At 42.9% G+C, this 121,896-nt stretch overlaps 1 protein-coding gene across 8 annotated transcripts; it reads left to right on the top strand.

Moving 5' to 3' along the window:
- The first annotated feature begins 537 nt into the window (after nt 1–537).
- IKZF2 (IKAROS family zinc finger 2) lies at nt 538–119,978 on the top strand. 8 transcript variants are annotated; one of them, XM_032693467.1, is made up of 10 exons: nt 538–857; nt 2,198–2,233; nt 3,514–3,562; nt 4,287–4,391; nt 62,229–62,495; nt 72,319–72,486; nt 95,897–96,082; nt 103,589–103,732; nt 109,084–109,227; nt 109,372–119,978. In XM_032693467.1, the coding sequence occupies exons 3-10, from the start codon at nt 3,529–3,531 to the stop codon at nt 110,094–110,096; spliced, it is 1,773 nt and encodes a 590-aa protein (XP_032549358.1). In that variant the 5' UTR covers nt 538–857; nt 2,198–2,233; nt 3,514–3,528; the 3' UTR covers nt 110,097–119,978. The 8 variants fall into 8 exon arrangements, with proteins under 8 accessions (XP_032549358.1, XP_032549360.1, XP_032549359.1 ...); XM_032693469.1 differs by lacking the exon at nt 2,198–2,233 and having other exon boundaries at nt 62,229–62,417; XM_032693468.1 differs by lacking the exon at nt 2,198–2,233 and having other exon boundaries at nt 95,897–96,034.
- Nucleotides 119,979–121,896: the final 1,918 nt, after the last annotated feature.

The raw sequence follows: 121,896 nt of genomic DNA, 5'->3' as shown, positions 1-121,896 counted from the left end.
CGCTGAGGGGCCGCCCCGCGGGGCCGCGGCCGTGCCCTGAGGGCGCGCGTGCCCGCCCGCCCGCGTGAGGCGCGGGGCGCGCTCTGTGGCGGCGGCGGCCGCACTTGTCCTGTAATCGATTGCCGAGCGCGCTGAGCGGCCTCTCGCCGGCTGCGGGCACCCGCCCCCCGCCGCGCCGCGCCGGCCCCGCGGGGCTGCGGGAGCCCCGGGGCGGGGACGGGAGTGTGTGTGGGGCGGCCGCGCGTGGGACCGCGGGGGTGTGAGGGACCGAGCCTGAGGAAGGGTGTGAATCTGTGTCCGTGCGTGTGTGAGGGAGAGAGTGAGCGTGCGAAGGAGGGAGTGTGTAAATCTGTGTCCGTGTGTGTGCGTGTGAGGGAGGAGGTGTGAGGGGGAGACTGAGTGTGAGGGAAAGAGCGCGTGTGTGTGTGAGACGAAGCGTGTGAGGGAGGGTGTGTGTGCGCGTGTCTGTGGGAGGGAGGGAGCGCGCGTGTGTGTGTGTGTGAAGGAGGGAGTGAATGAGCGTGTGTGTGTGTGAGGGAGGCAGTGAATGAGCGTGTGTGTGTGTGTGTGTGTCTGTGTGTGTGTGAGGGAGGGAGGCAGGGAGGGAGCGCGGCCGCCGCCGCCGCCGCCGGATCGGTTTCTCGGGGTTTGACCAGCTGTCCCAGGCTAACCCTCTGCTCTCTGAAGATGGAGGAAGTAAAAACAGGATTACCCTTAGCTACGGCTCCTCCGCCGCCTTAGTCCCCCCACAGCCAACTGCCGTGCACAAACACACCTCCACTGGGCAGAGGGAGCCGACACTAATAAACACACAAACAAAAGGGGGATGGAACTGACTCACTGCCTGCGCGGCTGAGGTAAATCTGCGCCTGGCTTCTTATTATTTCTCTCTTTTTCTGTTTTTTTTTATTTTGTTTTTTCCCTTCCTCCCCTCCTCACCCTCCCTAGTCCCCCTTTCCCCGGCGGGAGGAGGGACAGCTCCGTCCGGTGCCGGGGGTACGCGGGGCTCGGTCCGTCCGTGCGGGTCTGTGTGTGCGGAGGGTCCCCGAGCCGAGCGCGGCTGTGCAGCATCCCCGCGGGCGCCGATGACTTGTTGCTGGTAGCCCAAAAAATAAAAAATAATTAAAAAAAACCCCAAAACACAAAGACCAGACGAGCCTGGGGCCGGAGCCTTGGCGGGTCTCCCCGGTCCGTTACCCAGCCCGGCCCCGCTGCCATTTCCCTCGGCACCCGCCGCCACCTGCGCGCCCCCGGGGGGCTGCGGCCTGCGGCGGGGGGAAGGGGGAAAGGGAATGGAATGACAAGCGAGGCAGGACTTCCATGACTTTGACAGGTTGTGGCAGGGGTGGGGAGCGGCAGAGATGAGGCGCGGAGCCCGGCGTCGCCCAGGGCCGGAGCGGGGAAGTTGGCCCGGCTGTGGTGCGCGGGGTGTGAGTGCGCCCGCCGGGCCCCCCTCACCCCATCCCGCCCCGCATCCCCTCCGCTCCCCCCGAATCCCGTGCCGATCCGTAAGGAACCGGTGGATCAAGTTTTCCTCTCTCTCTTTCTCCCCCTCTCTCTCCCTCTCTCCGCGCTGGTTAATCGCATTGCTGTAGCAGCGGCTGACCTCCCTCCCTCCCTCCCTCTCCCTCTCTCTCCCTCTCTCTTTTTTTTTTTTTTTTTGTTCTTCATCTTCCTTCAAAAGTATGTGCCATTCGTGAGCGAGTTTCCCCGCCGGCTCATCCCGGGGCTTCCCGGCTCCCCGGCTCCGCATGCCCCACCTGTAAGTGCCGGGGGCGGGTTTCTCTCCCCTATCCCTCTCTCCCTCCCGGTTTCTCTCTCTCCCCCCGCTCCTCCCGCCTATAAAAAAAAATATTTTTCCTAAACTTTCTCCATCTTTCTGTGTCTTCAGCTCGAGCGAAACACTCTCCCTCCATTCGTTGTGGAGGGAGAGGTTTAGCAGCTGGGATTTGCCATCACCAGCCTAAAAATGGTGACCAAACTTTTTCTTTCCCCCCTCCTTTTCCTTCTCCTCTCCCTCTTGAAGAAATAAAAAAAATTAAAATCAGGCCGTGTTTTAACTTCGGTTATGGATGTTTCTGTGTTTCTTTTTGTCTTCCTTTCTCTTCCTCCTCCCTTCCTCCCCTTTCTTTCCTTCCACTTCATTGGCTGGGATGATCTTTCCCTGTTGCTTCTGATGTTTCTTTCTTTTTCTCAGTGTGTGCCTGCCTACCTGGACTAGGGGGAAGATAAGGTAATTTTGAAGGGCTTGAGGAAGTGGCTTACCTGTTCTGAAAACTTCTGGGGGTTTTTGAGATTTCTTTTAAGAGTCATGAAAATCAGTAATTGAAGAGTTTGGTAGCAGCTGGGCAGGTTGAAATTTAAGTGTTATGTGCTGAATGCCTTGGGAATTTGATCTGCTTTATACCAAAGAAGAGCACAGAGAAAAGTATTTATTTGTTGGGGAAAGGCGGGGAGCAGGGGGGAAGGAAAGAGGGTTGAGGGAGGGGGAGGGAAGTGGTTTTGGAGACAAGAAGTGAAGCTGCCTGTTTTCCAGTAAGTAATGGAGAAATTCCAGGAGCCAGGGCTAAATATACTTGGCGATCAATACAGAAATGGCTCATTGTGAATAATTTAGCTGCCTGGTGCACTGAGAGTTTTGAAACTAAAGGCAAAAAAGAGGCTGTGGAGGGAGAGAGGAAATAAAATTCTCCTCTGGTCATGTCAGATTCTTAACTTTTCCACTTAAAAGAACATAGTTATGATTATTGATCCCTCTCTTATTTCCCCCCCCCACACAATATATATCAAATGATAGCTAGGGGGTGTCATTCTATACAGTTACTTGGGTTTCGGGAAAGTAATAGCTTGTTCTGTGTCAGCAAAGTGCTTCCAGAAACTTTAAGATTGCTTCACACCACAAAATGTATGATCTGGGAGTTTTAAGTGTGATGTTTGGCCCCGTGCTGTGGTAGATAAATAGGGTTGGAATGAACAGGTGTGTGTACAGGTGTGTGTGTGTGTGTGCACAGAGGTGTGAGACAAAGAGCTGGAACAGCTCTGTTGAAGGGGAACAGACACAGGAGGGTTTATTTTGTTTAGATCAGGATGGAGTCTCTTGTAGTATGTGTGAAAAGAGCAATTGTTAAAGGTATCCATCTCCTCAAAGTCTGTTCTGGCTGCAAGAGCGGATAAAGCGTTACCATCCCAGCGTGAACAAAACAAGTGGAAAGTCAGAGAAAAAACTCTCAAACCGGGCAAAAATGTGAGTGGGGCACAGAGAGAGGGGGATGGTCAGATCAGGATGATCCCAGTGCCACCTGCCCAGGAGGCAGCTGCATTTCTTTACTCACATAATTTACAGGAAGAGTTCAGTGATTTGCAAACGAGCACATGCAATGCACTTGTGTGTTTCTCTAGGCAGTGGTTGCAACAGCAGTAAAATGGGCAACTACTTAGGGCTTTAAGTAAGTTTAATCATTTAATGGTTGATACTGACAGGAGTCTCTGAGGGTGTACTTTTCTGCCTTGCAGCACTGCACTTTGACTATGGAAGCAGAGGCTGCTGATGGATATATAACATGTAAGTAGTCATTTCATTTGATTATTCTGAATTACTTTTCTTTTTCCCCTATCCTTTCTATAATGCAGTCACCTGAAACTTTAGATTCCTTATGTATGGTCTTTGCATTGATACTGAATTAATAGCATTTAAATATAAGCTCTCTGTATGACTGAGAAATGCATGGGGATGGGTGCATGGTTGAGTATCTCTAGGTTTAAATGTTTGCTGAGGGTAAATGAACTTAGCAAATGAGAGAAAGTTTGTCTTCAGCAATTCAAATTGCAGCCAAAACCTTTTTATGCCTTTCCCTATGCATTTCTCTTGTTTTCTTTGTGGGGGTTTCTGTAAGTGCTTTGTTTGACTGTCAGTTAACCCTGGGCTTTGGGAGGAAGGTCTGTATGGTGAAGTACTGTTCCAGTCTTCCCCTGCCCAGCCTGGATTGCCGGTGTCTGCTAATGGAAAAGTAATCCTAACTCACTTGAAACCAAGCAGCTGGGGCAAAGTTTGTCACAGATGTGTGTGTAAAAGACTGATGATAGTGGGTATGAGGGGGCTCTTAAAAATCAAACATTTGTTTGTGTCCAGTGGGAGTCCAGATTTTACAAGCTCTGGGAAGACCCCCCCAGTAAAGGAGGGAAGGGCCGGGGTGAAGGGAGTGAGTGGGCTGTGGTTCTTGATCTTTGTGCAGCTCTGCTGAGGAAGAGGATGGAAACTCACGGGGGAACTTGTTTTGTGCACACAGGTGACAATGACTATTCTCCTGAGAGGGAGCACTGCGGCATGGCCATTGACCTCACCTCCAGCACTCCCAATGGCCAGCACGCCTCCCCCTGTCACATGGCAAGCAGTAAGTCTCCTCTTAAGCCTGTTTCTCTCTAGCAGAGGGTTGGGTTGGTCTGGTCCTCCGGGTCCTCGGCTTGCTTACCGGGTCTTAACCCCTGCTGTAGGCATTGCTAATAGCAGAGGAGGACAAGGGAATTTTGTTGGGTTTTGTTTTGTTGGTTTTTTTCTTTCTTGTTCATGCTGGTGTCTCATCTAAACATGAACGGGATTACTAGTCTGAACTATCCTAAGGTGGCATTTGAGAGCTGGTCCTTACCTGTTCCAGGTAGGAAAACAGTAGGTTTGACATATGCTGGTTTTGTTTCCTCAGGTTTTGAAATCCAAATGGAAGTTGGTGTTATTATTACTTACTGTGCTTCCCAAAACAGCTTGAAGTAGCTTTATTTGAAAACAAACACATTTTATTTACAAAAAAGCTTCACTCTGGCAAAAGTATAAAGTTAAAATATCTGGGTTTGATGACAGGTTGTATTTTACTGTTCTATGCAGTAACTTCAGCATCCTATTCATTACTTCAGCTTTGCCTTTCCAAGTCCAAAAGTGACTGGGATAATTGGGAGTTTATGGCACTTGGTCGTTGACTCTTACAAACTGAAAGGATTTTGGTTTAGAATGTCGGGGAGAAACTGAGAAAATGTAGAGTTTTGGGAGTCTACTGAGAGTGTCAAGTGCTGATAATATTTCTGTAATTATTCTCATGCTGTCTATTGGAGGCAGATAAATATAGTTTACACGCATTTCATAAAAGCAACACTCTCTTCTGTGTGTGAGTGCTGTAGGTTGTTTTACTGGTGGCTACAGTGTTACATCAAGATATTTACCTTAATGTAACCTCTCTACTTGTGTTCAAGAAACCATGTAATATGCTTTGCTTCCAACATACTTAATTTTCTTTCTGGTTTGTGTGTTCTATAGATACATATCTATCTTTTTAAACAGGGTATTTGTATAATACCCCACCAAAAACTGTATTGAAAAAAAAAATAAAACCAAAACCAGAGCTTTTAGGGTTGCTTGCTTGAAAATACACAGTATATTGACTTCAAAGTCTTTCTGATTGAGAAAAAGATGTTACTTTCCTTAAGAATTCTTTCCTCAAGAATTCTTTCCTCCTGCAAATTATGAGTAAAACACAGTTTTATGAGCCTTTAAAAATGAGGGTTATTACAAAGATCTCCCAATTATATACATGTTGCTGGAGAATATGATTGGTAATACTGTGGACTGAACTTTATATGACAACCTCCCATAATTCAGCATCTTTAGACAATTCCAGTTGTACGGCACTGGGAGTCTGATATACTTTATTATGTTGTAAAAGTTTTACTACTCACTTTCTTCATTTTCTTTGTTTCCTTTTTATTAATGGGAAGGCTTCGTTGGAAGGGAAAAAATCTCCGTGTTTTAAATCTTCTTTATAATCTAGACCAAAAAGCATAGTCAAATTGGGGAATAAAAAGATCTGGGATGAAGCAATGCAAAAATTCTGTACCACATTCAATATTTTCATGTTCATTGTGTTAGCATTTTCAATGGTTTTTAAGCTTTGTTAGTTCTTGGAACACACATGCATCTGCAGCCTCGGTGAATATCTTGTTTTTTTAGAGGTGTTTTTTGGTCTCTCATAGGTGTCTCAAATGTTTTCATCACTGCTGCTCTGTGTTAAGCATGTGCCGCTGTTGAAAAATTAAGGGCTCTGCCTGACTTTCCCAAGCCAAGCAAAACTCAAGCTTCTTAAATTTGTTGTAATTTATTTACTCTTTGCAGGCTTAAGAATGTTTTTCAGAGAGGCGGTTTGTGCTGCCTTAAACATGGGAGGTATTGATCAGAGGTTGTCGGCTTTTGTGGCAGCTGTTATGTTGGTTCATTTAAGGTTTTTGGCCAAATCTTGAATCTGGCATGTGTAGGCTAAATCTCCAGGCTGTGCTTTAGAGCTTTCCACCTGTTTTGCAGGGCATGGGAAATCCTTTTAAAGGTTTGGTAACCCAGGGACCCGTGACCTCTTTTTTTTTTTCTTTTTTTTTTTTTAAGGAGTGGTGGGGATGGGCAGGTAAGGAGGAATAGCTGTTTGAAATATTTTTTATGAATTCGGTAGCTCCAAATGGATTGATCCATCATCCACAGTTTTAAGTGGAGGAAGTAGCAGTGTTATATTTCTGTATGGTTTGATGTCCAGTGGGTCACTGGAGGCTCAGAGATGTTGGCTGCTGTTGTAGTGAAGCCCGGAGCATATCATTCTGGCTGGGTAGGGCTTCCTAATGGAGGAGGTGGTATGGGGATCAGACCCCAAATTCCAAACATTTCACTCCTGGTTTGGTTGCTCGTCATCCCCAGGAATGGATGGCCCTATTTGGCTGTGTGCTCTGGATGTGCACCTGCAAGGTAGAGATCTAAGTTTTCACCTTTGTTCTTGCATTCCATCAAATTGTTTTGAACCACAGCTCTTAATTTAGTCTGAATTTGTGTCTGACTCAAAAGGAGAAACACCATGAGAAGGAAATTTCTTGGATCTGCACCGAAATGACTGAGTAGTGCTCTCCCAGCAACACCAAAATTATGTGCTGGGTAAAGAGTTTTTTAGTTCATTAGCCCTTGGCAATCTGTGTTACTACTTCTGTCTGGGCTACTGATGTTTTCAGGTTTGATTCAAAAAGGTTTTGGGTTAAATGTTTTGGCTGCTGCATCCTTTAACCTATTATCATTTTCAAGTATCTAGATTATATTTGTAGGTTATGGATGGGGCTGACACTCAATTTTCCTTGTGAATGAGGTGATCCTGAAAGATGAATCACGCTAAATCACCTGTCATAGCTAACTGATGATCTTACAGATACCTGCCTTTAGCAGAACACTGCATGTGTGTTGGCAGATGCTCTGTTCTAAAACACTCTATTGTAGTTTTATGTAAGCAAAGATTTCAAATACATGTAAATAGTCAAATCTAATAGGTTGATAGATCATCTCACTTCTCTCTACAGCGAAAGACGAATTAGTGTTATACCTGCTGAGTATAGATGATATATTTACATAGCTCCAAATCTGGAAGTCCAGGTTTTCTTCTGATCTTCTGCAGGAAAACTCTTCCAAAGGCTGACACCCAGAGCTGGGCGTCAAAGGCCTGCTCAATTAAGTTTGTGTTGGTACTAGAGGGTTCTCTGCATGGCCCCAAGCCCTCCTGCAGACCCCACCGAGTTCAAGGGAGTCAGTCTTGTTGCCTTCAGTGAGTGTTAAACTGGGCTATAAGTGATCAGAAACCTCCGAATGGGAGCTGGCATGCTAATTAAAGGCTAATGGGGAATCCTTATGAAAGAGGCTTTAAAAAGAAATAATTCCCAGTCACCTCCTCATAATACCACACTGAGTTCTTACTGCAGTTATTAGAGAGATTTTTTTTCCCTGTAGGGTAAAATGGACCTAGAGGAATGTCTGCTTTAGAGACTGCAGGGGCACAGTCATTCAATTAGTTGACTCAATCAATTCTTTGTATAGGATGAAGGATACTTCTCTAAGATCACTTGCCTGGTATCATATGGAAAATAGTAACAGCAGCTATTAGCATCTGACAGTCAGTGGCAGAGGCAATTTCCCCTTAAATTAGGGACTTGACAGTGGGTGTCCCAGTTAACTTTCTTATCTTTCCTTTCACAGACAAAAGGAGCCCTTAAATGAAACAGAGTCAGAACAATCATAAATATCAAACCCAACATCTGATGTTTTAAACTGATTAAGATTGTGGTACACTTTCAAGAGGTGTTTATAGTAGCTTGAAATGTTACTAAGTTATGAGAATTAATTTATTAAGAAAATGAGCCATGTCGGCTGACTCTGTTGCAGAAAATAATGAGGGGACTGCATTTTCTTTGTGGTGGGTAACAGTCACTCTGTCTGACAAGATGGCTAATTGGGACAACAGTATTAAGTGTAAATGATTTCAGCAGCGATATTTAAAGTGAACTTGGGCAAGGTTTTATTATAATGTAACCAATGCTATATTCCCAGTGATCAGGGTGGACTATCAGTTGCACTATTTTTTTGTAGCATCAGAGCCCCAAATCTTTCTTGATTACTTTCATTTTTCAACTCTGAATTGTCATACAACCCCTGTTTTGTCACAGTTATGTTGCCCCTGGGAGAAAGTTATGTGTACCATAGCTGTATCAGCACATCTGTAGGGATAAAGAAACGTAACTGTGGAGCCTGCCTTTTGGAATGAAACTGTGTAAAATTAGAGATTGTTCCATGCCTCCATGGCAAACAAGCCTTACCGTCACCGCAGTGCCCTGCCCAGGCACATGAGGATGGACCTTAGACTGGGATTCTTTTTGGCTCAGTATGTGTTGTGGTTTTTTTAGTAGGATGAGGTGATGAAGGCTGAACCTCTGCAGGAGGCTTTTCTTTAGGGAGGATGGTTGAAACTGGTTGTATTGGGCTGCGGAGGGGGACTGAATTAGTGCTTTGAGGCAGTCACTCCCCTGACATGTGCACTGGGGCATGAAGAATTCTGTCTCCAAAACTTCTGTACTCTGAACTAGGGATTTAGGTCTCCAGTTCCTCCAAATATCTTGGAAAGTGTGAAACATGGCATATGGTGCTAAAAATTCAGACCAGATTACCTCAAGATGCTGAGGAATCTCCTCTCCTCAGCAGTTAAGGAGTAGGGTAGGCAGCATCTATTGGTCTGGGTATCTTTGATCCTGCCTCAGTGCAGAGAGGTGGACTTTTGACAGTCACTTGAGATGTCCTTTGGTCTTCTGTGTCTGACTTTGCAACCTTGACAGTTTGTTTGGGGAGCTCAGCTGTGGAATCGCGCGATGATGCCCGATACAGACATACCTGTGGTTTTGCAGGTTGAAGGACAGTGAAGATGGACTTTGCCAAGATGAGCTCAGACATGAGGGATGAGCTCAATAAAGTCTGGCAGGGAACTGTAAGTAGTGAGGTCTTTTGTCACTCATAAGAGCACTGTCTGTGCTTCAGTCTTTTATCTTAGACTCCCAGAGAATTTCCAGGGCAATAATAGTCATCAGAGTTTTAGCCAATGGATTTAGCTTTCTTGAAGTTTAAGGATGAAAATGAAAAGGTGATCATTGGGCTTTAAACAGAAACAGAGGTTTTTGTCCACATCTAAGAAACCAAAGCTCTGCAGAGTAGTGTTACACTGTTTCTTGGGGGGGGGGAGGGAGGAAGAAAGCCGAACAGAAAAACGGGTTACCTGGAAATTAAACACTCCTGGGATATACTGTGAATTGTTGTACCTCTGATTTTTCACACTGGTGTGGTTGAAATCATGAACTAGTTCCTGTGATACAAACTGTGTGTAAATGAACACCAAGTAGTCACTGAAACTAGTAGATATCTGAGTAACTACTATCTGTGTAGCTCACACTGCATCGGTGAAGGGCTCCCCTATGTATTTATCTTCTGTCACAGTCCTGGCATTCCCTATGGAGTCAGATACTCGGCTGCAAAAACATTCCTCCCTCTCAGTGAGTGTTATAATGAGGGTGGAGTGAAATGATCAGTTAATCTCATTAAATAGGTTTTTATTCATTCTGATGGAAGTCTCATGAGAGGTCATCTGCCAGGGCTTTGTTGCAGTACACACCTTTCTTTGGGAGCTTCTGTTATTCTCTTGGACTGTCAGGTTCAGTTAACTTTCCCTGGTACACACCCTATTACAACACTCAGTGTTCTTGCTAGCTCGGTAGTCAGCAAGTTTTCAGTGTTTGCTTCTGGAATTTCAGTTCCTTTTCAGACATGCCAATGAGAAGAGCAATCCTTGTCTTCCATGAAATATGACACTTTGATAGCAGCTGGACAAGATACCCATTGGAGAGTTCTCCCTCTTTCCCATCTCTGGATCTGGGGGAAGGTCCTGTTGAAATCAGTGGGTATTTTCTCCTGGGAAATCAAGGCTTGTCTCCAGTTCCTGTGGGCCACAGGCTCTGTCTAGTCCTCCAGCTAAGTGGCGGTTTGCAGGACTAAGTTTTACAGGCAGAGTTGCAGCTACCTGTGCCACCTTTGTGCAGTACTGAGGGTGAGCAGCACTCACCCTCTTTGCAGTGCCAAGAGGACACCTTGAAGTGATGCTATTCTAGCTGGGAAGAGAAGGCATAGCTCCTTCTCCTGCTTTTTTTTCAGTAATCCCAGTGAATGAAATTCCTTGAGGGATCCACCTTGAGGCAGGTCTGTAGAAAATTTAAGAGAAAGCTGAGCCACTGTAGTAACCAGACCTGTTGCCAGTCCAGGTGAGGAGACTGTGCATGTTGTCCCTTGCCTGAAGCAGTGGATGCTTGTTTGGAGTCTGGGCAGCTGACTGCTGCATCCCAATGGAGGGAAGCAGAGCTGTGACTATCACTGAGAAGCGATGACCATGACAGGTATGGCTCTGGAGCAGGTGACCAGAGGCCCAGTCCATCTCCCAAGTCTTGTCATTGTGGGGGAGTCCCTTGGTGTTTCTGTGCCTCTTTTTTTCCCCCCTCTTTTAGTTTCTGAGTCACAGAGGCCAGAGATCACTTAGGATGGAGGCTTGGATGGTACATGTTAGCCTTTGTCAAAAGTAGGAAATTTTTTTGCAATATCTACTTTGCTTAGGGGTTATTTTACAGTTAATTTTTGCAGCCACATAGTGAGATGCATTCACAAGTACCTTAATACCAGTGCAGCTTATTTCCTGTCCCACACAGGAGTAACTGCAGTGGTCCTAAAGCAGCCTGTTCTGGTGTGATTACATCAGAGCAACCACAGGATTTTAACTCTTCCCATACGGCTGAGGGTTACCAGGTCTGTGTGTGGACAAACCCCTATTCACATTGCCCAGCAAAATGTGCCCTTGATCTGGAGCCAGGTCTACATTACCGGCTTCAGCTGGCACTGCTGTGTCTGCCCGTGGCTTTGAAGGACTGTAATCCCTCCCAGGCGGAGAGATGCTGGCAGAAGCTCCTGCTCTGAGCAGAGCCCTGGCTGGCAGGGTCACCTGCAAGTGCTGTTACAGGTGTTACAGTGGAGAGTGCCGTAAAACAGCAGACACTGTTCCTGGAAAAGCACAGGGATGATTGATCCCCCTCATTTCTGTGCTGATAGGTCATGTCAACTTCTGTGAATTAGAATATCTTCTTGGTTGGTTGGTTTTTTCTTTTAACTGACTTTTGCTTTCTCCCTACCTCTATTTTTGCTTTCCAGTTTTGGGGTTTATTCTTGTAATGCTGTGTGACCAAGGCATAGCATCACAGAGGTGGTGGGCTCTGTGTGCATTTTATCAGCTCCTTTAGCTCATGGTTGCTCTGTGTTTGTCCTGTCCAGAGAGGTCACTTCCCTTTGGTGAAGCTGAGGTTGGTGGCCAGAACCCTGTGTCCTCTCAGGGATGGGAGGAGGTCAGCTTAGGGCCAAAGCACGCTCCCAGCCCGTGTGTGGAGGATGTGAATGTCTGCACCTGCCAGCTGGTATTGAATAAAAAAGACAGCAGAGTTTAAATGCATCATCTCCTACACAGGTAGGAGACCCTCTTCTTAGAAGAGTGTGGGTTTTACAGAAGGCATGAGCCAAGGAATCTGATTAACTCCAGACCTGTCTCTGCTCTCTCCAACATGGTTTCACGTTACCCCGAGAAGCTGCACAGACTGGTTTTCTCCACCCCCTTTTTCTGCTGTGGTGTTGGTACCACCTGTGATGCTGTTCTGGGCACAGGTGCAGTCACTGCAGTAGGAGAGAGAAGGGGAAGGTTATTGGGAGTATTAAAGTCCTTTCCCTGTTTCTGGCTTGGAGAAGGCCTTTGTGGGACTCAGCTACTGTCCACCCTGAAACTTAATGCAGTGGGGATGGAAGACCCAGCCACATCTTGGTGCTGCTGTTTCCAGGCCCTTTGTCCTGGGGATTGGAAGTCAGAAGCATTTTTTGAAGAAGGTAGGACATGCTGAAGTACCAAAAATCTGTTCAACTTGTCTGCCTCTCTTGTCTGCTTCTCATGAAGCTTCTGCTTATGTGAGGGGTTAAGATGGTCTGTGTTTCCTCTCCAGGTAATGGAAGATCTGGGCAGGGCTTACAGCAGAGATGCTCCACTGGCGGTTAAACCGCATACGTGACAAAGACTGACATCCCGATGAGGGGGTATTTTCTTGTTTATCCCCTGTGTTTCTACACTTGAACAAAATAAGTGTTAGACTGAAGATGTCAGTGCTGTGACCTTCAACAGTAGGCTGGAGTATTCTTGGCTCCTTTTTAGTGGTGTTTGCCTTGCATTCCCCTCTGCCTCCCAACCCCCCTAATTCCATCAGAAGGAAGTGATGATGTCCTGGTTTTTCTCAGGGGGCATGTGTTCCCTCAGTCTACGAAAGTTTTATGTTGGTGACTGGCACAGAAAGCTGGCTGGAGAAGCCTGTGATATGCTCAAGTCCATGCTAATTTTTCTCATAATTACTCTTTGATTTGGGAATGCGTGTGTGCAGTTGTGTGAGTATTCACACGTAGTCTTTCTTAGACCTCAGCTCAGCTTTCAGACATTTTATTGTTGCCTTTTCAAGATGATCTAGCCATGAAACACAGACTGAGAGAATTTTTGGTAACTGTATCTGTGCATCTTTTAAACTTCAGCAGCATGAATAAAACACCCACTTTAGTCTAAGGAGCAGCAAACAGGATGGTGTGAATTCCCTTCTTTTGAAAATGAAAGAAGTTGCTTCTTTCTGTATGAAAACAGCAAGTCTATTTACACAGAAGAGGTATGAGGTCTATTCATTTGAAGATGAGTGGCTGTTCTCTTTAAGTTGTGGATGGTTTAAAGGTTTCCAGGAAAGCATTGCAGTAGACTGAAGACCTTGTTCTGGTTGGCAGCCAGGTCTGTGATACAGGGAGATGGCTCAGGCAAAATAAGAAAATGGCATTTGGTTTTTAATCTTATTTCTTGAGAAATTGATATCCTGCAGGGTTTGCCTTGTCCAGATAACAGCCCCTGAAGGAGAATAAATCTTATTAATTAGTGATTTCATATTGTGCTTTTAATTGTCCGTTCCTAGGTACAGGCTTTGTATTGCATGTGCGCTGTCGTGGTGAGGGGCCTCTCTCCCTGCACCTCTGGAGAGTCTACCTGAGTGCAGAAATATATCAGAATACACCATTGGGCCTTAAATTCACTCAGTGCCTTAATCCTCATCACCTTTCAGATTTAGGCATGTCCTAGACATAGTTGTGAGTAATAGTTTTACAGTTTAATCTCCCAAAATTGGGTCAACCTTACCAGTTGTTTTGACCTTGTTACTGGCACAGGTGGTTCCTGGGTGAGTTTAATACATCTCTGTGCAGCTGTGTGCAACAATCTGGGGTATCAGCTTTACTTGAAACCCCCTGTTTGAAATTTTTCCTCTAGCTTAAATACACAGGCCTCTCTCTCCGTCACTGTTGGGAATTATTCTTTGGATAAGCTATTTTTCTAGAGGGTAATGTAACAATGTCTCCTTGTTATATCATGCTTTTTAAATTTTAAGGTGCTTCACAAAGGATACCAGTTGAAGAAATACAAATGAGTGAATAAAATTATAGACTGAAGAGGTGAAGAAAAAGTAGGGAAATCAGTGTTAGTAGGAATTCAATTCCTATGGGTGGGAGGCAGTGATCTTCATCATTTGTGTATGTGACTTCAAATTATCAGAGTATAGGTAGCTCTCAAGAGTTCAGAACGGTGTTCTAGTTGTGTATTTAAGGGTCAAGTAGCATATGACATTAGCAGACCATGAGAGCTCTGTGAGTTTATTCTTGGCCTTCTTTTAAATTTGTGTTCTCTGAGTGTCACAATTTATTTTACCAAAATCCTGTGTACTTACATGTGAATCCCGGAGTGTTCTCAGAGTATAAATGCTATGACCTGTCAACTACCCCCAAATTACCTAATATCAAGTAGAGAATGTTGGTAGCTGAAGAAAAAAATAGGAGAATGTGTTCAGCCCTGGTTTCCTACGAGCCTGTACATGTGCGATGTAATAACACAAATGGAAGGCACTCCGAGAGTGTTTCGGTCACAGACGACAGAGAAGTACAGGCTTGAAAAATATTAGAATCATGCAATTCTCCTGAAATTAGGAAGCCAGAAAGAGGAGAGGTATGTGAACTGTGCCTCAGCTGAAGGAAAAACTATTAAGCGCCACCCTTTGCAAATGTCAAATGCATGGGAAAAAGTTGTTGGAAGCCAGTCTCCACTAAGTCTGCCACTTGCAGAACCTACTTTTTTGTTAGATGTTTGTGCAAAATCACCTTGCTGGTCTGCCTGTGAGACCAGACATGACTCAGGCCATCAGCATGTAACATGGTTTCAGGTTACTGTCTTACTGCTTTTGCGCTAAAATGCTGTAAAGAACTATTTGCTTTTTTCTCTCACTTTTAAAGTGCTTCATTTATTCAATGTCATTAGTGCTATTGTTACTTAAATTTAGCTTCTGACTGGTAACCATTAAATATTAACAGCAAAATCGATAGTAGTAAGATTTTTGCTCTAGTAAATATATATCACATATATACTGAAAACCAAAGCAAACTGCAGTGCATTCCAGGAAACAATCTATAGTGCTGCTCTGTAACACTTTTCCTCATCTTTGTGTCAGGGTGTTTTATCTGTGTCCCAACTGCAGCCATGTGTGCACCGTAACCCTGCCCGTTCTTTTTGACAGCCTTGAACAACAGAGCCTTAGTAAAATAGTGTTTTCACTGTAGAAATGTGAATGATAATTCATGATTGTAGTATAATTATCCAAGATTCCTTCACAACTGTGTGTATGGGGAGATCCTTAGGTTTGCTGTTGTATCTGGTGGACAGCACCCCAGCAGGAGCTTTGCTGGAAGCAGGGAATGGCCCTGTGGTGTTGGTTCTGCTGTGCCGAGGCCGCTCACTGTCGTCCGCTGTGTTTTCTCAAACATGGGAGTGTCGCTCAGTGCCCCAGCTTGTCGTGTCCTCCTCGCCTCTGCTGAGGCGTCTGGACACCCTTATGAAACGAGTGGGGTGAGAGAGTCCCTTTGGGGAATCGCTGACGTGTCTCCTGTGGGGAGGTCAGTATTCAGGTCTGGGTGGAGACAAAACCAGCCCTGCATTCAGGAAGGGTTTTTGAGAGAAGGTGGTGATGTGGCAATGGAAGATGATGGCTTAAAACCATTTAAAACCGATGCCTAATAAAGCAAATCTAAGACTATGACCTTAAAGTGACTTCAAAGCCAGTCTGGGTTTCATTGGAGGGGTATGGACAAAGGTATGAGATGGATAGCACACCCAGTGTGCACAAGGCAGTCTACCCCTGAGTTTGGGTCTCTGTATCATTTTCTTGTGCAACTGTACATACAGTAGATCTTGGTAGACCATCGAAGGGATGACCTCAATTCCTTGCTCTGACCAGGTGTTTTGGAATGAGGAAAACATCCTTACGAGTTAGCAATGAAATTTCAATCTATAATTATGACCGTAGTTTATAATAATAATTCTAATTATATATATATAAACAGTTTAACCTACTATAATGTAATATGGTAACATTTGCTGAGCTTTGGCTGCTTTCAAATGGTGAAAATGTGCTGGTGGTTATTGGCTGGGATTCAGAAGCATTTGTCAAAATTTTGTGCGCTATGTGAACAGCAAAATTTTGTGTGGATTAAGCAATTATTAATTCTCTCCCATTATCTGTCAGATAAAACTACAACTAACTCATTAACCAAAATTAATTGTAAATAAAGCCGATCTGTTGTTGAGAAGGCTAATTAGAACGGTAATTGTGTAATGATGATGCATTTAATTTCAAAGAAGCTACTGCTTTTGGCAGTGATAGAGCAAGGTGTTCTGAAATGAAGCAGGGTGCTTGTCACTGTCATTGTCCTCTTAATTAATGCCACCAGGACTGTTTGTGTTTTGAGCCTTAGTAGCGTCCCCCGTAGAGCACTCAGAAATGTCCTGATTCTTCTCACACTCAAGTCAGTGGTTAAACTGGCTTTTTGCCTCAATGGGCAGAAGGTGCTGTGTGGAAGTGGTGATGTAGGACATTGCACACTCCTGGGTTTATTCCTGCAGCAGCTCATCCTCATGGCTGAGCTCTGGGAATAGTGGCTGTGCTTTGGGATTTGCTACTGACTTGCCATGGAGATAGATCTGGAGTTTCAGGCCAACAGAACTGAATTGTGACTCAACGTTTTAAAAATGATTGAGTGAGTAATTTTCCATGCAGTTTCATTACAGTATCTTTTGCCCCAAGGATTATTTACTGTAGAGGAGCTTTCAGCGTTTTTTCGCTGCTATTTGTAATGTAGAATTTTAATAAGAAAGGAACTGTTCAAGTAGGATAATGTTTTTATCCTAAATTGCCTGGTTGTAATGGTAATATTGGTATCACAAGTAAAATCAGCAGTTGTACCTGCTAGGCTGTGTGTACAATTTCTTGATTATTTTTTTAATCTGTTTTCAAAATGTATTAAATGCTATTATGAGGTGAGTGTAGTATGTTTTATTTTAACCAACTACCATTTGAATCATTAGCAAAGAAATGGGCACCAGGTACAGAATATATGGTTCACTGTACACAGTATATGATTGAGGAGGACCACCAAGTTCATCAGAAGGATGGAGCACTTCTATGAGGAAAGGCTGAGAGAATTGGGATTGTTCAGCCTGGAAAAGAGGAGGCTTTGGAGATGACCTAATTGTGGCCTTCTAGTACCTGAAAGGGAGCCTTCAAGAAAGGTAGAGAAAAACTATTTACAAGAGCATGTAGTGACAGGACAAGGGGAAATGGTTTCAAACTGAAAGAAGGCAGGGTTAGATGAGATATTAGGAAGAAATTCTTTCCGTGAGAGTGATGAGTCCCTGACACAGGCTGCCCAGAGAAGCTGTGCCTGCTCCATCCCTGGAAGTGTCCAAGGCCAGGTTGGGTGGGGCTCGGAGCAACCTGGGATAGTGGAAGGTGTCCCTGCCCGTCAGCGGGGTTGGAATGAGATGATCTTTAAGATCCCTTCCAACCCACACCATTCTGTGATTTATGATTCACCTCATCCCATCATTTTTAATCACTCTACTGATTTATTCTTTTTTTTTTCCTTCTGACTTGGTTTAGAGGGAATTACACAACTGAAGGCTTGACTTAATCTTGAATGTTCCTACTTATCAGACTAGAAGGGAATATTGAACATACATACATTTTACCTATTTTATTTTTAACATTTCCTCTGTAAAGGTTTTTTTTTTTTTTCCTTGTGCTTCCTGGTCCATGGGGAGAAAAACCCTTTGAGCATGTTTTAGTTACATCACTAATATTAGAACTGAGTAATCAGGTGGCTTTGGCAGCAGTCTCGTTTATAAATTGTTGGTGAGCAGATGGCTCACCAAGTTGGCATGCCAACTCCAAACTTTCACAATCATGAGTCAAGTTTTAAATCGCAAGATTGCCTTACATGCCATGAGATTTTTTTAATGTGTGTTTGTTTAATAAATGTGATTCTTGATGTATCTTCTCATTCCTGAGCTGTGTTTTGCACTGAAGCATGGCTTTTCAGCAATCCCTGGGGTTGGGAATGCCTTTTTTTCTTAATTTAATGAAAGTGGAGACTTTTGTAGTCACTTACCTGAAAATCTTGCCGCTAAGAAACACCAGTAAATATGGGGCTAGGGGACATAAAAGTGAGACTTGTCAGTTCTGGCTAATGTCAGGTAGTTCAAACGTTTGAGATCATTCCCAATTAAACTTAAAACAACTTCTGGTTTGTATGGACAAATATTTGTTAGGAATAATTTGCAGATATCTGTTATCCTGGATATGCAAATCAGTGCCAATTTGTTTGTTTCCTAGGTGCAGGGCTTAAGTCATTAGGCAGCATGGAGTACAAATGTTACATTTTGAAATGCAGAAGTGAATATTTGCTGTAAGCAAAATGTAGCAATAAGAAAACAGAGCCGAGCTGGAGTGCTCAGACATTCTCCCTGTGATCACAGTGACGTTCCAAAAGGGTCAGATCTTGATCCACTTGAGAATTTGGACAAATCTTACTGGAAGAATTTCTGCTTTTTTCTTTATCTTTCTCCTTTTTAAGCTATTCCTTCAAGTAAATTAACACAGTATATGTGGGTTATAATGCATTGTGGGACCTGTTATGGAATGATAATTAGACCTTATTTCTAAATGATTCCACACAAAGTGTGCTGTTGTAAATGCTAAACAACTGTGTTTCATCCACAGTCATGCAATTGGTGTGTGCAGCTAATTAGTGTGTGTTCAATTTAGGCCCAGATTTTTTGGAAATGTCTACTGTTCTGGTCCTGATTTAGCAAAGCTCTTAAACAGGTGATTAACTTCCATTGGCTTTAATAGGACTTAAGCACATTCTTAATCAGGGCCATTGTGTCAAATCATGTCTCTTGGTGACAATCAGAGCAACCTGCCAGAGCCGTAGTAAAAATATCTGTAGGTCCTCCTTAAATTTAGATTAATCATTTCTTTAACTTGTGAAACGCTTTGTTTTAGAATCTGAAACTGTGCGTAGATCTCTCGCTCTTTCTCTCTCTGTTTTTAAGCAAATGGTTATTGTCACAATCTAATTGTGTGTATAAAGTTTAAAGATTTTAACTAGCTTGGCAGGAGGCTGTTTACATCAAATCTGCTCAATACACCTTTGAGATGGAGAAGAAGAAAATAGGCATCTGAGAGTGCCTCACTGGAATATAAATGTCACTGCTGATAGATATCTATGATAGAAAATTTGTGTGGGAGTAATAATTTAGTAATAAAATAGGTCAAATTAATTCTTATGCTGAAGGGGATACCTTACAATAACCATTTTGTAATTTTATGTTTGACAGTTTGCTCTGCATTATGTGGATAGGTGGAGCTGAGATAATGTAATCCATTTCCAGTTGTAAACAAGATTTCTTTAAGAGCTGCAGTAGTAAGATACATGTTGGCTGACTTTAAGCTGAAAGGTAATTGCCTCTGAATATTAATGTGCATGTGGGGATTTTGTTTTTAATTCTGGGATTTCATCTTTGCCCTATAGCAGCTCTGAAGAGGCCCTTGTTTTCCCAAACCCCACTTTATGCTAATTGAAGCTGATGGCAAGTGTTGCATTTTGGGCCCTTTGCTTTTATATTCTGTGGCCTGTGTACCTTGGAGAATGCTGCTTTCTTTGGCTGTTGTCTTTTTTTGTTAACTACCTTTTGAGTAGAGGTTTTTTGGAGGTGCTCTTGCAGTCCTACAGCATCTATGACTGGTTCCTGGGATAGAGAAGGAATTATAGGTTATGAGAAAGGGGAGAAGTTGCTGCACTAATTTAACTGTAGCCTCTTAGAGAAATGAGAGTTAAGGTGCTGATCCTGTGCTCTGTAGCTGGAGAACTTCCTCTGGAGTAATTTAGGACCTATTCAAAGCTCCCTGCGCTTTGTGGGAGATTCACTTTGTAATTCCACACACTTTTGGAGCAGACCCCTATCATTGTAGGTAGTGACAAGTGTAGTCTGAGAGAGCATCAACTGGCTGCATTTGTGTATGAATTTGTTTTAGACATGGAAGGGAATAGCCAGATTACAATCAAGCTGTGCCCGAACTTTCCATTTAAATTCCAGCCCTTGGCTTGTACGAGCTGTTCCTTTCCCCACTGCTTCCAGTGAGGCTTAGCACTGGGAACAGTGGGATTGGTGTTGAGCAGGGTGTAACTGCAGCTCTGCTCCGGAGCAAACTGCGGTCGAACAGTGCTGCAGGAGCTTGAAAATCTGTTGTGTGCTGGGCTTGAACCTGCACGTGTTTTAGCGGCACCGAATGTGTGGGCTGTCATCAGTTAGGACTATTCAAAGATGTTGTACCTGGCAGGTACCCCCAGACGCCCTTCTAGCAGAGATGACTGTTCCTAAGGCAAGCATTCAAAGCAGGGTTCAGTGTGCCTTGTTCCCTGCAGCAACGCCAGCAGTTTTTCTGATAAAATAAAACCAAACAGCAAAATGGAGTATTTTTAGCTTGGATCGATTCGCTGATCCAGTTTGCTGCTCAGTCTCACACAGTGAGAGGGTGGTGTCTGAGCAGGGCTGGGAGCTCCTGGAGCTGTTGTTTCTGCAGAGGCAAAGGTACACTGCGCTGTGCTAATGCCTGGCACTGACTGTGCGGTCTAGAAGGCAACCAGTTGGCTTTTCTGCTGCCTCTGACCCAGTGAAAAAGGGAGGTTGCCTCTCTTGCAGAGGGAAGATGAGTGGTGGTATGAGGGGGAACCACTACAGAAACATTCCTGCACCTTACACAAACTTTGGGTGTTGAGGTTTTTTGGTTTAGAATGATTTTTTAAGTTTCTGTAGTGCTCCATCTCCAGTGATTTGGTCTGACACTTCCTGAAGTCAAGGGGAGTCTTGGTGATATTTCAGTCATTTTTGCAAGATGATGCTGCTTGTAGCAAAGCTGTTCTATGGATGCCTTTGCTAAAAAATTACTTAGCTACAGCAACATTTGACTGTAGGCTGATGAGCAGAAAAAGTGAGGGTGTGTGGGTTTGTGAATGTGTGTTGCCCATTAAGGACTCTCACTCAATGCTGGGTGCTTCATTACTATGATAAAAATAACATAAAAGGATTCTAATAACTAATTAACTTGTTCACTAATGGCTCAAGCATTGTCTTAAGGGCAGTAGTTTAAAAGAGTCTGTTTAATGCAAGTTGACTGGAGGTATGTCCTGTGGCTATTACAAACTTTGTTTTATAATAGCACATATTTTTCAGTAGCTCCTTTCCGTGCTGTAATGTGGTTGGAGTGGGAGAAATTAGAAAACTGGCCATTTCCCGGCAGATAGCGATAAGTTTCTACTCAGTCAGAATGCTCTATACACTGTGATAGGTTTATAATTATTATCCTAAGATTGATGTTTTTTGGGGGGAGTGTAAATTTGTGCAGCAGTAATCCATTAAGAAATCAATAATCATTCCATCCTGAAATGCAGTTTCTCTACAACATTATAAATACACACCAAAGACTTGAAACTCTGCCTGTTTCCCCTTCTCTGCCCCCCCCCCCTCCTCCTCCTCCTGCTTCCCTGAAATCCAAGTTCAATGTTCTTTGCTGTGTTGGAGAAGCAATTACGTGGTAGGACTTTTCTGATGGGAAGAAAGAAGAGTGGTAATATTAGTGTGATCCTGAGAGTCAGTGAAACTTTTTAGTGTAAACTTTGCTTTTACCCTTTTTATCTCGGGGAAATTCCCGCTCTCCTCTGCCAGGGTTTCATCCCTGGTAGATGGGGAGGATGAAGACTCATGCCTTGTTCCTCTGTAGAGAGCCGTGGAGACGAAGTGTTGTAGAAGTGTGAAGTCGTGCTATGTGTACATTTCCTTTTCCTCACTCCTCCTCGTTCAGACTTGGTTCTTCATGTAACAGTTCAGAGGTTTGACTATCAGACACCAGCACATCCTGCAGGACTTCCTTTTTTTGCTCTGAAATCTCCCCAGCTGGGCAAACACGGTTTTGAAATGCTGCTGTAAGTTATCCCCTCATCTAGAGAGCTGGAAACCTACTTTATCTCAGAGTAAAGATGTTTGTAGCTGATAAATAGTAGCTGCATGAGGGAGAGTGAGAGTATTATTTATGTTTTTTCATGGAAGGATAAATTATATGGAGTGAAGTGCTGGGTCAGTCCGATTTTGATCTTGCCAGGAAAATTGTGGATTGGGCAGGGAGGTGCTATTACTGTAGCAAGAAGCACTAAACGTGGAATACTTTTACTATTACATTTTCATGTCTTTTATGTTAGTTCTTCCTCTATTTTGTTTTTGTTAGAGTTGGTTGAAAAATCAGTTCTAATGAAAAATATCTCCTGTTTCCATTTCTGTTTAAATTACTATTATTTTTAACCTGCTGTTGGTTGAAAAATGAGGCATTCTTTAATGACAGAGTTGTGTCTTAGATCCATGATAGTTCTTGTCCTTCTTTCTCATCTGCCCCAATAAAAAGCGTGCTTGGCTTGGAGTGGCTGTGGTAACTCAGACCTGCCTTTTCCTCTTCTGAGAGCATTGTCACCTAGTGAAGTGAGGTCACCAGCCTCTTCAGCTTTGACAGGGAGAGAAAGGGTGTTCATCACAATTCTCCTCTTCAGAATTGAGAATCTCAGGGTATGTCCAGAGGTCTAACAAGTGTGAAGTGTGAGTTTTGGTTGTGGTTTGGCACGTGGATACCTTGACTTATCAGAGCAGGCCAGGGGAATACCCACATGGGCAGAATTATCCGTGTGTTTCAGTGTTCGCAGGCAGGGAGTGTGGAGGAGCTGGTGATGAGCATAACTGGACACTGAAGCCAAACACTGGTTCTTCTCTGTGTAGTTTCTTTAGAAAAATTCAAGGCTGCTGCTGTGGTAAATTCCCTCACTGTGATCCTGTGTGGGGAGAGCTTTCCCACAAAGTTTGACTGCAGGGCAGCTTGACTTTCCCTGGTTCACACTAAAAAGTGCAAAGTTGGATGCTGATAGGAAAAGGCCCAGATATGAGCAAAAGAGCAAGCTTGTCAATTGTGTTCAGCAGTTTTTCATTCAGCATTGACTTTTTGTCTAGTGAATTTGCTTCTCCTTCTTTAAGGCCACACACCCCATACTGGGTGCTTTCCCATCAATAAAGAAGAGTTCTTCATTTATCTAAAACTGTCCCTCTTGCTCAGATGTTGGTAGCACGTGAGTTTAGCAAGGGCTGATGCTTTGTGACCTTTGACTCCTGTTAATTCAATACCTTGTAACTTGCATCACTTCTTTGGCCTACATGCTCATCAATGGCTTTTATACACCACCACAAATGTTAATTTTGAAAATTTTTCCCCCTTCTCCCTATCCCTGGTCAACTTGTGATATATAGAAGCAGCAGCTGATTGACAGCTGATTTTTCTGCAATGATTTGCTCAAGAGTTCATGCAAATGACATGTGGCTTTTCAGCGAAATAGGAAGACTTTATCACATCTTTTTTGAGTTTTACCCATTACCTTTTTTTTTTCCAGTGGTTTGCAGAACAGTGAGTGCTAAAAGCCCAATATCAGCTCACAGGATGCTGAGTTTAACAGATAGGACTTTATTAGCTCTCGGTTGCTTTTGTCTTCACTTCACAAGTCTCTATTTCGAGTTACCTGTAAGTGGTTATTTTCCAGTGCGGTTTTCAAAGACAAACCATTTTTTTTTCTTATTGTTGTTGCTGCTGTTTTTCGAACTACTAAAAGCTCATCGCCATATATATAACTCTTATGTGTCCACTGATAGCTTGAGTGGCAAGTTACAGGAATGGGTGTAAGTGGCTCTTTGGAAAGAGAATTCTTCAAAGAGAAATATTTAACAAATTGAACGATTAAGAGATGCCATCTCAATCAATAAGTTAGAGTTAATTGGCTGTGTACACAGCATTTTTAAACAACTTCCCTGAAGATTCTGCATATTGGGCTTAGAGTGCCTTTCTAGTGAAACTAGAGTGTGAGGCTACTTTCAAAGGCTGGTTTCTTCTAAAAAGTACTTATTTTCAAATTTTTTTTTCTAATTTGTAGACCCCGTACCATTGCCTGTTGGCAACGACAATGCTGCTAACGTATTGTATTCAGGTCTCTGTGTCACCTCATTTTTCTGTTTCTGTTGCTTTATCTGTTCATTATCAAAGTCCCCCAAGTGCAACACGTTGACCACAAGCCACATGTTGGGGCCAACAGTCCTAATCTGCTGGTTCAACTTCATGCTTGTGGATGTCCGTTGGAATTAAAAGGGAAAAAGAACTCCAAACCCCCTTGATTAGTGCTAGCAGGCTATGGATGAGGTTCTGAGAGGATGTTTAGTCCAAAGCCTTCAAAGCCCCCTTAAATGATGAACAAGCAGCATTCTCTGAACTTTCAGAGGCTGGAGGTGGAAGAAGAGCTTATTCTCTCTTTTAGCAAGAGCCACCTGTCTTTGAAATGCCTCCTTTGGGATACTGTAAGCCTGACTTTTAGAGATCGCAAGGATTGCTAGGCCATTTCAGAATGGGTCAGGGATACATGCAGTGGGACACCTGAAGAGTTGATCTAAATGACTTGGTTGCTGCAGTGAGGCAGCGACCGAGCCGCAAACACGCTGAAACACCTGTCTTCCAGCTATGAGTTCACTGCACCGGACCAGTGTTTCTTGCTCTGTGGGTTGTATAGAAGTGTTAAATGTGTTTAATGAAGCTCCCTCCCTGTTTTGTTTTCTTGGTTTTTTTTTTCTTTGTCCCTCCACCCAAATGTCACCTCTAAAAGTCACAGTAAAGTGTAAGAAAGAAAGAAATCCGTAGCATAAAATCAATAAAACTAAGTAGTTCAAAGCAAAATGCTTTCTCTCTCTGAATGCTTTTCCTGGAAATTATTCTTCCTTTGGCCCACCCAAAGGTCCTCACTGTGACTTGTAAGCTGAAGGAGTGTGATTCTGAGTAATAGTTCTCAAATAATTTGAGTAATGCTGCATTCAAATAGAGAAACGTTAACAGATTTTGTCCAGGCTGATTCTCCCTAGCTCGGTTGGGTAAAGGAGCAGGGAGTAAATCATTGAGTAGGTATATCTTCCATTCAGCAGGAGCTGCACATGATGGGATTATTAGTATTTCTAAACTAAAGCCCCTGACAGATCCTTGGATGCTTAAAGCTGTTGTGATGCTTTACCAGATGGTTCAGAAACTCAGACTGGAATATCTCATTGGCTGGTGCTGAACAATGACATTTCAAACCCACACGTTTGTTTGGATTTTAATTTTCAGGAGGATTAAAGCTTTTTGGGATATGGACTGTCTCTTTCCATATATATGCTCAGCACCTTATGTAGTTTAGATGCTTTTGCAGTGTGATTATAATTCATCAGATACCTTATGAAAGAGCAGTTTGAACCGTTGCACATTTTTAGCCATGTGGTGCAAGTGCAGCCAGGGCTAAGTGTGCAAATTGTAACAACCTGTTATAATAACAAGTTGTTGGTAAGTGTTGCCTCGCTTAATGCAGTGAGGGTATGGACTGCGCCTGCTTTTGTCTTGTATCTGGTAATTGTGTGAGCAGGTGATTATGCTGAAATGTGCCACTTTTGATGCTGTTCCCCTCTGTTCTTTTCACTTCCCAAATCTTGTCTTTGAAGCCCCAGTCCTTTAAATACTAGTGCGTTTGCATAACTCCTGTTCAGGGCAGTGTCGATGTTTATTCCTGCTGGATGTTGAACTGTTCGGTCCAGACTCTACCAAGTACATCGAATGAGACCCTGCTGCTCTGGGGAGAAGATCAAAGAAAATTGGTTGAGTTTTATTCCCTTCCAGTCCCATGACATTTTGAAAACAGGATGGAGTGCCCCTCTGGCAAAATCTAAAAAAAATTTAGGGTCTACCAAGTTAGGCAGTCCTCCCTGGCTGCCCATATATCTGTCCTGGTTAAAACTAGGACTTTTCTACTACTTTTAAACTTCCTTGGAACGAGGATGGGAGTATTACCCATTTGAAATTCCCTTCTAAATTCCTTAGGGAAAAGATTGCTGTTTTGTTGTGTGCAGATCTATTGGGTGGCAGTAGGTTACCATGCGAAAATGTGCACAGATGATTTTGGGATCAGGAGAAGGATTTGAGCTTAGTGTTTGAGGAATGGAGAACTTGTTTATAATGCTTGTTTAAACAACAGTGTTAATGGACATTCTAGAGAGCAGTGAACCAGGAGGCTTTACCGACAGTTTGGGAGGGTTTACCTTTTTTTAGCCCTTTCTTACCCCTGACAACTCTATTAAGAAAGTAACATCAGTGGGAAAAGAGTTTGGTTATGTTGAGAAGAAAAAGGACATTTGACATAATTATTTTTATGTGTTAGACTGGTACATTCTATCCCACTGTTCTCCATATGATTCATTCTATTTGTGCATGACTGTTGCACAGTATTAAATAATGTGCTTTTTTTTTTCCCGTTAAACACGTATTCCCTTAGCTTGTCTCAAAAAGCTGACACATGTTCGTTCTTCACTCAGGGAGTTCTGCATCTGTCGACACTTCAGACATAATCAGTTTAGATTTCAGCAGCTGATTAGTGTTCACCTCTAACCAAACTGAGAAGCTGCTCCTCCAAATGGTAACAAATAATATCCTAATTAGTCCTCTGCATAACGATAGTGGGAGCCTTTAGCTGAAAGCTACTGATCTCGGAGGCCTCTCCGTTTTAGTCCACTGGCTTTACAGACTGTTGGATCAGCATTTATGCTGAGCTTTTATTCCCCCTGCCTCAAAATGCCTCTCAGAGCAATTAATTATGCACCTGAAGATAGACATTAGCCACGCAACAGTATTCCACACACAGTTATGAACGTTTCATTAGTGCCAGCTAATTTATGTGTGATTATGAAAGCAAGAGCAGGAATGCTGGGCAGGACTCCAGGATTATCCTATAGCGCCTGTAGACGTTGCGTGTCCCTGTGAAGCTGTTTGACCTGGCCAGCCGAGTGCAGCTCACGCTGCCTTAAATACTGCCCTGCTCAAAGCAGGAACCCCCAGAGAGCACGGAGCAGCAAGTGAAGGGACGAGGACAGCATGGAGAGTGACTCCTCTCTACTCCAGTGACTGGCTGGTTGTGACAGCCCCAGGTTTTACCAGGAAGTTTTAAATGGGTTTATGCTTTTCTGAGTCTGATTAGCTAGTTAGCAAAACATGCCCATCCCTGTCTATTAAACTCTGTGTACTTCCTCTTAGCTAACACTTATTTTGCACAAGCCTGTTTTGTTTTGTTTTGTTTTTTTTAAGTAAATCAATGTCTACAGAGGCATAATTTAATAAATACCACTCACAGGGATGGCACAGTAGCCACTGGCATCTCTCAGGACAAAAGTCATGTGAACAACTATAGCTGGATTAGTGTGACCTCAATAGTACAGAGAATTGAGGAAAGAAAAGAGAGAGGATGGGGGGGAAATGCCTTAAGATGCCTTCATGAAGCTGTGCAACCAAAGTTGTCCAAAGGCAGGCTGAGCAAGCTGAGCCAGAGTTCATAAATATCCATTAGTTTAAAAAGGAAGTTTTAAAATGTCAATTGGATTTTCAGGTTCAGTTCAATAACTTTTTAAAACCCGCTCAAATTCGAAACTGAGAGGGTCTGTTTTAAAACATAAATCAACTGTAATAGAAAAATCACTTAAATAACAGCAAAAGTGCTGCTTAAATATTTGCTGCTGAAATGTTAAAGAGTGTCTAGCTGCTAAAATTGGGAATGTCAGAAATCGGCACCTAAAAGTGGAGCTGTGCTGGAAGTGCTTTATTACTGTAGTTGTTGCTTTTTTTCCTCTTGTTCAAGGGATTTTTTCTTCAGTTTATTTAGAGTTCAGTCAAGGGGGATAAGATGGCTAGTAGGTGGAGAAGTAAAAAGGTTTGTTCTTGTCTGCAAACTGGTGAATAAAAGCTGGTTTGAGAGGTTGAGGCCAATTCCAATTTGCATTCAGGATAAAGTTGACATAAATAATGAATTTAAAAATCATTTAGGAAATGAAGTCATTAATTATCTTTAATATATAAGCATGTAAAACAAATGTGTGAATAAATGAATGTTAAGCTTTTTAAATAAGTGTACAGTATATCCCCTGAGGTAATAAAAAGTGCCTAATCTACTATAAAGCTTCCATTTATTTGCAAAATCACTGGTCTCTGTGGCTAATAGTTTTTGCTTAGAAAATAGCTGAGAAGTCCAAACACAAGATAAGATAAGCTACAGTATTCCAGCTGAAGTTTCCTAGCTGCTTTATTAAGCCCAAGCTTTAAAAGATGATTAAATCACTTGATTATTAATTGATTCACTATGTCTTTCTCTTTAATAAAATATATTTATCTTGGAAACAAGTAACAGAGTATACCTAATCTATCTGCATTTTGGTATAGCAGCTGGTGTGATTTACTGAACAAGTTATTAGTTAAACTAAGAAGGTAGAAATTGATACAGGTATTATCAAGTGCCTGAGAAAATGTCTGAATGGAAGCTTGTGGCAGGCTACAGTACATGGGAATTATCAGGCTGCAGGAAGCTGGCAAAGCTCCCTTGGTCTCAAAATGGGTTTGTTTCAAATATTTGTTAAGGAATTGCCATTAAACATGAGCAGGCACTGATGGCTCTTCTGAGTCAAATGAAAGGCAATATCAACATGATAAAGAATCAGAAAATTGTACTGGAAGAGTTGACACACTTGGGCTGGAGCAACGAAAATGAGATGACACGTGACAGTGTGCGGTACAAGGCTGGACGCACGGGGGCTAACGAGAATTTCTGTTGTAACCTCCGTGCCTAAAAATGACAGAGGAGGAAAAAAATGGGTTTAGGTCACACAAGATGTCTCTTGGGCACCAACATGATAAAGTTTTGAAAAAGGCATGTGCCATGATGTGATCTTGCAGGTAAATTGTTTCCAGCGGAGAAGGGAAATGCTGACGCTGTTTTACCAGGCTGAGAAGCAGGGCAGCTTAGCCTGCACAGAGGTCTGTGCTCCAGCAACCAGACAGCTTTTGTTTCATGAACTCCCTTTTCAAACTGTCTTGGGAATCTCTCTGTCAAGAAGTAAAGGTGTATTCTGCCATGTTTAGTCCATCTGGTAAATTAAACCTTTTGAAAGGGTGTGGGATTGGGCCCACTGAGAAGTACAGGAAGGGGTAAATACCAGGCAAGGCTATTTAAACTTACAAAATTGTCACGAGGAGCATCAGACAAGGAATGAAGCAAAGTTACCCTTTTGCTTCTGCCAGAATGTGGGCAGGAGTCTGACACATTTCTGAATGGGATCATATGGCACCATGGCCTGACGGTGCAGGGCTGAGAGTCACGTAGGGCAACGAGGCGTCTTTTCACTTCATAGGGGTCACCAATTGTGTGCCTGTCTGAGCCTTAAGCAACGCCTTCCTCATCTTCTCAAATCCTCACTCCAAGGCTGGTGGCAGTCCCTCTCTGTCCTGAAGTCCAAGCCAAGGTCTCCAATGTCTGTGCACATACATAAACTCTCACTTTTCATGAGCCACAGTGCAGTTGTGCAGCAGCACAAACGTCTTTTCCGTGTTCTTTTCGTGACTTTGTGCAGCTCTAGCATGAGTTTGCTACTCTGTTGATTGTCATCAGCTATAGTAGGAAAACCAAGGTTTTCCTTGGCAAGACCTATACTATGGCAAGGAAGCAGTTGCCTAAGGAAGGCCTGGAATGCGTGGAGCCATGATTCTGAACTCCCTTTAGCTGGATGAGATGTTCCATATTAGAGTTGGGGCAGGTTGGAGTTAGTGAGGACTAAGAGCCTGTTTCTTTTTTCATTTACTGTGCTGCAAGACAATGCAAAACTGAAAGTCTTCGGACATTTGCATTTTAGATGAATGAGTAGCAGCAGAAATCAAGGCTCAGAGCTGTGTCTGGACCACTGGAGATTTAACTGTCCTTTTGCTAGCTGAAATTCTTGTGACTATGAAAATTTTGGCTGAACCACATACCACTTCTTTATAAAACTTACTGCAAGTTTTGTATAAATATTCTGGCAAATTGGCTTTGACTTTTATGGAAGGTGTTCGACAGAATGAGAATCCCCAGCTGGTGCCAAATTTTCATTTGGTGTAAAACGCCATAAGCACAGATCTAATAAGAGCTTCTGATTGAGAGCATCTGATGTTCTAGTTTACTTACTATGGGTTTTGTGGTGTTTTTTTTTAAATGTGCAGTCATTTTTATTTTATATAAAGCTCCGTAACAAAACATGGTTTCATTTCCTTTCGTGTGTATTTATCGTAAGAAGACAACAAATGCCATTCTTCTGTAATATGGTTGAAATCATTAATTCACTCCAGTGATCAAAATTCAATTTTACCATCTACCTCTCCTCCACTGTGACATAGGATGGTGTAATGTCACTTCTGTCAGACATAAAAGGTATGTAGCCCAGGCAGGAAATGAGAAAAGGGATTAATTGGAGTTGGCTAACTGGAATTTTTGGACAATACTTACTAGGCCAGTGTTTGCTTACAAAGAATAACTTATAATGTCTTTGAAATTTGTAAATGTGCATGTTAATGAGAAAGAAGTCTGGGATATATTTTCAAAGCACTGTTCACTAATCCTGTTAACAAATAATGTGATTTATGCATGTACCTCCCATGAGCTGCTTTGAAAACATAGCTTCAGCTGTCAAAAGTTTTCTGGATGCACATTTACTGATTTCTTAAAATGCTAAGAGTAGGAATTTGCCAATACTCTCAGCTTTGATAATATCTAAAGTACATACTGGAAGAAACTACTACAAATGACTACCTCTTTTGGTATATCATCTCCTAGAAAAGCTTGGCTTTTCTTGGAGAGACATTTCTGTAGGGGCACATATCTATAGTGCTGTTCAGGAGAAAGGCCATTCTAACCACTCTCCTCAAGATGTCTTGTCTGTCAAACCTGAACAATAAGAACTTGTTCATGTATATGCATGGAATATAATTTGCTGGTTGGTGTGTTTTTGAAGGGGGTAAGATTCGCCACAGATTAGTACGTGCTCACCCTGAGATTTGTTCTGGAATGTGATAATTCGTTATCTCATGGACAGCATGACAAATGGGAATCGTTTCTCACAAATTTGTTTCTGTGTCTACACTTCTTCCCACTGCTGGGTTACTATTACTGCAAGGGCTGCTTGGCAAGAGGAAGGAAAAGCACAGTTTGGTTGAAAACCATTGCTGACTTTTTACCTGTTTCCTTGAAATGGAAGAGTGATACATTATCTCTTTTTTTTTTTTTTTTTTTTTTTTAATCAAGGAATTTGTTTCCTGGAGGCAAGCTGAAAAATGGCACCTGGTATCCATATGTGCCAACACACCTCAGAGTAATTGCAGCATCTTTTACATATTGCAGGGGCAATATTAGAAAGACCTGATGGGTACAGGATTTTTCTGTGCCCTGCAATAAAGCTGGAGAAAAGTAAAAGAGTTGAGTTGAAAAAGATGCATTTAAAAGCCAGGAAGTAGAGAAGTGTCTTCCTCTGTTCTCTTGGTAGTTCTGCTGAGTAATCACTTGGCAAATGTCCGTGACATGTTAGAGGAGCTTACAATTACTGTTTAGGTATGGAGTCTTTTGAGAGCCCAGAGGCTTTCCTAATATTGAGCTGGATGTAGGGCATGCTGTGTGATAAGAATGGTAAATTTCCTTTTTTTATAAAACCCTGTCTGTGATCTGCAGCGTTTGAGGTTCTTAGCTCAGTGCAAATGAGCAAAGTTGATATTTTCGTCTGCTTGGTGGTGTTGAAACTAGGAAAATTGAGGGCACTTTAGGGAAAGTCTGGAATAATTTTGGTTTTCACTTTTCTTTCCTGAAAAAAAGTATCAGATGGCCTATACTTACTGAGCTCCTGGAGCTGAATATTTTGCTCTTGACTGGCTTTTTAGCAGAGACTGGTCCAGCACAAACCAGTAGATCCAGGAGCTTAGATGGGTTCATCCAGAACTGCTATTTAGTAAGTCTGCTCTAAGCTCAGTTAGAAACTTGTTTTCTTCTCCAAGTTACATTTGCCTGAGTTAACCAGGCATTGAAACAGATCTGTGTACTTCTGTTCTTCTTTTTACACTGCTGCTTCGTTGCTGGACCTTTTACCACTGTGAAACAGTTGGCGTGTGAACGATGTCTGTCCCTCCCATACTGATAAAAAATTTCAAAAAGGTCTCCTCAAAATTATCTCTTCTACTGGGAATCAACCTGCCTCCTACAGCAGTTCTTGCAGTGTTTGGGATTTGGTATTTGGCATTTCCCTGACTGCTTTTCATTGGACTGTTTCTGGGATTGTAATAATATGTCCTTGAGAAAGTGAACTGGGATTTATACAAGTTAATCAGTATGGATATTTAGCAAATGTCTTGGATCTGATTTTGGTAGCACTCTAAAAGCAGCATTGGCAGCAGGGGAGGGAGGGATTCTGCCCCTCTGCCCCGCTCAGGTGAGGCCCCCCTTGCAGAGCTGCCTCCAGCTCTGGGGAACCAGCACTTGGGAAGGACATGGAGCTGTTGGAGTGACGCCAGAGGAGGCATCAAGATGATCAGAGGGATGGAGCACCTCTCCTATGGGGAAAGGCTGGGAGCACTGAGATTGTTCAGCATGGAAAAGAGAAGGTTTCAGGGTGATCTAATTGTGGCCTTCCAGGACCTGCAGGGGGCCTACAGGAAAGATGAGAGGGACTCTTTACAAGGGCCTGGAGTGACAGGACGAGGCGGAATGGCTTCAACTGAAAGTGGCAGGGTGAGATTAGATATTAGGAAGAAATTCCTCCCTGTGAGGATGGTGAGGCCCTGGAACAGGTTGCCCAGAGAAGCTGTGGCTGCCCCGTCCCTGGAAGTGTTCCAGGCCAGGTTGGACAGGGCTTGGATCAACCTGGTCTGACGGAAGGTGTCTCTGCCCATGGCAGGGGGTTGGAATGAGTTAACTTTAAAGTTCCCTTCCAACCCAATGGTTCTACGAACATTTGTGTGCTTGTTTACTCTTGAGTAATCCTCTCCCTATTCCCCAGGGGTCTGAAGACACTCTGAAGCCCATTTGTCTGGTGTCAGCCTTCAGTGTGCACCTGAGAACCTTGTTCAATGAAGCTTTCTTAGAGGGATGACCATGTACTTTGCTTTTCACCGGTCCCGTGTATGGTACTGGCATTTCTCAGCCACACTTCTGCCACAATCTCTAGTTCAGAATGGAGGAGCCTCACTGACTTTAGCTGTGGAGGAGGAAACAGTGGCTCTGTTCCCGTAAGCTCCATCTTGACCTTGGCTAGACTTTTGTCCCACTCTCCTCCACAGCTTTTCTGTAACTGTTTTAGTTTCCAGAGCAAACGTCTTTGTGACCCGTGTAAGTGCAGCCTCATGTGTTGTTTTTTTCCCCTTGTCTGATGTGCTGAGTTGTGGTTTTGAGTGCTCGTGCTTACTTACCCCCAAGTATGAGCAGTTTAGGCACACATGCTGTGTACTGATGAAGCTATTTCGGGCTCACATCTATCAAACATCACTTGAAGTATGATGGCTCTGTTCCTTCACTGATCTAGTCTTCTTTCAATTTAGTGTCATTACTTTGCTCTTTAGCAACTGCAAAATGATGTGCAAATGTAATACACTGAAACATGGAAAGGGAGAGTGAACCACAACCACATTTTGGACTTACTAGACTTTTGTCAAACACATAGGCAAGAAGAGCCTGTATAAATAAATAAGTACCTATGTATTTTTTAAGAGGTTTAAACTGACCTCTGGAATGATCATTTGATTTTATTCCAACCTAAAATATTTTCACTTTTGGTACTCTTTGGCTCCCGCCCTTATCTCTGTTTAATGTATAGGCCCCTACTTAGATCTTCTTCCAGAATTCTTCACCTTAGCTGTTGCTGTCTGGTGCAGAATCTTGTGAAATGCTTTTCAGCGCTCTGAGTATACAACATCCCCCGAAATTCCTTCATGTCACTGCAGTACAATCCCTGAGAATTCCAGAGGCTTTGCTAAGCATGACCTCTTGTGCCTCGGTCCAGCCGCCTCAGCCTTAAGCACATTGCTTTCCACATTTTCCAAGCGTTTCATTCTTGTGGCATGCAGTTTCCCAAACTTTCTCACCACAGTTCATTTTCAGCATTATGGCTGATACTGTTGCCTCTCATCTCTTGACCTGATGTAAGACAATACTAAACTAAAGGCCTTTCTAAAATAATTCACTGAAAATTAAGTGTGTTGTAGAAATTTTGGTGTGGGGTCATTTGTGTGACAGCATCGTTCTTGTGATGGATTAGAGTTAAGCTCCTATTTCTTTTAAAAGAAGTTCAATATGAATAAAAAGGTTTGTTGGCTTGTTATTTATGGGGATGCAATTTTGTGGCCTTTTTTTTTTTTTTGTATGGTATTATCTGAAAACAACATAATATGCTTATTTCTGGTTTGCAGAGAAGGCATTTTTAGAGCAAGCTGATAGTGAGCCAAAGTCTCTGAAACCTTAAAGTTGTGGTTAGCAGACAGCCAGTCTAGGAAATTAGGTCACCATTACCTCACTATTTTATGTTTTCTTTATATTTTATTTTTTAAAATTCTGTAGTATACCCTGTAGTTGACACCTTTGCTGTCTTAGCAGTGACAGCCAAGAAGGATTGGATCCCAAGCTGGCAGCAGGAAGGGGACTGAAGGAAGGGTCTGAGGCTTCAGAGAGGTGAATTCAGAGTGTGAGATCAGTGCTAGGAGTGGAGAGCAGTGGAGGATGGCTGGCTTGTTCAGGAAGGAATGTCTGAGCATAACCTGGTTGGGAGTAGGTTGGGTTTGGGGACCTGGGTGGTTTTCAGAGCTCATGGTTGGAGCCACTTCCCTGAGGACTGGCTCGGCGGGGTTGTGTTCCCTGGGGAGGCAGTTGCGGGTGCTCCTCCTGCCTGAGTGGGTATTTGCCCCAGCACTCTCAGCTGTCACAGCCTCCACTGCAGCAGAATCATCCCTGTGTGGGTTGGTGGGATGAGGTGGGAGCCAAAGTAACTTGAAAACCCGTACCTATTTATATAGATATAAAAAAATTTGATTTTTCTTCTCTTGGAAATGCTATTAGCGGAGTCTGGGAGTAGCTGAAAGCTTTATTCCCATCTGTTACACTGTGCATGGCTCTTCTAAGGTGTGACCTTATCAAAGCTGGAATCAAAACACAAAGTAAAACTCAAGGCAGGCTTGATCTAGTTGAGATTCCCTTCAGTAGACCATGTCAACGGGGAACAATGGATGTGCTACTAAAGTTCATTCTTTCCTTAAGTGTGGTTTTATCGGCAATTAGTGTGTAAAAATCGTGCTTTGTGGCTTCAGGATCCTTCACGGGCTTTCAGACTTGCATTTGCTCACTTTACCTAAAATTAAGGGAGATTTTACTCCAACTGTGATAGTGACTGAACCAGGAGAGTTATAACAGCCACCTTAAAAGAACAGGTATTTGTGCCTCATCAGTGGGATTATTTGTTAAGTTCCAGCTGCAGATCTTTTATTGGTGAGTTTTCTTCATGGGCCAGGAGCAATTTAACCTTGGATTGTTCTTCCAGGCCCAGGAAAATAAATCTTTTCAGAGAAACCTATCGTATCTTTACACAGAGATGGATTTTTTCGGTTGCTTTTCAGGTGTGCTTTCTGTGCTTTGTGAGGGCTTTCATGAGTCAGTGGGAATATTGGGACTAACTTGGTCATGTGTTGTAGGGAGAAAAGAGACTGGAAGGGGAAAGGAGGGACCCAGTGGGCAGACTTTATACTTACTAGTCTGTAATGCCCTGACTTGGGCAGAGTAGCAGACTGCTCAAGCGGATGAGGGCAAAATTGGCATCTCCCCCTTAACCGAGTCTCTCAGCCTGCACTTAGTGCCTGGGGAAAATGTTTGACCCTGGAGATTTGGTGTTTTGGAGGGGTGGTTGTTTGGGGGGGGGGAGGCAGTTCCTGATGCAAGTTGAAAGATGGGAACTGTATTATGTATATTGTTGAATTAGCTCTTAGGATCTTAATAAATACTGCAGCATCAGTCTTCACTTTTTCTTTTTTTCTTTTTTTTTTTTCCTACTTCACCTGTGACAGCTTCACTTTGCAGGCTCCATTCTTCTTGTGGAAATTTTATTGTATGACCGTTTCCTTGTTTAGTAATACAGTGGCTTGGGAGGAAGCAACTTTATACTTTTGATCTAATTTTAAAGCCTCAGAATAGGTCATTCACTCCTCCGAACAATTTCTGAAGATTTTCAAATAGGGCATAACTTGATTTAGAAGGTGAGGAGTAAAGTGTCAGGGCCAAAACTTTGAAGGAGCTTTTATGTGTAACCTTATTGGGATTTTTAATGGGCTAAATACAGCACTGTAGGCAGAAGCTGTAAGCTGAGAAGCCTTCCATCTCAGCAGATCCTTGGGGATATGCCCTTGGGAGGGTTTCAGACTGCAAGAAAATGTGGAAAAACAAGAAGATTGCTCTACAGGGATGGACATAATGTAGGGAGAGGTTGGGAAAGATAAATCCTTCTGGCCCCCTTCATTATGAGAGTAAAACGACACTTTTGGCTAGAGGCCAGTGAAACCTGGGAGATCTAGGATGGTGCAGACAGGACTAGCAACAAGTTTTGTCAGGGAATGGATTGGATGAGTGCAGATCTGCCTCAGCGCTGTGGGTTTTGTTCTGAATACAGAGCGTTAACCCCTCTGCTCCTGCTGCTTTCCAGAAGCAGAAACAAGGCTGAGCTGCTCAACCCCTCAGAGCAGACAGGGAAAAAATGCAGCAGATTTTAATTAAACTTGGAAAAACAAGCGGAGGTAGAGGAATGCTCTGACAGGAGGTGTAGGATTGCTGGAGGAGCATGTTGTTGTGATGCTGACCCGACATACAGAGGTTAACAGCCATCCTGGCTTCCCCACGCAATCAAAATTCAGCAGCATCGTGGGGAGGGAGGGAGGGGGCTGCCAGGCAGATTTACTCACAGGGAACATTAAAACAAACAAACAAAAAAGTAGGGTTTTTATCAAAAGAAACTGAAAATTATTTTCATGAGAAATGCTGCACTCCGTCGTCCTGAGAGGTGGAGATTTTGACTTAAAAATTTGACGTGCCCTTGTGTTGGCCCACCAAGGTATGGCTGAGGTGGTGTTTTCCAGGAGACAGGGAAAATGCCAGTGCTCTTGAAAGCCTCAACTCTTAAATGAGCTGAAGTGCAGCACCTTTCTTATATCCGTGGAAACTCATGCTTCTGTAACTGTAAATTTGTCAGGCCTGTGGTAGGGGAAAAAGTTTGTCTTTGAAATTAGACTTTAAGCACTAGTTTTTCGAAAGAATTTGGGGTTGTTGTGCTCCTCTCAGTGCACCTACAGTGTAGTCAGAGGTGGGAATGCAGCTTCTTGGCTGGCTCTAAGTTAGCTGCTGTGTAGAGGTAGGGAGGGCCAGCCCTGCACTCCGACATCACAGGTTTTGGGTATCAATCCTCCCCGCCCAGGGCAGCTCATGGGCAGTGTCCCGGTGCCCATGAGGGCAGGAGAGCAACAGATGCTGCTCAGAGGAACTGGGAACTGCTGCAGAGTTGCTCTGGCCAAGCTGAGCTTGCTTGGGAACCTGTGGGCACAATCCCGTGATCTTCAGGGGATGGTATTTAATTTTTTTTTATGGGAGTTGCGTGTAAACATGAGAGGGTAGAATTTGGCCTGTAAATAGGATCTATTTGGGAATAAGCCTTTTCCAGAGCTATGTAATGATAGTTTTCATTTCTTCAGTTAGAAACAAATGAGGGCCACAATCCTAAAAAGGCTTACATAGAGGCTTTATTTTAAGATTCACCAAATACTGAAATTAGCCTGTAACTTCAGGGCTCTTAAGTTGAGTGTACTTTTTTTCAGAGCTTCTGCCCATAGAGCACTTCACCTGGGAATTTTTGTACTAACTGCTGTAAGTCTAGGCATGGTATCTTTCTGTTTGCAGAGCCTACAATTTATTTTCAAGTCCAACTTTTTACAATCAGCAGTTAGCAAGGGACATTACTTTATAACGACATGAGATAGAGCTGTCAGGTTTATTAAAATTTCGTATGTCGAACTAGGAGGAGTTAGCAGTTGTGTTTTAGAATAGGAGGTCAATGATGAAAACACCCACAAAGGATAACTCTGAACAGCCTGATGTCGTTGAAGCTTTCAGCAACCAAAACACCTAGAAAATACACTTTACAAGATTTAAGGACACCAGGCATTTAATTTTACATCCCCTGGGGTTTTGTACTGGCAGTGCCCTAAGGAATGATACCATTGATAAAGTTGGGCTTTTTCAAGGAGGAAAAACGAGTAAAAAGGGTGCTGAGATGTGAACTGGTATAGTACCAGGGATTCATGAATGAAATCTGAATTGCCTTGTATCTGAAGGCTTCTGGGGGCATCTGGAGAAGTGTGAAAGGAGTTGCTGATTGCAGTCAGGTTGTCATGTTTAGCACAGCACCTCTGCTTCAGTCCCGATTTTATGCTTTTACTTGCTTGCTTTCAAATATTATCAACCTCCACCCTTCCCATGGTGCTGGTTATAAATCGCACCAATCTTTGAATCCTTGAGTCACTTTTGTCTGTGACTTTTGTCTCCTCTGTGGTATGAAGCACATGTGAGTTATCTGCCCACCGGGAGCAGACCTGAGAGGTGGTGTGGTCTGCAGGAATGAGAGCTGGGTTGGGAGGAGGGAGGTGGTGAAATCTAGTTCTGGCTCCTGGAACAGGCTTAAGCGAGCGACTTCACCTTTCTGTTTCATTTGACTTCCCTCGGCAAGGAAGGGGTGAGCATCTTTCCCTGCTTGCCTCCAGGGCGGGTGTTGAGTGGGTAGTTAATTAAATCCCCCCTGAATGCGGGACATGAATGTCCTTTAGTGGCTGTCAGCAGTGGGCTGGTGCACATCCCAGGGGCCTTCCTGCCTCGCTGGGGTTGGTCTGCCTGGTGTGTGTGTGCTCTGTGCTTTCGGCGTTCCCGGTCGGGTTTTCTCGTGGCTCCGAAGAACAAGATGTAGCAAAGGTCGGCTGTCTGTGCACTTCAATACAGACCCCCATGAACCCAGTTTTATGTGTGGGGTGCCTTTGTGCTCTGTGGTTCAGTGTGGTCAAAATGTGCATGTCCACTGAACACCAAAAAGTCACTTAGGGAAATCCTGGCTCTTGCTTTTGGCTTGCTTTCTGCAATTTTGTTTTATGAGCACCTTTCCTCCGGTTGGGGGAAAGGCTGGCAAACAAACGTCCTCTCACCTGCCAGCAAGGACCACACCTTGGCCTTCCTGAGAATCATAGCAGTCAATAATTTATTGCAGGGAGTACAAATCTGTTTTCCAGCTCTACTCAGGCAGCAACCAAAGAACTCAAACCACTGGTGATAATGCCTATTAGAATAACCTCTAACCTGAGCACAGCCGTTCTTAATAAAAGCCAAATAATCTTTTTTTTTTTTTTATTTTGTTATTCCCTTAAATAGCACAGAAAACCTGTTGATCCTTTGCAGTTTCACTGTAGGAAGAAGTGATTATTTTTTCCATCCCTCAGATCAGGACCCAGGCTGGTGTGGTATTGCCATGCTGTTGTTCCATTCCTGACAACAGGGAGAGGACAACATGCATCCCTTGCCTGCATGTTCTCACATCCTTGCTACCACAGCTGTGCACTGCCTCTTCTTTTGGTTGAATTATGTGGGACCAGGCTGGACTTCAAAAATTGGAAGAAAGCCTGGAGCTGTGAAAAGCCAGAGTTTAAAAACCAAAAGACAGCATTTTCTGCAAGAGGATCTTTTTATTTTTCTAATTTTCAAGTTTGCTGATCTGGTTTAGAACATGGCCAGTACAACTCTCTAACTAGCTTTTATAAAAATTACTTAATAAGAATCTTTTAAATTTAAATAAGTGATTTTTCTCTATTACTTAAAAAAAAAAAGTTCTAGAAAATATCCAAATGTGTTTCTTTAGGATCTTTTTTCTGTCTTTTTATTTATTTTGTTTTTCCCCTCTCAGCAAACCCATAGGGTTTCTTTTCTGTCTCAGTTTATAGGTCCCTTCACCAAGATTGCTCTGTTCAGGGAGGGTGGGGAACTGTGTGAGTCAGCCTGCAGGACTTCTGCCCTAGCAATACTTGTGGAGTGAGGAGGAACTCCAGCTTCTGTTAATCCGCTCTTTTCCAGCAGTGTGCTTTCATGCATGCTCATAACCTGGGATTAAACCGGGCCTTGCTCAGTGTCCTGGCTGGAAGCTTGACGGGAAGGCGGACTTTGCCTGATGGATGGCCCAGTGCAGCTGTGTGTCGTGGTATTTTCAGGGCAGATCACGACATGCCTGTAGTGAGTCCTGAGTTAATTACATTGGTCACAGCGTTAGGGTTCAGGACTGTCCCCAGAAGAGCTGTTGTACTTAATGTGCTTACAAGGGAGTGCAAGAAGTGGATCAGAAACCCTTAAACTCCCCGTCCCTGGCCCTTGTGGAGAGAACGTCAGTGCTTTAGGGAAAGGGAACAGCCAACAAGCTGTGGCTTCTGTGCAGGCGTTGAGAGGAAAAGCTCTGTGGGTAGAGAGGTCAGATCAGGAGATTGTAACAATCTCTTCTGATCTTAATGTGTCCGAATCCTGCTGTTCTCTGGACTTCTCAAACCATCCCACTCCCTTCATTTTCCATTCGTCATTTCACGGGGACTTAACAGTAGGTTCTGTCTCGCCGTGCAGTGCTTTGTGTGAGTGCTTGTAACCTCAGTGTAAAGTTGTAGAGTATGAAAGCTTCCATAGGTCAGTGTGTCTCTCCATGTCTTTTTCCCTCCTGCTGTTTCTCACATGGGAATAGGGGAAAGAAAAGGGTCTGTTTTTTATCACTGAGGAGCAGAAGAGTAAATCTTGGGCATTATTAAAACCATCATCAATGGAAGGATTTTGACCGTATGTGGAAGACAAGTGCACGTTATCTTTCCTTCTTCCCAGTTTGAGTCTGTATTTCTTTTTCCAAGAATCAATAAAGTAATTAAGATAAGTACAGTATTTTTTTCTGCCACAAATTAATCTGTAAAAGGGAATTTGGTATAAGAAATCCCAGTGACATAAAATACTCTGACTAAAACTATGAAATCCAAACAGGGCCTATAATACTGTAAGAACTTGACTTGAACGCCATATGTAAAACATGGAAATGGAGGCATGGACAAACCATATAATTTTAGGATTTTTGAAGGGACAAAACAGGCAAGAAAATAGACAGGAGGTGATGGTAGTCTGAGCATCCTTCCCAAAACTGGGAAGGAATAGCAAATGTGGTCCAGCTTTGCTTGATATCTAGTGAGCATGATTTGTTCTGAGGATGATTTAGGACTGTTCTTTTAGTAGTAAATGGTTTCAGCTTAAATGGCTGGTAAAAGATTTTTCCAGCTTCTGTGTAAGGACCTATGAAGTTCTGCACTGAATAGTGCTATCCTTGTGGAGTTCATTTCGAGGAACATGAGCCTTGCAGAGGAGAGAGATCTAGTCCAAACTAGTTGTTTCATCTTGTTCTGTAGGCTCCTCCAGAAAACATCATCTCACAGAACAGGTGGGTTGAAATTATTTGCCCTCCGGAGATGCTTATTTATTTGGATTGACTTCACAGGGAACCTAGACAGTGCTAGCAGGGACTTGGATAAATAGCTGTTAGATGTGTAAAACTAGGTGGCGTAAATTTGCCCTCACAGCAGTAAATGGTGAGGTGATGGTTAAACTCACCATGGAGAAAGGACCAAGACAGACGGGAATGCATGCACAAAACCATTCTGGAATTTGAGGATGGTGAGGACACCTCTCCCGTTGGTTACTTTAATTACAGTGGTTGTTTTGATATACTATATGCCCATAACAGTAATGATCTTTGTAGCAGCATCCAGAGTGCTGTCTGCTAGTGGAGCTCATGTGCTCTAGAGTGAGGAGTTTGGTTAAATACACACATCACCAGATGATTGTGTCCGAGACTAAGCTGGGGATAAAAATGACAGACTTCTCCATTTGCTCAAATGATACAGCAACTGCTGCACGTACAAACTTGATAATGCATTATTCCTTCTGGTATTACTGTGGTACCTGGAATCCTTACTGGGGAGCAAAGTGCTGAGAAGTGTTTATGGACCTTTATAAATATGAAACACTTTCACTTTCCTCTGCTTACTTTGCCAATATGACAAACTAAACTAACCAACCCCACTGAAACACTAACACTGCTTATGCAACACTTTGCTCAGGCTTATTCCTCCTCATCTCCCACTGCCCATCTCCATTCTGGTTACCTAGTCTTTGGAATTTATGGAGTTGTCTGAGATTTTTAAGGAATGGGGAAAAGGGTTGCACTCTGGAAAGGACATAGAGTTACATCATGGTCAGAAATATGTCAAGGGTCTTCCTTGTTCTTACATGGAAGAACACCTCGCTGAGTAGGACGGCTGCCAGTTTTCATCTCCTCGAGGAAGTGACTGCACAAGCATCACACCCCACTGCCTTTGGTTCTGTCTCAGTTAAAGCAGATAGTCATCTACAGCTCAATTGTTTCACAGTGACTTTAGGCTTTGAGCCTTCAGTGTGTGCCTCTGGATCTGCAGCTAAACAGCACAGCTGCTTTGCAAAGGGCTGGTTTCACTGAAGGAATCTTTGTGGATTAACATCCAATTTAGTGTTTGTGAGGTTGTCACAAGTGATAGCCCAGCCTGACAAACAGCATAGTGAATAAAATGATGCAGTGCCTCTGTGTACTGCAGTTCTCTGTCCTCGATGAGGTACAGAGTCAAATATTGGAGTTACTAGATCTGAAGCTTCTCTTGGTCACTAACCTGTCAATACAGAAAGACTGAAGGTAGTGGGGTGTAGCCATATGTAAGACCTGCCACTGCCAAGTCTGGGCTTGTGAGTGCTGGTCCTGCATGTGAATGATAGAGAGCTTGCTTTATTTTAGCTCATAATAGTGTCCTGCTCTCTGCTGCCCATAGCTACTGGATTTTTTTGAAGTGGAATTTCCACCGAAAACATGAAAAGTTTGAATAAATAACGAAAAAAGGGACCAGTCTGTTATTTTCAGTGCGTTTCCCACTATCTCTGTTGCATCTCCAGATATGTATTTGTGCAGGCTGACTAGATCTTTCCTTCCCCCACACCCCCTAACCCATCAAACCACGTCCAGATTGCTACAATTCTGAGGTTTTCTGTTGTTGCTTCATTTGTTGGGTTTTGGGGTTTTTTGAAATTGGGACTAGTCCATATTCTCAGGAACAAATGCACCGACACCCACTATCATAAGTGTAGAGCCCTGGCTACTAATTATTTGTAATTTCTTTTAAACTGTTTTTTGTGAAGCTCCATCACAATATCCATAGTTCCTTAAGAAAGCAGCTGGGTGTTAACCCAGCGAGCAGAAAGGGTGCAGAGAAGCTGCTGCAGCCTTTGACCGGCAGCGAGCAGTCCTGATAGCATCTGTTGTGTGAGGATAAGGACTGGAAATGGCAAGGCCAGTTTTGGAACAACTGTATCCTTGTTTCTCAACCCTTGAGGACGAGGGGGACAAGTGCCTACATGTGTTGGATTTTGTTAGCTGGATCCAGTTGCTGTGTTGAGTTAATGAAGGTCATGCTATTCTGTGGAATGCTGGGAAAGCAGGAGAAGCCGAAACTGAGCTGGCCCATCCCCAGGCAAACTGGTTTTAACCAGGAAAAAGTCAGAGAATGCGAAGAAACTTCTTGTACATCACCTCAGGCGGTTATGTATTCTGTTTCCTAGTTACATTTTTTTTTTCCTGGTATCAATTCCAAAACAAACAAATGGAGAGTGAGAGAGAGAGAGAAGCATTCCTTAAAATAACCCTTTAATATCTTGGGCCAAATTCTCTTCTCCTTGGGCCTGGAGATGCAGTCTGTCTGTGCTGATATTGATAGGGAGCACCCCAGATCTGCGCTGCAATGATTGTAAAATGAAACTCTGATCTCTTTTTGTTTATTCAGAAGTAGTGGCTATGACTTGACATGTTTTAGGCAGTACAGTACATAACAGGAGAGATGAGTGAGCACTGCAGGTACAGACCTCCTGACTTTCTGCTGTCTCAGCTTTTCCTCACGCTGGGTAAAGCAGTACCTTGCAGGAGGGGACCCTGGCACTGTGTAGGATCTGTAGGCACAAGCTTTGATATTCAAGCAGTAACTCAGTTATTTAGAAGTAGTTGTTCAGCATAAGTGTTTCCTGTTGGGCTCACTGGGAGAAATGACATGGCCAAAGGCCACTCCCGAATGCTGCAGTTGTCTGCCCTGCCTTGGGAATGCTGAAACCTCGGGTCTCCAGTACGGACTGCACATTTTCACTTCACTGGGGCGTTTGCATTGCATGATTGTCATACTGCAATGCTTGAATAAACCTTCTTTTTTTGTCTGTGGGCGAACACATCCACTTTCCCCTCCTACTCTGTGTTATTCTAGTCTTTCAGCTAACTTCTGCCTCCAAAAATTTAGGGAGTTGATCATGGCCCACTTTGGAACTGACCATTTGATCCGCTTGAGAGCAAAAGTAGAAGACATTTCTCAACTTCCCTGTACCACTGCCCTCTATGTCATTCTGTTTGGAGCTCCTCTATACAGCTCTCAAAGTGCTATATAAGGTTCTGAACAGTATCACGTTGCTTGGCTGGATGCTGAAGGCAGTAGGGCACACAGCCTCTCTGGAGTGCTCCCGCAGCCAGTGGAAACAAGGGTAAGCCAGCTCGTGTACATCTTGGCTTTGGCAAGGATGAGCAGAGCTGTAGCTCAGCAAGAAATCAGCATTCCCTCTGCAAGGGAAAGGTCAGGAATGCAGAAAGCTCGCTGTCTTTTTAAGAAGGTTGAAAGTTTTGAAAGTTTGCCCGCCCTTCTTTACAAAAAGAGGACAAATAGGAGGATAACAATCCCGTTTTCTGCTTTGTGTTTTGCTGGGAATGTGTCATTTAATCTGTTTAAGGAACGGTCACGTGAAGTATTTTGAAAAATTGATAACCTCTGAGTCAAATCTGTTCCATTTAGTCCTGCTGTTTGCTTGATCACTGACCAGTCACCGATGTTGTTTGATATCCAGCTGACATCCCTGCACCTAAATTCTCCAGCCCACAGTTAAAGATACAACAGAAACAAAAGCCATCAGCATAGACATTTCATCATTAAAACCTGTGCTGCTGGGCTCAGAGCAGCCAGCGTTCTGAGGCGTTCAGGCTGCTGGGATGTTTTTCAATCAAGGACATCCAAACCCAAGCAAAGAAAAGAGCATTGCTTCAGCAGCAGAAGCACATTTATATATGTGTGTGTGTGCACCTCTTCTATCCAGAAGCACTGGCACAAACGCACTGTTATCAGTCTTGCTGCGAGAGTGGGTGGGAAACTATTCAGAGCAGCTTTTTTCCCACTGGAATCCTTTGGTGTCTAGAAATCAAAGCTCTCCGCAGATGTGTGCGAGTTTTGATGAGATCTAAATTGGGAATTCTGAAATCCAGATGGAATTTGTGATGAAAACAGATGCATGATCAACACCCTTCACCAGCTTAGAAGGCAGAGGCTGTAGCAGTGCCACGGAGAGCTTGGACTCAGTCAACCTGAGTAAGTGCTCCAAACATCTGGCAGACTCCAAAGGCAGGTAGAGGTTCTTCATTCCACTTGAATCAGGGTCTGCTTCATCTTCATGGCTTTCACAATGTCAACCTTGATGTTTTCCCTATAATGCAACCCCTCTTTAAAGCCAGCACTAGTCCTGGGCTGTGTTTATAGAGGGAGAGGGTAAAATGTATTCAATATTATATAAGATTTTGTTCCCTGTCTCTTCAAGTAGATTCTGTTTTAGCAGATGTTGTTACTTTTACTTTCCAAATTACTATTAATTACCTATTTAGCTTTACATTCACATCCAGATTCCGTGTTTTTTAATTAACATATTCTGTTTGCAATAAAAGAAAAAATTAGTGTAGTGTAACAAAATAATTTTTTTTTCTTTCTTAGTGTAAGATCCAACCATACTTTTAACATGGGAAATAGTGAATCATGGAATCAACAGCACATGATGTGGTCTTTGTGAAAGACATCTCAACTGACATGGGGTCATGTTAGAAGACATTAGCGTTAGAAATTTCTTCCCACTTGCTTGAACAATTTCTCTTTTGTGCAAACTTACACCGAGACCTCCCTGCCTTTCTCTTCCTCACAGCCCGTGTTATACATCAGTTGTCGCTTGAATTTATGTTCCAAGTTTTTCTGCATTAAATTCATTGAACCCAACAGTAGGTAATTCAAAGGCTGTACGGAGATATTTTTTTCTGAAGGGCTCATAAAAGAGGCAGACTGCTACTTCTAGCCTGAGCCAAAATATATGGAGTGAAAATTGTGCAAGTTTCTTTGCAAGCAGATGTATCTTGTCCCTGATGGAGAAGGCACTGGCTTTACAAATGCCAGGACTCCTGTAAGCAGTCTATGTCACGCTGAATTAGGATTTGTTTCGGCTTCCATTGACTTCAGCACATGAACATTAATCTCCAATATTAATCAATTTATTGTCACTGAACCCCCATAAGGTAAAGAATTACACCCTCTATTTTGTAGATGAACTGAGTTGCAAAGAGATTTAGACCCCTGTTTAAACATGTGTTTAGGCACCTAAGGATGCAACTAGATGCCAAGTAAGATTTATGAAAGTGCCTTAACTGATCTTGAGTGGAAGTTTAGGGCCCAGAGAAGTGAAGGGATTTATAAATTCAGCAAGGCACAAGTCAGGCTGACTTCCCTGGTCTCACCCATGTTTGGGAGCAGAGCTAGAGCTGAACCCAGACTCGTACCTGGTGGGCAGAAAGAGCATGTGGCAGAGGAAAGCTGGGGCCTTGCGGAGCCTGTGCCTGGCATTTGGGGACAGCACTGCTCACACAGACACATGCAGCCACTGTTACCCCTTTCTGTTTATTCTCACCCTTGTAATTCCATCAGCAGCCCCCTTCCCACCTCAGGTTAATTTTCAGGTGGATCAGTTCCAGATGCAGCAGAGATACAGGTCCAGGACCCAGGGAGGTGTAATGACTGCAGAGTTCCTTTGTCCCCACTGTGACTGTGTAACCAGGAACACAGGGAGGGATTCTGAATTAACCGTCTGTGCTGAAGAAAGGCACAGGAGGTTTAGCTGTAACACTCTCCAAAATATTATGTAACTGCCATCATACAGTTAAGCACATATAGAGATTTCAAATGTTTGCTTTTTTAATTTTTTCAATTTTTAAAAAATCGTGCCTTTAGTTTTAAACAATGCCTGTTTCAGAAATTCATGATTTAAATGAGTTCAATGCTTCCTTAGTTCCCGATTCAGAAGACTGGCTTGAGACTGGTTTACTGGGAACGAGCTTGCTGTGGAAACCACTAGGTGGAAATGACAAGTAATAAATTTGTTGAAAAAGGCAGCTTGTAAGCAGGACCAGAATGAAATTTGAGTCAAGTTAGATGAAAATGTTGGGGCAGAAGACACTTCAGTGACACGGTAATGGCTTTTGATGTTTGAAAGCAGAAAACATTTCCATGTTTGTTTCAAAATCATGTATTTCAGCTCAAAAGGGCCAGCACTTAAAGGGGAAGGTTATACAACTTAGAAATGTTTTTTATTTTCTTTTTACTCAAATAAATGTCTCAAGTCAACTCAAATGATTTTCATAGCAAAAGGAACATTTCTGTTGGTTTGACCCATATGATTATTTCTTTTTGTCTTTGGTAGTGACTGAAGAAACTCTGTTTTCCTTATGTCTCCCACCAGAACTGGAAGTTGGAGACTGGAATATTCCACCTCCATGTGTGCGGGGTGCAGCTGCCTAAAATAAATCCCCAAGCTTTTAGCATCTCAGGCTCTGCCTCATAGTAGGTGCTTTATTCTTGCCCTTGAGTGAGAATCCCATGTTGATGGTATCTTTAAGGAAGCAAACGATCCCAAAGCCCCAGGCCAGAAACTTGGCAACAGAGTAGAAAATGAGGCATTGCTGCATGAACAAGTCACTGTCTGCAAAGACTCTTTAGCATATATGCACAGATAATGGTGGTTGTGAATGTTCCAGAACATTAAAGGAAGTCAATGGATCCACCGAGCACATGAGAGTAGGTAAATGAAGCGTGGCATGTGATATATAAAATTATATGTCCTCCCTGAGAGTACCCACAGCGCCTTCCTGAACCCCTCAGATCCAACTGGGCACGGGGGTGGTTGAATCTAACAGGGTTCTGACCGTAACCTTCACTACTAGAATTGTGCAGGTACATACACTTGATAAGAGCGTGACAAGGGAAAATTGAATGTAAAGTCTGCCAGACAGCCAATAAATTTGCTTTATATCTTTATCTTTTCCTTGCTCGGCAATTATTTCAGCAGGTACTGAACTACTTTCTGCCTGCTCTAAGCGAGGGGACTCAAATGACCTACTGTAAATTCTTGATATCTCTTGTACTTATGCGAAGATATAATCATCTGAGAAACTTGTATATTTACTGTGGATTAAGATGATTTTTTTTAATAATGCCTTTTTTTTCTAAAAGCCCAAGATTGGTCATAACTAGTGCTGGGTTGCTCAGTACTATATAACTGAAATGTGTTCATATTGTCACCAAATAGATAACAATCTATTTTTAAAATAGTGGGGTGGAGTTGCCACTCAGGTCCTTCCACATTATTTCTGTAATTCAGTGTAGACAGTTAATGACAGCATATCACTATTAGGTTATAGCCCTCCTAGGTTATAATTTTTAGAACTGTAAAGCAAGAGTTGCAGGGTTTCATAGGTTGATTACAGACGGGTTTATTGTTATTCCTTACACTTAAATCTGCTAGGTAAGTTAAAACAGCCAAGTAGGAGATCTGGAATTGCAATGATGTGCAGTTAAACACTGAAAAATTCCTACCTCTTCCATAGAGTACAGCTATTAAACTATTGCTTATTGGACATTAGTATTCCGCATTTGTTACCTGCAGAGCTACTACAGGCAGTAGTTTGAGCAGGCTTTTACTATTTCTGACTTCATGCTACGGCGTTCTCGCTTGTCTGCACAGTTGACCCGATCCTGTATGTCATCAGGGAGGAGATGTTTAACTTGTGACACTACTAATCCTTTCCTGAAGGCTTTTCGTTCTTCCTGCACGTTGTCCTTTCGTTGCTTTTGTGAGCTGGAACATGCTTGCTCAGCCCAGTGATGAATTCGTGTAATTACCTATGTATGTACCGAGGTCCTGTTGACTTTTAACGTTAAAGATCAGTGATTGCTTAAGTATTGCACTGAATCAGGACCCCCCCCAGGCGTTTTCACATGCACAGGCTATCTTGGGAATTGGTGCACCTCATTGTAGTTCTGCACCGATGGGAATGGAGAGCAGGCAGGGGACACTCCCGCAGCCCCGCCGGCACCCGGCTGCAAACAGGCATAGCCCTGCAAACAGGGATAGCCGGGAGCGCAGCAGCCCGGGGGGGGGACTCCTCTGCCCCCAGGTCATTCTGCAGCCCACAGGTCACCTGCAGGCCTTTGCATTTGCACAAGTGGGATACGTGGAAACAAGTCGTGATGTTAGACTGAGTTCAGTGTGGGTATTTGGTTAATCCATTTCCAGAGGGTTAGTCTGTGTGCAGGTGTGACACAGGCAGAAGCACATGGCCGCGTGAACAATCTCTGTCCCGGTACAGCTGTGTGTGTAGTTGGACCTCTGCAGAAACCCTGCTTGCAGGAGCTCGTGTGGCAGCGTTCTTCCTTTCTCAGCCAAGTTCTCATGCAAGAATAGGGATGATTTTCTGTGTGTCCCGGTACATGTGCTTGTCTCCATGTTTTTATGTCGCTGATATAAGTGCAGGTAATGAATGCATTGTGGTAGTGCTGTGTTTCACAGGGAAGGTTTCAGTACTGTCAAGCCCGAAGAGTCTAGGTTGGTCTTGGTATATGAAGGCATCAAGTCTTCAGAGAATATGATTGTCCTCAGGTGGAATGACTGACAGTCCTGGGAATCACATTTAAGTTACAAAAACCTTGGGTATCCAGTACATGTGTTGTCACAACCCAGTAGATACATTATATATTCCTCGTAGGGACTCATTTGTGTTCCTTTCTAATACAGTTCGCTCTCAGAGTAGTGTTTGCCCTTTGAAAGAGGGGACGTGTTGCTGTTAGAGCAGTTCCAGTCTGGGCTTCTGCTGGAGCTCTGTGGCATTGCTTTCCCAGGCTGATGATGGAGGGGTGGACCTTTGCTTTCTCCATCCCTTCAGAAGCCATCCCTGCTGCTTCCTCACTGCTTTGATATTCTGCCAGCTGAGGGAGGGAAGAGCCATTTATAAATATTTCTGGTAATACAGTAAGTACTCTCACATGTTTTGCTCACTCATTTTCCGTATCCAGAAATCTATCCAACCAGAATCAGTTCACTCTCTTTTATTAGCAGAAATAGATCCACAACAATTAAAATTGATTAAAAAAAAAAAAAGGAAGAGAAGCAGTAGCAGCGGCAAGCACAACATCATATTGACTGACTGTGTGTATATTCACACTGGCTTCCAATCCATGGATAATTACCCCTCAGAGATCGTGTGCTGTGTACAGTATGGTGATGGAATTATGCACTTTAAAGAGCTTTAGTGAGCCCCTTAGGATGTCAATTCCTTTCCCCTTTTCTTTCTTTTTTTTTTTCTTTCTTTTCGTTGCAGTGAGTAATGATTTTTAAATGCACATGACCCACCCTCAAAACCAAAGTAAGGTATGTCAGTGATGTTTCGTGTCTCTGGGTCTCATTTTTTTTGAACTGATGCAATAGAAGTGTACCCATGAGATGAAATTGCATGGTCAGGCATTCTCTTGGGATTGATGACCTTCATTGGGGAGGGGAAAGGCGAGTAGAACTTGGATGTTATTCATTCTGTTTGGCAGCAGAATTGGAATTCCTGCAAGGAAAGAAGGCTTGCAAGAGATGATGGGTGCAAATCCATAGGAGAGCAGACCTTGTTATTTTGTCTGGTCATGGATCACCTGACCTGAACATTAAGAACCAATGATGGTGGTTTCTCTGACTTGTTTGTTGAAGTCAGTTCAACTGTTTTGATTTGCAGTTTCACGCAAAAAAAAAAATAAATTAAAAAATGAAATATTGCGTATACATTTCAACCTAACTTGTTTTTGGCGAAGTGAAAAGCAAGTGAAAAACAGGGCCTCATCGTAGGAAGTGTCAAGCCATCTTAATTTTAGGCAGAAATACCAGCTCCTCCTAGAGGAAAAGAGCCAGTCTGTAAATAGCTCCAACAGATCTTTTACCCAAGCAGACAAAAGGGTGACGTGCAGGAGTTGTTGCTAATGACAAATTTCATCTTTCCAGTGGGAATGTGTCACACACCTGGGTTTGGGTTTGTCAAAGGTGTGACTTGATGTTCAGGCAGGGGTGTTTCTTGATACACTCAATGAACAGCTCTCCAGAGCCATTGGAACTCTTGGGAGAACATCTCCAAAGGCACTGGCACAGGAGTTGAAAAAGGAGGTACCTACTGAAACACAGTCATCAGGGCTGATGTTGTGGGGCTGCTGTACTCCTCTTGTTCTGGGACTGTGGCCGTGTTTATGGATTTTTATCTGTTGTTGACATCTTTAATGAATGTTTAGTAACAGCAAGAGGTGCTGCATCCTGTTCCAGCAGGCCCTTGTGTCAAAGGGAGTGCTCCCTAAGACAACTTGTTGACCAAAAAGAGACTTTTTAGCTTGGATAGACTATAGCAGCTGTGAGGTCCCCACAGCTGCCCAGTTCCTGCTCAAGGATGAATAAAGGTGGGCCTGGGAATGCTCCCAGAAGTAGGTTGGTGTGTACAAGCCAGGCCTGTCCTCCCATCCCGTCAGGGCCCTGTGTCCCAGGGGGTGCAGTGTCCCCCCTGTCACCTGGGCTGCAGAAGCCAGAACTAGTTCTGCCATCCATCAGAGCCTGTGTGCACGGCTCTGTGTCATGCTTGGACACTTGGTTTCCGCAGAGTAGCTGAGTTTATGGGGCATGTTTGGGAAAAGGCTGCATGTCTCTCCTGAGGAAGTATCAGATGCTCCAGTGTATGTATCTGTTATGTCTCTAACTTCCTGACTCCTCTGGAATAATGCTCAAAGCCACTTGCAACAGCTTTCGGCTTGTTGAGGGCTGATGTGAGCTCCTCAGCAGCCTGAGCTGTACCAGCTCGGGGTTCAGTCCTGCAGTCCCCAGCCTGTGGGGGTGAAGCAGTCGATGGGGGGATCTGCTCAGTGCTCATGGGTACTCTGGTGAAAATGTGGTGGGTGCTTTTTGTATTTCTGTGGGTGATAGAAAAAAATGCGTGTGTTTGTGTCCCTGTTGTTATTGTGTTAATCTAACTGGAGGAGACATTCCTTACTTGTTAGAGATGTAAATTTTTAAGTACCTAATTATATGTTTTACTTGCCAACTCCCTCCAGTCCCTTTCTTCCATGATCCCACCGCCCTCTTCCTTTCTCAGTCCCTTAAATATGTGTACATGATGAATAGCAAATCTTCTCATAGAATTCTTCAGGAATATTTAGTGTAGAGTGTTGCTTTTGTTTGCTTTTCTGGTGACTTGGAGATGGCATGGTGAGAAAAGAAACATGTGAGCTAAACCTGTTGGTTTGAACATTGTGTCAGAAAATATCCATAAATTGCAAGTTACTACACAGATGTATAGATTTAATGAGACTGTGTAATGCCATTTATTTATGCTAAAGAATCTGACACATACGGTACTGAAAAAAGTTAATACTCTAAGAGTTATTTTATATTTTTCCATTGCCATCTGTCACTGCCTACATAATAATGATACAGGTGAAAGCCTAGCACTGCTTTAAAAAAAAATCAGAATGAATAGTCATTTAAATGTCTTGCTGCTTTAATAGCTGGTGTGTTTTAAGTTGTGGGAAGGAGGCACCAGAGATACCCTCCCCCCATTTTTAGTATATTAAAATTTGGGCTTAAACAGATTTAGATTCTTGAAGTGACTTCTGAAAATGGAAAATGATTATAAACTGTTCTGTCCTTTACAATTGGAAAAGTTAAGGGACTAAACCGGATTCTGCCGTGCTCACAGTGTACTGTCAGTATCTGGCTCTTGGAGTAACCCTTTCACTTGCACGTGGAGATGTGGGCGAATTTTTGTGCTCTTAGTCCTGCCTTAATGGGCTGAGTTCAGAACTGCTGGGGTCCCTGAACTGTGAGTGGGTCACTCCAGATCCCCAAATCCTCATCCCTGTTGGCCGTCTGAAATCAATTAAAAAATCCCCAATAATTCAGGGAAATGCACTTTTTTAGCCATCTCAACTGAAAATACTTGTCTCAAAGCAATACTGTGCTGACAGAACTCAGCATTTAAGAGACACTGGCTTTTAAGAGTTTTCCTTCCACATTACGCAGTCACAGTGTGGTTGGGCAGCGCTGCCTTCCCTTTTATTTCTCTTAGTCACACGGGAGTCCAACACAGCAAGGACTGTGAAGGGCACGGGGAGACGTCCCTGTGCTCAGACATTTGCAGTGATCCAGGGCTGCAAATGGTCCCATACCTGGGGATCTGCACATTGCTTTGTATCAACCACCTGCCTCCGAGGGTGCAGGCGAGGCTTTGGCTCAAACAAGTAAATGAAACAGGTTTTGTTGTTAATCTCCTTTTTACAATGTAGTGACAAAGACAGAAAATATTTTCATGGCAGGTGCTTATCCTATAATTTTCCATGGGTTGATGAGTCGGGGAGGTGCCTCTTTTAGAGGAGGACGTGGCTAGGTCAGGTTGCATTAAGATGATTTAGAGTTTATATAATGAGAAATAAATAAAACTTTTCCTGAAAGCTGTGAATGATGGTGTGTAACTTGGTAATGAAAGCCTTTCACTGATTTAAAATAATGTCTCTAGTGGTAAAAATGCCAGAAAATGAAGCAAAGTACCTGGTCCAGACCCAGAGAAGTGATTCCCTTGGCTTCAAACAATTTTTTCAGGTGTATTTCCAAATATAAATGCAGATCCCTAATGTAAGTTCCTTATAAATTAAATAGTCATTACTATTACAATTACTACTCTTTGCGTATGCTGGAAAGCATTTTAGGAAGTCCTGCACTTTTTAAGAAGCAGAGATGACAGTGAGTGAGCAATGAGGTTTTGCTCTCTTCAAATGGATGTTATAAATCACTTTAATTTTGTTTATAAGGGAAGATCCATATATAGCTGTAGTTTGTCAGCACTTTCCATTACAAACTTCTAGTTTTGGTACTATATAGAGCTCTCAGCACCCTTTTATCAAATCCACTTGGGGTGAATGCTGTGTCGTTGCTCAGTGAGTGTTTGTTCTGCTCTCTTATTAGAATCTGAACTGGTCTTAATAAATAGAAAAGTGTTCATGGTTTAATGTTTTGAGAGGCTGTTTCACTACAGGACTGAGCCTGCTTTTATTTTTCCTCCTCTCTGTGCTTTTCAGTGTGCATCAGAAGCAACTGTTCTGAAGTATAACAGAGCTGTGCTAGGAGAGGAGACAGACAGTATTTAATGTACACGTTGCAGACAATAAGACTTGCTTTAGGTTGGCAAGGGAAAGGGCTGTGTGAGACCCCCCACAGCACCGAACCTGCCTCCTGCACTGCACACCGACTGTGAAATGAGAGTTTACAAAAAGAAAAGGGGCCCTGGAGAACACCTGCTGAGCACCACAGCCCCCCAGCATCACCTGCCCCTCCGAAACAAGCCTGAAGTCATTGAAACAAAGGCAGAAAGTCCTAGTGGCTACAGGACAGAGCAGGGGAGCACAAGGGCTGGGCAGATGTCGTGTAAAGGCAGAGAGTTTGAGAGATAACATTTGTCCAGGAAAGCATGTTTCATGCAACAGAAAAAGAGAGAGAAAAAAGCAAAATCCTACTCCCTCTCACCCCATCAAAACAGCTACAAAAAGGTAGCAGAATAAATAAAGATATACCCAGCAGTTGCTCCGTATTTGACCTTAGGGAAAAATCCCTGAGTCCAACAAAGCCTAATAACTGGCTTAGCTCGAGCTTCCATGGAGGGGGCAGCATCTAGGAGCAGAGTACCACTGTATTCATTCATCTTTCATAGGGATCAGGTTCTGACACTGCAAACGGATAGGGAGGATGGGAAAGGGAAGCTCCTCCTTGCATCTGTAGGGCATTGGCAGAAACCTCGTATTAAGTTAAGCACAATATTTGTTGCACCATAATTGCTTTATAAGCACAGGCAGAAAGGGAGGGGGAGGCTGGGTCACCAGGAGTACTTTTCCTACCCTGGGATATGAATACATGACTCTCGCTTGTGTAAGTACAAGTTGCGTAGATGCATTTGTGGGTGAAATTTGGCCTGAGGTCTTTCTGGAGAGGAATCTTGCGACACTGAGCAATCATATATATTCAATTAGGAGCTCGTACTCTAGCCAGATGGAGCTATGCAGCATGGGTGACCTATGGTGAGCAAATGGTCATGCCTAAAGGCTGGGCATCTGGGGCAAATTCTGGGCTGGATACTGCCATCCTCACACCAAGGTACTCCTTACAAGGTGTTCCAGCCTCTGGACTTCAGCAGGGCTCTCACTGAATGTCACTTAAAAATCATTGAAACCACAGAATTTGCTCCTGTGACAGAAAAGAGATCTCAGGTCTTAATGCTGCTCTTGCTGGGATGCTGTCTGCTTAAATCAGAGCCCTTCCAGCTGTAGCTGTGGTCTTTTCAGCTTCATGTTTGTATAAGCTTTTATGGCCATTTGAGCATAAAAGTTGTTCCACAGGTTTCACTGCTGCAATCTTCATTCCTTGTGTCTGGCCCCGCTCAGCTGGGCTGGGAGAAGCCGCCTGGTATTTTAGAACCATTGCTACTGAAAGCATGCAGTCACATCCAGGGTGCTGCTCCACATCAGCCAAAGCTGGTTGTTGTGATGGCTCAGTATCCCTGGTCAGGGGCCTGATCCAGCTGAAAATAGTGGATTTTTCTCAGGAGGATCAGTTTTTAGCCAGATTGGTATAGCACCAGTTTCATGAGCAATGGTGCCGGTATAAAAGATGGAAGGGATGGGGATCAAGGGAGGATGGCAACCACAGTTTGTGTCAGCTAAAACCTGACTGAAGCTTGGCTTAGCTATGCAACCACATCCCAATTTAAACTAAACTTGGGTGTAACAGACCCGTTAGTCTACACTTACTGCACACACCACCTCCAGAAGATATGAAATAAGTCTTCTGTTGCATTTAGTGAGAGTTTAAATTGACTTCAGAGGTAACAGGCTTAAACTGAGATTCTTCAATGTGAAAACTAAAAATTTCTAAGGATCCCTAAATAAGCTGATCAGTTCTCACTGAATTTCTGGCGCATTAACCACCTCCATGTGGGTTTGAAGAATCCCATTTGTGGCATGCAGAAGAGGACTCGGCACAAAGCTTCTGAATCATTCCCTTCTCCTTTTCATTAGTTGTGAAATATTTGGTTTGATTTAACTACTATGAATGGACAGAACCCTGCAGAGGTCACTGTGACAAGGCGGTGTCACCATCTAAGATTTGCACTGGCTCAGTGGCCAAAAGCCAAATCTTTGGCAGCTTGCAATGAACAAATTTGACACCCAGCGTTGAGGATGTGCGTGAGTAATGGAAGAGGCCCTGCTTAGGCTTTTGGCACTTGACTTGAGAAAGGAGTTGGGTAATTCCCCTCTCTTTGCAGGTGATGTTCACCCTCATTTGTTCCATCCAGATACAGCTTCATTTCTGTCTGAGCCTCCAGAAAGCCTCAATCTACTGTGAAAGCAAAACCGGCTCCCTTGAAATACACCTTTCTAACCCTCAACTGAAACATCTCCCATTTCGGTGTTGGTACGACAGCATTGCCCACAGGTGTCATTGAAGAGACATCTTCTCTTCTGCTGAGGGTCACTGTTACCAACCCTGCTGGTGCCCTGAGCTGGCCTGACTCTCCTTTTTCCTCGGCACCACACCTGGTGCAGCCTTGGAGTGGTACCTGCTTCACACCAGTGCAGCTCGAGGAGAAGGGGAGAGGCCTGCTCCTTTCTCAGGAACTAAATAGAATTTGCTAAAGCTAATTTGTTTTCTAGTGTCAACTTGTTCACTAATTACTTTGTGGCTATGAGGTGACGACAGAGCTGATTCTGTGCCTGGTTCTGCCACCGCTGGCCTGGCATTCTCAACCCTTCTGTGTGTGCCTTTTTAAAAAGGGAAGGTTTGTTGGTGCTCTCTTGTTTACACATTTAATAACTCAAAATTAAGCTGAAAAGAACGTGAAAAGCCTTGTTAAATAAGACCCAAATTCTACCAGCAACAAGAAACTCAGAGATGAAGTTTTCTTTCAGCTAGGACCATTTTGTATTATCCCAGGAGGAAAGTATGTTTGAACACGTGTTAAAGTCTCTCTACACTTTAGGAGTGATGTAAACACCCTCTTTAAGGACCCTTTTTGCTACCAGAGTGCTCTTAGACTGAACAAGAGCCAGGGCTCATTGTTTCCAGCTTTTGGCATTCCTTACCTTGAACTTTCAAAATCCGTCAGGACTGGAGGGTTCTCCCCCCTCACCTTAAATTTTCATTTTACAAAACACTCATCAGTTTGCCATTCCAGCTCTTAAAATTAACTGTATTACACTCAACACTGCTGAGTGCTTTCAATAGTATAGAAACAGGGAGTTTAATAGTATAGGAATGCTCCACCTCTGAGGTTTGCCCTGTGTAAGAACTGAGTATCTGGGTTCAAAACCTGTGAGAAGCTGGGTCATTTTTTATTTGTCTCTAGTTGCCAATTAGCAATGTTCATTAATCCACTGCCTGGGAGAAGTGCATGATTAAAATAGACAGTGTCACTGACCACTGACAAGACAATATGCAGAAGGCTGTGCTGTAGCTGCCTGTCATTGTGCTGCTGTAGTTAGAGCTCAGTCTCCTTTTCCAGGGGGAAGTAAGAATTTCTTAGTTTCTTTGCATCCTGGTGTACAGACAGACACATCATCCAGGCTTTGAACGTTGCACTGCATTGTGCCCTGGGCAGGGAGCCTGCAGCAGACCCTGGGATTGCTTGTGCACCACCTGCCAGCCGCTATCAGACAAGTTTGGTTAGAGAACACGTTGTGTCCACAGTCACTGCAAATGTCCTTTGCTGTGTTCGCCCACAGAGTCATCCAAGGCTCCTTGGGGGCGGCAGATTTGAATTTTGCCTCCTCAAGGATGAGTACCTGAAGCTGGGTCAAAGCTTTGTTTCCTGCTGGTGAGAAAAGAGGGAATGGGGGAGGAGACGTGGGAGGGCTTGAGGGGTCAGGCTTGATGTACTGCTCCGGGGCAGCAGGAAGGGGCTGGTGGTGCATGGCTGCTGCCAGGAAAGGCTAACCTCTAGCTCGAGACCACAAACCCTTGGTGGCAGTGGCCAGCTTGGTTTTCCAAGGCCACAGATAAAATAAGCAATGACCTAGGACAGCAGACAGTGGAGGAGACAGAGGGGCACAGTCCTGCTGCCTGCTCCCTGGTGTGTTGGACAGAAGGAATTTTGTTCTGTAGTGGGAATTGCACTCTTGTTTGCTTGCTTAAGAAAAAGATGACCAGTGCTTTAATTTACACTCCACCTGGGGATCAAATCTCTCAGTAAGCCCAAAGGGTTCTTTTTCCCCGGGTCTTGCTTTTGAGGGAAGGAAATTTCCATGACAGAGGATGAAATACTAGGAATACTTTTCTTAGGTGAATCTTCCAGCTTCTGGTTTGTAGCCACACTAATTTGTGGGTGAAGGAAATATTTTGGTACTGAAAACTTGCCAAAAAGCTGTTTAACAGGGAATTGCAGTTTAATTAGCACTTATGAGACATTAAGAATAATTGTATTCAATTTGGCCACTCAGGATAAGGTGTGATTCAGGATCAGCTGGTTGGTACTCTGAAAAAAAAAGAAAAAGGAAAAAGAAAGAAATATTGCTGTGTGGACTGGTGAATATATGCCATTAACTGGGAAAAAGTGAAGAAACTTGTATTAACTGGAGGGAAATGGTTTGACTTCAACTTCGTTGTTTTGTAGTGAGCTGGATTACAGTTTATCCCTGCTATCTCTTTCTCTGTGATTTTCTTTTATTTAGGAAATGTGCCAAAAACTTTTAAAAAAATCCATTTACTTATTTATGCTTTGCACAGGAATGAGAAAGCCTACCACTTTTAGCAAGCATGTGAACTAGAAAGGCAAGGGAACACAAGGTGAAATTTTATGTGGAGGCTTGTGTATAAGGAAGGGTAGCCATCAACATCCCTTGAATATTTCTTTTTTCTTCACAGCAGAGTTCATTGTGCTCCCTGAGTGCTGTAGGTGAAAACAAAGACAGTGTCACTACTAAATGAGTGCAGTTTCAAAGGCTGGCTGAGAAAAGAGAAAACAAACTATATGCAATTTAAATGCCTGTTTGTATGCAAGCTACCACACAGGCTAATACACACACCAGTGTGATGTAAGGCAGTGGAGATGACCTGATTAGCAAAGCCCTTGCAACGAGCTGAGGAGATCCCTGCTGCACCAGTGCTCCCTCCTTGAGGACCTGCGACTACTCCCAGCCGAAGGAAACCTTTCCCCGGCTGCCAGGGGGTTTCTGAAAATGGCAGTGGCAGTGCTCCGTGTGTGCCTGGAGGTGAGGGAAGTAGGAAGAGTAAAGAGCCAGCACAGCCCCGCAGAACAGCTGGGATGTTGTGAAGGATGCAGCATGAATTGCTTGGGCTTTGTGAGCTCCGTTTGCAGGAGTTGTGGAGCGCTGTGTGTTTGGGAGGCTGTGCTTCAGCAAACGGCTCTCACCGTTTGGTTGTGCTGTTCATCCTGTTGCTTGAAAGCTGTCATTCAGTGCCAGGGCAAGATAAAGTAAGTGGTCTTCCCGTTTGAAGGCTCTTGCAGCCTTGTTCTCATGTGTGCTGAGCAGGCAGAGGTCCACAGCTGTGAATGGGAAGTCGTGGTACTCAGCACTAACTGCAGTCAAGTGTTAATAATTCCAAGTCAGAGAAATAGAGACAGAAATCTATATATGTAAGAAGACACATAAGATCCAAGACTTTCTCTCTCTCCCGTGAGTACATATAAATATACACAACTGGTTTGTGGGTTTTGGTTATTTTGTGCATTCCTGTGCCAGCAGAGTGTGCAAACTTGTGGCAGTGACCCGGGGTTTTGGGTGAGGAGCACAGGGCACTATTTCTGGCTCTGCCATAGCTACTTGTGTGGCCGAGTGTATTAAGTCCTGCTCCTGAAGCCAGCAAACCATTTATTCGGGCTTCATTCTCAGACTTGCTGAATACCCCAAAAGGCTGCTATTATTGGAGAGAACTGCCATTCCTTAGCTCTCAAAGTGGGCTTTCCATAAATCAGCAGCACGTGCTTTCCATGGGGAGGTGGGTCTAGGACCTCAGCTTTCTCCCTGCCAACCCATGGAGCTGCCAGGGCTCCTTCCCCTCTGCTCTTCCTCCCTTCTGCTCAGCTCTTCTGCCAGAGGTAGATCCTCCTGGTCAGGAGGCTGTTGCTGTGCCAGCCACCATACCCTGGGCTCACCACCAGCATGGGATGGCTTCCCATCGCTTCTCCAGCTGCCGTGGTGGGACAGGCCCCCTCATGCTCCCCATGGAAACAGACTCCTTTTGACCTCTTTCTGCCCCTGGCCGCCAAATGGGGCCAGGTCATGGTTGTTCCCTCAGTCTAGACTGCTTTTCCCTATTTTTAAAACAATAAATGCATCTTTGTGGTGACAAAAATATTAATTATCTCCTATAAACAATGCACTCAAATATTTCATTGTTGCAGACTGTTTGGATGGTGGTGCCTGTGCTGACACAAGTCTGCTGTGATGTGATCCAGCAGTGTCCTTGCTGTGGATGGGCTTTGCCGTAATAGTACTTTCATTCCTTAGCTCCCATTAGTGCCTTGATGAATAGTGGAAGATGTTTCAACAATTTTTTATGATTAAAAAGCAGCATCTTACCGTTACTTGGTCTCTGGTGCCTTTGCCCTGTTCATTATGCTTTGCCTGGGAGTAACAACAGTGATTTAAAGTTGCAACATCAACATCAGTCTCTGAACCTTGTGTTTTCTGGGAAGGGGAAGAGAGAGGATGAAGGAGGAAGTCTAAGTAGTAGGTTTTTTTCTTCTGACATTTCCAGACTGGCTGCTTGAAACTGTGATGCCTCACAGTGGTTAGACACATTTATCATAACTCTGACATTGAGTTCCTGGACAGGAACCCCCTGACAGCTGCTCTGGAGCACACCTGGACAGGGTTTGGAGACACCAGCCAGGCCCAGGGCACTCATTTGTGCTCCAGGTCCACTGCTGTCACTGGCACTCGTGCTAATGGCCTTAGTACAGAGGTCAAAGACTGCTTAGATATGAAGGCTGAATCACCTCCTTGTTAAACCCCTCAGCAGGATCAAGGCTTAGGGAAGCAAACACGTGGGCTTGCCTTCTGGCTGACACTGTGGATGGAGGCTGTGACTCTGAGATAGACCTTTTGGCAGGTTTGACCAACCACTGAGGCATCAAAATGGGGGTGTCAGTGCAGCAAACACCCCTGCACTGACACCCCTCTGTGAAAAAGCCTGGTATGTTCATTTCCTTTAAAGACTTGCTGATCCCACAAGCTCTTGGTGGTTAGAGGAGGTTTATCCTGTCACCTGAGGATCACAGAAATCAGCAGCGAGCCCGTCAGTCTTACCAGGCAGATGTGAAAGATCTTCAGCTGCCCGCATTTCACTTGCAAATATAAATAATCCAGCAGTGTAGGTCTCGCTGCAGCCCTGTTTGCCTTGGCAGTGTCCCATTGACGTGAATCAGAAGGTGGGAGCAAAAAGCACTGGAGGCTCATCCGGAGCCTGGTCTCCCCTCCGTCAGGGAACCTGTCCATGCAGGCAGGGTGATTTGGAGATTACTGGCACAGCCCACAGGCCTGACTTCGCTGGGTCCCTGCATTTTGAACAATCCTGCCTTGTTTCCTCACGTTGTGCCTTTGGGAACCTGCGTCTTGGGGCACTGGGCAGGAGTGACCTGGAGGGAGCAGCTGTGGCTATGTCCTTTACTCCTGTGGCTTCGCTTCCTTGAGAGGAAGGGAACTCCTGTGTTTCAAGCTGAGAAGCAGGAGATCAGTTCTTAAGCCTGCTGCATCTCTGCAACTTTTGGTAGGTCTCTGGATCACGCCATACCTGAGTTTCTAAGCTGTAAAATAGGGATAGAAATAAGGAATTTTTTAACAAAAATAAGGGCTTGAATAAATAAACAGCTGTAACTTGTGATGCTGTCACCACCACAAGGCTCTCATGTTGGTTTAAGCTTCAAGGCTTTCATTTAATACTGATAACAGTAAAAATGTTTGGTATGATATTAGTGATTGGAAACTTAGAAACTGTTTTTAATTTTAACATGTTTTTAATTTTTTTTTTTTTATTATTTCAGCAAATTCAGTAAAGCTAGAAATGCAAAGTGATGATGAATATGACAGGAAACCCCTGAGTCATGAAGATGAGATCAGAGCTCACGATGAAGGAAGCAGCCTGGAAGAGCCCTTCATCGACAATAACGAGATGGTGGATAACAGAAAGATCCAGGAGCTATCAAGCGAGGGAGGAATCCGGCTTCCGAATGGTAAACTGAAATGTGACGTCTGTGGCATGGTTTGCATTGGGCCCAATGTGCTAATGGTACATAAAAGGAGCCACACTGGTAAGCAGCTGAAAGAAAACCTGATGACTGCCTGTGGCGTCTGATGTTGATGTTACCTGACAACTCTTCTCTCTTCCCTTTTTATTCTTGGGGTTCCAGGAGGCTGGAGGGTGGGAAATGGGCTTCATTGGTTTTGTTCTCTTCCTGCTCCCCAAATTCTGGTGACGCTCTGTTTCTGGCAAGCATGGTGCTTCCTTGACTTTGATTTCCAGCCTTTTGTTCTTAAAAGCAGCACTAAAGTCTGGAAATTGCTTTTCTTATCGTTCTTGACCGGGGGCAAGATGGTGAGAGTCATTCTGTGGCATGGAAGGGGTGTGTATGTATGCGTGTGTGTGTGCATGTGCAAGACTTTTGAACCTTTAAGGTGAGTCTTAGATGGCCTTCCCTTGGAGGTGCTCACAGGTGGGCAAGGCCAACAGCTTCCTGGGGATCTCCCACCTCCTTTGCGAGTGGCTGGGCCTGGGATTAGCAAAGCCCACCGGGGGCACTCATTACTCATCCGTCCTGTTGCCAGGGTGGGCTTGCTGCTCACTGTGTGACAGCTCCATCAGGGAAACCTCACCTGAACCCCTCCTGGGCTCCCCCACACCAACCAGATACCATTCTGGGGGCAACTTTCTAAACTCGCTCTCTCCCAGCATTTGTATTTTTATTACCATTAGTATTACTGCTGTTTGGAGACCAAAACAGCTGACCAGGCTTGGGGGTGTGAGTTCAAGAGGTGGATGGAACCTTTGCAATGTGCTGATTGAGTGGTCTTTATGGCTTGAAAGATGAAGCCTTGAGCTTCAGGGAATTTTTGGGAGTTATGACTAATATGATACAATGGGATGCCCAAAAGGCTGGTAGTCTCTCCCCTCTGCTGAGGAGTGACCTCAGGTGGGAATGACAGTCACCTCCAACAGAAGTACAGGTGGTACCAGAAGACAATGCTCTCTGGTAGTGCCTTGGATTCAAAAAAGCACTTAAGCTTGTGCTTAACTTTTATGAGATTTAAGCACATGTAAGTCACCTGAACTGCTTCAATATAAGCTTAACTTAAGATACACACTTAAATCTTATTAAGTTTAAGCACGGGTTTTTGTGGTGAAGCCTCAGTGGGTGTTTGTTCTTCATATTCTTTGGACAAAGTGGAAGATGCTTTGCTTTTTATCTTTGTCTACTATTATTTAATGGGGTCAGAGACTCACACTGACTGAGACATCTGCAAAGATATAAAAAGTGGGGGGTTAAGGTAGAGAAAGAAAGACTTTAAGTAATTCCTTTGTAAACCTGGTAGATTGCAGTCAAGGATGCTCTTGATGGGCAAGAAATCAATAGAATTTCTGTACAGAGAATTAATAAATATATATTACACAGTTAATGCCCTGTATATAAGTTGTATTGATAATAACTTAACATAAGTGTATAATGCAAAGCATGGCAATATGATTTATGATGCAGTCCTGATTTTAGACAGGAGTTATGAGAGGGGAAAAGCATTAGCTGGAGAACCAAAGCTTTGATTAACAATTTGACATGCTATTGCTAGGAAATGGAAAGGGAAACGAGAACATAACAGGCTGAGTCCCCAACTTTCAACGTCCCGAAAAGTTTTCGTTGGTGCTTGCACATATCCGAGCATATGTACTGTAGGTGCATCAGAGTCCACGTATTTGAACTGCAGCAGCTAAACTAGCCCTGCCAAATTTAGATTTAGGTACCTAATTAAATGGTCTGCATTTTTTGAAATACTGAATAGCTAGTGACAAGCTGCCCTTTTCATGGTAAAGAAGACATGTAAATTCCAAGGGAATGAAACAAAATCTCATGTGTGTGAGGGCGAGACGGCCGTATGGGGGTGCATGGGCAGGAATTGCATAACTGGTAGCTTTTTCCTTGGGGCTACTGCTGGTTCCTCGTAGAGCTCTGACTCTTTTCCCATCAGAGCAGAGGAACTGGGATGTACTGTTCTATACAGATGATTTCAAGCATATAGAAATGGCATTTCTTTTAATGTGCAGCTCAGTGCTCTGCTCTCAGTCAACCAGTTGGCAAATTTTGCAGGGGATTTTTTTTCCCTCCACTTTGTTTTTTTTTTAATGTGTGCTGCTGCTTCACTGTCCACAACAGAAGGAGAAGTTTTCTTGGATTTCCACATCCTTGATTTTAAGGAGTATTTTTAACACACTGATATATATCTTTTAAAGTGCAGTATTTTAAAATATATTGCCACTTCCTCGGCAGCTGGGCTGGCCCTGGCTCTGGAATGAGCCCTGACCTGTGGGAAGGCTGGTTTTGCAGCCCAAGGGAGACCGGTGGAGGGAAGGGATGTTGTCCCCAATGAGTGGAAACGGATGACATTCTTCATCAGCTAATGCAACTGGCATGTGCATCCTTGCCTCTCAAAGCCAAGTTAAGTATGTTTTGGGAGCCGAGTCCTGCCTTACTGTCCTCTTTATTTGCACACAATCAAAGCATGGTCTGGCCAGTTGTTTGCATTGGCAAAAACTGAAGTCCTTTTCCCTTCCCCGAAAACCTGTCAGCATTCTATGTAAATCACCCAAAATCCTGTGGTCCATAGCGGAGGCTGTAATTTGTGTGTGTGCTGGGATGAGTGTGGCTTTCCTTGCACTGGGGATCCAGGCTTGGCAAGAAGCTGTGCCATATGGCTCTGGCTGCACTGTGTGCATAAAGGGGCACACTTTCCTCTAGCCAATGCTCATCTATTCTTGAAGAGCAGTTGTCTTTCCTGCCACATTATGGTAGTTCAGTCAAACAGGCATGGGGTGGGGAAAATAATCTGTGCCATGGATGAGGCCAGAGTAGAAGAGCTCAGTGTCCCATCTCTGATCGTCATGTGCTGTTGCCCCTTCCTGTGATATAGACCCAGCTGGGAATTTCCCATTTATCCTGCCTCGTGCACGTGGTGCAAGTGATGGTCTGATCCACCCCACCTCTGTCACGAAGCCCATGGCACTGCTCTGATTCTGCCAAACACAACATTTCTCTGAAAAACTGATAATAGAGGTGAAGAGTTTTTATAATCTTCATGGGCATCAGGAGAACACCTCTCTATTTATTTGTCATTGCTGACAGAAAATTAATAAAATGCTCAGTGTGGGAATTAAGCATTATGCACTCCCTGTGTTAGTGAGCAGGGTAACTCCCTGCCTCATGTGCCATGTCCTTGTGTCAGACAAACAGCACGTGTCAGGTTTGATTTATTTTCCTCCTTTCCCATGATATGTTCTTTTGGTCCAAACTTCATATTCCACAGCACATTGCCCAAGTTGCAGCATCTTTAGCAGAGTTTTATGTTACAGGAGGTGGCTGGTCACATAATGTTGCCACTGGATACTCCAAGGGTTTTTGCTTGGGGATGTAGATGGAAAGGCAGAAGAAAATAAGGTCAATAATCCAGATTTTCTGAGGTAACAGAAAGGAACTTTAGTGATTTCTCACCTCTTTATGCTGTCTGCTAGTGGACTGGAATGAAAATTTCCTTGCTCCTCATTTTTGGTAAAGCAGAAACCATTTGCTGGTACAGCTATGCTGCTGCCTCTGTGGTCTGCGAGGTCCACACAGTGTTCTCCCCTGTGCTGTGAATTTTGATCTTTCTTTATACTTCTTTTTCTCCACTGTAGTATCCATTTCTTTATCTAATCCACTGCTGGATTTTGAAGTACTTTTTATTTTTAAGGGAGGGCTGGGATCACAGAATCACAGAATGGTTTGGGTTGGAAGGACATTAAGCTCATCTTGTTCCAACCCATGGGCAGGGACACCTTCCACTAGACCAGGTTCCTCCAAGCCCCGTCCAGCCTGGCCTTGAACATTTCCAGGGGTGAGACATAGACATTTTCTCATCTTCACTGTTTTAAAAAGGCGCAGAGGTGAAACATTTCCTCTGTGTGGATGCAGCGGGTAAGCGGCAGAGTAGAGCCGGGTCCCTGGGTACTGGGCACGGCACAGAGCCAGCGGGGATGTCAGCCTTGCCCCATCCTCACCTTGGGCTGCTGGTAGGTTATTTTTAGGCTTTTTTGGGGGGTGTTAACTGCAGGAGGGTCTGAAATCTTTGCTTGGACTCAACGTGCACTTTAGTGCCTGAGTCAGTTAAATGAGTTACATTGTGTGCCCATGAGGGAAATCTTCAAGTTCTGTCGTAGTGTCCGTAGTGTTATAACTGAACATATGCAACCCTGGAAGTCTGAATGTAATTTGTTTTTTTATGCAGAGTTCAAGTTTGTGGGACACAATTAATAAATGAGGAAAAACCCAGCTGTGCTGTTCCATAGTAAAGACTTGTATGCCTAAAGCAGCTAACCAGGAAGAAATTTAAACAAATGGCCATATTAACACATTGCAGTGAACTCCATTGGTCTGCCTCTCTTATGTTGTTCACAGAAAGGTTATATTTGGTTTAATTTCTAATTTGTCACCTCGTGCAGGCTTCCTGTCTGTAGCAATGTGAATCGATTTGGCACTGAATCAAAAATTGTAGGACTGAATTTCTGAAATTCATATTTTCTACTTAGGTTTTGAAATCTAGCCTTTTGAAAAGCCTCATTTTCTACTTAAGCATAAGGAAGGGGAGCCGAGATTTTTGAAATCGCTCTCTGCAGAAGACCCTTTTTGCTTGCAGTACTCAGTAACTAAACTCTTCTGATATTTTTGCCAGTTCACTTAAAAGATTTTTCTGCTGTAAGAATGTGGTCATAAATTTGCAAAGAGGACACTTGGAAATCACCCAGGATTTCCCAGGAATTTTTCATGAGAGATTTTGTCACTACTTTTTTATAATAAATTGCCCTATCTGGCAGCAGGTTTTTCCCAACAAAAAAACCCTACTAAAATCACTGATTTTAAAGTGATGTGCAGCCTGTTAAGTGAATCAGGTAGAACAGTAAGTAGGTATGCAGGCTAGCTGTGGTCCCTGGAATAACAAATACAGGACAGGAACGGAGCAAAGTCTGCTGCTCTGTGTCTCACTTGGGTAAAGGCAGGTTGGAACTCGCTGCTGTCAGTGTGTTGGGAGCACAGCTAATATTTCATTTGTGCTCCTGGGGCAGAGCAGAATCAGAGCAGTTGGAGCATCTGATGGATCAGGAGAAATGTTTCGTTTTAACTGAAATATTAACAAAAAGCATGCTACAGAAAGGTGAAAATCAGTATTATTAGTAAGAGCAAATACTTTCTGATGGCAGCACGGGCACTGTAATTTTATGTTAAGAGACTGGAAAGAAAAAATCCTGTTTGAGAAGTACCTAAGCTACACTTTGCATATCAAAAGTATGTGCCGCACAAAAAAGACTGAGATCTCAGATATACGTTTAGCCAGGACAGATACTGAAGTCCCACTGGACCTGGTTTTTATGTAGGACTGCTGCTTTAGGAATAACTAGGCCTTGATGATAATGAGAACTAGTGCAGTAATTCGTGAGTCTCTCCGTTTAATTTCAAAGGGACAAAAGTTACCAGTCAAGGGTTGTGAAAATCTGAGTCTCCTTGGTTGCCAGGTCTATGGGCTCTGTGTCCTCAGTCAAATTTCTGTTTTGATACAGAAAACATTATTGCTTTGCACCGAAAATATCAGTGTTTTGCACTGGTCTGAGATTCGAAGAAGGGTAACTCATACCGAAACTTCTGCGCAGCACTTCCGCGCCGAGGCGGGAAAGGAGTTATTGTGCAGGGAAGCTTCCAATTAAGCAGAAAAAGGAGTTGGTTTGCTTTTTGAAATAACATTTGACATATGTGAAATCAATTAGTAGGAATTTAACAGTTCATTTGCCTGGTTTCAGTTCTTATCAGGCAGACAGTGCTCGTAGCTTGTGCTGTGGAGTCTCCCACCAGATGCCATATATTTATGATGCTATGAAAGGCCCATGTCTTGCTTGCCCTGACTTCATGGGTCCAGTTCACCTTTCATCTCACAATTTGTTTGCACAACAGCAAGTTAACCTATGTACTTTAGATACTGGTGTAGCTCAAGAGTAGTAATATTTCATTAATATTATTCATTATTATTTTTTCTGGAGGAGACAATGAACTGTGAGGTTTCAGGAGTATTTTACTTAATTTAGAAGTAAATATTTGAAATCACAGCTTTTAACTAATATTTTGTTTAACTGTAAAATTATAAAACCCCATGGATGTATTTATTTATTAATGTAAATATTCCCTGGCACAAACCCCTCTTGCAAAGCCTTTAGGAAAGGTAATACTTGGCAGCTCTGGTTTACCTTGCCTAGCCCATTCCTGAAGTAACTTTAGATAATTAAATTCCCTGTGTTGGAGAGCAAGGCTTTTAAGGCATTCCTGGTTTTGTCCGGCTTTAGATTCTAAATCTGCAGTTGAAAAGAAACATCTTTTTTGTTTGGTTAACTGTTCCTCCCCCTCTTGCCACCCTGAAAGTCTTTTTTTCCTGCCCCCCTCTCTCTTTTTTTCTTTTTTTCTTTTTTAATCACTAAGGTTGGAGGCTTTTCTGCCCTGGTTTAGCTCAATAATAGAGAAATGTTTAATACTTAAAGTAGGCTAAAAATATTTTGCAGTTATGTTGCAGTCACATAGTTTCTAGTGCTGCAAAGCAAAAAACTCGCTTAGTCACCTTTCGGTGGAGTTCTTATTTTAATAAATCTGTGTAAGTACATAGAGTCAAGCAGTAAATACATAGCTATAAATGGTGGGAAATGCACTGTGCTTATAATTGTCGTTACCCTCTTGTAGTTGTGTGTGCCACCTTTAATAGGTCTGTATTTTCTAGTATGTCCCTGCTACCATCACCTTCAAAGACAGGAAAGCATTTTAAATGCAGTCAGGGACTGTCACATGGAGAAAAAATGTGCTTAGAGACTTTTTGTGAGTGGATGTTTAATTTGAAGTATGACTGATTTTAGCTTATAAAACCCTTTAGTTTTCACAGAAGAGTAAGGGAGGTGAGTAAGGACATCAGGGTTGTTATTTTGTAACTAGGAAGTAATAATACTGGAGAACAGCTTACAAAGTTACCAGGAAAAGGCAGCAGGAGAAATAATTCGAAGGCAGCTTCTCAAGGCATTGAACTGATAAAGAAGGCTTGTTTGCTAGTGTCTGGAGTGGGCATCAGACAGCACAGTTCTTGGAAAACCAACAAAATCTTCTTGCTATTCAGTCTTTGCTTCTCTTTGTGCACTCTTCTATTGGATAATGACCTCTCAGATTAGCTGTGCTAAATGTAAAAGCTGCTAATCAATAGCACGAAGGTGTGACCAAAATTGCATCCCACAAGCCTACAGCTTAAACAAGGAGCTGGAATCGAATGATTGGACGAAAGTGTAACAAACAGATCAAAGCAGCTATTTACCCGGAATGAAGCCAGTAGGAAAAATGAATTCATGCTGGCTTTAAATAGATACAAAGGTTATTTAAGGTAAAATGTGCTGTTGGAGTCTCTTGTGAGAGAGGAGCAGACTATGGGTGATTTTGTGGTGAGTGTTTTCATGTCATCTTGGCCACTGAACTGTGTTGCAGTGGCTATTGAATTCCAGACCGAAGGCTTTCAGCATCTCTTGAGCAGCCAGTTTATTGAGGAGTAATACGCGCTCATATGAGGCCTCCAAAATGTCAGAGATAAGTGGGTGATGTAGTGGGTAAAACACAGTAACTGCACAGTTTTACATACAGCAGGAGTAAAAACTTCAACCTTGATAAGAAACGTGCTACCTTCTTTCATGTTGTCATCCTGAAACTAAAGCTATCATTCCAGAATACTCAGAAACGTGTCAAAGGAAAGGGCTTTGCCTATTTTCTCAGACAGCGAAAGCAAAACAGAAAAGAAGAAAAAACCCACGTATTTTTCTACTGCAGTCTCTTTACATATCTCTGTTATGGACATTCTGAAGTGATATAAAAGAAGGTAATGGCTAATCAGATCCTTTAAGTATGGTGTGGGAGTTTGAAAGGGAAACCACAAACTCTTTATCAATTCTAATGAGTTTGTGTTCAGTGTATTGGAAGAAGAGCTTTATACCGTGATTTTTTTTTTAAATCATTACTCTGTAATGTTCTTGATGAGATTGTAGGAACCTTGGTATCTTCTTGAGTGCTTCTTCGGTAGTCTCAGATATGATTTCCAGCTCCCACATGTGAAGTCAATTTGCAGAGGTATGGCACATACATGTCACACCTACCTTCTGCTGCCCTCCTGGCAGTGATTTAAACCACTGAGGCAAGAATTGCTTGTGGGCATCTGTAAAAGCACTTTTCCTTCCCTCTTTCCATTTGAATCTCCAGACATATTTTGGACTTCACATTAGACACAAGAACTACTTTGATAAAAGCATTTGGTCCAGCAAGGGAGTAATCACTTTAAAGCAATAGAGAAAGGCTTTGAAGAGATGTGAAAGATCACAGAATGTGTTTGTTTTTCACAAGATCTGTGCTTCAGGCCATCGAATTCAACCTCAGAAGTCCTACCGGGATTCGACCAAGGCTCTGTAATAGGTGATGCACTGAAAAAGTGGACAAGGTTGCTTACATCTGAAATCTGATGTTCAAGACCTTGTTGAAATGGGGCCCTACTTAGTGTAAACATGCTTCAAATGGAAGAGAATAGATTTAAATTAGATATGAGGAAACAATCCTTCCCTGTGGTGGTGGTGAGCCCCTGGCACAGGTTGCTCAGAGAAGCTACAGCTACCCCGTCCCTGCAAGTGTCCCAGACCAGCTTGGATGGGGCTCAGAGCAAGCTGGTCTAGAGGAAGGAGTTCCTGCCCATGGCAGGGGGTTGGAACGAGATGATCTTTGAGGTCTTTTCCAACCCAAACCATTCAGTGATTCTGTGTTCTAAAGCCCAGCTGCAGTAAAGCACTTGGGCAAGTGGCAGCACAGGTATATGCTTGTATTCAATTGATTTGCTCAACAGGACATAAACAGATGATTAGAGCTGCCCAAGAATGCTGGAACAGTCTGAGTGTCCTCAACAAATGTTGACATAGAGTACGGTTTTAATAATATTTCACAAAACCTGTGTGAGTTTGTCAGGGCTTTTCCTCTAAAAAATAATTACCAAAAAAAAAAAAAAAGTGGTTTTTGTCTGCCCAATCCCCACTGTCTAGAGCAAACATGAAGGTTTAATGTAAAAATAAGCTTTGGATGTGTGTGTGTGCGCATGTGTAAACACATGGGGTGAAGGGAGAGGGCGAGGTCTAGAGTTTCTGTTATTTTTTCATCAACTGAGTCTTTTTAATTTGTTTTATGTAGAGTGCAAACTTACTTGTTTCACAGTTTAATGGTGAAAGATTTTTCTCGATGTTTGCTTCTGCCCAAAGCTTGTGGGCCTGATCCTCACTTGTATCGATTCCCTTCGTGCCACTCTGGCAGTGCAAAACAGCCTTTAGAAAGGACTTTCAATTAAAGTATAATGCAAGCAAGAGCTTTGTTTTGAAGCAAAGACCTTAACACCTTCACTAAGGTCCAATTGTTATGATCAGTTCCAAATACTCATATGGATTGGACCTATACTGAAAATAAGTGCAAACCCATAGAGATAAATACTACAGAATCACAATTATGGATCTAAATTTTCAGCAGAGCTCATCTTTTATAAAGGATAGAACCTCTGAGGTGAGGAACTTTCAAGAAAATCAGGCTGCACTGATCACCTCAAGTAAAGATCCTCAAATCCCTATTAGAGGCTTTGCCCGTTGTGCAAAAGAAATGGCCTCTGACTGTAGCAAGTGCCGTGTGATGGTGGCAGTGGGGACTGTACCCATGTAAGAAGGCACTACTACAAAGAGCAGGATAATGGCCTCTGTGCATCCTCTGATGTGTCTTGACAGCTCTCTCCCTTCCCCTTCCCTTCCAGGTGAACGCCCCTTCCACTGTAACCAATGTGGAGCTTCTTTTACCCAGAAGGGGAACCTGCTGAGGCACATCAAGTTGCACTCTGGGGAGAAACCGTTCAAATGTCCCTTCTGCAGCTACGCCTGCCGGCGGAGGGACGCCCTCACAGGACACCTCAGGACGCACTCTGGTGAGCCCACCTTGGCTTCTCTTCCCAATTCTTCCTTCCTTTGTCACTACCGTCCCAGTGAAGCAGGTAGTGAAAATAACCGTGTGTTCCTGGTGGCTCTGGGTCTGTACCATCCTCCTCAGATAGTGCAGCTCTCCGCTTTGGGAAAGCCTTGATGTGAATCAGAAAAGCTGTGGTTCAGCCACACCTCTCCTTTTGTGTAACTGAGCTCCTCTGCTGATGCTATCACATTTCCCTCCGAATGTCTCCTTGGGTGTATCCAGGCTCCCCTGGCAGATTGTTTTGACGCTCTAGGCCCCAAAGTGGCTGTGAAATTCCAAGGATCAGAAAGGATAACTGTGAGCTCTTGGAAGCCTGCTTTGCAGTTCATACCCATTTCTTCATCTAATAAATGCCATATGCTGGTGGAGGTCAAACTTGTTCATCTTTCAAAAATGTCTGAATTACATTTTTGATTCAGTTACTTCTTGCTGTAGAGTCCTAATTCGTGGCAGCTGCAGCAGCCACCCTAGAGCAGAAGGTGGTCGAGAGAGATTCGATTTCTCTTGCCTTGTTCAATGATAGTATCTTGTCTCTATCAAGTCTACTTGATGCAGTTGCTTGATATGTTGCAGAGAAATACGCACACATAACTGCACTCTGGTAGTCACATTGGAGCTCCCATGATCAGGATCAGATGTGGTTTTAGTCCCTGTGCACCAAGGGGCTGCAGTCTGCCCACTTACTCATCTGTGTAGGACTCCCGAGTAAGATCTTAACTTGCCGTGCTTTTTATCTCCTAGAATGTTCTACTTGTGTGTTCAGGCCATTTATAAGGGGCTGTGTTTTTCATTGTTGAATGAGCAGAGATAATTGGACTGGTTACAAGTGACAGCATTACAGATGAACTTCTTTGAGTTGTTAGCGAACGTGTGACTGCTGAAACACAGTGGCTGGAGTGCAGCTGCAGACAGAAATCCTGCATGAGCTTCCTGACTCTTCCTGTGTATTTCTCCTGCAGGATCAACCTCACTTCATTAGAAGTTTCTGTTTTATGAGCAATAAGTTGGACTTAGGATACAGAGTTGCCTTGGCATTTCCAAGAATAGGAAAGGATAAGCTAGTAAGCTTCTCCAGGTAAACTGGGGAGTATGCAGGAGGCTGTATTGGTAGAAAGTGCTTACAGAAAGCACTGGATGAGCATCCAAAGGAGTGCAGGTGTGGGAGTGAATTGCTTGAGTTGTCAGCTGAGAGGATTTGATCTGGAAGTCAGAAGGGAAAATGTCTGTGGAAGTGTGAGGTGCAATTTTCACACATCTGACCATAACTGTAGTTTCAAACTTGAAATTTAATAAAAACCAAAGCACGATAAAAATGTTCACAATGAAAATTAAAATGGAGTTGTGACAAGAAGTATCCCACATTACAAAATGTAAACATTGCAGTTGAAGATTTTTTTCATCATATGAATATGGATTTTGTTACCTAGATAGTGCCATTAATAGAGGTTGTTCTTCCTGTATGAAAAGCACATGGCTGATGGCTCTACTTTTTGCGTGAGGATGAAGTGTAGAGGTGTGGGATTTTCCGAAGGCACCTAAGCTGCTTAGCACGAGTTCCGCTGGAGCTCCTTCCCTAAGTGACTTAGCTCGCTGACTTAGCTGTGTTCAGCACTGCTCAGTTTGTGATTTTATGCTTTGTTTTCCGTGGAGAAAGTGTCACCCCCTAAGCACTTAGCTACAGCAGCTTTCAGCAGAAGGCCAGCAGGAACAGACAGGTGTTCCCAAAATACTCTCCAAGAGTAGGGCTCACAGATGAAGAGTTAAAACTTGGATTATTACCCTAAAACCTAAATTCTACATGAAAGTGAAATGCCACTCTGGACGTGAGCATGGTGCCTTTCTGTCCCTGCCATGTAGACAAGCTGAGTTGGCTTATGCACACCTATGTGAGCCTGGATCGTGGAAAAGATGGGTAGATGTTCCCTAGAGACTTAAAACAGTTTCATATCAGTGTACTATAAGAGCACTCTCTGCTTTAATAAAGCACACATCAAGGTCTGTAAGTAGGCCTGGAAGGTACAGCAGATCTAGTAACTGCATCCAAGGTCTTTTCCAACCCAAATAATTTTATGATTCTGTCAATGTTTACATCTGCTACTTCTGATCAGAAAAGGAGGTATCAGATAAAGTATAGAAAGAAGAGGTTGAAAACTGTTTTGAAATATGAGACTTCAATCAGGTCTCATTCTTAATATCTAAATTGAGGTGTCTGAATATATTTTTATAATTGTAAGAGGAGAGCTCTATAGATCAGATCCTCAGCTGATATAATCTGGAATTATATCCCCTAAGCAGGAAAGTACTTCTGTTTTGCACCAGTTGAGAATCTGGCATGTGTCATTATAAATGCAAGACCAATTTCTTTTTTATGTTGTACGTATGTCCTTTTCCTCTTTAAATAGGAGAGTGCTCTTAATAAAAAAAATAAAACAATTCCCCGAAAAACCAAACAGAAATCTCACCAAAGCAAAACTCTTTTCTCCTTCCCAAGAAGGTCTTAAACTACTGTGGAAGGCAAATTGTGCAAGAAAGGAATTGAAGAATTTTATTAGATCCTCTTTTTTTCTCCCAGCTAGTTTGATTTGTGGATTTTAGAACATTTTGTGTCACCACTTAAGTCAGTGGTACCCTCTCACTACTGCCAGTGTAGTCAGTTTTTCCTCTTCTTAATGCAGAGTTTTCATATAGTACAACAGGAAAGGTGAAAAATAAGGAAATGTAATTGCAAACAGAAATTAGCAGAAGCATCTCTGAGATATTTCAAATAGCTGATACTACCCGTTAACTTTAAAAAAAAAGATAGCTTTTTTTGTTGTTGCTTTGGGTGAATGTTTTGTTCATGCTTTTTAATATTAATTCCTATTTATTCGAAAATTTTTCTAAGCATCACAATCTGTATTTTGCCTCCCCTTCTCGTGCAGAATAATATCTTACTGAGTAAGTGTTCCCAGGGCAAGTGGTTAACAAAATATTACTCTGCATCTGTAATGCTGCTGCTGTTTAACCCTAAATAATTAAGGACTTATCTTGCAGTGATTTACTCCTGCAATTATTTACCTTTTACAGACATATGGAGTTCTGATGAACTTTGTGTCTGTATTTTCCTCCCACATGCAGCTGCTTTGATTTCAGGAGTATAATGATGCCTTCAGGACATAGTAGGATAATGCCTGGGGAGAGATTCATGCACAGAATTACACTAAGAGTGGGCATGAACCTCAAGGTACTTACAGGACTTTCAGATGTTGTTTTCAGAATTAACTCCATAGTTTCACAACACAGATAACAGAGGAGAGGTGCCTGAGAGAGTTTCCAGGACAGGAATGTAAGGACAGGCTGTGGAGAGCTGGGGCAGAAGTTGGTAGTCCCCTCCCACAGGATGCACTGGAAAAACCAGCAGGGATTGGCTTCACCTTGCCTGGCTTTTACCGTTTTTAAAGAGGAAAACATCCAGGCAAATCCAATCTGCTGATGGCAGTCACAGAGTACCTGCTGTCTCACCCTGATTGGTGCCCATCTTCTCCATCCTCGCTGGAATTACACAAGACAAAGACAGATACAAACTAGATGAGACAAATTCTGCTGTAGGCAATTAATGAGCATACCCCAGAAGTTTTAAGGGAGACAGTTGATCTGATGGGTCAATCTGATGGTTAAAGCACCCACATAGACCTCCATACTTTGAGAGATATGAAGTCCAGCCTGATGCTGTTTTACCCCAAAAAGCCAGGCATCCTCAAATGGGCACATAAAATTAGCAGTGAGGTTTTGACCTGGGTTTCTCTTGTGTCTAAAGCAAAGCCAAGTCAGCTCTCCCCCCATAATGCTTTTGTAAACATAAACAAGGCTTTGACAGTCCTTGAAAAAGTCAAGGCTGCAGTGATGAGCATTCTGGAAGAGCGCAGAGCAAATATGAGTGCGTTAGTTTTCAGAGCAGGGCTTGGGCGGTAAGTGGTAAATGAAGGATGGGGTCACTCGCTAAGGGGAAAAAACCTCCACAGAATAGGTTTTGATTAAGCAAGAACTATCCATCCATTGCACTAAGCAAGGATGGTCCTGTGGCAAATTGTTTTGTCGTTAAAAGACTGTCTTGTCGTGTGTACACACAAAATGGCCACATGAACCTTAATTCTGGAATTTCCTGATTTTTCTTTATGACCTTGATAGCTTCAGTCATGTTTCATTACTGTGGGAGTATGTAAGCGTTATTCATATATAAAAGCAGTTTTAGTGTTTATTTCTTTCTAAAAAAATGGATAACCAGATCATTATTTTTTCCTGTCACAGAAGCTTTTCCTCACAATACATTTTAAAATTTGCTTTCAAGCTACTTCTTTCCTGCCTAGAAAATGCTTTTTTCTACCCCCTTTTTTCCCCTCCCCCCTTCATCCTGCATTGCTGCTGCATGTTGTTTGCTACTGCCCAGTTCTTCAACAGCTCTGAGCTAGTGGTACCACTTTATTGGCAAAAGAAAAGCAGAAAGCATTTGTTTTGAAAAGAAAAGCTCAGGCAAAAACTCCCAAAAGCACAATCTTAGCAAACTATGTACAGCGTGCAAGATAAAAGGCATGTCTAATTAGAAAGGAGAATGCCCTGTTCATGGAAACTCTTTCCATGTTTCTTGATTTGCAAGTCCATCTTTCTTATCTCTTCTTGTCCATAAGGACTTTCCTCCCAGCCCTTCCTGGGTGGCAATGAGCCATTGAGGTGTCCCCCACGCCTGCAGTTGTATGGCAGAACGAGAGAGTGGTGTCTGCGTGTGCTGATGTTCTCAGAGCTAGAAGGAACCTGTTTCGTAACCCTGATGGCATGCCTGCCTCAATATATGTTTGGGAGAGTCATCCGAGCTGTGAGTGGCTCAGCCTGGCTGAAAAATTGGATGAACAAGTGTCAGAATACACAATGCTGTGTGTGAATTCTTGGCTGTGAAAAGCCAGTGAGAATTACAGAAACAGTGGCAAGGATGGTTATTAAGAATAATGAAGAGTCAATGTTTTAAACTGCTTTTTTTTATCTTGAGGAGACTTTTACCACTACTAACATCTCCACTCTCAAAAGGCCCAGTATCTACTCTGTAAGAATGTCATAATTAGAAGAATCTCAGGACCTGAAATTCTCATTGCGCTCTGAACTGGACTGACTGAAATACACTGTGAATGGGGAAAAAAAAAAATTGAAAAGTGAACACAGGTGTGGGGATATTTTGCATACAAATCCCATCTCTCCAAATGGGTTAGCAAACAGCATCTTCCCTGGGTTGTGATGAGCCGGCGGGTATTTATTCTGTTGATCTGATACTTAGAGTTCTATTTAATCAGGGAGAGCTGCTCTTCCTCTCAGGTTTTCTTGTGATGTTACAGTTAAACTCGGTGGAATTAACCTAGTCACAAAATCATTTTGGGTTTTTCTTATCATTCTCTGGGTTCCAAACTGTTATTAGCATATACACAGTACTGCAGCAGCTCTGCTTTCTCATTAATGCTTCCAGTACCCAGAGGCCTTCAGTCTGTGCTGTAGAGTGTCTAAAATCTCTGCTATTCTGCTTCCCATTTATTTGTGTGTGAATTTTTACAAGGTAAACTCCAAATGTGTACCAGGGTAGGAGTTTGTTATGCCAGGTCTTTATGCCCTGGGGATCCTTGTTTAAAATTTAATGCTCTGTAGAGACAACTTGTATCCCATGCTTTTGCTTAAGCCCTATCTGAACTTGATCCTTTAATTAGGGTGGTCCTCTTCACCACCAGAGCACTACTGTGATAAATATTGGTATCAAGTATATGAAAAGATCATCTTTTATGGGCTCAGAATTATCTCAGTGTAGAAGCTTGGCCATGCTAAGCCTTTTTTACAGAGCATAATTACCACTGAGAAATCTTAAATCAAAGAAGTTTTTTGTTTAAAAATGCTGTGTGATCATGATCATCCCAGCAAAAGTACATTTGGGCTTTGTTTTTGGAGGAACTTGTGGAAAAATATTGTTCTACCCAAAGACAGGAAGCGTTCTCTTTTTGCTTCTTGGACTTTTGAAAGTCTTGAAATTCCATAAAGATTCTCTCTTATCTGTGGTGGTTATGGATCAGGCTTTGACTGTTCAGCCCAGGAGATCTGTTTCTGGCAGATAAAAGGGAGAAGCAGAAGAAGTGGTCCTGGCAAGCAAAGGTAGATGGGCTCTGTTTCAACCTGGTGAACACCTCCCTCTCTTAGGACTGGCTATCAGCTTTTTTCTTTTCCCACCCCTTCTCCCTCTGGGATGTGTGATTGAGATAAGGGGAACAGATGCCCTGCAGCTCCCTGTTTCTTGTGGTGCCTCCGTGTAAGCAGGAGGTGGCCTGTTCCTTTAGTACCTGGGGGCTACCTATAAATGGGCTGGCTAAGGAAAGACTCACTCTCCTGGAGATGAGACACCAGCACCATGGGAATATTCTCATTCTAAATATCAGTTCACAACAAGATTAGTAGGTGTAAGATTTGTCTTGGTGTCTGTGGGACAGATCCTGCTGTCTCTCAGTGGACCATGGCCTTGCTGTGTCTCTGTCAGGTCTACCAGCAAGTCCTCCATTCTTCAGCAGAGAGGACAGAGCAGGTCTGGAGGGAGCTTGCATTGTCTCCTTCTTTTCCTGATCCAAGTTTCCTCTCCTTAATGAGACGGGGGGTCAGAACTGGTATTTGGTGTCAGTTTAAGTCTCTGGACCCTTGGCAAGGGAGAGTTTTCTGTTAAAGCAGGAGATCCTGCACCCTGAAATGGAGAACAGTGCTAATACTCCACCACTGCGGCTTCACCATGAGGGGGGAGATTTCCCAGGGCAGATTTCAGTTCTGCAGTGCAAAAAGGTGGGGACAGGGTGTCCTTTTCCCCTTTCTCTCTCACTTCATCCAGAGGTCAGACGGCACTGCAGTACATGGAGATAACAAGGTCCTTCTTTAGACAAGCATCATCATGGTGTAGGATTCACACGAGGTCATCCCTTGTTAATTTTGACCAGTTCCTTTCTTCCTTATGGAATTCCTGTGCCAAGATGAAAGTGTGTGTGTTTGGGATGGAACTGCTTATGTCAGTTTTCTTCCTGTCTTCTGTCTCTCCTCCACATTACCAATTCACATCCTGGTGTCACCAGCCAGATTGTGTCCCTCTTTGTGTCCCTCAGGCCACATACAACCAGAACAAAGCACCTGGGCCTGCCCTACTGGGCTGCACTTTGGAGAGCAGACAGACACCTCTCCAATGCTGGGTGATGCCAGTTCTTAGGCCAAACATCCTGCTCTGGAAGCAAATGAGACAGTGACTTTCTTTTTCCTCTGGGTTTTTATTCTGCCACAGGGCTATATGTGGGATTTCACTGGCATCAAAAAAGCATGAATGTGGTAAGACTTCTGCAATAGAACAGCAGTCCTTCTAAATAGCATGCCTAATCTGTTTTTTAAACACCCAGAGACACTGTTTCTATCGCCTCCCTAGGGAGACAATTCCACTTCCCATCTGCTTTTTATAGCTATGACTCTCATCCTGATATTTAACCTTAGCTATCCTTTCTTTTGTTGCAGATTATTGCTCTTCCTAACACTAGCTTCTGTGACTGTGAGTAATTCCTGTGCTCAGTTTACACTGTGACAGGCTGTAGTCATAGGTCTGTCATTGATTCTGTTCTAGTCTGTGTTTATCTTCCAATCCTCTCATCTCTTTTTTATTACTAATTTTGAAATTTTTGCTACTCTTATTCACTTATTTATGGAGGACCTAAATTGCAAAGTCGTCTTACACTTTGGAAACATAGGCCAGTATAGATGCAGAACCCTTAACCTTATCTCTGCCTCAGTTGCCTGTCAGTAAAACAAAATAAAGAGCACTTCTGCACCTAGTTAAGACGGTGAAAGGGCAGCACGCTCGAGTCCTTGCAAGGTGCACACATATTGCTGCAGTGAAGGTCATGTAGGTACATCATGGAGTATTCAGTGCTGCTGGTGCCCCTGCTGCACAGCGTTGTACATGATCTCCTTAGTTTTACTTAGCCTTTGTGCAGCAGTGAAATGAGATAATTACAAAGTGGAAGGAATAATAACTTTGTATTGTTACCGTAACCACTGAGGTATTATACCCTGATACCAGTGTGATTATCTCAGACACAATAGTAAGGTGATTATTAATAATACTAAAGGACTTACTACTTAGCCTGCAATTTCTGCGTCGTTTCTTTTATAAACCCTATCTATTCAGCCCCAAACCTGTGTGAAGTGGGTATATGTTGTTGTCTCCTTGTTATCCGTTTTTCAGTGATGGGAAAATGAAACAGGGAAAACCCCCATGAGACCCAATTTGCAAATTGAGGAACCTAAACACCAAGGTATCTTTGTGTGCATCACTTGTCCTTCTGCACCAGAATTACGACGGCAGGCCTGGCAGGTGAGGGTCTAGTAGCTCTGGTATTTAAAGATCTGTGGTCCTTTGCTCCTTTCAGCTCAATCTAGAGAGGCCTTGTTTTCCCTGTCAGGGATTGTTTCAGAAATGCACTGTCTTTACACTTGAGTTGGCACATGTATGCACAAACCTCGACTGTAAGGTGCAGGTGTTGCGTGGTTGGGCTCCACACCACGTCGGGAAGCTGAGTGTTTTGTTGCATTAGAATAAACTTGAGGGACACGATGCAACCCATCAGGAGCCCTTCTGCTCCACAGTCAGCCCACCAAGGTGGTTTTTGCAGACTGAGATCCAAAAGGTGACAGAGAACTTTTTCGTGCACTTGAGATGCAAACATGGTTTGGGCTTGACAAAGCCACGTCTCAACAAAACCAAGATAACTTCTTCCATGTACTCTGAGCAGCAAAACACCACAGCAGCTCTAAGGAGGAAAAAAGTGTTGGTTTTCTTTTTTCCCCTGAGAAAATTATTTTCAAAGGCAAAAAGCTTCTACTTACTGCCTCTGAGGAAAGGAGAACCCAAGATTTGGAACTGGTCTTTGACAGTTTTTGAAGGAGTTTGTGTAACCTTTCAACTTGAGAATGTTTGAGCCTGGAATCAAATGGTGGTGTGAGACCTTCTTTCATATCTCGGAGCTGTGTTACAGGGCAGTGTGAAATGGAGAACCACCATGACATTTTTGGTAATATGAGAGTGTTTTAAGGTGTAAGAGAGGTATTTTTGCCATCTGGAAAGGAAGAAACTAAAGAGGAACAAAAATAACCCATAACCCACACCACAGCAGGATTGTGGAAAGCTGCTACTGATATATTCTCCTGAGCTCTCAGCAACCTGTAATTATGAATTGGCTTACAGCTAAGATATTGATGGATATCACTTCAGAAGGAAAATGAGAATGTCTAGATTTTTTTGCAGTGAACCTGTACTGAACTCTGTGTGACTCTCCTCCTATTTATAACCCTGTGTGAAGTTCAAGGAAACTTGTCCTGGAGGTTTCCCATGAGAGGGAACTGTGTTCTTACCTGACTAAAGCTCTCTGGATATATTCCCATTTTTTATTTGATCTAAGTGTGAACTCTCTCCACCCTCTGCCCCTCCTTCCTTTCTGGAGTGGTTAGAGAGGTTGATTGCAGCCAGGATTACACAAGAGATGCCAGTTGCACACATGTTTTGCATAACTGTGCTGTGTTGATTTCAGACAGGGTGCCCCAAGTTCCCTCCCTGCCTTGCGACAGCAAGTCAAGATCTCTATCTTCATTCCTGGGGCTGGAGAAATGCTGGTGAGGCCTCCACTATTGAAACTTTGACAAAGAGACCTGGCTGGGACGCTCCCCAGCCACACAGCTATCCCTAGGCTGCAGTGCACTTGTGTTTGGAAAGCCTGTACTCCAAAGTCGTTTGGGCTGTTTGTATTAAAGGTGCAGGAGTGGGAAGTGCTGCGAGTGATCTGTGGGACAGTGTAACTGAGTAGGATTTTCACTGTAAGCCAGCAGTGTTCCCTGGGATGCTGAGGCTGCCATGAGACTCCTCCTGCCTGGATAGCCAGAGGCTCTGTGTTAAAGATGAGGGAATGTGCTCCCCAAGCATGTGTCCTTTCCTTTTCCTCCAGCAAGACAGACATAAATATTCTCATGTGGTCTGAGATGGTCGAGGGCTTGTGGTGAGGATCCTGACTGGAAAATTAAGACAAGCTCATCCCAGTGCTTATTTTAGGCTAGTTCCATGTGGCTCTTATCTCTAAAAGCAGTGCAGTCTGCTTGATTTCAGTGAGAATAAGGGGCTTTGGCAGCCTAGGTTTTAGCCTGTGTTTTGGTTCCTTTTGCCAAGAAATAGGTACTTTCTTCCTCCTGCCTCTTTTCAACTTGGAAGTCAAGACCAAACTGAGCAGGGCTTTGAGCAACCTGGAGGAGATTGGAACTAGATGATCTTTAAGGTCCCTCCAACCCAAACCATTCTGTGATGACAGTGCAGGGTGTCCCCTCAGCTGAATGGGACTGGGGCTGTCCCAGAGCTGCCCATGGCACGGTGCTGTATCATGGGGTAGAGCTGGCCTCACAGGTAGACAGAGCCCAGGTGATTTAAGGGCTTCAAGGTCTCACTAAAAAATAAATCATATGCAAAAAATACACTGCTCAGAATCAGATGATGAAATTTTTATATAGAAGAGTGACATGGGCCGTAGACTCTCTCTCACTTGGATACCCTTCATGTGCCTGCATTCTGCTCGTCTCCTTGGAGACAGTGTCTTGTCTGAGAGCAGTTAGCCTTGGCTAGGAAAGGCCTGACATTTCTGGGTTGTGGGATAAAGCTGTGCTGATGAATTTTCCAACAACCACAAAGGCAGGATTTGATACGAGCATAAGTAGTTCTGTTCAGAGTTATCGTGTGAGCATCTTTCTCTAATACCTCTCTGGGGACACCACTCAAGTCCCTGGTGGGAAAGACGGGTTCAAAGATCTTCGAGGAGAGCCCAGCAATCCCCATCCCTCGGGTATCAGAAGCACTTGAGAAATTTCTCCCTTCCCTTTCCTTCTTCCAAAGAGCTGAGTCAGCTGGACTGGCATGTCTGGAACTCTGTGGCACCGTGGGCAGGCAGCCTGCCAGCTCCATTACACACTGCATCCAAAGGAACACGTCACTCCTCTCCCTCGCTCTTTTTTTTTCCCTTTGCAATCTCCACCCTCTGCCTTTTATTTTTCCTTGTTGATCCGTGTAGGTGAGTCAGAGAAACCTGCTCATCCACAACCTGTTCCTTCTTGCCAAATCCTGGAGCAGCACTCCCAGTTCTTGTTAGGTGTCAGGAATAGGTTATGAAAACAAAAACTGATACAGTCAGTGTACTGGGTATGGAGCCCCTACTGTAAATGAAAATTAAATGCATAGTTAATGTGCCACTGTATATTCCTAATAGAGTGATATCTTTTATAGGAGACAATTTACTCTGTGCTTCATAAAAAATGTTAGTGTTCTTCCTATAAAATGCCAGAATGGAACAGGGAAATGATTTAAGGCATAAGTTAGAGAACATTTAGGGAAAAAAGCCATCTTAACTCCACTGAATTTTAAAATAATGTAAGAGTGGAAAATTTCCAGTAGGAAAATGTGTGGTTCACACAAGTGGTTTTTTGTCTGAGGTTTTAATATCAGTTGTAGTTTCCCTAATCTGAAGAAACTCCGTGGCTATTGGCACAACTCCTCAGAGCTTACACTGTTGATGAGTTTCTCAGCCCGGGAATTAAAACATCGTGAGTCTGGATCCTCAATATCACAGATACTTACAAATGAGAGCCCAAGGTGATAAATTAGTCTTTTTATTTACCTTATGATACTTATTTCATGAGGGGAAGGGAGTGGGTGCCCAAACACACCAGCTAGCTGACTCCAAGAACTGGGAGCTGGAGGAAAACACAGTATCGTGTCTGCCTTGAGGTGAAATTGCCAGTGTTGGTAACGCTGTTGTAGGATCAAGTGTACCTCGATATCCCCAGCTACATTTCCTTCAAGCAGCATCAAAGGCTTGATTTTTGGCATCTTGTGTTGGAATGAATCTGCCCAGCTGCAAAGAATAGGTCATCCACCAGGAAAGGTGCTTTGTTGGACTTTTGCATGCCACAGTAAAATGTCCACATTAGCTATATTGTGAAAAATATATCCATTATGTTCATACACTGGTCTTCCATAAGCAGTGAGTTTGTCCCGGGGGCTAATGATGAGCCAGCTTCAGGAGGCTGCAAGCAGAATTCTGGTTGAGGTGCATGAGATTTCTGCCTTGATCAGCATGGAACGCTGGTGTACAGTCACTGGGATAGGATCCCACCATTGGAGAAGAGAAGGGAAAGGGTCATGGTGAGATACAGTCATTCATTTCTCAGACTTGAAGCCCAGGACAAGAAGAGAGGAAGGTTTACAGCCCAGCCACCTTTTGCAGGGGATGAACCCAGAGTAGTGACAAGAAGGGGCTTCACAAAGGCACTCAAGGCATCAGTGTCACAGATGGGAATGAACCCAGATGTCCTAAATCCACATCTGCTGACTCAGTTACAAAACCCTCCACATAAAGAAAAAAATAGATGTAAGAAAATGAGAAAAAGATAATTTTTTTTTCTCCCAGATATTGAGAAATGAGAAAATTTACATCCGTTTACTCTTGATTCAGAATTCTTGGTGAAATCACCTATTTTGAAGAGCCTGGTGGAGCCTTCAGTATGTTTTTGGGTTTTTTTTCCCATCAAGGAATGCATTTAAGTCTGTTCAGAGTTTCCTAAATTCCCTGCTCCTACAGGAAACCTTTTAAAAGTGCTTCTGGATGCTTAGAGAGCTGCTTTCTGTTCTCCAGCTTTTCTGCCTTTACTTTCTGCCCAAGCAGTTTCTTTTTCTTCCCTTCTTTTCTTTTTCTTCCTTTTGGTTTAATTTCACACCCATATTTAATTTCCTTTCATTTTGTCTACCTCCCTTTCAGTCACGATTACAGTTTTTGAATCTATCCAGGGCTTGTAGTGCAAAACTAATTGCACCAAAAAGGAAACATTCTAAAACCCAAAATCTTTTCTTCCTCCTTGCCTTCCTACTAATTCTCTCCACTGAGGAAACCTAAAAAATCCTGGATATAAGAAGTGCTCTGGAACTGTTGTTATTTATTTTTTGTGTTACAAAAAAGTACAACTAGGAAAGATATTGAGACTAACAGGAATTGCTGACTTTTATTACCTAGAAAACATTAATGTAGCTTCAATATCAAGACATACACACTTGATGTAGATATTTGTGCTAGAACAGAAGCTGTCCAGTATCCCAAGATCCTCTCTCAGAGTTAAAGGATCCCAATATCCTTTAAAAGGTATCTTTATAGTCAGTTTTTGTTGTGCTAAGAATTGTTTTCGTACAAAAGGGTCCTGACTTCCTCCTGCCAAATACTATGGTAAATTTTGAACGTGGAGCAGGGAAGACTACAAAGTGTAGGTGATGAGCACGGTGGGGAAATGAGGCATCTGTCCATCCCTGGTAGCAGCATTTTCATATGCCTTGATGAAGCTGGCATAAATGCTCTGGGTGCTGGGAGGAGCATTTGGGAACAGCGAGCTGGCCCGAGAAGCCTGGAGGAGACTTTAGCATATGAGGTTTCCCAAAGTATGCGGCACAGCTTGGCTCAGCACCATCTGCTTGAGACAAGTCCCACCCTTATTTTGAGTTCCTCTGCATCGTTGGTGGTAAATATATGTGTTGTGAGGCAGAGAGCAACAAGGGGAGATGGGAAGGCTGCAGAGGTGAAAGGAGGCAGTCAGCTCTCTTCCTGATTGACCTCGTTTGACACTGGTGCAAGACATGACACAGCCACGCGCTTGAACAACAGATCTTGACGAGGGTTGCACAAAGGCATGGGCCACACTGAATCCTGGGCGGTTTAGGGAAGTGTGAATAAAAATTTTCATGTCCCAAAGGAACCCATTAGTTTCACAGCCTGACCTGCTTTGGGAAGCAAGATTCCCTTCACTACTGGCCTCGATCAAAATAAGTGAGAACTCCCAACTTCAGTGGAAGGGAAAAGAAGAGCTGTCAATATTACTCTAACTAAGTTGCTGTTATCTTCCTGACAGCTGGCTCTTAACAGTCTGTTTCCAAAACTTTGTTTCTGACAGTGACAAGAAAAGGGAAAATGTACAGGAAGGGAGTGTGTTCTTCCTACCTGCTAATATGAGACATAAAACTGAAAGGTGTCAGGTGCTAAAAGAAGTGCTTTTTCTTGTGCAGGAAGGTATAGGTGGAACAGTGGAACTCATTGCCATGGGATAAAAAGAAATGAGCCAGTGTTCAGGGTTTGTTCAGTGGTTTTATGCAGAAGAAAACTATCGAGTGCTGCAGTGAAAGTTAAACGTTGCATATTTTCTGTTTCCCGTTGTTTATCTAGTATAAAATTCCTGGTAGTACTGTGTTAGGCACTGCCTGCTCCAAATAATGCATAGATCCTGTTGGCTTTGTAATGTTCAAGGGCTTCTGCAGGATATGCAAAGGAGCTGCACTTGGAATAGACACAAACTGTACGCAGCTGATGTGGATTGGATTCAGGGCATTGCTTCCGTTGACAGTACTGATAAATCTGGCCCAACATCTACACTTGTTTTACCCAAAGAGGAAACAAAAACCCCCAAACAAACATAAGCACTTGTGAAGGGAGTGTTTGTCCAGCAGCATTCCTGATCTGCACCGAGCTACCCACACCCTGCACTGACCCTGTGAGCTGTTCCTCCCCACCTGCTCTCCAATGACGTGTGGATCTCCAGTCACCTCCTTACATTCCCGCTGAGCTGTGGCACTGACAGGGAGTGGACAGGGCAAAGGAGAACAACAGACCAACCTAAATTTGTTTTAATTTTTCCTGCTCACTCTGTTGCTGGGTTAAAATGAAGAGAAGCCAAGAACACATTTGGGAAGGTTTGTCATGTGAAGTAATTATCACTCTGCTTATCAACTCAGCTTCATACAATGTTAAAGGTCTGGAGTGGAAAGTACAGAGCTGGTATGTAGAGTTAAGGTTTAACCTCTGTCTTCAGCTGGTTCCCTCCCACATCCAGATAGCATGGAGACATTGCAGGGTGGAGGCTTCTTTCCAAAGTCACCTCTCGTATTCCTTGGAGGGCCTCTCCCCCTTTAAAAGTAAGTGATGGTATACCTGGCTGCTTTAAAGTGATTTTGAAGCCAGACAGGTGATAAAACACCAGTTATTTTGTGGACTTCCTGGTTTGTATTAGTTTATCTCAGCACCACAGTGCAATTTAAACAGTCTTCTTTTAATAGTATTTAACCGTTTCAGAGTTGATGTAGAACTCCTGGGAACCCCACCAGTGCTGGGGTGCCTGGCATTCTGTGATGTGTTGGTGTGGGACTTGGACAGTGCACTCAGTTCAGTGGCCTTGAAGCGTAAGTGCAGAATATTTGCACTTGAAATTTTCAAATATATATATGTGGGGAGGGGAGAATCTGAAAGCTTCATTGCCATTAATATAAACTCAAAAATGACTGTCGGATGCCTTTTGGCTTCAAAGCTCCTATATCGAAGGAAATGCAGGTAAGCCAAGAAAAATACATGAGGAGAGCTTCTGTGTGGGGCAATATATGTTTCTTGAGATGTGGAATTGGAGCAAGTAACCGTGAATTTCGTCTTTTTCAGAACTAAATGCAACAATAATGTCCCTATCTGTGTTTTCCTTGATTTGATGCATGATTTGTTTGCATGGTTTCACAGAGACAGGAATATTTTCCTTCATTTGTCAAACATACACAGATAGAACATACAAACCTGCAAAGCAAACTGTTTGTCTTCTGTGCTGCAAAGGAAGAAAATGGGGTGTAAGGTCCTTGCTTTTCTGTTTTGAATTATTTAATGTGTGCTGCAAGACTGTGGCAGGAGCCTTAAAAGTATCTCTACAGTTTGGAAGATTTCAGTAATTCTGTGACTGTGCCAACGAAACAGGAGTTTGTTTGTTTGTTTTGTTAAACTTCTGGCACAAAAATGCCACCTACTTATTTATAACCCTTGTGGCAGATTGAAACATTGTTTTATTTGTAAAATCCTGCAGATCAGTTAATAAATGAATACAATCTGATGAATCAGATTATATAACAGAGCCACCAGTAGCTGCAAGATAAGTTGTAATAAACTATTAAAGTTGTAACAGGCTTTAGGCAGAACATTCTGAAGGTACAAATAGGGACCCAAGCCCTTAGATACTGTACATGAGCACTGATTTATGGTAGATTCTGGCCCTGTGCTTATACCCAGACAAGGTATAGATAGGAGAAGTTTCTCCTGACTAGTGCATTTACTTGTTCTCCACATGCATGTGTTTTTGTGGGTCTGTTCTAGCCAAGCTGTAGCATGGGTGAAGTCCTCAGGGTTTATATATAATCTGATGTTTAGCACTGCTTGCCATGGAAGATTGAGGGAGAACTGAACACTGGTACAGTACTTTACTGTTTGCTGCTTATTTTACAGTGCTGTAAACAACTGGCAGGTAAATGCAGGTGTCAAGCTGCTGTTTTGTGTCCTGGAGGTATTTATAGGAGAGGCAGGTGTGTCTAGGAAACAGAGGGGTTGGAGGTGGAGGTTTTGCCACTGTTTTACTCCGTGGTGCTGTACCGTGACTATCTCGCAGTGTTTCACTGCTACCTGCACAGGGCTGCTAGAACAGTACATGGTAGCTGTCAACAGAAATAACTTAATATTGACTGCCACTGTGCAAAAGATCAGGGCAAGCTGGTTTTCATTTACTGGGAAGCTCACTAAATGTTGTGGCTGTTGAACAGCCACATATATATCAATATATATCAATAGGCAATTGATAATACTGTTGGCTAAGAGGCATTGGGCCATGAGGTCTCGAAGTCAGTCAAGTGCTCTATTTCGAGCTCCAAGTCAAGAAAGTACCAGTTGCCTAAAGACCTGTATGTAGCTTCTCCTGTTGTAACGCTGCATTTTGGTTTTTGAACCTTTTGAGTTGTCCAGAAACCTTTTTAAGTGCAGATCTAGTTGTATGGTTTCCACTACTGCATGATCTGGTGACCCTGTTGGTTACCACATGACTTCATGAACCCTAAGACTTGGCACAAAATATGTTAATCTAAAAAGTGCTTGTAGAATGGAGACATCAACACTCCATGAGATCCAGAAATGTATCTCCATACCCCAGGTATTGCTGCCTCTGCTTGGACTGCAACATTAAGAGATTGAGGTGAAATTTTTTTAACATGACTAGAGATTTTGTTCTTTCTGAGAATCAGACTGCTTTAAGATGTCACAGGTTGGGCACTCAGAAGTGAGTGTACTTGACACCCCATGTCTCCTATCCATGTGTTCATGTGCACTGCCAACCTGGAGCCTTATTTTAGATGTTTCCATGTTGTGACTTCTGCATGCATGTTGTCTTGGACAATCTTGGGCTGGCTGTGGGACTGGGTGTTATTTCTGAACTCCAGTATATACGGATTGTAGTGTGTGTGTGTGTGTGTGTGTGTGTGTATTCTCACAGGCACAAAAAAAAAATCAATGCATCAAAGAGCCCCCATGAATTTCAATTAACACATTTACAGTCGTTAGGCACAGCAGCATGATGCAGCATCAGAGTGGGAGGCAGTTCCCTTTGCAAAGCTACGTGCTGCTCAGAGCCAGCATGGGCTTAGGTCTCACTTTAATTTTTTTGTGTGATTAGTTCGTTCAGGGGTCTATTATTCATGTAAATATTTTTGTGTGTGAGGCTCTGAGCTGGGCAGCTGTAGAAAAGCTGAAGTACACTGTTTAATTACAGTAGCGAAGCGCAGGGACCGTGTGTTGTGTCTCCACATCCTCAGCCCTCCTGCTGAAACCTGGGCCCTCCCTGGCTCTCACTACTGTGTCCTTGGTGTGGGAAATGGAGGTGGGAAGGACTGCAGCAACTGTTGTATCCCCCTTTCTGTGACCATTGCATGCTCTCCTTTTTGTTCTGTGTGGTGTGAAATGTCCGCAAGCTCCGGGCATGTGACATCTCCCTGGGTGGACTGTTTCCCGGTCTGAAAGGACACTGTGCTGCACATGCCACATGTTGGTTTTTTTCTGATTTGGTTTTCTTACTATTCCTGCTTGATCCTCTGCTCTGTGACACCCTAAGTATCTCCTCCCGCTCTTTAATGTTCACTCCTATATCTAATAAAATCCCAGTGTATTATTAAGTCCTTAATTTCTCAGTAGAGATACAGGCCCTATTTTTCTGTGTCTCCCTACTTGTATGAGCTCCACCAAATTCGCTTCTGTGCATCTGGCAAAGTGCACGAGTTCATTTACATGCTGCAAAGAAAGGAATGATTACCTTAATCATACGTATGAATAACTGAAGCCCAGGAAATCAGAGTAACTTGCCTGCAGTCACAAATTTGTAGTGTAACCAAGAGTTGAACCCTGCGCTCCCTGGTCCCAGCCCAGCACCTTAATCATATTTTTTACCTATGTGTTAAAGCTGATTGTGCTCTGATAAGTCCTATTGAAGGCAAAGGGCTACTTTGTAGTAGCCACTGTGCAACTGTAGAACAGTTCCCTTCACCCGGGCACCTTCCAGTTTTAGGGAAAAAAAGATTGGTGAATTAATAGGGATTATGATTGTGACAGTGGATTCTACAGCCTTACTGATAGGTGTGTCAGCCCAAAAGAACATTTTAACCTCAATGCTACTTCAGAAAGCTTCAGTCAACGAGTACTGGTGTTTGCTTCAGCTGTTGGAGCTTGGGGCTGAGTAAGAGGTCAGATTTTACAGAAATAAACCCCACTCAGTGCACTGCCATCAGAGGGTCTCCCTCAGACCAAAAGTAGCTGTGTCAGATGGCCACATAGTGCAGAAATCCCGACTGGCTTTGCTTCCATGGCCTGGCTGGGGCAATAGTGCAGAAGTAATGGAAATCTGATCCAAAGCCCAGTGCAAAGTCTCTGGTCCGTGGATTGGGTTGGCCTAAGTCACACGGCCACAGTGATGCCCATTCCTGTATGAGCAGGTGGTGGTGGTGGTTGAGCTGTCACCAGGGCTTGGGACACAGGCAAAGGGATGGGAAGGGGTTCTGCTCTGCATTGCTTCAGGAGAATGTGCTACCCAAAATAGGGAAATGTGGGAGTAATTAATCCTGACTGCTGAAACCAGTGTGTGTTTTGTCATTTATCATGAGGGAGGCAGAATTTTAGCTCAGCAAAGTGTGTCGTAGCTCTTAACCTGTTCCATAAGCCCTTCTCGCTTTATATGCTTATGGCAAGGTGTTACCTGGGATGCCTTGTTGTTTCCCTTTGACTTACTTTATATTCTGCTCTGCACTCCCATTTCTTTTGAGAGCAAAATGCTGCGTGAGTGCCTCACAGTCTCTTTTACTGACCTTTTTTATGACTTTAGAGAAGTTTGTCTAGGTCCTAGTCTGCTTTCTGTCTTGAATATTGACCTTAGAGTTACATCATCTCATTGTTGCTGCACGCAGACTTCTCAGCTACCAAAGTTCACCCACAGGACTCAAAGTATTCCTAACTCAGAAACACCTTGCTTTAATGTCCTCCTCCTCTTCCCCATCCTCCCTCCACATGAGCATTTTAATTTCACAAGCAAACTCCATTTCACTGTGAATTTCGACAAGTGGTTCACCTGTTTCAGGGTAAAAATTGTACTTCTAATTTAAATGTCTTTTTCACTGTGACTGTCATAATATTTTCCATTTGAGGCTGAGATTCCACTGTGGGTTTTCTGTGCCATGTTGTCATCTGTACAAATCTGAGCTTAAATGTGTGGAAATTCTGACATTTCAGTAAGAAATATAAAGTGGTTTTAAAATGTTCTTTAAGTTAGCTGTTTCATAGGTGTGGCCACTGGGTTTTACCCAGTGCCCTGGTCTTTCCCAGTTCAACAACAGACCGAAGATTTCTCAAAGATTTGGGGCTTGTTTGTGTTGAATGTGGTGTGTCGTGTCTATGAGAATAGGTTATGGTAATTTTTTATCTGATTGTTTTTCCTGAAAAGGTACTGACTTTGCTTGGGTGCTGCTACCACTGTCAGCGGTAGGTGCGTCCAATGCCCAATGCGGTGTCCGTGTACCATGGTCTTCAGTGGGGATCTCGGAGAAGGCAGCTTCGTGTCAACCAAACTGAGCCAAACTTTGAGTGGTTTCACAGTGGAAATGGCTCCACAGTGGAAAGACCTGCTTTTAGTGGGGGCTCGCAGGGGAGTTTGGTAGGTGTAGTGCTGTTGGACTCTTTACCTTCAATTCAACGGCCTATAGGCAAAGACTGCTCGTGCCCAGTGGTGCGAGCCACATGTTTTGGGGGCAAATTCTGAATATTGATCTACCCTAAGGTATTTGACAAGGCTGAAATCTCCTTTGGTACTCATATGTTTTCACGTTGGCTGTTCTGTGGGACAAAGTACGCGGTTGAGATCGTCATCGGAGTTGAATTCTCTGACACACTGTTACAGCTTTTTGTTGGGTAATATGAAATACATAGAAATGTACACCCACTGGCAACATTCATTTCCACAAATATATATATATATGTATTGTCATTGACTACTTTGAGAATACAAGGGGATATTTGCAGCTGTTTCAGTGGCTTGACATTTGTCACAATGACACGATTTCTAAAGTCTAGACTGTAATTGCCGCCTCGACTCGCTGCACCTCTGACCAAACAGGCTGTGAGATTTGCTGGTGACACAAACTCCTGCTATCAGACCTGATTCCATTGTGGTCTGACCTGATCAATTGCTCCACAACTCAAGTCACAGTCACTCTGTCATTTTATAGCGTAAATCAGATTTTACACGTGTGGGGCTGTGATGGGATTGCATCTCTAGAGCCAGCGGGGACAGAATTTGGAAATGAACCCAAGGGAGTTGTACTTGATCCTACTCAACTCGTGCTCACAAACTTCATTCTTCACAGTTGTGTATTAGGCAACATGACTAACATTTGCCACATGTTGTTTATTCTCTTATCTTCTCCCAGAGGAGGGAGCGTGTGTGCTGGGACTATTTCTTTCCTTGGGGAATTATGTTCCTCAAATCCCATACTGCCTGTAAAAATCATGCCTTTATTATTAGCTTTTATCATCTCTATTAACCTTGAAATTTGATGGAATTTAGGTAGATGACCATCCTAGATATTACTGGGAAAGCTCTGCCATGTTGTGTGTGAATAGTTACTGAAATGGTTGCAATGCAGGGAGCAACCATTTGAAGAGGTCTAATAGAACCTCTTTTTTGATTGTTGAATCAATTATTTTTCTGTAATGTGAGCTTGTAGCAGAATATTTCTGTGTTAAATGATAATAATTTAATTAATTATGTCTGCCTTGAATAGCTGCAAGCAATCATCCCTTTCCTTTGTGTCTTACAGTTTATCTAAATTGCTTGATAACCTGGTGTGGCCAAACTGGTTCAGCTTAGTTAACATGATCCCTTCCATTGCACTGGTTTTTTTTTTTTATTAGACACCATATTAGCTTCTAATGAGGGCATCAGACTGACAGACATTGATGCCATCTAGATGCATGATGAAGCATTGTAATGGTGATTAGAAAAGTCTTTCCATCCTAGGGAGCCTCCAGTGAGTTTTCCTAAAGGTGCCTCCAGAATGAGCTGGCTGGTTTATGTTTAAGAGCTGGGGCTTGATCCAGATCATTCACATCAAGGGCAGTTATTCTGGGAATGATAATGAGCCTCACGCTGGGGCCTCCACTGAGATTTCCATTACCAGCATCAGTTATGGCAACAGTGTAAGCAAGTGAGCAAAGTAAAATAAAGGCCACAATGACTCTTTAGTCTCAGACACACTTTCTTGAGGATTTTAATCTTATCTCTAAATAAAAAAATCCACAGTTTTGATACTTATTAAAAGCAGCTTTTTTTTTATCCCTGGTGGAAGACTTGGTTGTGTCACTGAACTGCACACACAAACTCCTTGGGAAAAACTGAAGCTTTCTGCAAGCATGTTCATTTCATCAAATCCCTTTTTTTCTGAGATAAAACCATGTGAAACTGTTGGACCAGCTCCGGTTCCTCAGGCTCAGGCTTTTTCATTTTCCATCACGGGGTGATGTGGCATGTGCTGGTCCTGCAGAGGGCCCAGAGAATTACCCTGATTCCGGGTTTTCCATGTTTGGGGCTCCAGCCCCAGCACCAGGAACCCTCTGCCCAGCTTCTTCCTGACTGCAGCTGTCCTCCCCACCGCTTCCCCTGCATTTTCCCTTCCCAGGGGTGACGGTGCAGTTTGGCTGCAATTAGTACAGCTCAGATTTCATTAAGTAAATGACTGTGAAAAGCTTTCAGTATTGGGACAAACCCAACAGAAACATGAATATTATCCAACAGAGGATGTTCTCAATTTCTTTGGCCAGAAACTAAAATTCTTACTGAAGATTTTCAAAACTCTGGGAGAAGTTTGACCTTCCCCATCCCTCAGCCAGCTCTGAAATTCACAGCCGATGGTGTTTTACTAGACTTGTAGCACTAACTTAATGGCTCTTTAGTTATTAAAGGATAAATGTTCGTGTTCTACAAGTTTAAATTATATTAAAAGCCTTTATTAGCACCGCTTGGCAAAATACCTTCTGGCTAGCTTTCTGGCCTTGGGCTAGGCCATTCTTGTGGTTTCTTAATGACATGCTATGAAAAGGATATAATTTATGAGAATTTGGTGCCAGGTTTTGCATGTATTAAGAAGCATTTGCCATTTGTGCATAATACTGCTGAGCAAAACAAAAAAAATATTTTAAACTGGAGTTACATCTTGCATTCATCTGGCTTGATTTTAATTGTACATGGCTTTTATATTTTTATGTGCATACGTTTAGATATATATAGATTTATATTATATATATTCAATATTATCTGGTCTCTGAATTACTGGTGGTTGCTCAGTTGTGACATGTAACAGTGCAGTTACCAAAGTTACTTTCTGTTTATTTTCCAACCTTCCCTTAGCAGTTTTGGCAAAGTTTTCTCAGTGAAAGAACTCCTCTGGGCCATGTAATGGGTTTCCCCATGATTGGGAGAAGAATTAGGCCACTGGGGCAGCTCGTTTTTGTTCATGCCATGGGCAAAATATGTCAGAAGTTTCTTTCCCACGAGACTTGGTGACACGCAGGCAGTGCTGGGGTGTGATTCAGCTGGCTGGTATTTTTTCCCCTCTCAGCATCTGTTTATTTGCTTTGCAACCAAGTCCGCCTCCTTTTCCTTCTGCTGATACAGCGCCTCAGTGTGAAAAACGGATGGGGCAAAGTACCCGGCGGGTGGGAGGAGGTGTGTGCGGTGGGAAAACAGGGCTGGGGAAAAGGCCTGGGACTCGAGTAACCTTTCTTAGGTGTCTTTCCACCACAAGAGAGTTGTTTGTGGCAAAGGTGAGAGTCTTTTTGATTGCAGAAGCGTGTTGCAGTGGATTTGACCCCATGCTCTCATTCTTTCCGCAGTGGGGAAGCCTCACAAGTGCAACTACTGTGGCCGGAGCTACAAGCAGCGCAGTTCGCTGGAGGAGCACAAGGAACGCTGCCACAACTATCTGCAGAATGTCAGTATGGAGGCTGCTGGGCAGGTCATGAGTCACCATGGTGGGTGCAAACCGTCTGCTGAGGGCACTTGGACTTGGAGCATCTCTTGTGGGTTTTTTTCCGTCTTGTTTTTCTTCCTTCCTTTCATCTTTGTATCGTTTCCAATTTAGAGATTGTTTATATTCAGATAGGCAGAAGGAGAAAAGATAGGCTAAAATCCTCACTCTGTCCAGTTTACCAGCAACATTTTTGCTGATTTTGTGTTGTCAGTATTTAGCTTTTTAGTATGTAAAAATATAGAGACGAAAATGAAGCAAAATCACCTGAGAAAAATTACCCTAAAAGTCATGTCATAGAATCATAGAATAGTTTGGGATGAAAGAGACCTTAGAGATCATATAGCTACAAACCCCTGCCATGGCCAGGGACACCTTCCACTAGACCAGGCTGCTCCAGGCCCCGTCCAACCTGGCCTTGAACACTTCCAGGGGTGGGGCAGCCACAGGTTCTCTGAGCAACCTGTGCCAGGGCCTCACCACCCTCACAGGGAAGAATTTCATCCCAATACCCCATCTAACCCTGCCCTCTGTCAGTGTAAAGCCATTCCCTTGTCTTGTCTCTCCCTGCCCTTGTCCCAAGTCCTTCTCCAGCTCTCTTGCAGCCCCTTTAGACACTGGAAGTCCTCCTGGGGCCTTGTCTTCTGCAGGCTGAGCAACCCCAGCCCTCTCAGCCTGTCTCTATATCAGAGGTGCTCAAGCTCTCAGTGCGTCTTCATGACTCAGTCCGACAGGTCCACATCCTTCTTATGTTGGGGGCCGAAGCCATGTGTAAAATGTGTGATTCCCTTCCCACTCCTTTCTGATAGTGAGTGATAATTATAAAGATGGTGAAGGTATTCAGAAGTCTTTATTTCTACTTTCTGTAATATTATCTTATCCCTCCAAAAAAGGGAGGGATAGATGTAAAAATCACTAGAGCAGAATGGAATTCGATAGAGTTGTTGAAAGCAATTATAACCAAAAAATGTTTGTATGCATTTACATGTGCTAGTATTAATATGTTAACTAACACTGCATGTGTTAATATACATAAGGACTGAAGATTGCCAAAAGATTGTTGAAAGCAAGAAATGTCAAACTCTGTGAATTTGTTTTCAGAAATTTCTGGAGCTATTAGTATGGATAATGAGCATAATGCCTCAGATTGCAGGGTTGAAGGCTTAATCTGTAGCACTAAATGCTAAATGGTAGCTGTCCAAAAATGGTTACAATTTAATTCAAAATTAGTGTTTCATAAACTCTTCTAAAACTGATCATCTCTTTACTTTTAGAAGTTGTCTTTAGATGTTTGGTACTTGAAGTGTTTAAAATTTCATACTATTCAGAAAATATTAAAATTGTACATTTTCCATTTTGATTAAAAATTATCATATACCTAAGAATACCCAAACCAGTTAGATTGTGGGTGAATGAAAAGGCAAAATACCACTTCCACTTTTTTCCATTTTGCTTTTCATTGTTGAGTGGAGTCATATGGCTTCATTTGGAAAGTAATTCTGTAGAAGTTCTGAAAGATCATTTCTAAAAACCTGAAAATCCAAGCTGAAATAAAATCTATTCAGCATTGCTAATACAGGCTATATTTTTGCGACAAAAATCTCCAAAATATTTTAAATAGTACTTTTCCATGAACAATTTATTCCTATAATGGTATTTTAAATATATTTAGTAGTCATTGCCAAAATGTTCATACAACTCTATTAAATAATTGCTTTCTTCATAGACACCCTGGAGACTAAAATCAACGTTTAAAATGTCATGGATGACTTTAAAGATGTTGAAGTCAGTGATTATCTGCCTGAGGTGGCTCTTTGCTGGCCAGTGGGCAGGCTGATTTCAGGGCTTTGCTGTTTGAAGGTACCTGTTGTGGGCTTGGTCTGTTGGAGCACTTAGAAGGAGTTGAACCACTGAGTTCATTCCTAACAAAATACACACTCTTCATGCTACGAGGGTGTGCCTGTCTAGTTAACCAGGGAGGTGATGACTTCAGGCAGCCTTTCCTTAGGGAATAACAGTAGGCTGATATAGCTATGACAGCCAGGAAGTTTGAGACCACGTTGTGGAGGAGCTTCCCAAATTCCACTCAACGTCCGGGTTTATTATTCAATTATTTGTTAAAATTAGGTTTACTCTTGTTGATAGATTTCTGAGAAAATCCAGAGCTTTTTCTGAGCTGCCTAATGCCATGACGAGAGGGGCAAGTCTTTAACCTTGTCTCTCCAAAGAAGCTGCAGTGGCTGACCTTGCACTGATTTTTCTACCAACTGAAGTTAAACCAGTGCAAACCCCATGCGGGACAGTTCTTTTCTTTACAGCCTGACTGACTTTGCTTGGGCTTAAAATAGAAATGTTCACACAACCACTTCACTTTTCTCAACAAAATTAGCTTAAAACAGCACTTTGAATTCAACTAGTGCCTCTTTCTCCTCCGGGCAAATATGTCTGTGCCTCCCCTGGTGAATGTTTAAGGGGATGTTTGATCCGCTGTCTTCATTTCGCTGTTCAGCGAGGGCACAGTGAGGACAGGCAGCGACAGGGAGCTCCACATTCAGCTGGGACCAGTAGTAAATCTCACTTCTCATCCCAGCATTGCTCCCACCCATGAAGCTCAGCATGAGAGTCACGAGCACCAACCTGTAGAGCTCTGCAGCAAAATCCTTTCCCCTGGGACTGTAAAGGCACCAGAGAAGAGTACAGAAATGATTACTCAGCTTAAAGCTGGGTCTTAGAATAACCCTGAAAAAATGTATTAATTTCCTTCTCTCCCATGTCACACATTGAAATGATATTCTTGAGGATGACTGAGAGTATGCTTTGGAGATTTTGATCACTGGTTTATTTTGCATCCCATTGGGGCTGAGTTTTCCGAACTCTCTTTCCAAATACTTGGTTTGGATTTTTTTCAAGCATTGTGCTCAAGATGATCAGTTTGTAGGCATGTTACAAACATGGGTGCTTTCACCATGGCCTGATCAGTCCTTTAATTTCAATTATCTCTGTCTTGCAGATGGCTAAATCACCTGACTAAAGGCACAAGGGGAAGCAAGAGGAGGGGCAGAAGGGCTAGTTTTGTTGTGTGGGTAGGAATGTGCAAGTCTCTGCGTCTCACTCCATCCTCTTGTGGGGTGCCAGTTGCTTGCTGAGCTGCCCCTCCTTGTGGTCCTGTTCCCTGCTCAGCAGGACAGATGCTGCAAGAGAGCTCCCATGACTTGGTTGTTGGCAATTTTCAGCCGAGCAGTGCTGGCCCTGGAGGGAGAAATTAGTCTGCGGTCTCCTGGCTAGGGCATATTGGGGGTGACAGAGTCTCTGAGTGCCAAGAACATGACCTTTGCAGGAATGAAGAGGGAGAAATGTTGAAGGCTAGCGATGATTTACACTCAGTTATGCGTTCTTCTCCACCTCCACAGAGCAAAAAGTCCAGGGAAATTCTTCTGGTGGGATGGAGAAGGATGCTCTTTTTGGGAGAAAGAGAAAGAAGCCCATCCCTGGGCTGTGCTAAGCTCAGAGGCCAGCTCCACAGAAAACACACAATGGCCTTGTGTCTTTCCCTCTTACATGGTTGCTTAAAACATCGTTAAAATGCTGGTCCCACAGGAGACTTCACACCAGGGTCCATGGGAATATTTCCTGTCATTTCTCTGCACACACACACACTTCTTTTAAATAGCAATATTGTGAGCTTCAGAAAGGAAATTGAGGTTGATGGAGTAATACTAATTTATACCAGCTGAGACTTAGCCCAGTGTCTGGTGTTTGCACACAAAAGTATTTATCAGCAAAACACACACTGGGTAATTTTTTTACTTCTTTTTTCCCCCCTCCTGTTCTTTCCGCACTGGAATGACATAAACTTTTTTAATAGTTCATGTGGTTTTTTACAAATAAAGAAGGAAAAACTCAAAGATAGTCACTTTGAGCTGTATGATTGAAAGACCAGTATCATCAACAAAAGAAAGACTTTGTTCTGAAGACTGTAGAGGTTTGTGAATTGAGAGTTTGGGCTTAGAAACATTTCATGTTAACTGCTATTGAGAATATTTGCAGTGTTAGAGATAGTGAATGTTTTCATGGGCAATCCAGGAGCACACCCTGATAGCTAATTAAGAGCATCCCTGAACAAAAACATACTCATGGAGTATGTTTCATGGGCTTTTCATGGAATATAAGCTTGATTTGTAGAATAAAAAAAGTCTTCCTGGGCTGAGACTGTAAGTTCTCAGTGTAAAATGAGTTGCTCTAAGCTAGTTATGACCTGCCAGCTGTTCTTTGGTTGCTCCTGCTATGACGTATGATGAACTACAACAAAAAAGGAATTGCATTTACTGCTGAGTAAATGTGTACACATGAGCTTCTACCACAGAGCAGCTGATTGGTGAGAACTGGTGGTTGTGTTTGATTGGTTTGGTTTTCCCCTTTTTTATTCCGTGTTTTCCTTCAAAACAAAACAGAAGTGATGCAAGCTGAGCTATTTTTCCTTTATTTGTATACCTTCTAAAATTGAAATGAAAATTAATGTACCTAGAATTGACAATGTGCTCCTTAGCTTAAAGCTTTGGGTTTCTAAAATGTGACATCTCACCTGTTTGGTCTAGTTTTGCCTGTCATTTAAATGGTTTCAGAAACTAGACCATCTCCCTTCTCCCAGGAAATCTGCATAACAAAACACATTCTGCTAACTTATTCCCATCGTAACACAAATATTGGTGTGATTCATTGATTCTGTTGCAAAAGAGCCGTGCCCTGGATTAGAGACTTGAGTTCTGAGGTGGGAAAAAGTGCCTGCAGCATGAAAGGTAGAAAAGAAAATGCTTTTACTCATGATGATTTTACTTTTAAAAGGAGTCCGAGTAGGATTTTTGCCTGACTTAGAGAAGAGCAGATGTCTTTTTTAGCACTATTCATTTTTCATGGAAGAAAGGTTTCAAATTCTGTGTAGGAAATTTTACACACATATGCCCAGCAATAGAATTATTTAATTATTACTTAATTGTTATGAGATCCTACAAATGTTGTTACATTTGGGGCTTATTCAGGTGGCAGTGAAACTAGTCAGGAGGTTTTGAGTGGTTTTGTGGATAAGTGCATTCCTGCAAAGCCAGCATGCTTTGAGCTTGTGTTCCTAGGAGGGATTTAGAGCACCTCCCTGCCACACCACCAGCCTCCTGTGTCCTGTCCCTTTCCAAGGGCTGGAAATCTTTGAAGTGTCACTCAGGTGAACCTGGCCCATGGCAGTGAGTGAGCAGCCAGGGTTTCATGCGTGTGTGTGCATGCATACACTGAGTTTGGGTAAGCCAAAGGACAGTCAGATCCAGTTCCCAGTGAAAATCAGCACACATAATCTTCCCTTTCTTCCCAAATCTCCTTGGTAAATACTTGAGTAGTGCAGATAGCTCCTGACCAAGCACAGTATTTAATTAACCTTAAAACTTTACCCTTAGCTATTAAAGTATTCCAAACCTCCCAGTCTGCATTGGGCATTAATTAGGTCACTTGAACACTGCATCCCATTTTGTTGCAACATTAGATTCATTTCATATTTATGGGGTTTTTTTCCTCCCTTTCAGTGATGCCAGCAGGACTGCCTTGTAAATGAGAAACCATTGTGTTTCTCAGGAGGAGCATCCTGTACAAGTAAAAAAGCAGCAGAGTAAATCATTTTATAGCATATGGTAGATTCCAAGCCTCAAAGTACTCGGCTTTCCATAGCAGCAGAGGCACAAATGGAATTAAATGAATAAATTGCCATGTTTTCTTATTGCAAATGTCTGAATTGAGAAGTTCACCTGAGCAGATATTATGTTTTGTAATTACCTGGTATTTGCTCTTCCTTACTAGAAAGAAGGCAGAGACAAGGCTTTTAACACCCCATTTTTCATATATTATGTGCTAGCAAACAGCTGAGTGTTTAAGAACAGGGGAGTGATTGTTCCATGTCAGGATCCTGAAAGCAGTACGGTTACATGGGAGGGAAGTAGTCTGGTGGTGTTCATTTATGGCACTGTCTCTGGGAGAAGGTGTCTGTGACACAAAAGGCTGCTATGGTGAAAGACAGGAGGAGGGCTGGCAGAACACATGGGTGTGAGTCCTCCTCTACTACCTCTGCAGTACCCATGACTTCACTGGAAGGTTGATCTAATACAGTTTACAAATTGTAGGAACTCTGTGCCATGTCATCGCAGTTTCTATTTCTCTGCCATACATTCTTCACCTCAAATAATTTTGTTGTGTCTCAACCAAGCCATTAGCACATGGAATAGTGGCTGATACTTGTCAAGTTTCTCTTGCCACTTTCTGAAGATGACTGTGGGACAATTAGGCCAGGTATCCCATTCACAGCAGCAGAGCAGAGCTATACGTGGAATCACACTTGGTATATATTGCAAATGTCTTGGCACTTAGTGCCATGGTCTAGTAACCGCGGTGGTAGTGGATCAAGGGGTGGACTTTATGATCTTGGAGGTCCCTTCCAACCCAGTTGATTCTATGATTCTATGACTCCCTGGGCCTGATCCCCAGTCTTGTACCACTGGCCCTTCTTGGTGTTTATAAGAGGATGTTCAACAAAACCAGAGCACTTTGTTGGCACTTAGGGAATAGCTCTGACCCCAGTGGCATGAAACCCTGTATGAGTCACTACCCTGATCAGAAGCCTGTGCAATTCCTATACTTTTGCTCCAACACCTTATTCCCTAACCCAAGAAGTGAGGAAGAGGAAAATGAGTAAAGTCAGAAGGGGTCATTGATTTCTTGTTGTTGTCTCAAAGACAATGTGTGAGCATTCTTTCAATGTAGTTAGGACAGGAATGATCCCTGCAGATTCCAAAAAAGTGGTAAGACAGATGCAGAAAACCTCCATTCACAGGTTGTTAGATCTGTGTTTGAGGGGATAAAATATTAATCAAAAATTGATAGTTTCTACATCTGATTTTAAAGGGACTTTCCACGTGATGTTAATCCTGTAATTCCAGTACAGTGTGTGTTGATTTTACATTCTCATGTGTAGAAAGAGGAAACATGTTTAGCAAACTGATCCTTCGTTTGAGAAGACTTGTCTTAGGGAACACACAGCCAGGCCCAGGAAACACAACTCGTCGATGCCTTGTGTGATTTTTAATCATTGAGATTAGTGCAAAAAAATAATAATAAGAGTAAGTATTCTGTATGATAAGTGTGAAGTTAATGGAATACACAAAGAATGATAACTAAACATTTACATTGGTGACAGGTGACCATATGGAAGGGGGAATAATACAAAATGTCATCTACAGAGTGAGTTTTCAGAAGTGTCCCCTCCTCGCTGGGGATCTTGAGTGTCCATAACAAAACAAGTCTTTTAATAAAGTTGGGCTTCTGCTAAATAAGATGGTCCCAATGAGAGGTGTTCTGTAAATGTGATTCTGCTTACAGGTGATCCCTGTCTTGATGCCCAGTGTGTTCTTGCACCTTGCTTTATGTTGTGTTGCACTTGTTGCACGGTCAGCAGAGCTCAAATGATTTGTGTTGTCTGTGAAGTATGGACCAGACCTGTCTGATATGATTTTTTGGTTTTATGTAGTACCTCCTATGGAAGATTGTAAGGAACAAGAGCCTGTGATGGACAACAATATTTCTGTGGTGCCTTTTGAGAGACCTGCTGTTATAGAGAAGCTGACAAGCAACATGGGAAAGCGTAAAAGCTCCACCCCACAGAAGTTTGTGGGTAAGATGGAAATATGCCTTTTATTATTTTTAGTGAGTAGGTGTAGGCAACTTGTTGTTTGTAATAGCCAAAAGAACAAGGGGAAAAGTAGTAGTGCTCTTGGAACTTGGTTTTGAGACAACAAATCACAGCAAGAAATCCTGAAAATCATTGAATTAATTTTACCAACCCAGAAAATTCAAAAATTAGGCCCCTGGTATCATGCAAATGCTGTAGAAGACCTTGAGCTTTTATCTTAAGGCTGTTTTGTTTTTTTTAAAAAACTTTTCTCTGGCCCTTTTGAGATTTAAACTTGTCATCTTCCCTCTCCTTGCTCCAACAAAAAAACCCAGCAAGCTAAGACTGTCATATAATTATCTGTCTCTATATGTGTTAAAAAAAACAAACAAGTATCTCAAGATGTACTAAATTCCTAAGAGTTGGCAACAACTGGTCTGATAATACTGGCATGAGGAAGTAAATTGCATCCCTTGTGTTGGAAGAAGTGCTTGCTCCAAGTGCAGCACTCTGCACACAATAAACTTACTAATGCATAAATATGAAACAGCATTGGATGGCTTTTGGTTATCAGATTTAGAATCATAGGCCCAGAATTCATATTTTGCTTTGTGTCTTGACATATTAAAATTGCTCAGCTTGTAACAGGAGACAGTGTGGAGAATTTTACTTGGTTTGAGCTGTAACTTAAAGCTTCTTTTTACTGCTACTGAAGCAGTGCTAAACTTCTTAGGAGGGAAGCTGGAACAGAGAATTATTTGGGGTAAGTGTATGCTGCCAGACTCTAAAGTCATGTAATAGGCGTTTTCCATGCTCACTCCCTGGAAGGACAGTCACACAGAACATCAGGGTGTCACATCCTCATTCTGAAGGCACTTACAGAGAAGATCAGAGAATGTAAGCAATTAACACAGCCATTTAGAGAAGTTGTTGCCCCTCAGCTAAATGCAGATTTAGATGGATTTGTTAAATCACCACTGACTGTGGTTGTAACTAACCAACAGGGTTTGGAATAGTAGGGGGCCAACAGCATGCAGCAGCTCACCTATGGGGCTGACACACTGACCTGGCTGCTCTGGGTCAGCTGACCATTCCCAAATATCAGTGCTGAGCTAAGGTTAGGTCAGGAATGATCCAACCCACATGAGGAATGCTGGGAGACATCAGTATTTCCTATGTTGTTAGTTCTTCTGAGAGGAAAGCTTAATTCTTGGACTGTTGTCTTTAAAAGTGGTCTGAAATGAAGTGCTGTATAGCTGATAAGAACTGCAGGATTTATACTCTCATTTAATTTACTGCTTTGACAACAGCTGGGGTTGAAGAACATGGAAATGGGAGCACTGCTCTACTGACAAGCCACATACAGCTTTATGAGCTGGTAAACTTGGCCCCACCACAGCAGGTTTCCCTGGTGGTGTCTCAGCAAGCTCTATGGGTTCCTGCAGGCTGGGATCACCAGGGGCAGGGGTTAAACAGGCTGACACTTCAGGTGGTGCTTATGAACCTCGGAGACCTTACAGCCTCAAAAGGAAGAAGGGCAGTTCACACCTCTCACTCTTTTTTCTCCCAGCTTGTCCAGGGAACAGAGCTATGTTTGCAGTGCCTGGCAGAGGTTATCTGTGCGGGGCTAGAGACTGGATCCAGGAGGGCTGGAGATCTTACTGCCCTCCCTAAAGTCCTGGCATACCCAGGCCTGCTCCCATAAGCAGTGCAGCTTGCTCATGACCAGGATACCTCACAACTGAGGCAAGCCACTGTTTGGATGGTATAAACTGAATCAGTTTTTGGAAGCTGTAGATGGTAGGTTTTTTTCAGACCAGGAAAGTTATTTTACTTGTCCACTCATGCGCCATTGACCATCTGTTGTTGTTGCTGTTGTCTTCAGAGGTAAATTTACTGATGGGAAATCCTTGCCTGAGAGATGCACATTATTATTCTCTTCAGCAGGTTATACTATCTTGTTAGATAAACATGTTTTGTCTATAGGTCTAACAGATTATTTTAGTATTCCATTTTTCTGGAACTAGGAATTCAAGGTTTCAGTTTTTTATCCAGATCAAGCTGTAGGAGAAAAAGTGTCCTCTGTCATACTTACTGTATCATATTTTTCTGCCTTTTCTGATCTTTAATGACATCACAGTGTTTGAGTTGAATAACAGCAGTCTTCACTTGGCTGCCTTTTTTTTTTTTCCACCATGACCTCACTTTTCTTCTCTTTTTCTCCCCAATGAAATATTGTTCAACTCCATCAGGAAGAACTTGTTAATGGTTCTCTTGCTTGCAGGAAATTTTCCTGTGCATACTGCAAGTATGGCACTTGTCCAAAACAACTTAATGGTGTTTATGAGAAGGTCATGTAAGCATAAGCTAAAAATCTTTGCATGCTACATCTATCAATGCTTTACTGCTCTTTCTGATCAGCTATCTCCAAGGGACCGTGGTTATGGACACAGTCTCTACTCTGGCTGAATTTTGAGGAGGAAAGGAAACAGCATACAGCAAATAGAATTAATTTCTGTGTGAGAGATGTGGTTATGTATCTGCTATTGAGGTAGTAGTCTTACCAAACCTGTTGAAATAGTGGAGGCAGAAAGTATAACTTACGAAGTGCAGGAGTCTGAGTACTTCTTTTTGCCTCTTGTTCAATGAGGGAGAGGCAGACACCAGTTAAATTAAAAGCAGACATCTTCAGGCTAATTGTGTGGAGCAGATTCATGTATTTTCAGTTTGAACGTGGTGCTTACTCTCACAGAGTGTCACTGAGGTTAAGAACTAGCAGGATGCAAAGCAAGACATTTATGTGGCTTACGATAAGACCATGGTTGTTAGAGTAAAAATTAAAAATACACAGGCTTCTCAGAACAGATGAAGATCAACCAACATCAAAATTACAGTCAGCTTCCACTTAATGGGAGTCAGGGAGAAATTTAGCCAGGGGTTAATTCTGTAATGGCTTTCTCCAGGATTTTTTTGCAGCTTTCTCCCAAGTGTCCAGTGCTGCAGCGGCTTTAGCTACTTGATGAGATGGACTGCAGGTATCACAGGACAGCTATGTCTGTGTGCTTTGATCTGGCTTCAAATACCTGCTTTGAGGGTTATTTGAATGTCATATGAGAGACTAACATGAGAGACTGTTTCTTCATCTACTTCACTAATGTAGGGCAAGAATAAATAGAATTTGAACATAGTTTTACATGAAAATTCAGAATAATTAGTCCGATTAGTTATTTTTAAGTCTAGATTTGGCTAAAGAGGAATTTAATTTGGAAACCACACTGTAGTGGTTTGTTGGACTGTTTGTCCAGCTTCTGAGCTCATATTTGTTGGTTCCTTCCAATGTTGTCATTTATTTTACTTTTTTTTGTCATACTCCATTTCTAAGCCTCTGAGATCTTTGGAACTGGATGATAATTAAAGGAATAAATAATTCAGGTCACTGGCAATTTACAACTTTCTTTGCTGTCTGTGCTGGAGTAACTAAACATGGATGATAAAAGGAATCAAAATAAGGTTTGCATCGTTTATCCAAGTAGTCCATAAAGGATAGATAATATTTCTTGATCTCTACAGCCTACAAAGAACTGACAGCGTCTTTCTTGGCTGAATCAGACCCTCAGCAGATTCATTTCTTTATTCAAGCACGAGAATGGCCACAGCAGGTGACAGGGACCATTTCCATTTTCATTGCTTTCTTCCACTGTGACAAAGACACCAAATGCCTCCTGGAGCTGTCCTCCAGTTCCACTTTAGCCCCACTTGGGAAGGAGCTGCACTGTTTCCTGGGAGGCTGGAGCCTTGTCCTGTTTCAGAGCTGCCCATCCCGTCTGCGGCAGGACAGCCATCACAGACTGCCAGAGCACAGCAGAAACATGAGGTGTGATGGCAAGAATCATCCACAGGTCACGTTAGATTACCTAGACCATCGTTGTAGCAGGGAAATGTTGTGAGGTACACAACTGGAACGGTTGGTCCACTTGGAAGCATGTGAACAGTACTGCTGAAGAGAGTAAGAATATTAATGTGCTTCACTTTAGACTTATATTTAATTACCTTGCTAATCAGGGCTAAGTTCCCAAGCAGAAGTGATGCATCATCTCTAAGGATTACATGGCTGTTCTGTATGCATCACTTTAGAATAAGTCACACTGAGTGGACTGAATTATTACAGTCAAAAATGAAATGTGGAGTGATAGCTATGTCGAAATGTACTAATGCAGTTTGGAAGAGATTTTGGATTACAGTTCTGTTTCTTATGGTGTTTTATACACATCGCGTTCCAAGCAATTTTGGCAAAAGGTGATAGAATATTCTTGAGTAATTTAATTCTTGGATAGCCAGACCAGTTGTAAGTAGCAACTCCTTGAATTTATTAACTTACACTATTGAAAAAAAATCTGGTTTTATGTACCGAGGCAATGAAGTAACAAAGACAATAGAAACCAACCAAAATTTATCAGACTTCATAAAATCACCTTTAAAAGTTAACTGTGAACAACCAGCTAATATTTGTATGTGTGAACACCCATGAGCACGTACATCTTGTACCATATACGTATAACCTTTTCTATTTAAAAAGAAGTTATTACATGAAACTTTCCTTGTACAGCCACTCCAAAGCCATCACTGGAAAAGCAGTTGTGCTGAGCCCTCATGTAAGTAATGGAGAGCTTCTTACAAGGAGAGCTGTGAGATGTAACAAGCTGCCCTGTGACTGCCATAATTTACCAGCATGTGGTTCTGGTTTCACACATCTGTAATGCCATTGATGTAAAAAGGTTACAAGGATGTGAATTTGGATTCACACAGTGAAGAATCAGCCAGCTTCAGCATCATTATGTATTTATTTAGCCTGTGTCAATGAACGGTGCTTTTGCCTTTTACCAAAAGCTATACATGTGGTTTCTCTATTTGTTTTCTTGCCTAAATAGACACTGGGAAGGGAAGTCTCTGTGTGTGTGTGTGTGTGCGTGTGTGTTTTTTGCTCAGTCCAAAAAGGATAGAATCTTTTATTGAAGGGGGGGAAACTACAAAGATCAGCCTCCAGTGCTCCTGTAACTTGCTCCATTCTTGGCTACATGCAGTCATTTTACATTTTTTTCCGCTGGCTAAAGGATTTACATATTGTGGCTCTAAAGGCACCATCATAGCAGCCCCCTGTACCTGTTGTTTTGGCTTCTCACTAGGCAGCCCTGTTGTAAGGTAGGTATGATGCACCTTGGGCTGTAGGAGGTGTGTAGTACTGCTCCCTTGAATTTTGGGGAGAGTATGTCTAATGGCATCAACTGTCAGACCTTACTGACCTCAGTATTTCAGTCCCATTATCTACCAGTTAACTTGTGTTTCCCAACTTAAAGCACGAGCGCAGTCAGGCACAGTGAAAGGTTTGGAATTGCTCTGGAAGTCACTGCAGCTGCATGCATCACCTGGAATAAAACAAAAAAAAAAGCTGTTGGTGAGGTTGCTGTTTTACCCATCCCAGGACAGGAGCTTTGTAGGAGGTTAGTAAACAAGCAGAAGGTTAAGTTTAGACTCTGGAATAATTTCACCCCAGGTCAGGGGTTTTCCGTCCCTCTCTACCCCTTTTAAGTGACACGTTGGAGGGATTACATTGACTTTGCTCATGCATTTCTCTTATCTCGTAGGTGAAAAGCTCATGAGATTTGGCTATCCAGACATCCCCTTTGACATGAACCTAACCTATGAGAAAGAGGCTGAGCTGATGCAGTCTCACATGATGGACCAAGCCATCAACAATGCAATCACCTACCTTGGAGCTGAGGCACTTCACCCCCTGATGCAGCACACACCAAGCACAATTGCAGAGGTGGCGCCGGTCATCAGCTCAGCTTACGCTCAGGTCTATCATCCCAACAGGATAGAAAGGCCCATCAGCAGGGAAACAGCCGACAGTCACGACAACAACATGGATGGCCCGATCTCCCTCATCAGACCAAAGAGTCGAACCCAGGATAGAGAGGGCTCCCCCAGCAATAGCTGCCTGGATTCTACTGACTCAGAGAGCAGCCACGATGACCGCCAGTCCTACCAAGGAAACTCTGCCTTAAATCCCAAGAGAAAGCCAAGCCCGGCTTATATGAAGGAGGACACCAAGGCTTTGGATGTCACAAAAGCTTCTAAGGGCTCTTTAAAGGATATATACAAGGTGATCAACGGAGAAGGGGAGCAGATTAGGGCTTTCAAGTGCGAGCACTGTCGGGTCCTTTTCCTGGACCATGTCATGTACACCATCCACATGGGCTGCCACGGCTACCGGGACCCTCTAGAGTGCAACATCTGTGGCTACCGGAGCCAGGACCGCTATGAGTTCTCGTCGCACATAGTCCGAGGGGAGCACACATTCCGCTAGGCCTTCTCATCCAAAGGGGACTCGTATGAAGTAGAAGAACTGCACATGAAGAAATACTGCACTTACAATCCCACTTTTCCTCGGACATTGAAACGCCTATTTTGTTGTTGTTGCTGTTGTTGTTGTTGCTGTTGTTTAATTATTATTATTAACCTTATTTTTTGTGGACCCAACCTCATTTGCTCTGCCCAGCTTAAGAATAGAAAGAAGGAAGGGAAGGGATAAAAGAGGGGTTTGTTGTTGCCGTCACTTTCTGGGGAGTGACCTGCGTCGCTTTCTGTGGGAATTGGAAGGCAGTCCGTGTCTGTCTCAGTCAGTTGTACACCATGTCCTATTTTGGGATATCACTCAACCCTTCTAGGTGCTTTCAAGTCCCAACAAGATGCCACTCATTTACAATTTCAGAGGAATAAGTAGGAACATTTCAGAGGAGAGTGTTTTTCTAACGTGTAGTTACTGTGCGGGGTCTTGGTGGCTGGAGAAGAGGGGGGGAACTTTATTCTGCGGAATGAACAATTATTTTTAAAGCAAAACTGTTAGGGAGTTAGGAGCATGAATCAAAGTTACTTTCAAGGGAGAGCTGTTTTCCTGGGTTCAGTGTGTATTGCCCCTCTAGAATGTAAATAAATTATAAAAAAAAAAGAAAAAAAAAAAAGGAAATGTATGTCTTAACACTGTACCACATTACAGCAGTTTAGTTTCATAAGTCTGAGGGCCTTCTGTGGTAAGTCTGAGGCTTTGTATTTTTATTTTCCTTAACTTGTGAAGCACCTTTTTTAGGATTGTTTGTATTCTGTTACTCCATGCCTATGTGTTGTCTCACTGGCTTCTAAGAGACCTAACTTTTAAGAGAGAGCATTTAGGAATAACATTTAAACTTGCTTTTAGGACAGTAAGTGGCCTAGGAGTGGCTGAGAGTCTGTAGTTTACTCAAGAGGTTCTGCTGCTCTTCTGAAATAATTTTGGTTTAAAATTATGGATTTTAAAATGACAAAAGTACTAGTAAAAACGTGTTCTTTAAATATAGGTATATATAGATATATCATTATGTAAATACTTTCTCATTCTATTATCACAGTGTTAACCTCTTGGAAACAGCCTAAACTAAGACTTGCAGCTGGGAAGGTGATGGGAGCCAGATCCTTGGCCAGCATTAATCCTCTTAACTCCATTGAATTCAATGGAACTGCCCCAACTCCTTCAGCTACATCAGGATCTGAGCCTTGACTGGTTTTTCTCCTTTTGACATCTTATTTGCTAATTTGCTGAACCGGTGATTTCCTTTTGTTTCTAAGTCATCAATTGTGCTTTAATTTAGGGGTGCAAGTGTCAGCAGGTTTTGCTGGAGAGCACAGAAGCCTTTCACATCAACAGGATGCATATGACCTTCTCTACTTCTTCAGAAAGTAATTAGTAGAGATGCAGGTGCCCTGTGTTGATTTGGATTTGCAGATTTCGTTTTTATTCCTAATATATTAATTTCCCTGTGGGGAAAACAAATGGAGAAACACACTCCAGAGCAAGTCCTTGACCCACAGACTGGACATGAAAAAAAAGTCCACCGATCTGTTTTGTTTCCTTTCTTTCTCTCCCCGTAAATAACAAAGCCAGCAACCACCCAGCAAGTTGCATCAGTAAAAGCTGGGCTTAAACCTACAGGACAGATTGCCATTGAAACCCAACTGTTTGTACCAATCACAATTGAAATGTTGTTGTTTGGCAACAAGAGCAGAGCTTGAGAATGGAAAGATCTGCATGGGTTTAACCCCCTCTGCGCACACGGTCTCCATGCGCCTGGGGAGACCTTTTCCAAAGTATAAAGTTACTAAAGTATAAAAGAGAGAGCAAGATCAGGCCATAATGAATTTCCATCTGCTCCCTTCAATCTGTGCACTCCATGCATATGCCAGTTTGCTGTTCGTTTTGAGGGTACCAGGTTTTTTTCTTTTCTTCCTAGACCTGGAGCATTTGAAAGTAGGAGCTGAGTGGTATTGATTGAAATCTTTTTATGGTGACATTTTTGGCAGCTAGAACCTGTGTTTAGAAAGGATACAGTAGATCATGGCCAGATTACCTGATGACTGCTTCCCAGCACTGCAATGCTATTAAGTATTAGCTGGTAAAGTCTTGCAGTAGCCTATTAATTAGAATATGGAGAGAAATGTCATCTTGTGTAATGTGAGAGCTATCAAGGCTGGGAATATACAGGCTTTGGAGAGACAGATTTAAAGATCTATTCCCAACATTGTTCTTAGTGTCTTTGGGTTCCTCCCCCTCCTTCTTTCTTCATCCTAATGTAGAGGAAACTCAGGCAAATAAGCCACTGCCATCCTCCAGACCATTCTCATTGTCTTGTGCCTGGTGTAGTGAAAGGAGTTTGTGCAGGAGAAAAGCAGAGAAATGCTGGAGGGCATCACTTTTATTCTGTATGGCTGATTCTCTGCAGCTAGGAAGGTTGGCTTAGGAGGTGGCTGGCCGTGTTTTGCATCAGGATTTGCCTGGAAATTCCAAGAAGAAAGAAAAAAGTGATCGTGATTTACTGAGACAAGAAAGGTCTTTTAAGAACAAGGCACAAAGAGGAAGGTGCTGGGCCTCAAGGTTGCTGGGCTTGTCTGGGCCTCCAGAAAGACATGTGCCCAAGCCAGAGAAAAAGGTTGCCAGCAATTCCTTTCATTCTCTGGGGGCAACACTCCATTTTCCCCTCTGTGGTTAGTGAAAAAACATGGGCTATGGTTTCTTGGAATAGTTAACGCTAGGGAAAAAGTGTTAAAAATTTCTACCTTTGTTTGGTAAAGCACCGGAATACGGGAAAGGCAGAGAATCTCTTGTGTATCCACAAAGAAGTTGGCTGTAATTGTATCTGCAGTTCGTTACTGTGCACTTTGGTTCATTGATGACTCATTGATACCTCCTGTAGGGTGTATTCTGTAGATGTTTAAGGGATCAGATGGGGAGGCTTGCTGGTTCAGCTAAGCCCAGCTTCTTGTTCTAAGGGTAGCAAGTGAGATCTATCTGTCCTGGTGTCACGGACATAGTGAACTGGGGAGGCACTGGGGAGTTATCTTCCAAAACCTACGTTTTTTGGAGAATTTTACATTCATTTTTATTATCAATGTCCTTTTCTGAATATTCATTAAAGATTTTCATCCTAGAGCTAGGGAAAGGAGAAAGATTGAATTCTAGTTTGAATTTTGAACAAAATTTTGGATTAACATGTACTTAAGAATTTAATTCCTGCTGAAAATTATTGGAGAGTTTTACGTAACACAGTTTGTCCCTTCACAGAAGTGTGCAAAATGGGGTTGCAGAGATTTGTTTGGGTTTTTCTCTTGCTTGCTCACTGCAGATTTCTAAGAAAAGCTCTTGACTTTTGACGAGTTCGTTAGTCATTCACAGTGTACTCGGAATTTCAGTAGCTAATCTTTGGCCTGCACATCCATTTGTTCTGAGTATTTGGTGTTGGAAATCAAACCTGACTGGTTTTTATCGGACTCTTCTGAAATTCTTGGAATCAAGTTTCCAGTTATAAACGCATTTGCAAATCTAGACTTGACTTCCTGTGAGCATTCCTCATTTTCATTAAAAATAATTTTAAAAAAAGGTCATTTCCATGCACGTCCCTGCCAGTAAACCCTTCCGCTTCTTTTACATCAAAAATGGCAAGGTTCTGCCTCAGTTTAGAGGATTACAAGCCTAATAATTGAAGTAGAAGTGTGACTGCTTGTTCCGTTCCTGGTGTGATCCATATCCTTGGAGCAAAGGGCATTATCTATATATCTGCGGTTATGGCTGATGAATTTTACAGCCACCTCTCTTTGCAATCGGTTAGGAGTGCACATCAAAATATATAGCATTTTTCAGTAAAGCCAGCTCTTCACTCAGTAACTTATGAGATTAAAACAATTTTAATCTCCTTAAAAAGTGCTTTCATCCATGCTGTGATGTGAAGGTGTCTAGGCATCAACCTGTATCAGTCTGTATTAGGGAGAAAGAATCTAAATTGGCTAATTGGCCTGGTTTTTAATGGGGCGAGTTTCTGCAATGCAAGGACCCAGCTCACAAAATAGCCGTGTGGAGCTGAAGTATATTTACTACAAGGTGAAAAAATTCTCAATTGTAAGAGTTTCCAAACTTCCTTCTGTTTACGAGGGCATTCCTAAATTTGTGTTGTCAGGCAGGAGGTCAGTAATTAAATCAAACCCTTCAAAACTGGCCTTTAATGGGACATTATTGCTGTTGTCCAGGACCTGAGCTAGCTTGCTCAGATTTGAAAGAAGCCAGACAATAGACACTCCTTCTTCCAGAAAGAAACTTTGGAGATAATTGAGGCAAAGGTGCTTATTTCAGCCAAGGACAGGAGCTACAATAATACGGTTCCTTTGCTGGATAAATTCCTTTCTTTAACTCTTGCTGTGATTTTAATGTAATGAGGAGGGAGAAAGGAAGCTGCACTGATACCAGAATCACCTAAAGTCAGAGTGGGATTTCAGGACAAGTGTGATGGAATTGGCTTTGCCACTAGAAATTTGCCACTAGAAGTCTTAACTTGGCTCACAAGCTTTTAAAAACAAAAATGGATGGTAGGAATGGCCTATGGTCTGGGGCAGCTGGAGAGCTTGAGAAAGTATATTTATATATATATAAATATATATATATATGGTATTGTATAGTTAGATATATGCTTTATTGTATATGTGCCTTTTCCAAATGCATTTTGGGAGGTCATGATGTTGTTCATGATATCCTCCCACACCCTTTCAGAATGCACGGCAAACACCAACCCAAAGGCAACATCCCTTCTCCTGCTCTGCACCCTCCTCGGCAGCTTGACCCGACGAGAGGAGTTGGTACTTTGCTGTGAGATTTCCTGGAGTCAGCTGGCTTTTAGGAGAGGGAAGGGCTGAAAACTACTCTAGAAAACTGCATTCCAGCTGTCCAGCCAGAGCTGGTCTGGGAGCTGGTCCCGGCCGGCGCAGCATCCCCAGCGCGATGCCAAGACCTGCCGTGGGAGCCCCCGGCTGCACCATGCGCTGTGGAGCGCCAGGGCAACGTCTCCTGTTTTCTCCCCCTCAGAGCTTTAAATGAAGCACACTTGGAAATGGACTTTTCTCTCCTTTAAAGTTCCCACTTAGAAACGGGAGCAGACTTATAAGCACCTGCTACTTGCTTCAACCTGGAAAAAGAAATGCGGTGAGCCCATTGGAAGTGGTTTGCAAGTTTGCCTGTCAGGCTGCTGCCACCCCAATAACTTGCGTAGAGATGAGAGAAGCCCATCAGTAGAAGTTGTTAGGGGGGTTCATCGGCTGGATTCATTCATCGCTGTGGTGATGAACACGGTGTTTCAGTACTTTCCTGGCAGGTTGGTGACCTAGTTTCAGGTCTAATTATTCACCCTGCATAGATGCAGTGTCTGAGTGTGCTGGCACAGTCGAGGTGTGGAGCCTGCCGTGGGGAAGGTTGCTGGGCCAGCATGTTTTTGGTGAGAGCCCGAGCCCGGTGCCAGCTCCTTGGCACTGCTCTGGGGGGTCTGGGCCCGTGGCAGTCACAGGGAAGGGGAGGGGAAGAATTAGGTAGAAAAGAGGCAGGACTTGCTTCACAGTAAATAGATTCCCTTGTATCCCATTGATGTGTTCTGAGGTATAAGCAAAGGAGAGCATCATGGGTTTCTAATTTGACCTCCTACAACTGCACCTGAAGGGGCTGTTTATGTTCTTCTCCACCAAGGGTCTGAATTGACCAGAGGATAATCAGAAGGAAGGGTGTGCTAAGGCTTTGCCATGCTGCATGCTTAACAGGCCAGGAAAACAATAAAAATGGTCTCTGTTTAGTTCACCTAGCTTCCCAGTTGATCATGCAGGCAGGCATTCCCAGTTCCTGTTCACTTCCAGCCTTTGGAAAGGTGGTTATCATTATGCTCACTTGGATCCTCAGCTGTCTCTCTCCTTCTGTAAAAACTTCTCCTTTTCATACAAATCTTGGGACCTAATTAATTAGTGGACAGAAATGACCATTTTAACAAAGCTGTAGTAAAACCCAATATTATTTACAGTTGCAAAAAAATAAAAATACTGTGATGTATTTACTGGCAGTATGTGAAGTATTTCAAGAGTGAATGACAATGGAGTTCATCAGATCATGTCTTCAGAGGGGCTCGTATCATGTGGACACTGTGGGAGAAAGGGAGCAGCCTGACCCAAAGCTGGGGCTGATGCTTCCTTCCTCCAGCATTGTTGATTTAGGCAACTGCACTGCAGCCCAGGAAAACATTTGAGCACGATCAGCCTCCTGCCATCCCCTCGGTGAGATCTGGAAGTGCACAGGAGCCTTGCAGTGAACTGCGTTTAACCATTACCGTGGTTTGTGAGATCAGGGCAGTGGGTGCAGCACAGCAGCTCTGGGCAGGTCTCTGTTGTCAGTGTTGAAGGTGCATTCCCCATTCCCTTACTTTTGTGTAGCAGCCTTAATCCCTGGCACTTGGCCGTACATGGGTACCGGCAGTCTCTGGTCGTGGATAAAATATGGATGCCTCCCGCAAGGCGTGGTGGGGAGCATGACTCTGTTATGGGCACAGCGGAGCCAGTTTGCAGTAAATCGGGCCATTTAATTTTACCTCAAGTGACGTCGAACACGAAAAGCTTCTTGCAGGGGTAGAGGTCACTGAATCCCTACTATGCACTTACTGGGATTTGACGTTGCTTACTGGAAATGGATGTTCGTTCCTGAACACACTGTAACAAGGGAAGGACTTCTTTGGTTATTTTTGTAGTCGTTTGGATTCTGAAACTGTGATCAATTATTTGACGAATTGTCAAGTGTCCTCAGAGCTTGAACATGTTCACTTCCTCCGCCACGTAGCAGTCTCCTCTGGCTTTCCATGCTTTTCTCTTTCCCCCTTTTCCTTCTTGGAGCTTTAAGTCTGGGCCTGCTCTTATCTCCTGTAGCTTTGGGCTGTCTGGGGGCTTGGGGGGGGTTGTTTTTTGGGGGGTTTTTTGTTCATTGGCTGTACAGTCTGTTTACATATTTTTGTACTCAAGTGTAGTTTTTTATTAAAACAGGAAAAAGAAAAAAAAAACTAGTTGATTTGAGAAAAAAAATAAGGTACATACTCTTTGTAACACTTTAAAGACCTAGGGTACCTTCAAGATGACTCCACAGTGATGTAATTATAATACTGTATATTTGCCTTCCTTTTTAGTTGGTTTTATTTTCTGTTTGTTTTTTTTTTCCTAAAATATGTATCTTTTTATGATAAACTGGAAACTTTTAATGCAAGTGTTTAGAAAAATTTAAAACTGTAAAGTAAAAAAAAAAAAAAGGTCATAATTTTTTTTTTCCTGTTGGAAGAAAATGCTTTAAAAAAAGTTTTACTACTGTTGTATTCCAGGGTGGGGGTCACCAACCCCAAATTTGCTTCTTATGCTTCATTCTTGGATCCTGCTTTCTAAACGTGCTCATTGCAGACATGGATGATTTGCTTATATTAGTTTTAAAAACAAAAATCACCAAGAAAACCACCTTTTTGGGCAAATTTTCTGTTCAAGTGCAATATTTTCCCTGACATCTTATTAGTGTACAGTGGTTTCTGTGTTCCTTCCTCAGTCCACACAAATCAGTGAAACAAAATGCTCTGTCTTAAATGCATTCAAAGGTATGGTTCGAGTAAATTCATATCGTGACTGACAAAACATGAGGAACTGTAAATTTAGGCTAAAGCCCATAACTTACCTCCTGCTTTTATTTGGCTTTGAAACACATCCACATCCAGAATTAAGGACATACTTGTTCTTGCCTCTTCCTTCCTCTTCTTTTCTAATTGCAGCTTTCTTTTTAAGAAAAGCACTTAATATTGATGTTTATTAAAAACAAGAAAAAATAGAAAGATCTTTTGGTCTGATCCAAAACCCAGTCAGTGGAGACTTCTGTTGACTCTGATGATGGATTTTGGATTAGGCCTAATCTCTTAGCTAGGGCAAAACTGCCATTTACTGTAATGGGAGAGATTGCCTGTGTAAGAATTACAGGACTCGTGTCCTTTATCTACCTGAGAGACCAGAAAAGCTTCTTTAGAGTTGTCCTTGTCTTATATAAGTTTAGATGGGACTTGTTTTACATATCATACATATTTATATATAGTGTATTTTTAATGCCTTTTTCCCCCCCAGTAGACCGAAGCCGCCGCTCTGTAAATATGTATTTAGGTACGTCATAAAAAAAAATAATAAAATCCCCTTGAGATTTCTTCGAAAGGCAGTTACTGCGCATGCACAGTAGCCACTTTTGTCTTTTAAATTTGTATTTAAGAGATTTCTTTTTAATAATAACAAAGGTGAAGAGACTGTATCCCCTTCTGATTGATTGCCAAAATTATCTCCCAGACCCCTGTGTTTGAGGTCAAGAAGAAACACGCATTGGGTGGGTGACTGCCATGGTGCCCACGGGGTCATGGTCCTTGGGCCAAATTCTGGAACCCCCCTGGGGGTGGTTCGGGTCCTCCTGCAAACGGGGACCACACTGGGGCAGTGGGATCAGAGCAAGGCAGCACCGTTTAGGGAACGTAGGTTCAGGTCGTGGGTCTGATCTGTTTGCATCTTCCCTGGCTCATACACTGCCCATTTTAGTGCTGTTTTCCTAAAGAAAGCCAGGTGAGTAATCTGGCAAATAACCCCTTCTTTCCCAGGTTACAATTTTTTCGTTCTGTGATAGATGTCCTGAGCTCAGATTGAGGAATCTTTTAAATTAAAAAAAAATAACAACTAAAAATATGAAATCAGAGTTCTTTCCAAAAGGCAGTGAAGACACTGGGAATCGTCCCATTTCTTTATGTGCTCATTGGAACATGCTCTTATAAAAGGAGTTCAGAAATTATCCCTATGACAGTGGTGCATGTGAGCAACCCTAATGTAAACCTGTATCTCTCTGCTAAAAATGTTTTGCCGTTATAGACTGAACTATGGGACTTGTTGTTATTTTTATTTTCTTCTTAGTATACATGCATACATATGGTTGCACATCTGTATGTGTGTACTCTGTACCTGTGTGAGTGTTGTACAGCCATGTGAGAGTGGGAGTCTGTATGTGTGTATAAATAAAGAAGCTGCAGAAACTTTGTAATACTTTGTGAAAAGGATTATATTATAAAGGTTTGTACTGTCTTGAGTGCACAGCTACTGGAATAAATGTAGGGAATCTCAGGAACAAGCATATAATTTGTCCAAGAATTATTTCTTCTCAGAAGTGTAAGTGCAGTTTTTAATTCTGTATATTATTTAATATTTTACCAATAAAAATAAACTTCTGACACGAAAGGATTTTTCCATTCAAGCTTTCTGGAGACATTGGGGTATGCATATACTTTTCTTTCTTGCAGCAGGAAACACACGTGGTGATTATGCACCTCCCAGGAATCACATTTCTACCTGATAACAAATCGTGTTAATTAACTAGAGAGATTGAGTTGGGGTTTTTTGAGTATGGGTTATGAGACTGCTGAATTGGGCACAGATGTGTTTTTAATATTCATTGAAGCTAAAGACATTCTTTTCATCAGCTCCAGCATCAGTTAGAGACGTATGCCTATGTAAAATGGTGGCATCAGTCACCTGCCACTCACTTTGTCATGGCTTTGAACTCAGTTACTAGCCCAAGGTCCAACTTTTTCTGGAAAACACTTGGACTGCATACACAATTCCTTTGAACCCTTCCCTTAGCATGGGTTTTTGGCTGAGTTCCCTCTGTTGTAGCCGGAGGTGATCTTCCCAGTCAGGATTTATTGGGCATTTCACATCGCCTAAGTTGTTCTTTGTTTCATAATGCAGCTATCAATCTGGTAGCATTCACAGTACAAACTCTTCAGAATAAAAAGATCTTATGAAGCTTCGTAAACTGTTTGTTGTCTGTTTTAAGAATCTCTTGTAAATTCCTGGTTAAAGATTAACCAGCCTCTCCCCATAATAAAAGTGTTCATCCTTCACATAAGAATGGAAACTTCTTAAGATATCATCTGAATAAAAGTTAATCTTCCTTTAAGTCATGTTTTATGTATGTTGTCTCCAAGGAATGCTTCTGTTCAAGGAGCAGAATTTCCCTGGATTTCTCTCACTCAGGATTGCTGTATTACTGGTTTTGCTTCAAGCAGACTCAAGATCAGCTCATGGGACAGTCCAAATCTTTAGTGCATGGGTGAGAAATCATGCTGTGCTGTTGTAGAACAGAAATGACTGGCTTGATGGTCTTGCCCCAAGACTTACTGGAGATGGTGATGCTCTTTCAGTTGACTTCAGATAAGGTCTGAGAGGCTGAGGGGAGAGCTCATAGGCAGGAACTGAAAGACTTGATAATCCTTAAGGCTGTTGAGCCATTTGCAGGGGTGAGACTGTGCATGGTCTCATGTTATTAAGGAAGCGAGTCTTGAAAATCTCCTGGCCGTGATTCAGGGCCAGCATGTTGTGCTTGTGTCTCAGAGTCACACCATGGGGTGCCATTGCCTTTTCCTCTAAATCACCCTGTCAGTAGCTGCAAGAAAAGGGCAGGTTGACTTCACCCATTCAACTTTTATCTAGGCAACAGGGAATCGTGTCTGATCCCTCCTCTGCAGCGCTTTTGGTGGGAATCCTACTGTATGGAAATAACCTTTTCCTGCTTTATAGCAACAGACACTTAAAATTTACTCCAGTGATCACTGTCTGCATAGCACTGTCATCGCCGAGTCTTACTTTGGTCTATGGGAGGCAACTGGTTTCAAAATATTTCATCATTGTCTTTATTACTGGATCAAGTGATGTAATTACAGTGGGTCTTTCAGCTGCAGCATCACCCTTCACATTGGTTGACTGGATCAATCTCGTAGCCAGGTAAGTGCCATATTTCTGACCTGCCAGTCCAGCACCATTCGAGCTGCAATCCCCCTTGTCACAGACAGGCAGGGACAGCACAGGTGAATTTTGAGCAGTGCATTCTGACAAGGGCCTTCTGGGGCTTTACCAATACCAATATAATTTTCCAAGTAATAAAAGTTAAGTGTTTGGTCCCTGGCTTTGGCTTCTATGGCTTCTATTTTTATGCAGTACTTTCAAGAACTTAAGTTTCATCTGAGGGTGAGTTTTGGTTTTCAAACATGGTGAATCAAAGTACATTTTTTTTCCCAGTCTTTGTGCTCGAATGTCAAATCCCAGCCCTGCCATGAATCATTTCTCACCACGACACTGCAGAATATATAACAGAGCCCGTGCTAATGGGAGACAATGGCAGGGCCTCAAAATCCCATTATGAAACTCGCAATAATCGAGGGACTAAAAATAAATTTTGCTTGGATTGCAGTTTGAACATGCTTGGGTTGTTTTTTCTTTTCTTTTTAGTCAATCCTAATGTAGTTAGCCCTCAATAAACCCAGCTTTACCCTTCTGCCCTTCAGTGCTTATTTTTGTCTCTTCTTGGTGCATCGTATAAACATGTCATAATTTCCAGCATGCAATTATAAGTGTTTGTTGTTTGGTTTTGTTTTTGGTTTTTTTTTTCACAGCGGAGTACCTCAGGAGACACAGTGACTTCTGGATTCAAAGAAATATGAGTTGAAAGGATTACTGTGTAAGTACAGAGTTGCTTAAAATTTAAGACAAGGAATGAAAGCTCTTTTCAAAGGAATATACTTGTGAAATAGCCTTTGTGTTTCCTGTTAATACCTGGTACAGAGATGGAGACCCGAGCACGACATTTTCCAGGGATTTCTGTCAGTGGAGAAACTGAGCCCTTCTAATGAGACTATATAAATGCTCAATATTATCTCATTATTTTTCATTAATCC

This window comes from Chiroxiphia lanceolata, chromosome 7 (genome assembly GCF_009829145.1).
Source record: "Chiroxiphia lanceolata isolate bChiLan1 chromosome 7, bChiLan1.pri, whole genome shotgun sequence".
In the NCBI taxonomy this organism is placed as follows: Eukaryota; Metazoa; Chordata; class Aves; order Passeriformes; family Pipridae; genus Chiroxiphia; species Chiroxiphia lanceolata.
The sequence above is the reverse complement of the archived record's forward strand: the minus strand, read 5'-3'. Positions and strand labels throughout refer to the sequence as shown.

What these genes read in the sequence shown, in the direction of transcription:
- IKZF2 (XM_032693466.1), top strand. Translation starts at nt 3,529, where the DNA reads ATGGAAGCAGAGGCTGCTGATGGATATATAACAT. An exon ending in CCCCTGTCACATGGCAAGCA is followed by an intron (nt 4,392 to 62,228) that starts GTAAGTCTCCTC and finishes TTATTATTTCAG; the next exon opens with CAAATTCAGTAAAGCTAGAA. An exon ending in GGACAGGAGCTTTGTAGGAG is followed by an intron (nt 109,228 to 109,371) that starts GTTAGTAAACAA and finishes CTTATCTCGTAG; the next exon opens with GTGAAAAGCTCATGAGATTT.